We start from the raw sequence: 144,179 nt of genomic DNA on the forward strand, positions 1-144,179 counted from the left end.
TTAGCCAAAAATCTTAATAACTTAAAAGAAAGAATAAATGAAGGAAAGATGTCTTCAATCAAATTTACATATCCTAACCATCTGCCCTCTTCTGGATCATGATTGAGAGCCACATAAATAGAGTCAGCATTTTCAAAAAGAAAAGTGCCTGTTAATATCTGCATAACTTTACTTTTGACATGCAAAGTAATCAACTGAGGAAATATTTGAGGTGATATATATTTATATACATACATATGTGTGCCTATTTTTTTTCAGGGAATAGTTGTGGTATTCAAAGATTCAAGATATAGACACCATCTTCTAGTTCATATTTTTGTTGTCAGTTTTATACTTACTAGGTAGGAAGGTCTCAGTGCTAAAATGATCTATTTATTTAAGTCTTTCCTAATTTGGGGTGCCTGGGCAGCTCAGTGTGTTGAGCTTCTGATTCTTAATTTCTACTCAGGTCATGATCTCACAGTTTTGTTTGTGAGATCAAGCCCTGCAGTGGCCTCTGTGCTGATGGCATAGAGCAGAGCCTGCTTGGGATTCTCTCTCCCTCCCTCTCTCTCTGCTCCTCTGCCTCCCCCATGCACTTGTGCATGTGGTCTCTTTCTCTCAAAATAAATAAGTAAACTTTAAAAAATAAAAAAATCTTCTTTAATTAATTTACTTAGAATATTTACAATATAACTTTAGTGTAAGGCTGTATATATGCAAATGTATTATGTGTGTATATGTACAAACACATTTATGTATATACAATAAAACCTTGGATTGCGAGTATCTTGTTCTGCATGTGTTCCACAAGATGAGCAAACATTTGTAGTAAACTTTAACTTGATAAATGAGTGATGTCTTGCAATATAAGTAGTATATGATGCCGAAAGTCACATGATCACAACTGAGCCAAAGTTTCTTGAAATTCACTTTGATATAAAAGTGCTTTGGATTTCTTTTTTTTTTTTTTTTTTTAATTTTTTTAATGTTTATTTTTGAGACAGAGAGAGACACAGCATGAGCAGGGAAGGGGCAGAGAGAGAGGGAGACACAGAATGTGAAGTAGGCTCCAGGCTCTGAGCTGTCAGCACAGAGCCCGATGCGGGGCTCGAACTCACGAACTGTGAGATCATGACCTGAGCTGAAGTCGGACGCTTAACCAACTCAGCCACCCAGGCGCCCCTAAAAGTGCTTTGGATTTCAAGCATGTTTCCAAAACTAATAATGTTTTCAAACCAAGGTTTTATTGGATACACACACACACACACAAATATATGTGTAACAAAAGGTATATCCATTGTTGTTTCTTTACATTTCTTTGCTCCTGAGTTGAAATGGTTTCATAGGTTTATCGGCTATTAGAAGTCTAAGAAATGCATATACACCCTAAGGCCATAAAATATTTTCTAGCGTGTTTCAATAATATTATATCATTTTCTGAAAGTTCTTTAGGCTGTTTTAAATTTTACTAACATAAAGTCATCATGATATTCCATTATTATACTTTAAATTTCTTTAGTATCTTTCATTCTTGATGTCAGGGTTTTATTAACCCAGTTTTTCAGTACAAGTAAGAACTATATAGTAGGCTGTCTTTATATTTCAGCCCTAGGAATACCATGGTAGATTCCCTCTTGAAATATCTCTGGAAGTAAAATCAACCTGGGGACTGCTTTATCCATGCAAGCAGCTCATCACTGCCTTGTCTCTGGGACTGCAATGCTGCTACCAGGATTTTACTCTTCCAAAAGCTGGTACTAATATTGAAGTCAGGTTGCTCTTTTTAATGGTAGTATCTCACATTGCCTGCTAGGACTGAGATTTTCAAGAATTCACATACTTCTTCAATGTAATTTTTCATACTTTAGTAAAGAGAATAGCTCCATGCCTTCCCAGTAATGAAGGAATGGGAAAGTAAGTCATACTTTTAATACATTTACTTCAACACTTCTAATTTTTAAAGTCTGTGGATTCATGTTTCTGCATTGGGCAAAGGTCTGGTATCTTAATATTGTTTGATATAGGCCACATTCGATTCCAGTTTCCAGTGAATCAATCAAGCACACGGTTAGAAGTCCTCATAGGCATGTAAGACAGAGCACAGAACCCCAATACTCTTGTAAGTGGAAGTGTATCTGATCTAACATTATGGAGATATTTTGTTTAACTTGGATCCCAAAGATTTCTCCACTGGGTTTTGTTTTTATTCACTTATTTATTTTTATCTCTGCTGAGTTTTCGATACCACAGCAATGAATAGCTAAATGCTTATTACTAGTAGTATTGGCAAGGTGTCCTCTATTATGCACTTTTATTTTTTAAATGTGTTCTTTTTTGAATCCAAACCATGGTAAGGTTGAGATTTGTAACATCATAAAGCTGAATGAAATGATAACAAGGGATAAATCTAGTCCTCTATTTATTAGAACTGAAGTACAGCTATGCTTTCATATTGGCATGATCTTTCCTGCTTGCACCTCATGGCTATCTCTGGATCTTCACCATCCCTAATGTCTTGATTTCAAATTTGTGTTTGTAACATGGTTTTCCCTCTTATCCAGATCCTACATTTGGTGCTTCAGGTTCTTAACCTCCCCGCCCCCCCCCCCCCGCCCACCCCATTCTCCAGGATACAATCTGTAGTTCACAGGAACTTCATGTTGCTTTTCCTCTCAGATTGGGAGAAGAGTATTGGATTAAGGATTCATGTGGATATGCACTTCTGAAGCCTGGCATTCAGACATAGTTTTCCCTTGGCAGGTTGGGTTTGTGAGCAGTCCTTCCATTAACTTATTTTTAATGTCAAACCTATAATTCAGCTGAGAAGAATTTGCTTGACTCTAATTCTAAAATAGCAACTTGATTACTCTCCTTGCAATTCTAAGCTAGAAATATTTTCTAGGCCAGAAGTAATTTTTCATTTGGGTTTACTATCCAAAAAATACTGATCAATATGGCCAACCAATAGGTATGAATTGACTAACAAATAATCTCTTAAAAATATTTTAATGTATTTTGAAACAGCCTTAAAAGGTTTACTCAGTCCCAGTATTTTAGGAAATTACTTATTATATAGAACAAATACATAGCAATATCATATTTCTAAGGAAAAAATACAAATAGCTTTATGCCTTTGAATAACAACAAAATTGCAATCCATAGAGACCGTAATTCTGACTATAGATGCCATTTTGGATACAGTTCCCCTTGTCTGGTACATTTATGTTCTAAGCACGCTTAGATCCTGAATTAGTCCTTCCTGTGCTTGAAGTAAGCAAGAAGCTTTCAGATGCTATCCTAATAAGAGATTCTTGATGTTCACTAATGCCTTAGATTTGAATGACAAGTCTGGGAGTGGCTGAGCCTTTTTGAATGGGGTTACTCTTCATCTGGAAACCTATAGACTGAAAGAAACAAGTTATGTGTCCCTATGCCCAAATATAATGGTGAGATGAAACAGTAATGTAATCTGTATATACAAACTTGCAACCATGTCACCAGACACAATTTCAGTGACGCCTGAAATTCTGTAGTATATGCTTCTATGAGTCTCTAATAAAGGTAAAGAATAAGGATCAGCAGGAGAAAGGAAGCTCAGGCAAACAGGTTGCAGTGCAGCTACTAGAGCTGTTTGTTGGTTATAGAAAATGTGCTTTTTCTTTGGACAGTCAACTGCCAGGATGCATCCAATATCCATTAATCACAGGAGCCAAGACTCAAGTGTACGGAGAAATCTTTTATAACTTAGTGGTAAGATAGCTAAAACCTGCTCTACACCCAGTTAAACCGGCTGTTAATGATAAATTTTCAATAATAAAGTTGACAACCCATGCCCTCCAAGACATTTTTTAGACCTCAAACAATTTTTAGTCTCCAAGACGATTTTAGACTTCAAACAGCATGTTATAAGCCATTCTCTAGTAAATGTCATCCCTATGTTGACCAAAGGCAAATACCAGAGTTCCAGACTTTCTGGATATCACTACAGGGCTACCACAGACCGGATACCTATTAACCCTGTGCACTTTGATTCAAAAAGAGAACAGTAGGCAAATAGCAACCACCGTCCCCCAGGGAAAATGTTTCCAAGCTCTCCCTGAGATAGGAGATGTGTCTTTGATAGGATCTGGTTCTGCTTCCTGAGAGTTCTTCTCCATTACAATCTTCTCTCTCAACATAATCTCAGCCCTCTCAGAACGTAATCTTCCCTCTGAAACATCCTTTCTTTTCTGTTAAAAAATGGTTCATATTTGTAGCAGTGAAGTAGCTTTCATAGCCTGTGGAAAGTTAGGAATCCAGGCCTTTCAGTTATTTGAGCAATCACAACTCCACTTAGCCCAACCTAGTGGCTTTTTTTGCTGATGCAATTTTCATGCAATGTTTGTGGAATTTGTATGTATCAGAAATGTATCAGTCCGTGTCACAAAGGTCACACAATTCTTTTCCAGACTTTTCTCACCCTTGAGTGGCTTGTCATGTGGCTGCAAAACACTCCACATAAGATTCTTTGAGTCTCTGTAGTCTGGGTTTTTGTTTTGTTTTTGTCTAGGACCTGGTCTACTAGGCCCTGGCTTAAGTCGCTCAGAACTCATCAGGGTCTTACAGCCACACTCTTGATTTGGTCTTTGGCCCCAGGTTTCATATCACCGTGAGCATACGTTACCAGCTGGGAAGACTGGTGATGACTGGCACTTCAGTTTTTGTTTTTGTTTTTCTACAGAAAGTCCTGTCTCCTCTGTATTGCCGCTCCATTCTGCTTGCAAGCTAAAGGGTTTCTTTTTGATCTTGTCTCTCTCTTGCTGCTTTCTATCATTCATAGTTAATAAAACCAAACAGCTATTTGCAGCATTTGGCCTGGTGATCTCCATAGCCAGATTGGAACATTCACTGGGTACAGCTGTTATTTTCCAAGTCACCACACATGAGAGTTTGGCCATTTATATTTCCATTGCTATGTAGCATGGACAAGCAGACACTGGAAAGCATTGAGGGAACTATTAGCAAAGGCTGATAGCAGCCAGCCAATGGTTAGCAGAGGCTGCAAAAGCAGTTAAGTGAGTAATTGTGACAGCAGACTAGAGAATGGGGAGTCTGCCACCTTCTCCCAAAGGAAATGCCACAGGGTTTAATTTTTTTTTTTTTTTTTTTTTTTTTAATGGCAGCATTCTACTACCAGGAACTAATTTCTGTGTGATTTACCAATTGCTGAGGCATCAACCATACCAAATTTGAGTAGCTTAAAACTATGGCCATTTATTAAGATTGCAATCCCTATTAGTGTGTGATTTTGGTCTGGACCAACTTCAAACTGATCTGAGCTAGCTTGCTCATGTGTCTGCTGAGAGTTGGCAGATTGGCCGGAAGTGGCTTGCCCCAGATGGTCTCACTCCCAAGTGTGGAAGTTGGGTGTGATGACAGTGGCAATTACCCTCTTGCTACTCATCACCTAGTATACAAGTTCATATATCTTCACATGACAAATGGATTCTAAAAGCAACAAGAGAGGAATTTGTAAAGTGTTTGGAGACCTAAATTATGAGCTTGCTTAAAATTTCTTCTATGACATCCTAATGGCCAAAACAGGTCACAAGGCCAGTCAAGGGTGGGGACTTAAACTTCACATCCTTATCTTTTTGGGAGGACCTGAAGAGTCTTGTGGACATTGTTTTTTTTAATCTTGTCATTGACTACTGTCAAGTATAGGAACCTTAGCCTTTGTCCTAATCTGATATTTCTGAAATGGTCTTGGAACCAGGAACTTATTTTTCTACTTACACATGCCTTTTCGTTGATTAGTAACATCACACAGTTTATGTTAGAAATCATACTCTCTATTCTCATTTAAAAAAAAAAAAAAAGTTATGATAAGCCCAGTGCAAAATAGTGTCCTTCAGAAAGAAATATTAGAGAAAACTAATTAGGCTGTGCTGGTTCTAATTAGCAAATAAATTCTAGCATGACAGGATTTTAAAAACAAAATAGGAAAGAGCAAAAGCACATTAAAACCTTGTTAAAGCAAATATAGTTGCCCCAGAGAAAACCAATAAATTATTAGATTAGGATCCTTTGATATCATTTACCCACATTCAATTTTATCTGTTTTCCGTTGAGTTAATCACCAAACAAAAATGCGCTACTTAATAAAGCCAATTATACACAAGTAGGCTTTGAATAATTTTTTGAAAGGTGCAACATTTGAGAAAGTGTTGACTATAAAGGTAGTTAAGGTAGGTTTCTGGACTTGGCTTACCTGTTTTCAGGATCAACAAATTAGTTATACCTATAATTTCATGATTATGAAGTACATTTTGTCCACTTAAAGAATATAATGCATAAGGAAATAAATATCAAAGTGTTATTAAAAACATTCTTTGAGTTGAACCGTGTATTAGAAATTAATTTATGTAGGCTCTGCCGCTACTCTGAGCTAATTACCAGTGTCATTTCCATAATTATGCACCATATTCATTTCACAGAGCAACACTTAGGATGGAAATAACCTAATTTAGCATACCCACTTCAGTAAACTGTAGAGTTGAAAATATGCACGAATAAATTTTAAGGTGTATGAGTTTGTGGAACAGCAGTGTCACAGAATGTCTGGGAAATAAACATTAATATCATCGAATTAGTGATTTTAAACAACCTTGAGCTCATGACTTTGCATAAGCCTTTATTTAAATTCAAAACAGTTAAATATGATTAATGCAAATTCCTCTACTCCGAAATCTGTGATTAGACAGATACAAACTGAGTTTAATTTTACCCTGTCAAGGAGATATTGATTTAAATATAAGCAAGACACATGCTTGCTTTTTTGATAAAACAAACTTTTTAAAATAGTTTTCTTAAACTTAAAAACTGACTTCATGTAACAGAAGAAAAAATGAAAGTGTGTTTAGCATATTCTTTAGTAATTAACATGATTGTTCACAAATATTTTGTGAGCTGGGCATACATGGTATTATTAATCCCAAAATAATCCTGTGACAAAGGGCTGAATATCATTATTTCACAAATGGAAAAGTCAGGCATTAGATGGGTTGTTTGATTTCTGGAGATAACACAGAGAGTAGGTACTGAACAGGAATTCCATCCTGTGCTTCTGGGCCTGTCTTGGTCCAAATATGGTGTGCTCCCAACACATCACTTTGACCAATCTTGACATTTCACTGAGCGTTTTAAATATGTTTTCTGGGGGGGGAAAATGCACATTGATTGCTATTTCAAGTTAATTACCAGCTCCCTTCCCTGCTTCCAGCTCCCCACCTCTGCCCTTCAGTTTTTGCTCCAGTCCTGTTAGTTCATCCATAACTGATCAGACCACACGTTGTGTTTTCTAAATTCCTATTCCCTGGGCATGTTATATGGGACTACCCACCATGTTGATTCTGCAATACCTACTATTGATTGGCAACCACTACCTTATGGCTGAGTAAGCAGACTCATAATCTATTGTGAGACTTCAGGAGTTTTGCAAACAACATTCAACACACAGATCTTTTCAAACCTCTTTCCAGTATCTTAAGATGTATTTCAACCTAATTCAAGATTTCCTTTTAAACCAAACTTAGCTTTTTAGTAACAGCACAGATTTTCCTAATTAACACATAGCTGGCATTGTCTCATTTGAGTAATTTCAGGTTATTTGTATCTGCTCATTCATTTTATAGATTATTTCATTGGACACTGGAAATGTGAAAGTGTTTTCCTTTGAAAATAGGTATATATAAAATTAGGTTTAAAATACATAAATACTGAGATATTTGCTTTATATAAATTAATATGAAATAACACAATATACTAAAGGTGTTTCATACACTCTATTTTTTTAAGTTTGCTCTTTTTTTTTTTTTTTTTTTTGAGAGAGAGAGGGAGGGAGAGTGCATGCATTTGCACACAGGGGATGGCAGAGAGAGAGAGAGAGAGAGAGAGAGAGAGAGAGAGAGAATCCCAAGCAGGGTCTGTACTCTCGATCTCATACACCATGAGATCATGACCTGAGCTGAAATCAAAGGTTGGCTGCTTAACTGACTGAGCCACCTAGGCGCCCCTTGTACACACTCAATTTATATCCTAAACACATATCATCTGGCACAAACCGCAAGGAAAACATTTTTTTTTTCTTCTAGTCTGTTCTCATTGGCCATATATATGCCTAACCTACTGTACTTTGCTAACCACCTGGTTCTGGCACCATTTGTTTCATTTTATTTATTAACTCATTCAACAAACTTTAAATGTGGAATTTCCAGGATAGTACATGTTCTGTGGTATGTGCCCTAAAAGTTCATCCTCCTTTTGTATATTCCCAAAGCTAAAGTATTTTGTACTTTCTTTAAAGATGAAAAGACAATGTTTCAGTTTTTTGAATCCTTCCCATATGTTAAATAACCTGCTAATCCCTTAAATAACATATTTAATTCTCATCACAACCTTGTGACAATGTACTATGAAATATGGAATAATGCACTCATGTGTTCACATGATTAATTTATTTGTTTAATGGACAACTGTTGCTACTCATTATAGGGGAAAGGAGATCATGACTGGTAACCATGGATCCATATGAGGAGCTGTTAGGATCAACTCACAACATGGTCCATGGTTAGTAATAATAAAATTTTAGCACTGTAATTATTTTTATTCCTACCACCATTTTATTTCTAATTAATATAGATTATAATTGATCCCATTTCTCAAGTGATGCTCTGGTTTCATAATTCAAGCAATAAAAATAAAATACGATTAATACAAGGCCCATAGAAACACAAGATTTTTTTATTATTAATGTACTGCTAAAATAATATCCCGGTCTGTGAGACTCAAACAGATTTGTACCCAACTTATCTCTAATGAATATTAAAACTGAATGGAAATAATTTATAATTAATCGAGTTCCATACATGAATCCCTGCATTTTTTTTACTTCTTTTTGTTTAGAATCATGTTATTTTAGACTTCTTGGGCATTTTAAGGTGGAAAGATGAAGATTAATTGAAATATATGATTTTTATGTGATCTTTGAAATTTGTCTAGGTAAACATCAGATTTGAAAGGTTTATGTAATAAAGTCTTATTGGAAGAACAGTAAGCTTAAAGAGAATTGAATTCAGAGAACAAGCAATCCTTCCTCCATTTCTTGCTAATGCTATAACCTAGACAATATATTTTAAATTTACAGTGTAAGAATAAAGGGTGAATATACTTATTTCAACAACTAGATGTTATTAGTGGAGTACATCCAAAGGTCTAAGTTCTTGCACTTCTGTGACCTTATTTTATATCAGCCAGTCCTTATCAAAGTCATTTGCTCAGAGTAGTCAATATTGTTTGAAGTCAGATAAATTCTATAGTTAGGGAACTTGGATGGTGGAGGTGTAGGTGAGGAATGCTTCAGTGAGTTGTCCATTATCAAAATGTCTAAGGTTAAGTGGAGAATTAAACTGACCGAGGCCTGCAATCTAACTTCCCAGCCAGGCAGAGGGGCAGCTAACTTTCTTTAACAGCAAATTCCTTTATCTATAATTACCTACCTCTTTTAACTCTTCTAAAGTCTGCCATCATGAGTCTCCTAATTTTATAAATGGCTGTACTAATAGACAGATAGATTGCAGCTGTGGTTTTTATTCCCAGCTTTTTCAGTGAGTCCTTTAGAGGGGAATCAGAAAAATCCTTTCCAGATTTTCTCCCTAAACTAATGTTTCATGATTTGTAATCAATGTGGTAATGTGAAAAAGTGACAGATTTAGATAACACCTCTCCACTCCCAAATTTTACATCAATACTCTATTATCAGTGCTGTCAGTGGCAAAAAGTAGGCTAGTTGTCAGAGTACAAGAATTGTGTGTGTTTGTGTGTGTGTGTGTGTGTGTATACACACACTAGAAATAATCAGATTATTATGTGGGATTTAAAAACATTACATTATATTATAAATTTCACAGATTTAACTTTATTCATCTATTTAAGCATCCATCTCCATAATAGATTATAAATCTACATTTAAAACATTTATAATGCAATTTAGATACAAAGTGGACACCAAGGAAAAAATGCAAAATGCAAGTAGTAAACAAATTAGAGATTTGACCTGAGGAAATACAAGTAACGTACCATGGTGAAGAAAAAGTAAAGGAAACTACAAATGACAAAGACAATATTGCTAATGATTAAGAACAGTGACTCAAGACTGATGGCCTGGGATGGAATCCCAATTTCACAACTGATATATCTATGTGACTTGGAAAATATTAGCAGGTCTTTCCTCAATTATAAAGTCTCAGAGCTTAGGGACACCCAGGTGACTCAGTTGGTTAAGTGGCCAACTTCGGCTCATGTCATGATCTCGCAGTTTGTGAATTCTAGCCCCACTTTGGACTGTGTGCTGACAGCTCAGAGCCTGGAGCCTGCTTCAGATTCTGTGTCTTCCTCTGTCTTTGTCTCTCCCCTGCTCACACTCTGTCTCTCTCTTTCTCAAAAATAAACAAAAATATTTAAAGTTAAAAAAAAACAAATTCTCATAGGTTATAGTGGGAATTAAAAATATATATTTAATATATACAAAGAACACATACAAAATATATAGAAATTAATATATACAAAGATCTTGTAATAATACCTATCATGTAATAAAAGCAATATGTTGTTTATTATAAAATATGTGGGTCTGGAACTCTCAAGCCCCGGGAAGGGAAACTCTTGGCAACACCCAGTTTGGGCTCATTTCTCCTGATTTTTGATACCATGGCACCCTCTTAACTGTGTATATTGTACATTGGATTGTACATATTTGAAAGGGGACATATGGCAGCATCTGGAGACATTTTGATTATGATTTGGATGACATTACTGGCCATTCAGTGGATAGAGACCAGATCTGCTAACCTACCTACAGCAAAAGAAAAGTTGCCAACAACAAAGAATTACCCATCTCAAATCTCAGTAGTAGCAAGACTGAGACATCCTACGTTGATCACCTATCTTATGAGGGACTGACTTTTCCAACCTAAGTGTCTCTTATTCTTAAACTTAGGCTGATCATGTATTTTTTTTTCTTGCTTTAAATGACCTGAGTAATGTAAAGATGAGGACGTTCAATGAATTCAGTTGTTCAATAGGTCTTTAAAAAAAATATGTGGGTGACAAAGCATTAGTGGATGGCAGAGATGAGTTTAAACATAGCCCAGTTCTTTCTAGTAATAAAAGTAGAAAGACATTGAAGATTTTTTAGCACTTCATCTGAAATTCTGTTTTTTTCATGTGGGATTCCTAGTCCACACAGTTATTGTAAAAGTTGTAAAATATATAAATTATAGTCTGGCATATATTTAGAATTAGTTAACTGTTATTACTATCATTTTATTATATAATCTCATTATTATAAATAAATGGTAAAAAGTTGAGGTTGCCCAAGATTGTTTTGTTTCTGTCTTTAATTATTGTGCGTTTTTAGGGCTAATTTATGGCACTAACTTTGACGTGATTAGGAAAATGATATAAAAATGCCTAGAACATTTTTTTTTTCTAACAACACATAGGCAATTTCCTAAGCGTTTTTCCACAAAGGTCAAGGTAACAGTGTTGAAATGGAATACAATAGGTACAATTTCTGAGATATTTAAGTTAATACACAGCAATATAGTTCAAGATCTTAACTGCCTTACTTCTGAATTGTTTGCATACCTTTTTCTAAGCAATTTTAAATATCATTTCTCTCAGGAGTTTTTAGACAATGACTGTTTAGCAGACCATTTAAAATTAATTTTTTAATAAGATTTTAAAGCCTTGGGATTCTTTGTTTCTCAGTGATTGTAGATAACTATAGAAAATTTAAAATGCTAAGTTGTACATATGTGAGTACCTATGTGTTGTTCTTTAAATCTATCTAACAAGGAATCTTGACTAGATACTGAACTTTCTTATCTCCATGTAAATGTGAACTCCAGAAGTAACATCTTATCTCCATATCAATGTGAATAAAGCCAGCATTTTTCTTTTTTTTTTTTTTACGTGTCCACAACCAGATTTTATTTATTTATTTATTTTTTATATATGAAATTTATTGTCAAATTGGTTTCCATACAACACCCAGTGCTCATCCCAAAAGGTGCCCTCCTCAGTACCCATCACCCACCCTCTCCTCCCTCCCACCCCCCATCAACCCTTAGTTTGTTCTCAGTTCTCAACAGTCTCTTATGCTTTGGCTCTCTCCCACTCTAACCTCATTTTTTTTTTTTTTGTTCCCCTCCCCCATGGGTTTCTCTTAAGTTTCTCAGGATCCACATAAGAGTGAAACCATATGGTATCTGTCTTTCTCTGTATGGCTTATTTCACTTAGCATCACACTCTCCAGTTCCATCCACGTTGCTACAAAAGGCCATATTTCATTTTTTCTCATTGCCACGTAGTACTCCCTTGTGTATATAAACCACAATTTCTTTATCCATTCATCAGTTGATGGACATTTAGGCTCTTTCCATCATTTGGCTATTGTTGAGAGTGCTGCTATGAACATTGGGGTACAAGTGCCCCTATGCATCAGTACTCCTGTGTCCCTTGGATAAATTCCTAGCAGTGCTATTGCTGGGTCATAGGGTAGGTCTATTTTTAATTTTCTGAGGAACCTCCACACTGCTTTCCAGAGCGGCTGCACCAATTTGCATTCCCACCAACAGTGCAAGAGGGTTCCCGTTTCTCCACATCCTCTCCAGCATCTATAGTCTCCTGATTTGTTCATTTTGGCCACTCTGACTGGCGTGAGGTGATACCTGAGTGTGGTTTTGATTTGTATTTCCCTGATAAGGAGCGACGCTGAACATCTTTTCATGTGCCTGTTGGCCATCCGGATGTCTTCTTTAGAGAAGTGTCTATTCATGTTTTCTGCCCATTTCTTCACTGGGTTATTTGCTTTTTGGGTGTGGAGTTTGGTGAGCTCTTTATAGATTTTGGATACTAGCCCTTTGTCCGATATGTCATTTGCAAATATCTTTTCCCATTCCGTTGGTTGCCTTTTAGTTTTGTTGGTTGTTTCCTTTGCTGTGCAGAAGCTTTAGTGAATTACTGGGACCTTATGAAGCCAGCATTTTTCTTCAGGAAAACTACCATGATTCACACCCCTAAAAGTGAAAATACTCAATAGTTCATAAAGTTTCCATGACAGCCGAGAGCCAAGATAATTTTGGTTTGGACTTTTTTCATGCTAGTTTTCATTAGCTCTCTACCTTTACCATAGTAGACTTTCAGTAATGCAATATTTAGATGTAAAATTTTGAGAAAGAATTTCCTCGTCAGTTGTACTGATCCTAAAATGTATTGATTGGAAACAACTAAAAAAAAAAAGTATATGAGGTGATCACATTTGAACCACATATAAGTATACTTTTAAAAGGTAATTTCTTGTGTTTTATTACAGTAAACAGTGTTATAATTCCTTCTGCAGTATTCTGGCTTGCCACTCATTTTTATTTGAGAAGACTTGTGGTTCAGAAATGTAAAAAATATATTATTTATGGAACTGAAAGTGATTTTAAGTAATATGGACAGAAGAGAAATAGATTGATAGGAGTATGGCATATCTCTGTTTTCCCCCATTGAAAGTTTCGTTTGGTCTTAGGACAGAGTTAAAGATCAGTTGTTCTATTATCCTTGAATCTGAAAGCGTTATTGAAATTCAAGATTGAGCCATGTTTTATTAGCTGGCATTTTATATTGAGTTAGTATAGATTAGGTAGTAACTAGTTTCTGCCCACAGAGTCAAGAGCCAATGAAAAATCAATAAGAGTTTCAATCACTTATACTATTCTTGGTGAAATTCTCCAGAAATTGAATGTGCAGCATAGATAAATATTTGAGTTGTGTGTCTAAAGCCCACTAGATTTTACTATAAAAATGATAGCATAAAATATCTGAGTTTTTGAAAGAAAACTGGCACTACATTTGGTGGATGTTCTTGAAAACTAAAATATAAGTTCCAATTTCCCTTTTGAGACAAAAATCAACATGGACAGTGCTTTGAATTTTTCTTATAGAATGTAGCTACAGAACTTAAAAAAAAACTTTAACAATATTTGTTATCTAAACTAAGCAATATTGGTATTCATTCCTGAAAGTTAAGGGATTAATAAGAAAGATGATAAGTTAGAATACATAATTTAAAAATGATCTCAGAATGCTCTGAAAACACATCTCACTTTTAAGATGCTATCCTAGACAAGGGAACTATAAATAAATCTTTAGAGCAAGGGGAAGAAAAGTTAACAGAGAGATAGGAAACACATGTAATAATGTCACAGAAATCAAAAGCTGGGCACTTTTGAAAAAACGTTGTGTCACAAATGATCAAGATATGTTAAGGGATAACAACGTGGAAATCATTATCTGAAAGCAGGAATGGAAAGCCTTTATTTATCTAGCAGGAGAAACCATATAAGGAACAAGGCAAAAAAAAAAAAAAATAGTGTGTTCTGGTACAGGATTTACTTGTATGGGTCACAGGTTATAGCCCAGGGATTCTATTATTTATAATTATATAATTGTGCTTATATATTTGGATTTACTTTTATGAAATTGTCTCTCATTATGAAAGAGGCTACTATTTGCTTTAGGGAGGTTCAGATTCTTACGAAGGCAATTCAGCTTTGTAACTGAACAAAATAAACTTTCTGAGCTTGCAGAATACAACGATCATGAAAGTCAGGCTTTGTCCAAGGGAAAGAGATTTTATAATCCCAAATATTTTAACTTGACACATCAAGAGGGAAAGTTGGCCAATTCAGAAATTAGATGATTTGATATAATTTATAAATTAGAAGGGAAGGAATTTATCTCATAAAGGAATTCCAAAAGAAAGGAAGAAGATTGTCAAAACCTTCCTTCTCTGATTCAGTTCGAAAGTGAAGAGATTGTATTATATAGGATGGAAACAATCTCTAGGCAGTGTGTTAGGAAACTTGAGTTCTAGCCTTGGATGAATAAATATGAGTCTTGGGCCATTGGTTTTAAAGGCATAGTTCACAGACCCGAAGGGTTCCCTGTGACTTTTTCAGAGTGTCTGCAAGTTTTATTTTAAGAAAAAAACTAAAAGTTATTTGCTTTTTTCATTGTGCTGACATTTTAACGCATGGTGCTAAAGCAATGCTGGATACAACTATGTTCCTTAGCAAGAATGAAAATGTGGCACTAAACCATATTCATAATCATCCTGGGTTTTTCACCACCACACATTCAATCAGTCGCCAGTATCAGGAAATTTCTACATATTAATTCTTTCTACCCACTGTGAATATTATTGTACAAATATCTCAATGGGCGGTTTCTGTTATTTACCATCAAAAGAAATGAGTGATATCATTTCACTAGGTACTGGGTCAAAATTGTAAGTGAATCATGTTTATAAATCAGATTTTAGTCATATTTAAGAGATTTTTCAATGATTTCAAAGGATAAAATTAGTTTTAAAAATTATTTTCAGATATTTGTCCAGAGGCTAAAGTAAAAATTTTAGGTCAACTTTGTTGAGAAGATACTACATATAATATATGCAATGTAAAAAATATGTTCATTTTACATACAAGTCACATGTAGACTGTGATTAAATAATTATACAAATAAAGTCAGTTTATAGCTTTAGGATATTGTACATATTCAGGTTAGTAAAATGAAACTCCTGTAACATAGTGATGAATGAATTTTATTCAGTATAAATATTTAATGCTTTTCTTCAAGTGTGAATTTAACAAATAAATCACCCCAAAAATAGATTAACATAGAAAAACAGTCTTAAATATGTACGTATAAAGTATAGATAATGCTTATCTTCTTACAGATATATAAAATCACCCTGTTCTGTTTAGTATTTCATTGGAAGTAAAAAGTAATCTACAAGAACCTCAGTTTTTAGACTCTTTGAATTCAAATTATATCAAGTACTATATATTGTCTCTAAATTTTTATTTAGAGAGAAATAATACAAATTCACTTATGATTCATGCATGCCCTGATACATTCTTATTTTAAAATGAGACTCAAAATTTGTGATTACATGATAAAATCTTTCAGAAAAATTTTTCCAAATATTCTCTAGTAGATAATATACCAGCCTTATGAATTTTTATCTTTAGTTGAAGGTTATAAGAAACTTAGTTACTGACTTAATTATTGAATGGAATGTATGAAATATATGCATATAAATATATTTCATCACAAAATTCAAAACATAGTAATTCCAGTTTTAGGAATCTTAAGAAAAAAAGGAACTCATAGATACAGAGGAATGGACTGATGGTTTACAGAGGTGGGAGTTGAAGGGGTGACTGAAATTGGTGAAGGTGGTCAAAAGTGCAAGATTCAAGTTATAAGATAGATAAATTCTGGGGAGGTAACGTGCAATATGGTGACTGCAGTTAACAGTACTGTATTGTATATTGAAAGTTTCTAAAGAGTAAATCTTTCTTTGATGTCTTTTTTGCCTTCCAAATTCTTATTTAAATTCCAGTTAGTTAACATGCAGTGTAATATTAATTTCAGATGTACAATATAGTGATTCAGTGATTCTGTACATTCCTCAGTGCTCATCATGATAAATGTGCTCTTTAATCCCCACCACCTATTTTACCCATCCCCCCACCCACCCTCCTCTGGTAACAGCAGCTTGTTCTCTATAGTTAAGAGTCTGTTTCTTGGTTTGTCTCTGTCTTTTTCCCCACTTTGCTCATTAATTTTGTTTCTTAAATTCCACTTATGAGTGAAATCATATGGTGTTTGTTTTTCTCTGACTTATTTTACTCAACATTATACTCTCTAGCTCCATCCATGTTGTTGCAAATACCAAGATTTCATTCAATTTTATGACTGAATAATATTCCATTGTGTGTGTGTGTGTGTGTGTGTGTTTGCTTGCGTGTGTGTGTGTACCACCTCTTCTTTATCAATTTGTCAGTTGATGAACACTTGGGCTACTTCCATAATTTAGCTATTGTAAATAATGGTGCTATAAACATAGGGGTGGATGTGTTCCTTTGAATTATTATTTTTGTATTGTGTAAATACCCAGCACTGTGATTACTAGTTTATAGGGTAATTCTATTTTTAACTTTTTGAGGACGCTCCATACTGTTTTCCACATTGGCTGCACCAATTTGCATTCCCACCAATAGTGCAGGAGAGTTTCTTTTGCATCATATTCTTGCCAACACTTGATTCTTGTGTTTTGATTTTAGCTATTCTGAAGGTGTGTGGTGAAATCTTATTATAGTGTTGATTTACATTTACTGGATAGTGAGTGACATTGGGCATCTTTACATGTGTCTTTTGGCCATTTGTATGTTTTCTCTGGAGAAATGTCTGTTCATGTCTTCTGCCTGTTTTTAATTGGATTATTTATTTTCGGGTGTTGAGTTGTTTAAGTTCTTAAGTTTTGGAAACTAACCCTTTTTTGAATATGTTATTTGCAAATATCTTCTCCCAGTCAGTAGGTTGTCTTTTAGTTTTGGATGTTGCCTTTGCTATGCAGAAGCTTTTTATTTTGATGTAGTCCCAATAGTTTAATTTTGCTTTTACTTCCCTTGCCTCAGGAGACATATCTAGAAAAATGTTGCTATGGCCGATATCAGAGAAATTACCGCCTGTGTTGTCTTCTAGGGGTCATATGGTTTCATGTCTTCACATTTAGATATTTAATCCATTTTGAGTTTATTTTTGTGTATGCTATAAGAGAATGGTCTACTTTCCTTCTTTTGCATATAGTTTTCCAGTTTTCCAAGTACCATTTGTTGAAGAGACTGTATTTTTCCCATGTCACATTCTTGTCTTCTTAGTCATACATTAATCTCCCACATAAGATAAGTATGATAAATGACGTAAATCAGAGACAAATACCATAAAATTTCACTTATATGTGGAATCTAAAAAATAGAACAAATGAATAAACACACAAATAAAAAATAGGAACACATCCATAAATACAGAGAACAAATAGTTGCCAGTGGGGAAGGGTCAGGCGGGAGATGTGCAAAAAGTGAGAATAAAAAAAAAAGGTGACAATATTCTATGTTGAGTTGCATATTGATGGCATACTTTAAAATTTTAAAGCCCCTCAAGTATAATTTTGGAACATTTGTGAGTTTTCAGATTTTGTTACTAGAAATTTACTCCCAAGTTTTTCCTTAGGGAGGCAAAAACATAAACTTTTCTGTGGGAGAATATTTTCATTTAAGTAAATAGTTGCTTTAGGGGATCATTTAAAATATAACCAAGTGCTTTTACTTTTAATACCTATCTAAAGTACACAGTGAATTGAACACTTAGCACTGAGGCTGTATTTCACATGAACAGGCAAAAACATGAGGTTATGCAAGTTTTATTGATGCCTGCTTTTCATAATAATAGCAAACACTGATACAGTTTTTTTTTCTTACAATTACCAGTAGCTGTTCTACATGAAATGCATTACAATAGCTCACTTAATTTTTAAACAAACTTGAATTAAGTTCTGAGATTGCGTCCAATTTATAGATACAGGAACTGAGTTTTAGAGAGGTTAAGTAATATACCTAAACTCATAAAGCCAAGAAATGGCCCAGTTTGAACCTACATGGTCTGATTCATATGGTCTACATTCTTAATACTGTGTAGCACAGCAACACCACATATTATCAATGGGTACTATTTAATGTCGTCTCTTAGCTGCTAATATTTAGTGCTGCCAACAGCTCATTTTTAGGTCATCCATCAGTGGCTATAATTTTACCTAACTAACCTCTATTATTCCATTTTGCACACACAGGTTTTTTTGTTTTTGTTTTTGTACTGATGAAGTGTACTTGAAATCAAGAAAGGCAGGGAATGAAATTTTTCTTTTATTAAGTGATTCTGCATATGGTATCTTATTTTCAAATTATGATATCATACCCAAACACCTCACACCATGCAGGGCCTGAATGATTCTAATCTCGATCTTAGAAGTTGGGTTTAAGAAGAATATTTCAGTTTGTGTCCCAAGGTCTTTAGCTGAAATTGACCAGTTAAGAAAATTAAACATTAACGTACAATGTACAATGTTTAAAAGTAATTGGACGTCAAGTGGCGTCTGGGTGGCTCAGTCAGTTAAGCACTTGACTCTTGACTCTTGGTTTAGGCTCAGGTTATGATCTCTGGGTTCGTGAATTTGAGCCCTGCAATGGCCTTCACACTGACAGTGTGGTTCTCTGCTTGGGATTCTCTTGGCCCCTCCCTGGCTTGTGCTCTCTTTCCCTCTCTCAAAAAGCAAATAAATAAACTTTTTAAAAATGTAATTGGACATTGATTATTTAGCTGTAAAAATTGTTATAATATATTATTTTAGAAATACATAATTATTAATAGGAATTGATCCAGAAAATTGCTGAAAATTTATAAATAGTCACAGGATTTTTGAAGGCTATATAAAGCTAAAATGGTATTTTTTCCAGAAAATAGAAATCAATTTAACATATAGGTATACACAAAAAATTTAGAAGAAAAAAATGTGTGCATATAAATATATGTTCATACTAAATAAGATATGTAGATTACATATATAATAAACCAAAATATTCATATATTCTATAAACTGACAATTGTTTTCCCCAAAAAGTAATCCAGAATTTATGACAACCCCAAATTTCTTGTAACCTGAAAAATGCAGTACTTTCTTCAGATACATTCAACAACTGTCTAGAGTTCAGTAGATTCATATGACCCAAGAAAGAAATGAGGCTAATAAAACTGAAAACTCATTGAGTTTCAAAAGGTGATGACCATGGAAATAGAAGTACAGTGTTTCAAATTGACAGGGTACTGTAAATCTATGCTACAAGCTCTGGATAGGGACCTGTCACAGATAAAACTGTGGACCCAGAGAGAGAATCATTAACTGGAAGTAGCCTCATCCAAAAAAGAATTATGTGAAAAGGAAAATCCTGTTCAATTAAAGTGAGGATGCGTACTTTTGTTCTTAACTCATTAAAAGCAATGAAACCACTTGATTTTATTATACGTTTCTTCACTGTCTGATTAACTGATACGATTATTTACTTAAAACCCATTACATTAGTTAATTTTATGTGGTGTGAGTTTCAGAGAAAGAGCTGTATCCATGCATGTATTTACTGAATCTAAAAATATATTTATTCTAGAAAATAAGTTTGAATACTGGATTTTCCTTTTAAAAATTCTTTTTCACATCCCTCAAACAAAAGGTAACATTAGGAAAGATTTTTTTTCCTTTGTGAACTAATTTTAATTTACTAAATTTTATTTAAAAAATCGTTACTGATTATCTACATTTATACCCAAACAAGAAAAAACAAAACAAAACAAACAAAAAACCCCTGACTTTAGCTCTTTATAAAAAACAGCAAAATTGTAGCGTGTGAAATTTCATTTTCTTTTTTTTTATTTTAAAATTTATTTATTTATTTTGAGAGAGAGAGAGAGAGCACGAGTGGGATGGGGCAGAGGCAGAGAGAGAGAATTCTAAGCAGGTTCCATGCTGTAAGTGCAGAGCCTGATGTGGGGCTTGAACTCACAAACTGTGAGATCGTGACCTGAGCTGAGATCGAGTTGGACGCTTAACTGACTGAACCACCCAGGTGCCCCTAAAGTTTCATATTCTAAAAATCAACATTTTATGGAGTGTTGTCTAGGCCAATTTATTGTTTGCTATTCAAGTCAAATTATGTATTTAATTTTAATTTATGTGAAATAGTTTACATTAATTTCCGGTTGCTCCTGTAGTAAGTTACCATAGACATAGTGAGTTATAGCAACACAATTTATTATATTAAGTCCTGGAGGTCAGAAGTCCAAAATGGAGTTGAACTAAACCCAAGATGTCAGCTGCGCTATGTTCCTTCTGGAGATGATAGAAGAAACTGTATTTCCTTGCCTTTTCTAGCTTCTAGAAGTGCATTCCTGTCATTCCTTGACTCATCTCCACTTCCTACATCTTAAAAGCCAGAGAGGCACATGCTCTTCAAATCTCTATCCGCTTCTGTCTGCACATTGTCTTCTCTCTTATAGGGATCTCTGTGACTACATCTGAGCCACCTAGATCATCCAGCATAATTCCCTGTCTCAAGATCCTTAAGTCAATTACATCTGCAATGTCTCTTTTTTTGTATAGTTTTTACAGGTTCTGGATATTATTACATGGACATATTGGGAACCCATCATTCAGCCTCACACATACCGTTAGGCATAATGTAGACAAATGTTTCCAACCTAACTAGTTTCTGATTTACTAGATCTAAATATCTCTAAGCATCATAATAAAGTACTCAGAAAAACCAAAGGATCTCTGAATATAAAAAATAAGAGCTATTATTTACTCTATAAGTTTCCCTTTTTATTTTAACGATTTTTATTTCACTTCTCTAAATATATTTGTACAATAATTTACTCATACAGACATCTATTACACACAAATTAAAAGTAATGAACAATCTACGAAAGACAATAAGCATGAAATGTACTTATTTTCACATTTTGATGGTCTTTAATCGTTATAAGAAAAAAGATGACCACATGAAAAAATATCCATGGTCATATTTCAGTGTTTAGCCTTTAAATTTACTATTGGAAAGTCATTATCAGACATTTATACAAATATACATTTTTACAATTTATACATTTATACAATCAGAAATTTATACAATTTACACAATACAATAAATACAATTTATACAATATATTATAGAAAATTATTCAATAACATGCCAATATGATATATATTCATGACTAAGGGGACTAAAAGGATACCCATTGGAAACATAAAGAATAAATGATATAAAATACAAGCTTCAGAAATAATAGAAATGTAAATCATCAAAGAAGTACATAGTTATTGAATCATTTATGACTGAGAATATTTGTGTATAATAAATAAAATTTAATTCCTTTGTTAAAAAATCTCATCACATGAAAAGATGTTGAACATCGCTCCTTATCAGGGAAATACAAATCAAAACCACACTCAGGTATCACCTCACGCCAGTCAGAGTGGCCAAAATGAACAAATCAGGAGACTATAGATGCTGGAGAGGATGTGGAGAAACGGGAACCCTCTGGCACTGTTGGTGGGAATGCAAATTGGTGCAGCCGCTCTGGAAAGCAGTGTGGAGGTTCCTCAGAAAATTAAAAATAGACCTACCCTATGACCCAGCAATAGCACTGCTAGGAATTTACCCAAGGGATACAGGAGTACTGATGCATAGGGGCACTTGTACCCCAATGTTTATAGCAGCACTCTCAACAATAGCCAAATTATGGAAAGGGCCTAAATGTCCATCAACTGATGAATGGATAAAGAAATTGTGGTTTATATACACAATGGAATACTACGTGGCAATGAGAAAGAATGAAATATGGCCTTTTGTAGCAACATGGATGGAACTGGAGAGTGTGATGCTAAGTGAAATAAGCCATACAGAGAAAGACAGATACCATGTGGTTTCACTCTTATGTGGATCCTGAGAAACTTAACAGAAACCCATGGGGGAGGGGAAGGAAAAAAAAAAAAAAGAGGTTAGAGTGGGAGAGAGCCAAAACATAAGAGACTGTTAAAAACTGAGAACAAACTGAGGGCTGATGGGGGGTGGGAGGGAGGGGAGGATGGGAGGGACGGGAGGGTGGGTGATGGGTATTGAGGAGGGCACCTTTTGGGATGAGCACTGGGTGTTGTATGGAAACCAATTTGACAATAAATTTCATATATTGAAAAAATAAATAAAATAAAATGACTTCCACTGGAAAAAAAAATCTCATCAAAGTCACTGATTAGCCTGAAATCCAACATTTAAATTAGTAATTTACTCCTGTAAAAAGGAATTATGATACAAATATCAATCTTACTTGAAAAATTTATATTCCATTATAACATTAACATAATTAGAGGGTAAAATGCTCAAGTTCAACCACGACACATGAAAATGCATCTTTGGGGCGCCTGGGTGGTGCAGTCGGTTAAGCGTCCGACTTCAGCCAGGTCACTATCTCGCGGTCCGTGAGTTCAAGCCCCGCGTCAGGCTCTGGGCTGATGGCTCAGAGCCTGGAGCCTGTTTCCGATTCTGTGTCTCCCTCTCTCTCTGCCCCTCCCCCGTTCATGCTCTGTCTCTCTCTGTCCCAAAAATAAATAAACGTTGAAAAAAAAAATTTAGAAAATGCATCTTTGTCATCTTTCTGACATATTCATAACATTTTATTTCCTTCACAGAACACTACTACTAAAATCCTGTGTCATTATTCAATTTATGAACTTAATTACCATTATTTTATGACAAATGCATTTGTACTTAAGCATTTTCCCTATATTTCTTAGAATCACATATTGTCTTCATGTAGCAATGACTTGTAAGCTCCTTGAGGACACAAACCTCTGGCTTGCATAACGTTTTGACCAAGGTGACACTGAATCAATGTTTGATGAATGGAAGAAATTGTTTTTAATGATCAAATTAACCTAGATTTCTTCATAAAAATTAATTGTCTTAAGAACTTCAGGGTACTAGGGCACCTGGGTGGCTTAGTCAGTTGAGTCCAATTCTTGATTTCGACTTGGGTCATGATGTCATAGTTCATGAGATGGAGCCTTGCATGGACTCCGTGCTGAGGATGGAACTTGCTTGGGATTCTCTCCTTCCCTCTCTGCCCCTCCCCTGCTCGCTCTTCTCTCTCTCTCTTTCTGTCTCAAATAAATAAAAAAAAATTCAGGATGGGGCACCTGGTGGCTCAGTCAGTTAAGTGTCCTACTCTTGATCTCAGCTGAGGTCATGATCTCATGGTTCATGAGATTGAGTTCCAAGTTGGACTCTGCACTGACACTCTGGAGCTTGCTTGGGACTCTCTCTCTCCTCTCTCTCTCTCTCTCTCTGTCTGCCCCTTCCCCACTCATGCTCTTCCTCTCAAGACCAATAAATAAACTTCAAAAAAATTTCAGGGTACATTTTCTGCTTAATTTTATTTTCTAGTTTCCAAAGTTGACAAATCTCCATAGAATACAAATGGAGAGCATATATCCTTTGGAGTAAAAAGTTGTTCAATAATTCCTAAGTCTGAGAAAAAGTAAACATATTCTATTTTAAAATTCTATCATACTAGCAATTTGACTTCAATATTTCTCTACCAATACAAAGTTTGCCTTTTTTCTGGTCATAATAAAATAAAAGCTGAACTATGTGTGGAATTCATCCCAATCTGGGCATCATGTGTCATTCAAGTCTGTTCAAATTCAAATAGACAGTAATGTTTTTTGATATACAATCTTTGTATATGTTACTTCAATCAACATCCCAGTATAGTACTCATTTAAAGAAAAATAGAAGAATATCTTATAAGCCATGGTTGAAATAAACCTCTAAAAGGCCATGTATGTACCTTCGGCAACAACAACAACAACAACAACAACAACAACAACAAATAGGAGAGGTAAAAATATGACCTAGCTTATGTCAAAATCAGACAAAACAGTCATTAATTTATTCAACAAATATATTTTGAGATCTACTGTTTTTTTTAATTTTTGAGGGAGAGTGTGCAAGTGCTGGGAGAGGGGCAAAGAGAGAGGGAGAGAGAGGGGAAGGGAGGGGGAGAGAGAGAGAATCTTAAGCAGGCTCCACATTCAGTGTAGAGCCCAACATGTAGCTCAATCCCACGACCCTGGGATCATGACCTGAGACAAAACCAAGAGTTGGATGCTCAACCGACTGAGCTACCCAGGCCCGCTGAGATCTACTCTTGTTTAAGGAACTGTACACCCAGATAATAAGAGAAAAATGCAAAACCTTGGTTTATGGCAATAAATTGTTCAAGGTAAGAGATAATATTCCTTAAATGACTGAATTATATACTAACACATAACTCCTTAATGTGTATTATGTACATACAGATGTGTGTTTATATATAGACCTGTATATATGTGAATTGGGGCATATATATATGTGGAAATATGAGTGTAGGTATCTATTCATGTGTGTGGGGCTGTATGGATGTGAACGTGGGTGGTGAAATATATTTGTGGGTGTTTCAGGGTGTATGGAGGTAGTGGAGATATCATGTGTGCATGTCTATATAAGTGGGTATGTATATGAGGAGTATATTTGTGTCAGTGGTCCTCAACCAGGGCATTTTGCCCCCCTCCCCTGTCAACCTTTAGCAGTATGGATTTATTTGTAGTTGTCACAAATGACAGAGAGGTGTGCCACTAATTTGTAGCAGGTAGAGTCTAAATAGATGCCACTGGATGCTCCTTAAGCACCTATAATGCATAATGTAGTCATGCATAACAAAAATCTATTCAGCCCAGAGCAAAATGCCAACAGCACGAACTTGCAGAGCACTGGTGTATGTGTGTATGTGTGTGTGTGTGTGGGGGGGGAGGGGTTGCAATGATGGTGTAAAACTTGCACAGGAGAAAGAATCAATAACCATTTCTGCAATTTTATGCTTCATGTCATAAACAAAACCTGAGGCTATTTTATCTGGTCCCTTTACATCATTGGTATCCAACACCCATGCAAAGTTCTTGCTATTCTTGACTGGCCAAACCATCTACTAAGAAACATTTAGCACTTACTTAATGTGAGTGTGAACCTTACAAAAATTTCCCAAAACCATAAAGAAAAATATCCCAACAAAGAATTCTTTTTACAGACTCTCAGAGAAGCAACTTTTTTTAGTTACTGAAATAAAGCCATTAAATTTTGTTAGCCAAAGTATAAGTAATGCCTATTTAGGATTAAAAGTCTGTACGGAAATGGTTGATTTACTATTATTTGCTTTGTTAGTACGTAGATAATTGAAGCTGTTTTATGTTTGGAATCTGTGTATACTCGATGTAGCATATTAAGCAGATAAAAATGTAAAATTATCTTTTATGTCTACTTTTTCTCATCCATAGTCCATGAAAGGCTTCCTGTTATTAAAAGTCCAGTCATTCACTAATTGTTTCCAAGAAACTTCTCCTTTTCGGTCACTTTATAACCTATGAACTAGGTAGATGATTTAATGCCATCCCTTTCATTATGATTTCTACTTTCTCACTTTCCAGCTTTTTCAGCCTAGTCCTGGCAGAAGAAAAGGCTGGAAAATGATATCTCCAATTTATTACTGCATTTGTCTGGGGGCACTTTTCTGATTGAAATGACACTAAATCCACTGGGAAGTAGAAACTGTGGACTTGATGAGGATGCAGCCCACACATCTGTGATCAAACCTTTGACTCCGTTACTATAGCTGTCAAAATAAACTGATATGAAATATGAAAAAAAAGAGAGTTCTTATTTTTAACTGCCAGATACACTGCTATAACTCTCTCAAAGAATTTTCTGTTCATTATATAAAAGATGCATACTTTTTCTGTCATAAAGTTGCCAACCATATAATATAGAGAGATTGTGTACATGTCAAAGGCAAGTTTGTTTATTAGCACAAGGACATACATACTGCAGTCTTATAGATAGTAATTTCTGGCACCCTGCATACCATTTATTTTTAAAACATATATTTATATTTAAACATATATTTATATATATTTATATATATATTTATAAAACATATATATATATTTAAAACAAATATATATTTATTTTTAAAACATATATATATTTTAAAACATGTGTGCTGTTAACTTTTTACTGAAATAGTAATGAATAACGCCAAAGTTGTTATTAGCTATCATTACTATATAGTCTTCTATACATAAAATTATCTTTTCTCCCTTCCAAAGAATACTAACTGCATGCCTTTTGTGAGGTCAGGGGAAAGACACACCTGCTACTTTATCTGTACTTTGTCTCACATGTGTAATGGGATCCAGGTGGAAACATAACCACTAGGGTAGTTTCCATCTATTTTCTAAGAATGTTACTGTTGTCTGCAATAAGCCAGCTGATATCAATACATTATTTGATACAGTGAGTTTATGTAGTTGTCTTTCAGTCTGCCTAAAATGCTACAGGTTTTTTTCTTCCTCTTTAAAAACATTTTATAAATGTTTTGAAAAAGATATCAGAGAGCATGGATAATCAGACTAATCTTCTGCCTGTGAACTCATCTTTAATACATTATTATCAGTCTAGTTTTTCATTTTGATAAGCAAGGCAACCCAGACTATACCAAAGTCATTTATCTCTTGAGGTTACGACAACAGGTGCATTGCTGCTTCCTTGATGAGCAAACATTCACTGCAGAGAAAGATACATTGCTATTTTATTTCACATTAAATAGAATTAGACAAAATAGTTATAAACTATCAATCACAAATCATTGGAAATAGAAATTTTCTTATTTCTTCTAATGACATTTCTGGATCTGGGTTTGTTTCATGATCATGAAATTTGGCATCAAAATAGATAGTGATCATTCCATTTAGTGGGGATAGTATTTTGGAATGTGCAAATACGTGTTAACAATGTCGGGAGACATGAGAAAAATGGCTTTCAGGTAGCAATTCGCACATGAAGAGCTAGAGAATTCTTGGATCCCTATCTTATTGTTGATTGGTCAGTTCTTTTGGTTTTCCTATTTGTTTAATTTTCTCCATGCCCGTTAACCAGATTTTCCAGTGACAGGATAAAAAGAGCCCTAAACCTCCAAAATGGACCAAATCTAGACTGACGCCATAATAATTATGGATCACTATGCATGTTACCAAGAATCTCTTTAAATGAAGATGTTTAATTTTAAAACAAGACTACAAATATAAAAATCAGATATTTCCTTCCCTATTAAAAATATATCAAGGTTAATATTTGAAGGAAAATACTATTAAAAACAGTTTAATAGCATTTAGGAAACATTTAAACATTTAATAAGAACAACATAAAGAAAAGCATAAGGGCACAAAATGGTAAGGGTCATTTTCATGTATTTTGGAGAAGCAGAACAAATTTAAGGTGGTCAGAATTATTTAATATGATACATTATCTCAATCATGAAATCACTGTTAGTTACTTCTGTTAAAAAATATATATAGTGTAAATCCATTAAATATTGAATACAATTTTATTTTAGAGAATGTCTTAAAAATCTAAATCTGTTGGTACAAATAGTCACAATTAAGGATTTAGTTGTGCACTGATTTCAATTCTAGAAGTGCATCCAGAATGTGTATGCTCTTTACTGTATATCACAGACAGATTGGAAGAATCACTTTACTAATTCAGACTCAAGTATTTTATGTACTCTATATGGAGTAAACTTGAGCATGCCACTTTGTATTTGTTCATATCTAAAATGTGGGAACAAATGTTGATCTGGCTTGGTTATTGTAATGAAAAATGAGATAATCTGTGTTAAATTATTAATTGTACACTGAACAATGTCAATATTTTAACAAGCATCCATTAAATACAGGCTATGTATCAGAAACTCTCATCCTGCTTGGAGACACAAAGTTAAATTAAAAATAATCCTTTCTTCCTTACACACCAGTGTGAAAGAGATGCAGCCATACCTTTAATATACTACATTAAATATCAAAGAGTCTTCAAATGACTCATCACTCACTAAGTTTCCATTGCCTTTAAAGATTAGTGCATTTAGCTCTTTCCATAATTTGGTTATTGTTGAAAGTGCTGCTATAAACATTGGGGTACAGGTGCCCCTATGCATCAGGACTCCTGTATCCCTTGGGTAAATTCCTAGCAGTGCTATTCCTGAGTCATAGGGTAGATCTATTTTTAATTTTTTGAGGAACACCTACACTGTTTCCCAGAGTGGCTGCACCAGTTTGGATTCCCACCAACAGTGCAAGAGAGTTCTCGTTTCTCATTATCCTTTCCAGGATCTATAGTCTCCTGATTTGTTCATTTTAGCCACTCTGACTAGCGTGAGGTGATATCTCAGTGTGGTTTTTGTTTGTATTTCCCTGATGAGGAATGACGTTAAGCATCTTATCATGTGCCTGTTGGCCATCCGGATGTCTTCTTTAGAGAAGTGTCTGTTCATGTCTTCTGCCTATTTCTTCCCTGGATTATTTGTTTTTCAACTGATGAATAGATAAAGAAGTTGTGGTTTATATATACAATGGAATACTACTTGGCAATGAGGAAGAATGAAATACGGCCTTTTGTAGCAATGTGGTTGGAACTGGAGAGTGTTATGCTAAGTGAAATAAGTCATACAGAGAAAGACAGATACCATATGTTTTCACTCTTATGTGAATCCTGAGAAACTTAACAGAAGACCATGGGGAAGGGGAAGGGGAAAAAAAAGTTACAGAGAGGGAAGGAGGCAAACCATAAGAGACTCTTAAAAACTGAGAATAGGGGCGCCTGGGTGGCGCAGTCGGTTAAGCGTCCGACTTCAGCCAGGTCACGATCTCGCGGTCCGTGAGTTCGAGCCCCGCGTCGGGCTGATGGCTCGGAGCCTGGAGCCTGTTTCCGATTCTGTGTCTCCCTCTCTCTCTGCCCCTCCCCCGTTCATGCTCTGTCTCTCTCTGTCCCAAAAATAAATAAAACGTTGAAAAAAAAATTAAAAAAAAAAAAAAAAAACTGAGAATAAACTGAGGCTTCATTGGGGGGGGGGGGTGTGGGAGGCAAGGGAAAGCATGTGATGCGCATTGAGGAGGGCACCTGCTGGGATGAGCACTGAGTGTTGTATGGAAACAAATTTGACAATAAATTTCATATTAAAAATAAATGAATAAATAAATAAACAGACAAACATAAAAATTTTTTTAAAAATTTGGGGCCCCTGGGTGGCTCAGTTGGTTAAGCGTCCGACTTCGGCTCAGGTCATGATCTCGTGGTTCGTGAGTTCAAGCCCCGCGTCAGGCTCTGTGCTGACAGCTCAGAGCCTGGAGCCTGTTTCGGATTCTGTGTCTCCCTCTCTCTCTCTGACCCTCCCCCGTTCATTCTCTGTCTCTCTCTGTCTCAAAAATAAATAAACGTTAAAAATAAAATAAAATTAAAATAAAATAAAATAAAATAAAATAAAATAAAATAAAATAAATTAGTGCAAAAGTATAAAACTTACCTTAAAATAGTTTAGCATCAAGACTATATATTATCCTAAATAGTTATTGTTTCCTGTTTATTTTATTCCTTCAACCTGGAGAACTTCTTTCAGTACTTTTTCTAGTGAAATATGGTGAATTCTCTTCATCTTCTTTGATTTGAAAATATTTTTATCTCTTAGTCATACTTAATATTTTTTTCTGAATAAAAACACTGGATTGACAGGGTTTGCGTTTCCATTTAGCACTTGAAGTTGTTCCATTTTCTTATGTCCCTCACGTTTCTGAAAAGAAGTCAGCAGTATGCAAGTATTTATTTTATTTTTCTCGTACATGCAGTGAGCTTCTCTCTGGCTCCTTTTAATATTGTATTTTAATCTTTGACCATAATGTGCTAAGTGTGGTTTTCTTTGTATTTATCCCACTTAGACTTTAGTGACTTCCAAGAATCTCAAAATTTATGTCTTCAGCATCTTACATAAATCTTAGCTATATTAAAAAAGCATATTTCCCCAATACTTCTCTTTCAGCTATCTTTCTTTGATATCATCTGTAAGATCCTAATGTTCCATATTCCTTATTTATTTATTTCTAATTTATTTTTTTTTAATTTACATCCAAATTAGTTAGCATATAGTGCAACAATGATTTCAGGAGAATATTCCTTAATACCCCTTACCCATTTACCCCATCCCCCCTGCCAGAACCCCTCCAGTAACCCTCTGTTTGTTCTCCATATTTTAGAGTCTCTTCTGTTTTGTCCCCCTCCTTGTTTTTATATTATTTTCATTTCTCTTCCCTTATGTTCATCTGTTTTGTCTCTTAAAGTCCTCATATGAGTGAAGTTATATGATATTTGTCTTTCTCTGACTAATTTCACTTAGCATAATACCCTCCAGTTCCATCCACGTGGGTGCAAATGGCAAGATTTCATTCTTTTTGATTGCTGAGTAATACCTCATTATATAATATTATATATGACATCCTCTTTATCCATTCATCCATTGATGGACATTTGGGCTCTTTCCATACTGTGGCTATTGCTGATAGTGCTGCTATAAACAAGGGGGTGCATATGTCCCTTCGAAACAGCATACCTTTATCCCTTGGATAAAGACCTAGTAGTGCAATTGCTGGGTCATAGGGTAGTTCTGTTTTTACTTTTTTGAGGAACTTCCATACTTTTTTCCAGAGTTGCTGCACCAGCTTGCATTCCCACCAAGGCAAAGAGATCCTCTTTCTCTGCATCCTCGCCAACATCTGTTGTTGCCTGAATTGTTAATGTTAGCCATTCTGACACATGTGAGGTGGTATCTCATTGTGGTTTTGATTTATATTTCTCTGATGATTAGTAATGTTGAGCATTTTTTTCATGTGTCGTTTGGCTATCTGAATGTCTTATTTGGAGAAGCATCTATTCATGTCTTTTGTCCATTTCTTCACTGGATTATTTGTTTTTTGGGAGTTGAGTTTGATAAGTTCTTTATAGATTTTGGATACTAACTCTTTATCTGATATGCTGTTTGCAAATATCTTCTCCCACTGTGTTCTACTGTTTTTTTGGTTTCAATAGCATTAATTTCTGCTCTAATCTTTATTATTTCCTGTCTTTTGCTGGTTTGGGGTTTTATTTGCTGTTCTTTTTCAAGCTTCTTAAGGCATAAGGTTAGGTTGTGTATCTGAGATCTTTCTTCCTTCTTTAGGAAGGCCTGGATTGCTATTTACTTTCCTCTTATGACCACCTTTGCTACGTCCCAGAGGTTTTGGGTTGTGGTGTTATCATTTTCATTGACTTCCCTTTACTTTTTAATTTCTTCTTTAACTTCTTGTTTAGCCCATTAATTCTTTAGTAGAATGTTCTTTAGTCTCCCAGTATTTGTTTGTTTTCAAATTTTTTTTGTGGTTGATTTCGAGTTTCATAGTGTTGTGGTATGAAAATGTGCACAGTATGATCTCAGTCTTTTTGTACTTGCTGAGGGATGATTTGTGTCCCAGTATGTGGTCTCTTCTGGAGAATGTTCCATGTGCACTGGAAAAGAATGTATATTCTGCTGCTTTAGGATGAAATGAATGTATCTGTTAAGTCCATCTGGTCCAATGTGCCATTCAAAGCCATTGTTTCCTTGTTGATTTTTTGACTAGATGATCTTTCCATTGCTGTGAGTAGGGTGTTGAAGTCTCCTACTATTATGGTATTACTATCAATGAGTTTCTTCATGTTTGTGACTGACTTATATATTTGGGTCCTCCACATTTGGCACATAAATGTTTACAATTGTTAGGTCTTCTTCATGGATAGAACCCTTAATTATGATATAATGCCCTTATTCATCTCTTGATACAGTCTTTATTTTGAAGTCTAGATTGTCTAAGTATGGCTACCCCGGCTTTCTTTTGTTGACCATTAGAATGATAGATGGTTCTCTATCCTCTTACTTTCAATCTGAAGGTGTCTTTAGGTCTAAAGTGGGTCTCTTGTAAACAGCTTATAGATGGATCTTGTCTTCTTATCCATTCTGTTACCCTATGTCTTTTGATTGGAGCATTTAGTCCATTGGCGTTTGGTGTGAGTACTGAAAGATGAATTTATTGCCATTATGTTGCTTGTAGAGTTGGAGTTTCTGGTGGTGTTCTCGGCTCTTTTCTAATCTTTGTTGCTTTTTGTATTTATTTATTCATTTATTCTTTCATTCATTCATTCATTTATCTTTTCTCCCCTCAGAGAGTCCCCCTTAAAATTTCTTGCAGGGCTGGTTTAGTGGTCACAAACTCCTTTAATTTTTGTTTTCCTGGAAAACTTTTTATCTCTCCTTCTATTTTGAATGACAGACCTGCTGGATACAGAATTCTTGGCTGCATATTTTTCTGAGTCAGCACATTGAATATATCCTGCCCCTCCTTTCTGGCCTGCCAAGTTCTATGGTTAGGTCTCCTGTAAACCTGATCTGTCTTCCCTTGTAGGTTAAAGGACTTTTTTCTCTTGCTGGTTTCATGATTTTCTCCTTGACTAAGTATTTTGTGAATTTGACTATTATATGCCTTGTTGATGGTCGGTGCTTGTTGAATCTAATTTGTCCTCTGTGCTTCCTGGATTTTGGTGTCCGTGTCTTTCTCCAGGTTAGGAACGTTTTCCACTATGATTTGCTCACATAACTCTTCTACCCAAATTTCTCTCTCTTACTCTTCCTCTGGGGCCCCTATGATTCTAATGTTGTTCCTTTTTAATGAGTCACTGCTTTCTGTAATTCTTAAATAGTGCTCTTTTGCTTTAATCTCCCTCCTTTTTTCTGCTTCATTATTCTCTATATTTTGTCCTGTATATCGCTGATTCTCTGTTCTGCCTCATCTATCCTTGCTGCCGCAGCATCCATTTGAGATTGCAGCTCAGTTATATTATTATTTTTTAAATTTTTTAGATTTAATTTATTTTATTTTTTTATTATGAAATTTATTGTCAAATTGGTTTCCAGTTATATTATTTTTCATTTCATCCTGACTAGCTTTTACTTTTTTTTTTGCTCCACAGAAAGGGATTCTAATCTATTTTTGACCCCAGCTAGTATTCTTATCATTGTGATTCTAAATTCTGGTTCAGACATCGTGCTTGTATCTGTGTTGGTTAAGTCCCTGGCTGTCTTTTCTTCCTGCTCTTTCTTTTGGGGTGAATTACTTTGTTTTGTCATTTTGAAGGGAATAAAGGAATTAATGAGATAGAAAAAAATAAGATTGAAAAGAAATAAAATTTAAAAAAATATTAAAATTAAAAAATGAAACACATACACACACACACAATCAAGTAAATGATATTATATCCTAGGTATGTTTTGGTCTGGGTGTTGAAAGTGGCTTGAAAGATTAGAGAAAAAAGGGGAAAAAATTAAAAAAAAGGAAATCATTGGAAAAGTTGGAAGAATAAATACGCTGAAGTAGACTAAAATGAAATGATGGAAGTAAAACAGAATTTGAAAAAATTTACACAAAAGTAAAAAAATACACTAGAAAGAAAATTTTTAAAAATTTAATAAAAATTGTAAATAAAAATGAATTCTTTTTCTTTATTCAAGAAAAAGAAATGAAAAATAGAAGGGAAAAAGAAAATTGAATAGTTGCACTGGCTAACAGACTGAATATGACTGAAATTACTTCATTTTCCCCTAGAAGTCAAACTATGAAGCGTTTTATAGTACATAAACTAAGCAGGTGTAGAGACTTGTGTTCTTGAAGAGTAGAGTTGGCCCAGTTGATCAGGGCTAGTGTAACAGCTCCATTCTCCACTAGATGGCGCTGCTAGCCTGCTGGGGTGGATTGTTGTGGTGCTTGTAGGTGCATATGCACATGTGTAGGAGCAGTGGAAATGGTGTCACCCAGCTATCCACTCTCTCGTATCAGAACTCTGTTCTCCCCGATCAGGAATCGTGCACCCGTCCTTTGTCTTTGGCTTCTATCGACTCCCTGCTTCCACACTGTCCGTGAACAAGCCCCAGGCAGCACCTCCCTCCCGAGTTTTATCTCAGATGTGGCTGCCTTCCCCCGGCCCTGATTTCTGAGGAACTGAGGCTTTGACTCTCTTCACCTCTCTGTGGAGGGTCTCACCAAGCAATGGCCAGGTGGTGGCCACACCCAGGAACACTTGCAGGACTTTGCTGCTGCCAATGCCCAGAGACTGCGGCCAAGTGCCAGCCTGCCCCAGAAAACATTCACAAGGCAGTGTAGCAGCAGTGCCTCGGGGAGTATGGAAAATCACAACACACATCTGGCACCAAGCTTCACACCCAATGACCTTGTTCCAGTACCAGCAAATGTGGCCATTCTCTGGGGTCTGCTGAGCCCAGGAGGCCTCACAGCCTCTACCAAATATCCTTCCAGCAGTGGAACTGCTTCTCCCCATGTGGCCCATGTAACTCTCATACCTCACTCTGCTCCTGGGATTTGCCCTTTCTACCAGAGCACCACCAAGTATTGAGCTGTGGAGTTTCAGATTCTGTGTTCCCCCTGTTTACAGTCTTAATGGAATTTAAATCCTCTGTCCTTTTCCCCTTTTTAGTTCACTCCCTGCGGCTGTTTCCAACTTTCCACTTTCTCTCCAACTGCTTTTGGGGAGTGGTGCTTTTCCCGTATTCTCCCCCAACTCTGTCTCCATCCTCTCTCTGCATGCAAGAGTGGCTCCCTGACCTCTGCGGCTTCTCTCTCCCCAAGTTCACCTCTCCACACCACATACCTGCTGAATTCTGTGGTTCAGGTTGTGCAAATTGTTTTGTTAATCCTGAGATCAGTTTTCTAGGTATGCATGATGGTTTAACGTTGGTCTGGCTGTATTTCATGGACGCGAGACACAAAAAACTTCCATGCTATTCTGCCAATTGGCTCCTCCCATATTCCTTATTAATATATCTACATTTTATTGATTTTTACCTCCATCTCTATTCTGATGCTCTGTAACAGATTGGAGTTCTAGAATTTACATTTTTTAAGAGTTTCTATAGCTCTGCTGCTATTCATGTTTTCATTTACTATTATCATATTTTCTCTTTTTCTTGAATATTATGCTAATAGATACTAATCTATTAATCCCAACACCTGGGTCCTCACAACCTCAGTCTCTATAGTCTTTTTCCTTGAGAGTTTGTTACATTTTCTTCTTTCTTTAGATGTTGGATAATTTTGTATTATGTCATGGATATTGTGAGATTGTGTTTGTCAACTCTGGATTCTGTGAATAGTCCTTCAGAGAACTTTTCCTTCCTCTCTCTTTCTCTCTGTTTCCTTCCTTTCTTATTTCCTGGCTCTTGTTTCCTTCCTTCCTTCCTTCCTTCCTTCCTTCCTTCCTTCCTTCCTTCCTTCCTTCCTCTGTCTCTTCCTCCCTCCCTCCTACTGTCTCCTTTCTTATTCAGCAATCAGGTTGGTTAGACACAAGCACTCATTGTTCAGAGGTCACTAAAGAATTCTGGATTTGGAAATGATTTATATATAGAATTTGAGTCACTTTCTAAGGCTCTCTTCTTTCTATAACTCCCTGATCATCCAGTTTTCAGTGGTTGTGGTTGAAATGAATCATTTCCTCTTATTCTTTGTGACAGAAACTCCGTAGATGTTCTCTTGAACTTTTAAACTTGTGGCCTGGTGCAGGATGCAGACTGTGGCCTGCCGTCAGGCTGGAGGCTATGAAAATAGGAAATTCACTCACTTCTATCTCCATATTCCAGATGTTACATACCTCTAGGATCTACCTATATTTGGTTACTGTCTAGTAATGTCATAGTTACGTTTTTGCATTTTGGTCAGTATGTAGTTGTTATCGGCAAGACTATTTGACATATAGGATCTTACTCAGACAAAATGGAATTGGAAGTCATTCAGGACCAAAATTATAAATAATAGTTTTCCTGTCTGGAAAAGATAAAATCTAAACTGTACCCTGAAAACATGAAAAGAAATTCTCCCTCCAACCCCCTGACTCAACACTCAAAGGATTCTCTTTCTCTCTCTCTTAAGCACACATTGTGAAAATTTTTCAATGGTAATCCTACCATGGAAAATCTTAATCTAATAAACTACCCACTGGGGATTTTTTTTGAGTTTTATTTTTAAGATAAACTTTTTGTTTATTATTTTTTATGAATTGAAAATACATAGGGAAAGAAGAACAAATCATGAATACAGAAATACACAAATGATCTTAAACACACCTGTGCAGCTCCACCAGGATCCAGGTATATAGCATGGGCATTTAAGAAGCTTCTTCAGGCAAATCCAGTAAACAGTCTCAGTTTCCCCAGTGCAAACCATGCTCCTGATTTCTACTGCCAAATAAGTTTTTCTTGCATGGATTCTTCATATAAAATGGAATCATAATATAGGTATTACTGTGTGTCTGGCTTCTTTCACTCAACATCTTTATTTGTGAAATTAGTTATTTCATTGTGATAAATTATTATATTTTATGAACAAGTGTACAAATTATTCACTCTACTGTTGATGGATATTTGTGTTGCTTCCATGCTCTTGCTTTTAAGCATAGCACTGTTACGGGTATCTTGTAATGTTATTTGCTGCTAATATTTACCGAATTCCTTTTACAGTGGAAATACGGGATCATATATTGTGCATATATTCAGTTTTAGTAGATAGTGACACACAATTTTAAAAAGTAGCTTTGGTATTTACCCTCTCAGAATTAATGTGCAAACATTTCTGTTACTCCAAATATTTGACAATATTTGGTATTGTAAGTTTTTAAATTTTAGTTATTTTTGCAGGAGTATTGTGATATCTTATTGAGATTTTCTTCTGTGTTTCTATGATGGATAATATCCTTAATTAAATTTTTATGTATTTATTGACAATGTGGATGGAGTGCCTTGTTAGGTCACTTGCTTATTTTTTTATTGTGTTGTCTGTCTTCTTTGACAATCATGAATATCAATTCATTGACAATATATTACAAATATCTTTTGTCATTCTTCAGCTTGCTTTTTATTAATTTTTTTTTTCTTTTTTCAACGTTTTTATTTATTTTTGGGACAGAGAGAGACAGAGCATGAACGGGGGAGGGGCAGAGAGAGAGGGAGACACAGAATCGGAAACAGGCTCCAGGCTCCGAGCCATCAGCCCAGAGCCTGATGCGGGGCTCGAACTCACGGACCGCGAGATCGTGACCTGGCTGAAGTCGGACGCTTAACCGACTGCGCCACCCAGGCGCCCCTCAGCTTGCTTTTTATTCTCATAAGTGTGTCTTTTGATGAATTCTCAGTTTCAGTGGAGTCTAATTTATCAACTGTTTCTGTTATGGTTAGTACTTTTTATAACCTTTTAAAGAAACGTTTACCTACTGTAAATCTTGAAAATATATACCTATGTTGTAGTCTGGAATATTTATAGTTTTTCCTTTAATTTGGGGTATCCAACAATGGAACTGATTTGCTTTAAAATAAGAGTGAAGTTATTTCACAGTATCCTACTTCATTTTTAAAACTTTTTAAATTTGTTTTGTTTTGAGAGAGAGAAGGGGGGGAAGGGGAGTAGAGGGAGAGAGAATATTAAGCAGGCCCCACACTTAGTGTGGAGCCCAACCTGGGACTCAAATTCATGACTGTGAGATCATGAGCGTGAGATCATGACTTGAGCCGAAATTAAGAGACACTTAACTGACTGATCCACCAAGATGCCCTACAATATCTTACTTCAATGTCTCACTGATATCATCTAGGATTATGATTACAGGTTGCACTTTTTAAAAATTCTTCTTGATTCTTGGAATGAATATTTTTACATTGACTTTACTTATCATTTTTAAAATATTCTATATCTTTATGTTTGACCAAGAGAAATCTCATGTTAGGGAATTTTAGTTCTGTCAGTTTTTACTTTCTGTGCTTTAGACAATATTAGTCCCACCTTTCTTTTTGGGGTGATAACATGTTCTAAAGCTAGATTTTGTGGAAGACTGCATAATTTTGTAGCTATGAAAAAAAATTAAGTTGTATATTTTATACAGGTACAGTTTGTAGTATGTGAATTATATGTCAATAAAGCTGTTAAAAACTTTTAAAAACTTAACAGTAAATATGTTTCAAAATTATTAAATTAAAAAAAAAAATCAGTCTTTTTCCTAGCATAGAAAATCTACTTTTGTTATCCATACTGATGACCCCTTAAATTACAGTTTTGGTGATACTAAATTACCAGCCCCAATTTTTATTTGTTAGTGTAAGGGGTATATCTTTACCTACATTTTGATTTTTAAATTTTTTTCTTAAAAATGCTTCTTACAGGGGCGCCTGGGTGGCGCAGTCGGTTAAGCGTCCGACTTCAGCCAGGTCACGATCTCGCGGTCCGTTAGTTCGAGCCCCGCGTCAGGCTCTGGGCTGATGGCTCAGAGCCTGGAGCCTGTTTCCGATTCTGTGTCTCCCTCTCTCTCTGCCCCTCCCCCGTTCATGCTCTGTCTCTCTCTGTCCCCCAAAAAATAAATAAACGTTGAAAAATGCTTCTTACAGGCTAAAAAACGAAGTTGGAATTTTCATGAGTTTTAAATATGTTTTATTAACAGTAAATGAGCATTTTATGTTGTATATTTTAAATAATAGTGTTTATTTGTATTTTTTCCACCTGACCTTCACAAAATTCTGCTAGATCTAACTTTCTTCTCCAGGTTTTAAAGTTTTGCAATCTTTATTTTTTTCAATTATTATTTTCCTGCTTTGTCCATATGTGTATTAGAGCTTATTAGTTATGTCAGGGATTTAATGGTACCTCGGTATCATACAGTATAGAAAACCAGCTTGGATAATTAAAGTTAATTTCTCAAAAGTATACAAGGAAAATGCTAAAATCAGACCTAGGAATCTGTCCTCTCCTCCATTGACTATCCTCTCCATTGCATATTATTCTTTCAGATGATATAAAAACACATGACTTTAAGTAATAGAGCACAATTTAAAATAAATTAACACTTGCTTAGGTAACACATTAGAAAATGCCCAAAGTTGGGGCACCTGGGTGGCTCAGTCAGTTGAGCATCCGACTTCAGCTCAGGTCATGGTCTTGCAGTTCTGAGTTCGAGCCCCATGTCAGGCTCTGTGCTGACAGCTCAGAGCCTGGAGCCTGCTTCAGATTCTGTCTCTCTCTCTCTCTCTCTCTCTCTCCCCCTCCCTGCTCATGCTCTGTCTCTCAAAAATAAATAAATGTTAAAAATTGTTAAAGAAAATGTTCAAAGTAATAATTGGAAATAAAAATATAAAAGTAAATTAATACTTTGTCACCTTTTGCAAGACATTTTAAAATCAGTAATCTCATATAATTATAAGAAAAATCTTCAAAAATATTTATTGTCTCCATTTCCAGAGACATAGAATTAATGTTTAGAATAGGTACATAAATTGTTATCATAACTGTAAGTGATCATTTGAACTTATAGTTTGTGATTCTGAAGCCAAGAGATATTTAAAAATTTTTTATTTTGAATATCATAAGGCTTCTCATTATAGATGGATGGAACTCAATTTCCTCCCCTTTTATTCCTATTTTCTCAGAACAATTTATTTCTAAATTGTATTCTTTCCTCTGTAGTTTAAATTAAGAATTTCCAACATCTACTCAACTGACACTAAAAGGCCAGGCGACTTCAATCTCTCCTCTTCCTGACTGATTCTTCCCAGGAAATATTTTCCCAAGAGACAACAGATCATTTCTGTATGAAAAATGAAATGGCTGTGTCATATGGGAGGGGACTGTCAAGCAGAAAAAATACAGAGAAGTTTCTTCTTTATGTCCCTTGTCAGTTATTTTTTACTTCCAACGCAGCAGGCTTTGTTATAAGGTCTTAGGCAAGCATACTAAAAATATTTAAGAATTTAAAAGACAGTTTATTAATAGTAAAAATGAAAAGTGGCTTTTATGTTCATCTTATCTAAAATTCTGTTACAGCATGGTTTTGCATTCAGTCAAAATGTTTATTTACTCAGCCCAATTAGATATTTGGATATAACTTTTGGTGTAATCTGCTTCAAACAATAAATTAAAATTTATTCTATATCAATACTAGAAGAAACACTCTAACTTCTGGAAATATCTCAGTATCTGACAAAAGTCTCTCCTTGACCAAACTTTAGTCAGGCTCCTCTAAATCCTCTTTCCCAACTAGGCCTCAACTTTTTGACTTCTATGTCAGTCTTTGCATTGCCCAGTTTTAGCCAGAATGCTGTTAAGTCCCTTTAGCTAGATTCCCCACATTCTCAACCTCTGGCCTAATTCCTCCTCCTACAGCACCCCTTTGCTGATATCTGGTCACCCTACGCTCTCTTCAGCAAGAAACATGTTAGGTCAGTTTAGCAAAGAATTATCCCGCCCTACCCTACCTATCCTGGTAGTTTTCCTCAAACCAATCCTCCTGCCCTGCTGTTGGCTATAAATCCTTACTTTCCTTGTTGTTTCTGGGATTGAGCTGCGTTCTATACTGAGGTCTATTTCCCCCTATATAATAGTCCTAAGTAACCCCTACTTACCCCCCTTGTCCTTGAATGCTGTCCAGCTCTGGATTTCATTAGCATGACTCCACCACAAGTTAGAATTTTCAGAAGTGAGGGAAGAGTTTGAAAAGGTACATTTTCAGCTTCAGTAGTTTTATGATATGTGTAAAGCAACCTAAAATTTTTGAGACATTGAAACAGCCAGTAGTATTTCTTGGTCATGTAACCTACGTTTGGGGACAACTGTAGATCTGTTGGGCTGAGCTGGGTTTGGTTTGAGGTCACTTGTCTCTCCAATCCCAAACCCAGAGTGCAGGAGTAGGTGTAGAAATAGGGGGGGGAAATAATGATTCTGTTCAGTGCTCAGCTAATTCTTTCAAAGCACAGAATTGGCTTCTAGATTAAAAGACAAGTGTTGCAGGGCACCTGGGTGGCTCAGTCGATTGAGCATCCGACTTCAGCTCAGGTCATGATCACGGTTTGAGGGTTTGTGAGTTCGAGCCCACATCAGGCTCTGTGCTGACAGCTCAGAGCCTGGAGCCTGCTTCAGATTCTGTGTCTCCCTCTCTCCCTGCCCCTCGCCTGCTTGCACTCTGTCTCTCAAAAATAAATATACAATAAAAAAAGACAAGTGTTGGTTGGACTTTAAAAAATGAGTGAATAGATAGCAAGAAAGTTTCTTCCCTCCAAGTGTGAATTTATATTTCGAAGAGGTGAGGGTGGGGTGAAACCATGGAGAGCCATGGAGTCAGTTATTTATATTCCAAAGGATTGCAAATGCCTAGGGAACAGAGGTTTCTCTCCCTCTGTCAGAAGAGGAGAGGAGACAGCTGTCCCAATACTATGTAAGCTTCCAGATTCATAATTTCAGGGTTCCACTCCTGTGGTGCAAGAAACCCATTTGTACATGCTACCCTAACCATCTGGCTGTCATCACATAGCCCATGAAGGAGAGGAATTGGGATGTGGTGAACCATTGTAGTTCGTGCCATAAGTACAAATAATCTGTCCTTGTCCCAGAAACCTTGTGTTTACTCACAGTATAATATATGTCAATATAGACACGAAAAACTCATTGGTAATCACTGCTCTCACAGTATAGAGAAGGATCAACGAGTGGCTCAAATATATATGTACAATGTCTCTCAAAGCTTCTGCTTAGAACTCTCACATTCACTTATGCTTACATTCTATTGGTCTAAGTCAGTCACATGTTCCAGAATAAAGTTAATGGATAGCAGTCAGCAAGGATAGGGAGGAAATGAAAATCATGAGCAAACAATACAACCCACTACAGTCTGCTGACCTCAAATATCTGTCGTCTTCCCTTCCATAAAATTGACTTATTCCTTTGCAAAACATCCCCCCAAATTCTTATCCAATCATAGCATCAAGCTTAAAATCATGGTTGTGGCTAAGATCAAGCATGGATCTAATTTGTTTCTGGAACTGGTGTCCCTTGATTCAGGAAACCAAGGACTAAAACAAAATCAATCACCTGCTGCACGTGCGCGCGCGCACACACACACACACAAAACCTCTCATAGTGGAAAAAAGAGACAGGATAATTCCATTAATGATCACATTAGGGAAGGTGGATAATGGGAAACACATAGGTAGTTAATGAAAATTCAGAAATCCCATCAGGGGAAATATATTACAAGGTCATCCTATATCTTGGTTGGATTATGGGTTTTGATTGGGCCTTGGTTCTGCTGTCTGAGATTAGGTATTCTGTCCTTATTCTTCATCGTTTTTGGCTCCACACATGAGGTCATTCTTTTCCATTATCTTCCCTGACCAGATTTGAAAAGGGAGCTGGGGCATCTACCCTCCTTGTCAGCTCTGCTGCTGCTTCTGCTTGCTTCTTGCCAAAGAACTTTTAAAATATATTGGTGATTTCGTCCATTCAGCATCATATGCAAATAACCACACCCAAAATTCTTTTGAAGATCTCTCTAGCTCTTTCTCTCTCTGTCTCTGTGTGTTCTGTCTCTGTCTCTCTCCTTGCAGGTAGACATATTTTGAGCTTATCAGGCTTTCATGGGATAACACTTTATGATTCTTTTACCTTGGCCCATATATTGAACTGTAACAATGCACTGTGGTCACTTCATTCGAATCAAAAGACCTAAGGGGCCTGTTCTTTGCCTTTTGCTTTTATGTTGTGTCCTCGTTTAGAGTGCTGGAAAACTGTCTTTTCATAGAAGGATATCGTTAATAGTCTTTGTGTTTATACATGAGAATGAGTATGCATGAGAAGTATGTAAAACATTCATAGATATTTCTATTAGCTTAGGATACTATGCTAATCATTAATCTAGAAAGAAAATCTCTTCTTTTGGTTTTTGTTTTTTTCAGGTATTCTCTATGCCAGGTTTGGTAGACAAACACTTTTATAGCAGTTTGCATTAATTAGAATCTGAAGCATTTTTAGACAAAGATAATTATCATATTCTTATCTTCCTTCCTTTTGTTATGGTGATGAAGCAAATTTTGTTACCTAATGACCATTTTAGGAAAGCCAAAGATAGTACTAGCATAAAAATTTTAACAGTGTTGTTCATTGGAATTTGGGAAAGGCAGTATCACGTGTACATGTTGGAGAAAATAATATGATTATAAGTAACTTGATGAAAATAAGCAGCAATAACAAATAGTTATTAGGGAGGGGGGCATGCCTGGGTGGCTCGGTCAGTTGAGCATCTGACTCGACTTTGACTCAGATCATGATCTCACAGTTCCTCAGATGGAGCCCTGCATTGGACTCAGTGCTGACAACACAGAGCCTGATTGGGATTCTCTCTCCCTCTCTCTGCTCCTCCCTCCCTTTCTGCCTATCTCTTTCTTTGTCTCTCTCTCAAAATAAATAAATAAACATTTATTAAAAATAGTTGTTAGGAACTTAATCCTTTTTAATGCTAAAGCTATTTTAAAAATTTTTAAAGAATTCTTTTTTTTTTTTTTTTAATTTTTTTTTCAACGTTTATTTATTTTTGGGACAGAGAGAGACAGAGCATGAACGGGCGAGGGGCAGAGAGAGAGGGAGACACAGAATCGGAAACAGGCTCCAGGCTCTGAGCTATCAGCCCAGAGCCTAACGTGGGGCTCGAACTCACGGACTGCAAGATCGTGACCTGGCTGAAGTCGGACGCTTAACCGACTGCGCCACCCAGGCGCCCCTTAAAGAATTCTTAAAAGCATTGAGAGAGAATTTGGTAACAAAACAAGGGTCTACTAATTTGAGAATAAAACAAATGAGTAATTTTATAGAAAAAAGCACCACATAGTCTAATCTTATTCCTTTAGTACATTTTCATGTAACAGTTTGCCAACAAGGTTTTATTATAACTTTATAGGTATGTTTAGGCAGATTCAAATATATGTGTGTAAATTATAATACTTTAAAACTTTAAAATGTAATTGACTTAATATATTAAATAAAACCATGTATATTTTATACTAAAATTGCTATCTGAATAAGCTACAAGGGAATTTTTAATAAAAAGACAGTAAGCATCAATTTTCTTATTCCTAAATTCATATTTTTCTGATAGTATTTCTGATATTAATGACCACATTTAGCCAAAGTAATCAATGCTTGTTTTCTCCAGGCACAAGTGGAAATTAGAAGTTAGAAAATTAAAAATAGCTACTGTTTTCTGCATGAACATTTATATCATGATTAAAATGTTTTGAGGCAAAAATAATTTCAGGGATGCCTGGGTGGCTAGGTCAATTACGTGTCTGACTTCAGCTTAGGTCATTTTCTTGTGGTTCGTGAGTTCAAGCCTTGCATCAGGCTCTGTGCTGACAACTCAGAGCCTGGAGCCTGCCTCTCTGTCTGTCCCCCACCCCCTCCTCCCTGCTCACGCTCTTTCTCTCTCTCAAAAATGAATAAACATTAAAGTAAATAAATAAATACTTTCACTCAGAGAAGGAGTGGTTTCTGCTATAGCAAACACGTTTTGGTATACCTGCATGCTATAGAGCAGTCAGGACAGTTCATCACTAGGCTAAATAAACAAATAAACAAACTTTACTTTCTAAAAAAAGACTGCATTGAATACTAACACTAGGTTTCATTGCCTGGGCTTTGATTATCTAGGACTGTGGCTTCAATACTTGTTACAAAACCTAAGAACCTGTTACAAAACCTAAGAACCATTTTATTGTTTCTGGTAACTATGCACATTACAGTTGGGAGTAAAGAATGTCCGGAATCTTAAATGCTACTGTGTAGTCAATGTGTATCAGAGGATGCAACAACTCATCTGGGAACAAAGGGAGTAGGGGAGACTAACCTAGTCCAGCTGCAGATAGTGTTCTCTGAACAAACATTTAATCAGCAAAATTTTGACAATGGTGAAATCAGGATGTAATGGAAATCAGGATAAAGGCGCCTAACTTCATCTGCCTTTGACTAAAAGATGGACCGGGGTGAGGGATGAGGAATAGAAGGAAAGCGGGAAGGACTGAGAAAGATAAACTCAGTCCCTGACATACAGGGACTGGCCTGACAGTAACAATTAGCTTTTGGTGTCGTTGGGAGCTGACAGTAGCAGCTAAACTGTGATAGTCTCACGTTGATCATATGAGGTGGCGAAGTGACCAAGATAAAATGAGACCAAAAAGTATAAGAAACAGAAATAAAAAGATCACAGTGCAAATCAAAAAAATGTTGATACCCTTGAATCTCAGCTCGTATGAGCAACTGTTGCCTTTTTATCAATTAAAGCTTCAAATTTTGTTGATTCTTCAAACCGTATAGATAAACGAAGGTGCTCAGTCATACAATTACCACTCCTCCTGATAGTATCCACTCAAAAGCAAAACCACACTTCCTGGAACTCTCGCACAAATCACCTAACAAACTCAAAAATCTTGTAATCCATTTTTTATAATGCCCTCTTACTGAGACATTCTGAACTTCTTTCTTAGTGTGTTCTCTTTTAGGGCAGCAACAAAGAAACTTAACTTAGTTCAGCCCCAGGAATCGTGAGAATTGAAAATGATCCTGTTTGGAAAGTGTCTATTGGAAGAAAATAAGTAAAGCTTTCTACTTATTTAGAGATACTTCTTTTCTCTTTAATGGCACTAAAATGTACTAAAAATTAAATCATAAGCAGTGTAACAAATGAAAACAAATCTCAGTTAACAATGTTTTAGGATTAATAAAGTCAACATTTATTATGGACATATCCATTTGGGTGAATGATTTTACTAACAAGTAAATAGAAATAAACTATTAAAGATATAATTTGTTTCCAGTAATATAAATTCTGGAATATACACCCCTGCTCCTTCCCAAAGCCTAACAACTAGTCTTCTATGATTGCTCTGATATACCAGAGAGAGATAGATAAGTCTCTTATTCTGGATTTTCTGAGTAAAATACAATAATAATTTACAATAATTTGTAGTCCTTTTTGGGTAAACATAGTTTATGATAAATTCCAGCCATCACAGTGCATATTTACCTTATTTTTCCTAGCAATATTCTGATTTCAGAGAACTAGGGACAAGTCATTGCTGTTTGCCTTTCCCACGCAGGGCTTGTTGTATTCTGAGTGTCTGCAAGAAGGGAAATTCAGATAAGGTTTCAAAGTGAAGTTATTACTCAGAGATACTGAAAACTGGTCCCAATTTACAGTATTGGCTGCCAGGTTTCTTTGACAGTGACAAGAACCAAAATCTGTATATGATAAAAGGGTACTCAGTAGTAAGGGCCACAAGATAGGTGAGGAATAGCTTACAAGATATTTCTTGTCTCCTTTATTTTGGTCATTTTTCTGTTTCATTGACTTAGACTGGGCATTTCTTAGCTCTCACATTGGTTTATTTGTTCCATAAGGGTATTTCCTCACAGTATTCGGCATTTGTAACAATGTCTTAATTTCCTATACCGCTGTTAATGTACGTAAGCTGGTTTGGTAGACTTTAAAGGGTATTCCAGTGGGAACTGGGGGTGGCAAATTCAAAAGCATACCTCTAGCTAATGTTACCACCCGTAAACCTCAATAGTCGGTTCACAGATTGTTTAATCGGTTGTCATATTCTCTCTGCCAAATAATAGAAGTAAAATGTCCAGGTCTAAATGGTAGATTAAAATATTAATAGCAATATTCAACCGCTAAAGGTAAATATGTCTGAAGTTGGAAAACTAGGTGAAACCAGTTACAGATGGTATGGCAGCAACAGAAAAAAAGTCTCTTGTTTCAGGAGATAATTTTTATCAAGTAGCATAAATGTAGTGACATTTATCCATCTCAAGAGAAAGCTGGTAATTAGTGTGTCAATTCCACACAGTAAGCATCTTTCTTGTGTTAGGCAAATTTTTATTTTCCATGTCCCTTTAGTGGCATTAGGATATGTGTGAGCATGTGATACATCCTTTAGAAATCTGCCCTCTTAATGACCAACACAGATATACCTGTTCTCTTGAGCGCCTGTATCCTGAGATCTTTGTTCTCAAATTTATCTAACATGTCCCTATTTGCATCTCTCATATGTAATCTTCACTGCAGGCAGCCGGGGTTGTAGACCATAAAGCACTATAACTGGTTTTACCCCTTCGCAACGTATACTATCTTTCTGCAAAACTGTTTCTCCAGTAAAGCAGGGTGAGCCAAGGGATAGTGACATCTAGGCTTCTTGCAATTTCAGTTTCGACTTCTAGAAGTTTTCTTTCCGGTTCCAAGGATCAAACATTGTTATCATTTACTTATGTGAACGATAATTCCTCTCCCTGTATTACCAAGAGAAACTCCTCATATTTTCAGATTTTGTTGAAATCGCTCCCCTTAAGGAGTCTCCAAAAGACCTTCGGAGAGCTATACTTGACAATAATTGGTCCTAAAGTCCATTTAGCTCAAGGATTTCCAAAACTTTTCATTTGACTTCTAAGATCTCATGTCCATTTTACCAGAGCAACTGAAACCCTTTCCGCACTTGTGGCTACTTAAGAGGCTCTTGTACTCTCTCATGTGACCATAGCTCTTGAATCAACATCATATATAGTTCCCAGGAGATATGGGGGGGAAAAAGATGGCTATTTTATCTTCTATGCAAAGATCAAAACTTACCTTAATCAGAAAAGTTTGATAATTTTATCAGAGTCCTAAGGAAAAAATAACTGTTAACCTTTTTTGTACCCAAAAAGTCTTTTCTTTAAGAAACAGGGCAGAGGGGCGCCTGGGTGGCGCAGTCGGTTGAGCGTCCGACTTCTGCCAGGTCACGATCTCGCGGTCCGGGAGTTCGAGCCCCGCGTCAGGCTCTGGGCTGATGGCTCAGAGCCTGGAGCCTGTTTCAGATTCTGTGTCTCCCTCTCTCTCTACCCCTCCCCCGTTCATGCTCTGTCTCTCTCTGTTCTAAAAATAAGTAAACGTTGAAAAAAAAAAAAAAAAAAAAGAGGGCAGAAATTTTAAGCTTAACCAAACCTGATAGATTTCCTTCCAGCAGACCCTCTCTAAAGAGACATTCAAAAGGAGGGTGATCCCAGAAAGAAACTAACAAAACTTGTCTCAAAAATAAAAGAGTAAAGAACACAGGTAAATCTTTTTTAAAAAGACTACAAAAATGATAATGTTATGTTTGAACATTTAAACCAGTTCTTGGAACTAATATCACATAAATCAGGAGAGACTTGGTCAGAATTTATTATTATGACTTTATCCGTATTCATGTGATCCTCTATAACAGATGTTGGCAAATCTAGTCCACCGCCTGTTTTTGTATGGCCCAGAAGCTAAGATTAGGTTTGTTTTTTTTGTTTGTTTGTTTTTTTTTTTTGCAATTTTATATGTTTAAACAAATAAAAACAAGAGTATTTTGTGACACACAAAAAAATTACATGTAATTCAAGTGTCTGTAAACAAAATTGTTTTAGAACACAGAACACTCATTCACTTAACTTTTGTCCATAGCTGCTCTTAAGTTACAATATCAGAGTTGATACAACAAAAATAGTATGGCTGCAAATTCTGAAATATTTAACATATGATCTTTCACAGAATAGTTTGTCAACCCATGTTCTATAATCCCAGTCTCAATCACTGGTTTTTGTGACTAAGTTCTGAATTCTGACTGCCTCAGACTCATCGTCAGTGTGTGAATGTCTTTAACATTTGTGGAGTGCAGCAAAAGCAGTGCCTAGAGGGAAATTTATCATAATAAGTGCATATAATGGAAAAAAATATCTCTAAAATCAGTAACCTAAGCTTTTACCTTAGGGAAACTATAAAAATAAAACTTTAAGCCTAAAGCAAACAGAAGAAAAAAAGCAAAGAAATAATAAAAATTACAGCAGAAATCAATGACATTGAAAACAGTACACAATGGAGAGAATTAACAAAGCCAAAAGCTGGTTGTTTTATAAGATCAATGAAACTAATAAACCTCAAATGAGGCTAACCAAGAAAATAGAAAGCGTAAATTACCAATCCCAGAAATAAAGAAGGAATCATCACTGTTGATCCGATGGGAATTAAAAGGATAAGACAGAATAATACAAACAACTCTATGACTGCAAAATGATTCCTTGAATGAAAAGGACTAACTCCTTGAAAGACAGGAACAACTAAAACTCACACAGGAGAAGTAGAAAATCTGAATAAACCTAGATCTATTAAAGAAATTGAAACAATAATTAATAACCTTCTTAGAAAGAAACCACGATGTTGCAGACAGTTTCACTGGTGAAAATCTACCACACATTTAAAGAATGCTGTCAGTTCTCCTAAATCTCTTTCTGAAAGCAGAAGCAGAAGTACAACTCCCTAGCACATTCTAGGAGCCTAGCATTACTTTACTAATAAAACCATACAAAGACATTCCAAAAGAGGCAAACTACGGGCCCAAATCTCTCATGAACAGAGATGCAAAATCCTCAAAAAAAAAAAAAAAAAAAAAAGAGAGAATAGAATCTACTAATGTATAAAAATAATTATACCCCAAAACCAAGTGGGATTTATTGTAGGTATGCATGGCTGGTTCAGTGTTCAAAAATCGGAGCATAATCAATCATATTAACAGGCTAAAGAAGAGTCGTGTGATCATATCAGTGATGCAGAAAAACAATTTGACAAAATCCAGCACACAGTTAGTTCATGTTTAACAAAGCAACTATTAAAAAATCAGGAATATAGGCTAACACCTTCAACTTGAAAACTTGATAAAGGACTAGATGCTTTCCCTTTAAGATCAGGAAAAGGCAAGGATGTCCTTTCTCATACCTCCGATTCATTATTGTGCTAGAAATCCTATTTAGTGAAATAAGATAACACATGCAAATAAAAATGTGTACAAATTGAAAAGGAAGAAATAAAACTGCCCTTATTTGTAGGTAACATGATTATTTTTGTGGAAAGTCTTAAAGAATCATCATCATCATTCTCATCATCATCAACAACAACAACAACAACAAAACTCTAGGGGCTAGTAAGCTAGTATAGCAAAGTGACAAGATATAAGGTTAAAATATAAAAGTATATAATTTTCTTATATACAAGTAATGAATCATTAGAACCCGAAATAAAAAATACCATTTATAGTAGCACCAAAAATAAAATACAAATCTAATAAAACGTATAAAGGATTTATACATGGAAGACTGTTAAATGCTGATGAAATATATCAGTCTTTATAAATGGAAAAATATTCCATTGATGGATTGCAAGAAGCAATATTGTAAGATGCCATTTTTTTCCCAACTTTATCTACAGATTCAATACAGTGCCTGTCAAAATCACAGAAATCTGGGGTGCCTGGGTGGCTCAGTTGGTTGAGCGTTTGACTTTGGCTTGGGTCATGATCTCATGGTTCACAGGTTAGAGCCCCATCAGGCTCTGGGCTGACAGCTTGGAGCCTGGAACCTGCTTTGGATTCTGTGTCTGCCTCTCTCTCCTCCCCTCCCCTGCTCACTCTCTGTCTCTCTCTGTCTCTCAAAAATAAATAAATGTAAAAAAAAATTTTTTTTTTAAATCACAGGAATCTATTTTGTAGACAACAGCAAGACTAAAGTTCATGCAGAATACCAAAAGAACTACAATAGCTAATACAATATTAAAGAAGAAAAATTAATTTAGAGTACTCACACATTCCAGGCTCAAGATCACAATAATCAGGACAGTATAGTGTTGGTGAAAGAATAGACACATACAATAATGAACCAGAGTCTATTAATGGACAAAAGTAGATACTTTATAAACAGTGAACTGAACTTTGACAGAAGACCAAGGGCAATTCTTGGATAATAGAGAGTTTTTTCAACAAATCATACTGGAATAATGGACTTCGATATGTAAAATAAATGACCTACATACAGTCCTTTCCTATTTCCAAAAATGTAATCAAAATGTATCATAGACTCAAATTTGAAATGAAAAACTATAGAACTTCTGAAAATGTATGTAAACTTGGATTTGATGACAAGTATAAAATATAATACCAAAAAAAAGAGAACTCAAAAAACAAAATCAGAAATGAAAGAAGAGAAATAACAACCAATACCACTGAAATAAAAAGGGTTATAAGAGAATATTATGAAAAATTGTATGCCAATAATTTGGACACCCTAGAAGAAATGGTTAAATTCCTAGAAATCTATCACCTCCCAAAACTGAATCAGGAAGAAATAGAAAATTTGAAGAGACCAATTACCAACAATGAAATGGAATCAGTAATCAGAAAATTCCCAACAAACATAAGTCCAGGACCAGATGGTTTCACAGGTGAATTCTACCAAACATTTAAATAGAAACTACTACCTCTTCTTCTCAAACTTTTCACAAAAAATAGAAGAGGAAGGGAAGTTTGCACATTCATTCTGTGAGGCTAGCATTACCCTGTAATAACCAAAAACAGTATAGTTATGGCACAAAAATAGACACATAAATCAGTGGAACAAAATAGAGATCCCAGAAATAAACACACGATTATATGGTTAAGTTTTGACAAAAGAGGCAAGAATATGCAATGAGAAAAAGCGTCGTCAACAAATGGTGTTGGGGAAATTGTATAGCTACATGCAAAAGAATGAAGCTAGATTACTTTCTGACACCATACACAAAAATAAACTCAAAATAGATTAATGACCTAAATGTGAGACCCAAAACCATAAAAATCGTAGAAGAGAACACAGGCAGTAATTTCTCTAACATCAGTCATAGCAACATTTTTCTAGATATGTCTCCTGAGACAAGGAAAACAAAAGCAAAAACTAGTATAAACTCTTGGGAAATCATCAAAATAAAAAGCTTCTGCACAGCAAAGGAAATAATCAGCAAAACTAAAACACAATCTGTATAGGAAAAGATATTTCAAATGGCATATCTGATAAATGGTTAGTATCCAAAATATATAAAGAACTTATACAACTCAACAAACACAAAAAAACAAATAATCCAACTAAAAACAGGCAGAATACATGAACAGACATTTCTCCAAAGAAGACATACAGTTGGTCAACAGACATATGAAAAGATGCTCAACATCACTTAACCATTAGGGAAATGCAAATAAGAAACATAATAAGGTATTACCTCATACCTGTCAGAATGGCTAGAATCAAAAACACAAGAAACAACAAGCGTTTGTGAGTATCTGGAAAGTAAGAAACCCTTTTGCACTGTTAGTGGGAATGCAAATTGGTATAGGCACTGTGGACAACAGTATGGAGATTCTTCAAAAATTAAAAATAGAATTACCGGGACACCTGTGTGGCTCAGTTGGTTAAGCATCCCACTTTGGCTCAGGTCTTGATCTCATGGGGTTTGTGAGTTTGAGCCCCACTTTGGGCTCTGTGCTGATAGCTCAGACCCTGGAGCCTGCTTCAAATTCTGTGTCTCCCTTTCTCTCTATTCTTCCCCCACTCATGCTCTGTCTCTGTTCCTGTCTCTCTCTCTCTCTCTCTCTCTCTCTCTCTCTCTCTTTGTTACTTAAAAAGAAACATTTACAAAATGTAAACAAAAATAAAAATAGAATTACCATATGACCTAATAATTCCACTACTATGTATTTACACACAGAATGCAAAAACACAAATTCAAAAAGATATGTACAACCTTATGCTTACTGCAGCATTATTTACAATTGCCAAATTGTGGAAGCAACCCATGTGGTGTCCACTGATAGATGAATGGATAAAGATGTGTGTACACACACACACACACACACACACACACACACACACACACAATGTAATATTACTCAGTTATAGAAAATAATAAAATCTTGGTATTAACAACAAAAAGGATGGATCTAGAGAATATAATGTTAAGTAAAATAAGTCAGACAAAGACAAGTATCATATGATTTCACCCACTTATGGAATTTAAGAAAGAAATGAACAAAGGGAAAAAAAAGAGACAACCTTAGAAATAGATAGAAACAGACTCTTAACTATACAGAAAAAACTGATGGTTACTACAAGGGAGGCTCATGGGGAGATGGATGAAATAGTGATAGGGATCAAGAGTACATTTATTGTGATGAGCACTGAATAATGTACAATATGGTTGAGTCACTCTCTTGTACACTTGAACCTAATATAACATTGTACGTTAACTGAACTAGCATTAAAATTTAAAAATAAAAATAAAATAATGAGATATGTTAAAAGATAAAGTTTTAAAATATCTAAACGTATGGAAACTGTTCATTTGCTATCAGAACAAGTGTACGTTTTTACATTTTCTTTTGGAAAGATGCTCTGTCAAATACACTCTTAAGAGAATAAAATTCAATGCACTTACTGGGTGAGATAATTTTCAAAATACATATATGATAAAGAATTGTATCCAGAATACAAAAATAACCTTTAAAACTCAAAAATAAAATAAAAACTGAATAAAAATGGGCAAAAGTTTGAAATGGACCCTTCACTAAAGCATACATTTCAATAGCAAATAGGTATATAAACATATGCCCAGCATCATTTGTCATTAGGGAATCATGAATTAAAACAATGAGTTACTACTATATACCAATTAGAATGGCTAATATTCCCAAAATTAATGATACCAATTACTGGGAAAGTTGCAGAACAACAGGCATTCTCCTTTGTTGCTGGTGGGGATACAAAATATTACAACACTTTAGAAGAAGAGTTTAGCAATTCTTACAAAGCTAAAGATTTACCATATGATCCAGCAATTAAATTTCTAGGTATTTCCGACTGATTTGAAAACTTATGTACACACAAAAACCTGCACATAAATATATATAGAAGCTTTATTCATAATCACCCAAAACTGGAAGTAACTAGTATGTTCTTCAATAGGTGAATGAATAAACAAATGTTAGTACATTAATACAGTGGAATATTATCCAACAATATAAAAAAATAGCTATCAAGACACAAAAGATATGGAGAGAGGCTGTATGTATAATGGCAAATTTAAAAATATCTGAAAAGGCTACATATTATATAATTACAGTTATGTGAAGTTCTATAAAATACAAAAATAGGTGGTAAGCTAATCAGTAGTCTCTATGTATGGGTTTGGGGATCGAAGAGGCTTATATAAGTCAAATGCAGGGGATTATGTAGGGCATTGAAATTATGTTTTATGTTACTGTAATGGTTTATACATGATTTTATGAATATATCTAAATCCATAGAACATTGCAACACAAAGAGTGAAAGTTGAAGTGTGCAAATTAAAAAAATATCATTTAGGAAGTTGGTGGCCCTTGGAAGGAATGCAGACTGGGATAACAAACTATGAAAGTGAATGAAACAACCTCATTGAAGTAGATGGAGAGGGTGATGACCTAAGTGCTTAAGAATGGAATCTATTATACTAAAGGGCGACTTTTCTGCCCATTAGCACTGAACTCTAGGTGGTAAGTGGTTTCCTACTGATGAAGGGGTTAACAATTCTGCTTCCATTGTACTTGTATACTGGTATTGAACAGTTAAGCAGATGGATGGTGGGAGTCAGCTTTGTGGTTGTTGCTATGGGAATTCACAGATAAGTAAAGAGATGAGGGTAAAATGATACATGTGATATGAATGAGAGATGGAGACTTTATGGTTAGTTTATAATAGAGTTGCATATGGTTACATACGGAAATATTTATAGACGTGTGTATATACAGGTTGGCACACACACATATATTTCCTTCTTCTGTCAATGGAGAGGGCCTAGAAGCAATGACACTCTAGCAACTATAAGCATACGCAGCACTCAGATCTTGGTTCGTAATATTATTTTCTATTACAAGGAACCAGGACTCCTTGTACGAATGCCTCATTGTAGATTGGGGAAGTAGATATGCAAGATGAGACTCTCAGAGTATCAGAAATTAAGAAACTGATCAAAAAATATATCACACAATTATTGGAATATGTTAAAGACATACAGGAGACAACTGAACAAGTTCCCAATGCCCAAAGCTAGAACAATTTGAACAACAAATTAAGTAAAGTAACATGGGATTATAATCCAAAGTATTAAATAAATGTTTATGAGTCTGTTAGTATAATTGAGTGATTAAATTAAAAAATAGAGAGGAAGACATCTCTCATGAAGAATTCAAAATAATTAACATTGATACACTGTCTCTAGGATGTGGAGCATAACTCTTCCCTCTTTCCTTCCAAAGAGTGCATTATGGAAAAGGCGGGGGTGGGGGGAGTAACTTTACAATAGAAACCTGATAGCACTTCCTATCCAGGTGATCAAGGTTAACATCAGTAGTCATGTTGACAGCTGTACATTTGATTTGATGTGACGATAATAGCACTTTACTTCTATGATCTTCCTCCCCAAAACCCATTGTCAGAGTGTAATGAAAAAAATCAGACACATTGCAGTCAAGAGATATTTTATTAAAATATCTGACCAATACTCCTCAAACTATCAAGGCTATCAAAAATAAGAAAGTAAAAAAGCTATCACAGCCTATAGGATTCTAAGAAGACATGAGAAATGTAAAGTGGTATCCTGGATGGGATGATGCAAGATAAAAAGTACATTAGGTAAAAACTAAGGAAATATGAATGAATTGTGAACTTTAGTTGACAGTAATTATCCACAGTAGTTCATTCATCATAACAAATGTATTGTAGTATTGTAAGATGTTAATAATAGGGAAGTTAGGTATGGGATATTTGTGGGGAAACTCCCTGTTTTCACAATTTTCTATAAATCAAAACCTTTAGAAACATTTAAAAATCTAAATAATGTCTAAAATATGGATACTTTGAGTATATAAGCTACACAATGATATTGTATATTTTAGCATTGTTATTGATTAATTTATTTAATGAATTTTTTGTTCATCATTGAAAAAAGGAGAGCTCAATACTAATATGTTTTTGACTAGTATGAGATAACTTTTGCTGGTGATTAAAATGTGTTTCTTATACCTCGTATTAATAATTCATCCTTATGGAAATGTAATATTAAACTGACAATTAAATGTGTATGATGGATGCCTATCTGAAATTACTCTTGAGCTTTAAATTATGGATTTCACACCTGATGTGCTCCAGTGTGTGTCGATAACAAATGGAAAACACCTTTGTATCACGGCCAGCTAAATGATCTCTATTAACTTGATGGTAAATATTCCTTCATGCTGTGTTTGCACAAAGCACAGCATACATTACAGATCAGGTGTAGGAGAAATATATTTAATTGGATATTAGTGAGACTGACATGCACATGAAAAACACATCATTAACTTAGAAGATAATTTGAAGGTTACCTAGTCTTTTTTTTTTGTGCGAGGAGTTTGAATTAATAATGCTCTTTTGTATTTATATAATGCTCAGGAGTTTTATGCTTAAATTTAACACAACATTGGCATGAACAAAAATTACCTGTTACTCAAGCCAGATGCAAAAGTTTGCATCAATTGATGTTACCTTTAAACACCTGAACAGCTTTTTGTCATTAGCAACTTTAGGATAATTATATGATTTTCCTATATACAATTAATCTTTCTAACACACAAATATGTAAATTATTAAATGAATCCATATCACAAATGTAAGCACTCAGTAGGAAGTAGAGGTAGTATATATTTGCTTCGTCATAAGGGCATTGAAGAATTGATAAAATAAATAACTCAAAGATAAAAGCACTTTGCAGAAATCAGAAAAAAATTATAACTGTGTGGTTGTAGATCTCATTTCTTAAAATGGTCCATTCTTCCAAGGGTTTGGAAAGGCTGCTTTTTAAAAATTATAATCACATTAGATTCTAGATCAAATACATTTTAGTGTCTAGTATTTGTTCATCTTCCCAATTTTTTTCACTAATTACAAACTAACAGATATGTGTTAATGTCTGATCCTCATAGATGCTCACAGAGTAGAAAGAAGGATTAAAAAGATTTTATGAGCTAGCACAGCCAGTGTGGTAAGGACCAGTAATAGAATATTCTCAGCTTACCTTGAGCAAATATTTTTTTTTTTTTGAGTTTTTGCTTTGAAAAAAAATGGGACATACCTACTCTCCTTTCATTATCCTGGCTGAGAATAGAAACAAACAAACAAAATACTAGTAAGTAAACCCTATTAAGAGATTCGGTGATAATGGGAAATTTCTTGGAAGTTTATGCCAGTATTACCTAAATTTCCCAAATTGGAAGAATCACTTGGGATACTTGTTAAGGTCAGTCATCTATGCATGGCCCCAGACCTCCATAACCAGAAACTAGGGAAGGGCCTGGGAATCTACATTGTTCTTAGCAACAGAAACATTAGAAACTCTTGATCTAAATTTTCACATCAAATTTAGGTTGTTATCTTTCTATAAATCTAGTATAATTAAAGTTATTTCAAACAAATGTTAATGAATACTGTATACCCTGTATATTCTATCCCAAATCCACTTTCTAGACAAGGTGTTTCTAGCAACATCTGGATAATCCACCAAAAGTTTATCCTTAAAATATATCTATAAATTATACATTTTTTAAGTAATCAAGGGTTTCCTAGGTAACAAAATACTTTTTTAAAGAAATTCATAATATAACACATGGAGCAAACCATCAATCTCTCTTTATGACTCTCCCTTTATTAGATTTAGAGATACAAATAAAGTGAACCTTACATTTCTTTCTTAAATTCTGGTGTATTGAACTATATTTACATCACTAAACTTCATCCACTTTAGGCAGTTTTGAAATTAACACCATGATCCATATATAAATTTTCATCACCTTCAAAAGTTTTATAATGCCCTTTCCAGGCCTACATTAAAGTCATAAATCAGGACTCATGTTACCCACATACAAAATAGCTCCAATTGAATGAAGGACCTCCTCCTCGCTTCAAGTATCAATAATAAAGTTGTTTATTGAAACAGAAGTCAGTTATTTTATCTTCCTTGTTTGGATCTAGCATAGATCTGAGACTCACGCATGCATTCTGTATCACTGTAAAGTGTTAACCTTTAAAAAGTGCTGGGTACTCCAGAACATTTCTTTTTTCAACCATGGATACAGTCTCCACATGGAGGGGTATATGTGGGAATGACAATAGTATGCACTTTCTTTTTTTTTTTTAATTATTATTCATATTATTTTTAGAGAGAGTAAGAACATGAGTGGGGAAGAGGGGCAGATGGAGAAAGAGAGAGAAAAAATCTTTAGCAGGGTCTACCTGCTCGATATGGGGCTCGATCCCTTGACCCTGAGATCATAACCTGAGCCTAAATCAAGAGTTGGATGCTCAACTGACTGAGCCACCCAGGCGCCCCTATGCATGTTATTTCCTACAATGGTACCCTAATGTTTCACTGGCTTTCTGAAAGAAAAAAAAAACACCCTGATTTGGAGTGTTTGACAATTCTAAGGAGTGAACACTCCCACTGGCCAATGTCGACCTAACTATATAAGAACATTGAACATGAACTTTATAAAGATGCTACTAATAGGCTCTAGCAAGTTTATATAAGACAACTTTATCCACACACCACAGCTCACAACCCAAAGCAGAAATACTTTTTCTCTGATGTGATAAATTAAAAGTGGAAATAAAAACAATAGAATAACCTTTAGAATTGGCATCACCTGTGTCCATAGAACTTGTAACTGCTTGTTACATGTTTTTAACTCATAAATGTCAGGCTATAAAAACTAAAGAATTTCAATACTCCATCTGAAAAATTCCACAAACCTATTGTCCAGGAAAATAACTTGTCCCTCTGAAAGTTCTGCAAACTTTTCATTTGCAATGTGACCCTCATCCTTATCATTCCTAAGCCTCTCTTCTGATCAGTGAGCTATTTAGTTTTGATAGTGCGCTTTAGTTTCTCAAATTGTGTCACATTCAGAGATTCTAATTTTTTCTCATTTGTATTAATATTCTATTTTGTCTTCCCACTAACTTACTTCATCAGCATAATCAAATAAAACAAACTTTTTGAAACTTCAGGCCAAGAACTTGTGGATTTATGTTTAGGGGACAATGAAAAGAACATAGGGACAGGGCAAACCCTTTCATTTTGCACAATCCCAGCTTCTACCTAAATTCATGCGGATGCCTGAGGGTGTCATTTGTTTTGTTTTGTTTTGTTTTGTTTTTTATTTATATATGAAATTTATTGTCAAATTGGTTTCCATACAGGGAAATACAAATCAAAACCACACTCAGGTATCACCTCACGCCAGTCAGAGTGGCCAAAATGAACAAATCAGGAGACTATAGATGCTGGAGAGGATGTGGACAAACGGGAACCCTCTTGCACTGTTGGTGGGAATGCAAATTGGTGCAGCCGCTCTGGAAAGCAGTGTGGAGGTTCCTCAGAAAATTAAAAATAGACCTACCCTATGACCCAGCAATAGCACTGCTAGGAATTTATCCAAGGGACACAGGAGTACTGAGGGTGTCATTTGAATAAAAAATATAAGCAAAATATGCTCCTAAGCTTATTTGATTCTCTCCTGAAGGTGTTATAAACAAATATTCTTGATTTTGTGCAGATCCAATTATTTTTCCCTTGGTAGAACTAATGTTTACTCATGATGTGATGAAGGCAGAATGAGTGAAAGCTAATAGTCACCCAAATTCCTGGGGACCAGTAACCTCATTTACTCTTCACAATTTATGCGATTGTGATAAAGAAATGGAATGTAACACAGACAGGGTGGCTCTTTTCATTTTTATATTTGGTACACTGTAGGTTGAGATAACCCAGGTTGAGTTGCAGGATAATAAGCCAAAAATCTCAGTGACTTCATACAATGCAGGTTTATATTTTGCTCAGAATTGGTATCATTTGAGGTCAATGTGTATAAAAGAGGGGTGGGGAACACTGGGCTCCTGAATTACATTATTCTTATTCTGTGAGCCAAGCTGACCTAGCTTCCATAAGGAATGCTGTTTGGCACTTGAGAGCATAAAGGGAGGGAAGCTAGCAAATCAAAAATTAGAACTTAAAGGCTTTCACTCAAAGTGACCAGCACTGTCCATTTCATTTACGAAAGCAAGTCAAAAGCCATGCTTAACTTCACAGAACCACGAAAGTGCAATACTACACCCATAAGCAAAAAAAAAAGGAGGAGAATGGAATATATTTGTCACTAGACCCCAATAGGTCCATAGGTACTATGCAAATTTTTGTGTGAAAACAAGAAAACAGGCTTAAAAATACTGAAGTCATCGTCACTTAAAGTTGTATAAATTTTTTGTGTATAGTTGACACACATGTTACATTAGCTTCAGGTGTACAATATACTGATTCCACAAGTTTATACATTATGCTTTGTTCACCACACTGTAGCTACTGGCTTCCCTGATACATCATTATTACAATATCACTGACTATATTCCTTATGCTGTGTCTTTTATTCCAATGACTTATTCATTCCGTAACTGGAAGCCTGTATCTTCCACTCCCCTTTAACTATTATGCTCAACCCCTCACCTTTATCCCCTCCTGTATTTATAGGTCTAATTCTGGTTTGTGCCATTTGAAACAAGTACTTTATACTCGCATTCGATCTCTGTCTATACAATTTCTATGTGCCGAAGGATATGGCATAATCTATAGTCATATTTTGAATACTTATTAGAAATCAGCAAATGAGGAATATTGATTAAGGACTCACAAACTGGAGAGCCCTAAGTACCTGCAACAATTAGTCTGTTGGCTGGGCTTCTTGATATTTAAGAAGGCAGTGATGAAAAAATAAGAAAAAGTCCAGCAGGGGGAACCCCAAACTCAACAATTATGTTTGTGTGTAAACCAAGAGCCTACTGCAAGGAAGCATAACTAGCAACTAGACTGGGCAAAGACGGAGAGATGTCTCTTTCTCTACCTCTAGATATGTCACAGTTCAACTTTGGAGCATCCAATAATGCTATATTCTACTGCTCCAAATACTGCCCCCCAAGAGTACTCTTGTCCTGCCCTATAAAATATCAGTTTGTTTATTCACATCCAGTAATTTAGGAAAGAAAACTTCATTTGACAATTTTTCATTTAATACACATGATATGCAGACACTCTGCTGCAGAAGGAAGGACTGAAAGATGAAGTGTTCGGATCTCTGCCTTCGAGGAACTTTCTGTGATGGCTGGAGGGCAGTGGGGCGAGAAGAAATGAAGATTAAGTACTGTACCATATGGTTAGTGCTCTAACAAAAGCCTAAACCATTACTAAAGAGACAAAAGAGAAGGAACTTTGCTTGCAAGAGCACAAGGACTTTTCCACAAAACTGATTCTATCCTTGGAGTAGAAATTTTCCCAGGGAAAGAGGAAACAACAAAAAGTAAAAAGTGTACAGTATAAAGATACATTGTAACAAAGCCCCAGTGTTACCAGACCATAGTGACTTAATCGCAATTGATGAATTAGCAGTTTTCATTGTTGCTGCTGTTAGTATTGTAGTTGTTTTAATTGAAAAAATCTAGATGGTTGGATTTGTTTCAAAAGAAAATAATTCTCTGGCAGAATAATTACTTTAACATTCACCTTTTTCTTTCATTTGACTAGACCAGTGACTAAGTCCTAATTGCCCAATCCCCTCATAGATCTCTTTAGAACCTCTATTTCACGCTACTCATCCTGCAGGCTATGGCACTTTGCATAGATACATATTTTCTCCTTTGATCACCATGTCTAACAAATTTTACAAACTCCCTCCCCTTTCCCTAGATCCACACAGACTCTTTTCTGTTTCAGTGTCTCATTTCTCATCTCATTTCCCTCTCCTTTCCCTCGTTTTGTTTGACTGGCAGCTTTGGGACCACATATGTTTTCTTTTTACTTGATTAAAGCTACCCCATGGATTAATTTATCCAGATTTTAACTTGATAAAATTATCATGTTGGAGATAAGGAAAATATTATTAAGGTTCCCAGTTTTGGGGAAAGTACTAAGGTATGTTTTGAAACATCACATCCCATTTGGAGGGTTGCCACTCTAATAAGGAACTGCTTATTATTTCCGATTTAGTGAAAACCAAAAAGGTGAAAGCATAGTTGCTCTACCCATCCACCCCACCTCCACCAGCACATTGTGTGTCCAATAGGATCCACAGTGAAAATGTAACAGGAAGTAAGTCACAAAAGGTGGGGAAACATTTCTTAGAGAATACCGTCATATAGAGGTTGTCATATTTTCTATGCTCCTGGATAGTTTCATTTTTGCATATGAATAAAACCAAGCATAGTAAATCTTTGTTAATTATCGCATTCTACTAACATATTAATGAGATATCAATGACTTTATCCTATTAAACATGGCACTACTTTTTTAAATTTTTAATTTTTTTAAATGTTTTTGTTTATTTTTGAGACAGAGACAGAGCATGAGCAGGGGAGGGGCAGAGAGAGAGGGAGACACAGAATCTAAAGCAGGCTCCAGGCTCTGAGCTGTCAGCACAGACCTTGACGTGGGGCTTGAACTCACAGACTGTGAGATCACGGCCTGAGTGGAAGTCGGACGCTCAACTGACTGAGCCACCCAGGCACCCCAGGCACTACTTCTTAATATTCAAGTTTACCTCATCTAATACTATGTAGGGTATTCAATATTCATTTATCCTACTTGGAAGTCAGAGTTTCATCCAGAAATGACTGGGGATATAATAGTCATATATAATAATAGTCATATATAATAATAGTCATATACAATATATAGTCATATATAATATATAGTCATATATAATAATAGTCATATATAATAATTTGTCCTTGAATCTCAATATGCACATTAAAATTCTTGTTCAAAATTAATAAATATTTATTAAATTTTTATATTAAATATAATTTATTGTCAAATTGGTTTCCATACAACACCCAGTGCTCATCTCAACAGGTGTTCTCCTCAATGCCCGTCACTCACTTTCCCCTCTCCCCCACCCCCCATAAACCCTCAGTTTGTTTTCAGTATTTAAGAGTCTCTTGTGGTTTGCCTCCCTCCCTCTCTATAACTTAAATATTTATTAAATTTTGACTCTACATGAGGTATATTGTTCTATTTAGTTCAAAAGGCAGGGTTACCATACCTTACTATAATATTCGCAACCAGATGAAGTATTAAATCATTTATCCAGGAAATACTAGAGATGCAGATTAATATTTTATATGGTAACACAGATTATCCCTATGACCCATTCCTCAATGAACTGCTATGTCAATAATCTATTTCCCGAAGACCTGAAAAATAATATGGACTCTTCCAGCATCTTCCCCTGAGGTGCTCTGACCCTCCACATGAGTAGATCAAATACTGTGCAGCATTTTCAAATGGAATCAGCTCCTGACTTACAAATGACCATTGTATTGACTTCATGCCTCCTTTATAAAATAAGCTCCACAGAGGCAATTTCTGCTATTGCTGTGGAAGCCATGAAGAAAAGAAAGACACTGAGTGTAGCTGTTCCAAATAAGGGATTATCTGCTCACAGCCACTTGCTGGGTCCTGAGCAGCAGAAAATCGATAGAGAACACTTTCAAAAAAATTTTTTTTTTTTTTGGAACTCAACCCTGACCCTGACCGTTACTAGGCATGATGCTTCTTTTTTCTTTCTTTTTTCCTCTCCTAACAGCAACCCCATGCCAGCTACTTGGTATATGCTCCAAGTGACAATATTCCCAAGGGGAACCCAGGAATCTACTTCAGATACCTGGATTCTCTTGCTGAAATGATGTGGTCATAGTTCATCAATATAATGACCCCTTGATTGAATCGGTGTTTGTCCTGTTCCCCTGTAGTAGCCACACAGGTCAAAGAAGGGACATGGTGATTCCATGTAAATTTATAAAAATATCTTCTCCCTCTTGAACCTAGTCATTTTATTTATTTATTTATTTATTTATTTATTTATTTATTTATTTATTTATTTAATATTTATTTTTTATGCATGAGCATGAGCAGGGGAGGGGCAGAGAGAAGTGGGGAGAGAAAGAATCCCAAGCAGGCTCTGTACTATGCCTCGTCATTTTAAAGTAAAAGTTTGGGTATAAGTAAAAGTTTACTGGGAAGTAGAGGAAGTTATAGCTATTGGAACAGAACGTACTGATTTTGTGGTGCTGGAATGTGAGTTAAAACCCCAGTACTTGCAGATGGAATACATTAGGTGCTTGGTGGTATGGGAAATGAAGGGAATGAAGACCATTAATAATCTTGGTCTTTGAAAGTTTCTTCTAGAGCCTGACTCATGAGGAAAATGTGTCAGGGTAGATCTCCCAAACTGTCGCATTTGCGTTAAATTTAAGTAACTTCTGGGTTGGTCATCACTTCTCAGAGGCTCTGACCATGATTTCATTGCTATTCCCTTTAACTTTACTAAGAATTCTATCGGATATAGGAGGGTGTGGCCCCAGTTCCAACACATCTTTCATGAAACACCAGCCACTCCCTTTGTTTGGATTTTCTCCATTGCCATTTTCCTACCCACTCCTGACTCATTCCATGGGTTGGATACCATGCACAAAGAAGACAGTTTGTACCGATTTCTATTAGTCATTTCTCTAAAAACAAAGACTGGAGTTAATTATTTAAAATTATTTGGGAAGTCTTAGACACGTCTGCTAGTATAGAGGGCATATCAGAAACACAGAGAGATGTAGATACTATTTGTCGGGGGACCCAACAGTTTTTAACATGGTTGAGTGCTACCATGCACACTCTCTTGACTGTACTTCTTACATAAAAATCCAGCCATTAACCTGCCTCCTTCTTGAAACACAGTGACTTACACATTAGAGTTGTTCATTGGAGAGCTACAAGTGTTTAAGAAAATACCACCAAAAGATTATTTAACTCTTAGATGACTACAGATATCTCTTACAAGTGTCATCACCTTTGTTACTCTGGGGAGCTTCCTGGAGATATGCCTTACTCATTTATATCCCCCTTGAAGGCTGTTATTTCTAGAATAGAAGGGATCCAATTACGGAAGGTGATATAGATTTTGTTCCTAACTTTAGCTGAAGTGATCAGTTATATCACTTCAGTCCAAAGAAGGCATTCATGTCAGCCTTGACTCATTGTCCAGCATTGTTACAGATGATAGTCTTGCCTCTTCATAAGCCATGGTAAAGTCTGAGCAATTATATTTTAGTTTCAGCTAATAGATCATGTTATATTTCCATGAATGCCTCAGAAAAACAATGGCACTACAGAAATATAAATGACTTGATTTTTTAAATTTTGAAATCAAGTTAATTTAACATATAGTTTAGTATTGGTTTCAAATAGATCCTGGTGATTTATCACTTCCATATAACACACAGGACTCATCCCAAAAAGTACCCTCCTTAATACCTATCACCCATTTTGTGCACCCTCTTACGCCCTCGCCTCCAGCAACCCTCAGTGTGTTCTCTGTATTTAAGAGTCTCTTAAAGTTTGCCTCCCTCTCTGTTTTTATCTTCTTTTTCCTTCCCTTCTCCTGTGTTCATCTGTTGTGTTTCTTAAATTCTACATATGATTGAAATCATATATTTATATTTCCCTTCCTGACTTGTTTCTCTTAGCATAATACACCCTAGTTCCATCCATGTTGCTGCAAATGGCAAGATTTCAACCTTTCTTGTTGCTGAGTAATATTCCATTGTGTGCGTGTGTATGTATGTGTGTGTGTGTGTGTGTGTGTGTGTGTGTGTATATATATTACGTCTTTTTTATCCATTCACCCGTTTAATGGACATTTGGGCTCTTTCCATAATTTGGCTATTGTTGATAGTGCTGCTACTAACATTGGGGTGCATGTGCCCCTTCAAATCAGCATTTTTGTATCTTTTGGATAAATACCTAGTAGTGCAATTGTTGTATTGTAGGGTAGTTCTATTTTTTTGTGAGGAACCTCCATACTGTTTTCCAGCATGGCCTCACCATTTTGCATTCCCACCATCAGTACAAAGGTGTTCCCCTTTCTCTGCATCCTAACACCTGTTATTTCCTGAATTGTTCATTTTAGCCACTCTGACAGGTGTGACATGGTATCTCATTGTGGTTTTGATTTGTATTTCTCTGATGATGAGTGATGTGGAGCATCTTTTCATCTGTCTGTTAGGCATCTGATACCTTCTTTGGAAAAGTGTCTATTCATGTCTTTTGCCCATTTCTTCACTGGATTATTTGTTTTTTGGGTGTTGAGTTTTATAAGTTCTTCATAGGTTTTGAATACTACCCTTTATCTGATATGTCAATATCTTCTCCCATTCCGTAGGCTGCCTTTTAGTTTTGTGGATTGTTTCCTTCACTGTGCAGAAACTTTTTATCTTGATGAAGTCCCAATGGTTCATGTTTGCTTTTGTTTCCCTTGCCTCTGGAGACATATCTGGTAGGAGTTGCTGTGGCCCAGGTCCAGGAGGTTGCTGCCTGATTTCTCCTGCAGGATTTTGATGGTTTCCTATGTCACGTTTAGGTCTTTCATCCATTTTGAGTATATTTTTGTGTATGGTATAAGAAAGTGGTCCGGATTCATTTTTCTGCATGTCGCTGTCCAGTTTTTTCAACACCATTTGCTGAAGAGACTGTCTTTTTTTCCAATGGATATTCTTTCCTGCTTTTTGAAGATTAGTTGCCCATATATTTGTGCATCAGTATCCAGGTTCTCTCTTGTGTTCCATTGATCTGTGTCTGTTTTTGTGTTAGTACCATACTGTCTTGATTACTTTAGTTTTGTAATACAGCTCGAAGCCTGGAAATGTGATGCCTCCATCACATTTTTTTTTTCAAGATTGCTTTGGCTATTTGGGGTCTTTTCTGATTCCATACAAATTTTAGAATTGTTTATTCTAGCTGTGTGAAGAATGCTGTTGTTATTTTGATAGGGATTGCATTGCATGTGTAGATTACTTTGGGTACTGTAGACATTATAACAATATTTGTTCTTCTGATCGTGAGCATAGAATGTTTTTCCTTTATTTTTTTTTTTTGCATTCTTCAATTTCTTTCATAAGTTTTCTATTGTTTCATGTGTGTATATTTTTTATACCTCTTTTGTTACATTTATTCCTGGGTATCTTGTGGGTTTTGGTGGAATTGCAAATGGGATTGATTCCTTGATTTCTCTTTCTTTACTTCATTATCGGTGTATAGAAATGCAACTGATTTCTGTACATTGATTTTATATCCTGCAACTTTGCTAAACTCATGTATTAGCTCCAGTAGTTTTTGGTGGAGTCTTTCAGGTTTTCCACTTAGTGCATTATATCATCTGCAAAGAGTCAAAACTTTGACTTCTTCCAATTTGGATGACTTTTATTTCTTTTTGTTGTCTCATTGCTGAGGCTAGGACATCCAGTGCTATGTTGAACAACAATGATGAGAGTGGACATCCTTGTTGTGTTCCTGACCCTAGGGCAAAACTCTCAGTTTTTCCCCATGGAGGATATTAGCTGTCTGTCTTTTGTACATGGCCTTTATGATGTTGAGGTATGTTCCTTCAATCCCTACTTTCTTGAGGGTTTTTTATCAAGAAAGGATGCTGTATTTTGTCACATGTTTTTGCTGCATCTATTGAGAGGATCATATGGTTCTTATCCTTTCTTTTATTAATGTGGCATATCATGTTGATTGATTTGTGAATATTTAATCAGCCCTGCAGCCCAGGAATAAATCTCCTTGATTATGATGAATACTTCTTTTAATGCACTGTTGAATTTGATTTGCTAGTGTCTTGAGAATTCTTGCATCCAGGTTCATAAGGGATATTGGCCTGTAATTCTCCTTTTTAGTGGGGTCTTTGTATAGTTTTATAATCCAGGTAATTCTGGATTCATAGAATGAGTTTGAAATTTTTCCTTCCATTTCTATTTTTTGCAACAGTTTGAGAAGAACAGGTATTAACTCTGCTTTCAATGTCTGGTGGAATTCCCCTGGGAAGCCATCTGGCCCAGGACTCTTATTTGTTGGGGGATTTTTGATACCTGATTCAATTTCTTTGCTGGTTGTGGGCTTGGTCAAATTTTCTATTTCTTTCTATTTCAGTTTGGTAATTCACAAGTGTCTAGGAATTTGTCCATTTCTTCTAGATTGCCCAGTGTGTTGGCATATAATTTTTCATAGTATTCTTTAATAATCGTTTGTATATCTGTGGTATTGGTTATGATCTCTCCTCTTTCATTTGTGATTTTGTCTATTCCTCTCCTTTTTTGCTAAGTCTGGCTAGCGGTTTATCAATTTTGTTTATTCTCTCAAAATCAGCTTTTAGTTTTATTGATATATTCTGTTGTAGTTTTTTTTGTTTCTCTTTTATTTCTGCTCTAATTTTTATTATTTTCCTTCTTCTTCTGGCTTTAGGCTTCATTTGCTGCTCCTTTTCTAACTCCTTTAAGTGTAAGGTTAGGTTTCTTGCTTCTTGGAAGTACATTGCAATGTACTTTATTCTTGCGACTGTCTTTGCTGCATCCCAAAGGGTTTGTACTGTCATGTTTTCATTTTCATTTGCTTCTATATATTTTTTTTATTTCTTGTTTAATTTCCTGGTTAAAGCATTCATTCTTTTTTTTTTAATGTTTATTTATTTTTGAGAGAGACAGAGACAGAATGAGAGTGGGTTGGGGCAGAGAGAGAGGGAGGCACAGAATCTGAAGCAGGCTCCAGGCTCTGAGCTGTCAGCACATAGCCTGACACACAGCTCGAACTCATGAGCTGTGAGATCATGACCTGAGCCAAAGTCAGACGTTCAACTGACTGAGCCACCCAGGTGCCCCTAACCCATTCATTCTTTAGTAAGATGTTCTTTGACCTCCATGTATTTGAGGGCTTTCCAAATTTTTTCTTGCAGTTGATTTCAAGTTTCATAGTGTTGTGATCTGAAAATATGCATGGTATGATCTCTTTTTATACCTGTTGAGGGATGATTTGTTACCCAGTATGTGATCTGTTCTGGAGAATGTTCCATGTGCACTTGAGAAGAATGGTTATTCTTTTGCTTTAGGATGAAATGTTCTGAATACATCTGTTAAGTCCTTCTGGTCCAGTGTGTCTTTCAAAGCCACTGTTTCCTTATTGATTTTCTGCTTAGATGATCTGTCCATTGTTGTAAATGGGGTATTAAAGTCCTCTACTATTATGGTGTTAATATCAATGAATGTCTTTATGTTTGTTCTTAATTGATTTATATATTTGAATTTTACAATTTGGGGGCATAAATGTTTACAATTGTTAGGTCATCTTGGTGGATAGACCCATTAATTATGATATAATGCCCTTCTTAATCTCTTGTTACAGTCTTTGGTTTAAAGTCTAGTTTGTCTGATATAAGTATGGCTACTCTTGCTTTCATTTGACATCCATTAACATGATAAATAGTTCTCCATCCCCCCACTTTTAATCTGCTGATGTCTTTAGGTCTAAAATGAGTCTCTTGTAGGCAGCATGTAGATGAATCTTTTTTGTTTGTTTTTGTTTTTGTGTTTAATCCATTCTGATACCCTGTGTCTTTTGATTGGAGCAATCTAGTCCATTTACAATCAGAGTGATTATTGAAGGATATGAATTTGGTGTCATTGTGTTACCTATGGAGTTGGTATTTCTGATGATGTTCTCTGGTCCTTTGTAGTCTTTGTTGCTTTGGTATTTTTTTTTCTCCTCTCAAAGAAACGCCCTGAAAATTTCTTGCAGGACTGGTTTAGTGGTTACAAACTCCTTTAATTTTTTTTTTTTTTTTTTTTTTTTTTTGTCTGGGAAATTCTTTATCTCTCTTTCAATTCTAAATGACAACCTTGCTGGGTAAAGAATTCTTGGCTGTATATTTTTTGCCATTCAGCACATTGACTATTTCCTGCCACTCCTTTCTTGCTTGCCAAGTTTCATTGCACAGGTTTGCTGCTAACCTTTTGTGTCTACCCTTGTAGGTTAAGGATTGTTTGTCCTTAGCTGCTCTCAGAATTCTTTTTATGTTTGAATTTTGCAAGTTTCACTATGATATGTTGTGGTGTTGACCTATTTTTTGTTGATTTTGAGGGTAGTTCTCTGTGTCTCTTGGACTTGAATGCCTATTTCCTTCCCCAGATTAGGGAGGTTCTCAGGTACAATTTGTTCAAATAAACCTCCTGTCCCTTTTTCCTTCTCTTCTTCTGGGGTTCCTATGATATGAATATTGTTTCATTTTACAGAATCACTAAGTTCTCTAGGTCTCTCATGATCAAATAATTTCCTCTCCCTCTTTTTCTCAGCTTCATTATTTTCCATACTTTTGTCTTCTTTATCATCTATTTTCTCCTCTGCTTCTTCAATACTCATTGAGACTGTATCCAGTCAGTATTGGATCTCAGTCATAGCATTTTTTATTTCAGCCCAGCTAGTTTTTAGGTGATTGATCTCTGCAGCAAGGGTTTCTCTAGTGTCTTGTGTGCTTTTTTTCAAGCCCAGCTATTAGTCTTATAACTGTTCTGAATTCTTATTCAGATATATTACTTATATCTGTTTTGAACAAGTGTCTGGCTGTGATTTTTTTTTTTTTGATCTTCGATGGGGAATTCCTCCATCTTGTCGTTTTGGCGAAGTTTCTGGAGTTTTGTTTTGTTTTGCATGTTGCAAAAGCTTGTTATGTTTCCTGCAACTGCGAGTACTGCTATATGAAAAGGGATCATACACTTTAGGTGTGGTCCTTCAGGAAGTCTTTCTGGCATGTGGTGTGCACTCTGCTGTTGTGTTTTGGCTGCTCTTTCCCACTAGTAATTCCTCCGCAGAGCTCCTGCTTTCTTGCAATGGGCGAGTGTTTTGACCTTCAACTAGGTGTGCTTTTTATTTTGTTGATGTAAGCCATGTACCTGCCATGCTGGGTCCCTCCAACTGTGGAGATCCTTCTGCCACTGGGCAGATTGACTTCCTGGGTATTCCAAGTGATCTGACCTCAATATAGCTGTGTTTAAGGGATGAGGAAAGCTCAGGGTCCTTCTACTTCTCCACCATCTAAACTCTTCTAACTTGATTTCTTAAAGTAAATTTAAGCAGCTTGGTTTTCTTAGGAGAAAGCTAATGGTTTTTAAATTTTTGGGGGTACCTGGGTGGCTCAGTGAGTTAAGTGTCTGACTTTGGCTCAGATCATGATTTCACGGTTCGTGGGTTGGAGCCCCACATCAGGCTCTATACTGACAGCTCAGAGCCTGGAGCCTACTTCGCATTCTGTGTTTTCCTCTCTCTCTCTGCCCTTCCCCCACTGTGATCTGTCTCTCTCAAATAAATAAATAAATAAATACATAAATAAATAAATAAATACATAAATAAATACATAAATAATGGGTGAATAAGTAAATAAGCATTAATTTTTTTTCTTTTTCAGGTTTTCTTGGGTCTAGGGCTTTAGGGGTATGGTTGAAGTGAATACCATAGTTTGGTCTCATCCCCCTGGAGTCCTACTGATCATAGCCCTAATTAAATGCTGTATGAGACAAATTGAACAGATTTGTTCCCAACCTGTCAGATTAATCACAGTGGCTGATGGAACAGTGTGTACTCACGGGGAAATTTTCCAGGAGCCATGACAGGATAGAAAGAAGGGTTAGGGGCGCCTGTGTGGCTCAGTCGGTTGAGCGTCTGACTCGGCTCAGGTCATGATCTCACGGTCCATGAGTTCGAGCCCCGCGTCGGGCTCTGTGCTGACAGCTCAGAGCCCGGAGCCTGCTTCAGATTCTGTGTCTCCCTCTCTCTCTGACCCTCTCCCGTTCATGCTCTGTCTCTCTCTGTCTCAAAAATAAATAAACATTAAAAAAAATTTAAAAAAAAAGAAATAAGGGTTAGATATTGTTGGGAAACAATTCTCCATGTGTATCTCATATTTGTGTACATCTTGAGAACAGCGTTACTGACAGCCATTTTTTTCTGGGCTCCTTTTTCAAGGATGTTTGTATTATACACAGCCTTAGAGGAGGGAGGTAATGTTTCTAGCACAGAAAAGAATAGATTTGCTTCCAGTCTTTTATAATACAAAGTATTTCCTTCCAGAATCAAAGGCAATTCTGCTTACTGCCCATTGTAAAATGCTTGAGTGACCTGATCTCAGAGATCCTCTTCTATAACATTCCTCATTACCTGTCCAGTTGTCACTAGACCATTTCATGTCTCTCTGTGGGAATTGGGGGTCAGTGAACTGGTACAAGAAAATGCCTATACTCTGGCTAGTTGTTATGCTGGGAATAATAATGCGCTTTTTCTCTGCCCTAGGATTCTGGTGTCTTTGGCCAGCATTTATTAACTGCAACAGGCTAACTTCTTAGCTTGAACCCAAGAGCTTCATGTCTTCCTCCCACATCAGTGGAATGGTGACAGGCTAGCTTTTTAGCTTGTAGCTAGAAAAAAACAATTTCAGATCCTTCACAATTTTTGACATGGACTGATGCCAAACTGCAAGACCACTTATCTTCCTCCAAAATATATTTTGATTCCATTTACTGTTTTCCTCTTTATTATCAATTCTTCTTCCAAACCATCATATCCTCTCTGAATTACTGCAAAATCCTTTCTTTTTTCCTTCATGCCACCACATTTATATTCAATAGAGCAATGTAAAATTTTAAAAATATAAATCAATTACATTCTTTTTGTTATAACCCTTCAATTATTTTTCAGCTTAGATTATCACTCTGCCACTTGACTATGGCCTAAAGTGTTCTCTGCCATCTAGCTTCTGCCAGTCTTTACAAACTTATATGATAGCTCTCTTCTCCTTAGTCACTACAGTCTGGCAACATAGCCTCTGATGCTATTCTTGGAAAGACACAAGTCCCTCCCTTCCCAGAGCCTTATCACATGAACTGCTCCACTTGGGAGCAAAGGTTTCTCAGGTTCAGTCAAGGGTTCATCCTATCTTCTAGATGGGATTTCACCTCATTGGAAAGACATCATCTAACCATACTACTGAAGCATAAAGCATCCTATTCTTGCTTATTTTTAAAATATTTTTTATCACAAACAGAAATCTTTAAACATGTTCACCCACATATTAAAACCCTTCCCCCATTAAAATATAACCACCATATGGGGCACCTGGATGGCTCAGTCGGTTAAGTATCTGACTTTGGCTCAGGTCAAGATCTCATGGTCCGTGGGTTCGAGCCCCATGTTGGGCTCTGTGCTTTCAGTTCAGAGCCTGAAGCCTGCATCGGACTCTGTGTCTACCTCTCTCTCTGCCCCTCCCCTACTCACACTCTGTCTCTGTCTCTCAAAAAAATGAATAAAAATGTTAAAAAAATTAAAAATAAATTAAAAAATTTAACCACCATGGGGACTGGATCATATTTATTTTGCTCCTAGATGTATCCCAAGGGATTATCACCTTTGTGGGATGAATTTTACTTCTCCCCAAATTCCTATGCTGAAGCCCTATGTCTCTGCACCTCAAATTGCTGTATTTGGAGATAGAGCCCATAAAAAGCCTCTATTTGAATGGGCCCTAGTTGAATACGACTGATATCCTTATAAGAAGAAAAAATGTGGTCACACAGAGAGACACTAGGAATGTACATACACAGAAAAAACCTTGTGAGGACACAGCAAGGAAGTAGCCAATAGAAAACCAATAGGAGACCCCTCAGGAAAAACCAACCCCATGACATCTTGATCTCAGACTTCTAGCTTCCAAATCTGAGAGAGTAAATGTATGTTAAGCTATCCAGTGTGTGTTTTCTTGTTATGGCAGCCCTAGAAAACTAATACAAGCACTATGTATTAACATAATTAATTCTTAATATATATTTAATAGATGAATTAATGAAAAAGCAGAATCTAATAGCATAACATCCATTCCACAGTGTTCATGTCTGAACTACCAAGAAATGTTCTTTTAATCACAGCTGAATAAGAAAGCACTTCTCTTCATTCAAAAATGTTACGGAACATGCTTTACAAAAAAAAAAAAAAAAAGGAAGATTGATGATGTACTCTGTGTTGCTGACAATGCTAAAGATGAAGTCTATGAGATAGCACAGCTCGTGAAAAATGATGATAGTGTTTTATCCATAGGATTTTTGAATGATGGGGCCTACAGTCAGCAATATCAGTATAGTTCTTTTTTCTTGAGGTATTTCATAGAATAAATCTAAATGTTATCAGAACAAACAATATCTAGTTAAGTGAATGAAATGCCAAAGACTTAGAAACCTCTTTCTCAGAGATATTTTATTAAATGTAATATTTATAGATTTCTATCATATTTGTTTTTAGGAGCAAAGTTTTTGCTGAGTCACAGGGTGAATGTGTCCTTGTACTTCTTGTCTTTTAAAACTCTATTTTCTCCTATTTGACATTTGTCCAGTATGCTTTTATCACTCTTTTCTGTGGTCAAATTTGCCTTTAGGAAAGAATGCCTTATCAGATATTTATTCTGCAATATGAATTACTATTTAACTGCTCCTAGGGATGTTTATCTGTTAAACCTTATCTTTTAAACCATCATTACAGAATGGTTGCTAAAATGAACCAAGACATTAGATTTTGGAATTGGGAAGTCTTTCTTAGGGATCCTAAAGAAATAAGTTCACCTCTACCTCTCTTAATACAAAGCTGAGGCCCACTTTACTGCCAAGGAAAGGTCCTGCCAGGTTGTACAGCATATCGTTCAAGAAGACTCAGTATTTCTGTTATGTAACAATTTACTGTCAGATATTTTTGGTAGAAAAGTCACTCTGCCACCATTGTCCCCAGTTTGATTATACCAGGCATGGACAGCTTATTGGAAGACAGCTTATGTTGCCTGATATGGTTAAAAATGACAGTTTCCCCATTAGATAAGCTGTTTAGTGGGTTACAATTGGAAAAAAAAAATTAAGAACTTTATCTCTGACTTTGTATATAAGACGTAGATGAGAGAGTGGATGGACAAACAATGAGCCACAGAGACACACATACTGCACATTAGTCTAGAAGAGATGTTAATTTATTTTACATTCAATAGACACTTCTTGGGAAATGTGCTAAGTAGTCGTCAAGAAGAAAATAAGTCAATTACACAAGTCTTAAGTGGGAGAAGGGAGACAATAAGAAGCAGGAGTAATCAAAATGTAAGTGCTATATTTTGCTTAGCAATTAAAATATTTAAGAGTTTACTATACAAAAGTAAGGAAAGGATTGTGTTAAAATATCAGGTATACATCAACCACACACAATATTTAGAAACCTGTGAACAGTTTTATTCCATCTATGTGCCATCCATGACACAACTTAACACTCCCTGAGATTATCTATAATCAAGTCCCAGATATCAAATTATTTTATCTAAATATTTCAAAATCTATCTTTAATTGATTGGGGCTCCAACTATAAAACCCACCATAACATTATTCCAAATAAAATATTTAACAATAACTTCTCAATGATGTTAAACATTAGTCAATTTTCACATTGATTGTCTTTATGGTGGTTCTCAAATTATTTGGTCTCAAGAAATCTTTGCATTCTTAAAGATTATTGAAGTCCCCAAATATCTTTGCCTTATGGGGTTATATCTATTGATTTTCATTTATCATAAATTAAGATGAAGAAATTAATTTTGTGATTTATTAATTCATTTTAAAAACAATAAAAATGAAATCCATTTTAACCCACATTCCACATCTTAAATGAAAAATAACCGTATTTCCCCCTGAAAAGTGAAATGGGTAACATTACTTTACATTTTCCTAAATCTCTTCAATATCTGGCTTAATAAAAGACTGCTAGATTCTTCTATCTTAATTTTCATTCAATATGTTACTGTGTGTTGTTTTAATGGAAGTATATGAAGCAAATTTAGCACCCCTTTTCCATATAGCTGATGAAGGAAGAAATACTGTGAATAGCATTTTTTTTTTTAGAAGCTGGGACTAGAATATTGGAGTTCCTGTCCTGGCTTAGCCATCAACCAGTTGTGTGTGTCTCAGTGTCCTTGTCTATAACACAAGTTAGATAACGCTAGATCAATGATTTAACTTTTTTTTTTAACCAAACCTCACTGTTTTCAATATATGAAACAGGTAAAATGGAACTGTTATAAGTAGATCATTAGTAAGAGAGTTGTTTTGTTTTGTTTTGTTTTGCCACAGTCACTTTAGGTCTTATAGAGGAACAAGGAGCACAGTTGGAAATCTGTCCCAAAGGCTTTTCCATGCCAGCCCCAGACAACACATTGACTGGGAGGGGTAGAAACAGGAAGAAGGGAGGGTTTTACAAAAAGACCTCACATGCATCTCACATCAAGGACCCCAACTCTTCAGACTTTACTCTGCCAGATGCTGAATAGCATTTTTGGATAATTATGGATATTCTTTTTGACATTGTAACAAACAGGATAAGTGAGAGTTTCTTTTTTCCACCACCTTTATTGAAGAATAATTGACAAACATAGTTGTATATATTTAAAATGTATAATGTGATGATTTAATATACATATATTGTAAAATGACTACCAAGACCAAGATAAATGACACATCCATCAGTTATTAGTTAACACGTGTGTGTGTGCGTGTGTGTGTGTGTGTGTGTGGTGAGAACACTTAAGATCCACTCTCAGAAACTTTCGAGTATTCAATACCATAATATCAATTGTAGTCACCATGCTGTACATGAGATCCTCAGAACTTATAACTGAAAATTTGTACCCTATGACTTATATTTCCCCATTTCTCCCTCCCTAAGAGCCTAGCAACCACTATTCTATTCTTTGTTTCTATGAAATTGGCTTTTTTAAAAATAAAGATTCCACATATGGGTGATACTGTGTAGTGTTTGTCTTTTTTACATATGTTAAGTCCTAACTCCCAGTACCTCAGAATGTGACTGTATTTGGAGACAGGGCTTTGAAGAGGTAATTAAAGTAAAATCAAGTAGTGGGATGGAACTAATTCAATAGGACAGCCTCTAGAACTGTGAGAAAATACATTTTTGTTATATAAACCAACCAGAATGTGGTACTTTGCTATGGCAGCCCTAGAAAACTAATATACGCTGTCTATTTTTGTTCTAATTTAATGTGTTTATTAAGGGAATTTGGTTATTAGTACCATGGTGGTTCCATTAGAAATAAGCCCACTGATCCAATTAAAGGAGGGACACAGAAAGGCTTTAATCACTGTTCTTGCAAGAGCAAGTGTCTGATGGATAGGCACACTCGGGGAAGTTACAGTAGGCAATTTATCTCCTAGCATCAAGTCCCTCTCCCGATTCCTCTTTGGCTGAGTATACAGAGGTTATACCCTTACCTGGACATCGCTCATGCCCACGTAAGGCAAAAAGTAGTCTGATTGGCACAAATGTACATTCCCTGAGGTGATGCACAGACTTTCAGTCCCTCCTCCTTTTGTTCTTTGGTACATGCTTATTGCAAAGCCTACAAAAATAAGCCCACAAAATGGAGAGGGGAAGAAGAACAAAGAAGTGAAGTGTTTAAGGGTTTGGAACTCCATTTTGGGCAGTGGTGTTCATACATATTTCCAATAGGTTGTAAACTTATTATTAATTAGAAAACATAGCTTTTATTTGGTATTTCCTAAAATGAATCATCTCCCTTCTCACAGTTTTCACCTATGGATTATGACAGTTACATCCCTGTGATATCACATATCACAAAATTGTCATCATATAACATGTATATATTATATACCATATAACTTGCTTCTTTATCCTCCATACTTATATAAATTAATGGTTCCTTCCAAAGAAAACTTCATGCTCATGTTTTTCAACATCATTTCATAAATGATGTCAATGTTTCCATGAGAATTCATATAATACCTGGACCGTCCATCTTTTTCATGATCTTAGTAGTCATTCAGGATTGTTGTCTTTAGACATTAATTTATTTAAAAAAGATTGTAAACCACCAAAATGCACACATGTGTGAATTGTGGGGAGGGCTCAATATTATAAGGCATGTTAAGCCTTAACATTTAACTTTTAATAAAATCCTTGAAGGTAATTATTGTTAGAATTAACATTGTATGAAGAGGAAAACTGAACTCAAGGGAAGTTAAGTTGTTTACATAAAATCAGAAGTACAATACAAATTATAATGAGACTTGAATCCATATTCACTTATGGTGTTTATGTTCTTTCCACTCCAATACTGACTTCTTGGAAGTCAGAAAAGTGTCAACAGTACATTAGCTGAGGAGAGTATACAATAAAATTGAAATATTACTAATAAAATGATATACTGTTATAAAGAGGGATTTTGTGGAAAAATGAAAGCAGATTAATTTTATTGCAATTAGTGTGACCATGAGTGAAATTTCTTTTTAGTTTTTAGTAATATTATATATCATTTATTATATATATTATTATATTATAATACTTATTTATATGACAGGTGTAAAGTGATCTCTCATAATAATACTATTATTACATTATATCAACAGAAGTAACTTGTTCTTTAAAAATACATTGAAATTCTCGGGGCACCTTGGTGCCTCAGTCATTTAAGTGACTGACTCTCCATTTCAGCTTAGATCATGATCTCGCAGTTTGTGAGTTCGAGCCTTGCATCAGGCTCTGTGCTGGCAGCGTTGAGCCTGCTTGGAATTCTCTCTCTGCCCCTCCACAACTCATATTCTCTCTTTCTCTCTCTCTCTCCCCGCTCTCCAAATAAATAAGTAAACCAAAAAAAATTTAAATATATTGAAGTTCTCATTCTTTTCATGGCTGAGTAGTAGTCTACCATATATGTAGTAATATACACATTACATCTTTTTCCATTCACCTATCAATAGACATTTGGGCTGCTTCCCTATTGTGGCTATCATAAGTGATGCTGCAATAAACATAAGGATGCATGTGCCTTTTTGAATTAGTGTTTTCATTTTCTTTGAGTAAATGCCCAGTGGTGGAATGACTGGATCACATGGTAAATCTATTTTTAAGTTTCTGAGGGACCTCTGCACTGTTTTCCGCAGTGGCTGTACCAATTTACATTCTCACCAACAGTGCAGCATGGTTCCTTTTTCTCCACAGCCTCACCAATGCTTGTTATTTCTTGTCTTTTTGATTCTAGCCATTCTGACAGGTGTAAGGTGACCTCTCATTTCATTTGTATTTCCCTTAAGATTAGTAATGTTGATTATCTTTTCATATGTATGTTGGCCATCTGTGTGTCTTCCTTGTGACAACATGGACGGGTCTAAGGGTTTTATGCTGAGCGAAATCAGTTACATAGAGAAAGAGAAAATACCATATGATTTCAATTATATGTGGAATCTGAAAAACAAAGTGACCAAACAAGAAAGCACTCTTAAATGCAGAGAACAAACTGCAGGTTTCAAGAAGGGAGGTGGGTGGATGGATGGGTGAAGTAAAAGAGATTATGAGGCACAAACTTCCAATTATAAAATCTATAAGTAACAGAGATGAAAAGTACAGCACTTTTCGCATAGTCAATAACATTGTAGTAATGTTGTATGGGGACAGATGGTGACTGTACTTACCATGGTGAACATTAAGTAATGTAAACAGTTGTTGAATCAATATGTTACACACCTGAGACTAATATAACATTGTATATTTCAATTAAAGAAGACACTGACGTACTTTTGAATGTAGAATTCTACAGAATCTCAGTAGAGTGGACAGATATTCAGAGATACAGTAGCCCTTCCTGAAGAAAGATGGATGTGACTACATTATCATTTGGTTATTTTGGTCACAGTGTAGTTTAGCTAACAGGTTCTCCCATCTGTACGTGATAATAATAAAGATACATGAGGCCAACTGCTACCAGTTACAACAACAACAACAACAACAAAAGCAACTCTATCCTTTAGACACTGTATACCTACATATAATTATAATTTCATTTAAAGCTCCCATAAACATTGAAATATAAGTACTATTATATTTATTTTGCAGAGAAAGAACATGAGGTTCAGAAATGCTCAAAATCACTCAACTACCAGTGATGGAACCAAGATAGCAGAATGACATTAAAAAAAGAGTAGATTCCAAATCATCTGCAGAACACCATACATTACTAGAGCTCTCATACTATTTTAGATTACATCCAGGACTGTCATTTGCTTGAAAAAAAAGTAATTTTTTCAATTATTTGTATTTTTGTTCCAGTGCAGTTATATGAACAATGCACACACTGTATTGTCTTTATTTAAAACATTTGATAAGAAAAAAGCCCAATCACATTTGGAGAGAGGAGTTGATTCCATTAAGGATTACTTTTATAGAGATAACTTCCTTTTTCAAACATCAACCAATAATTACATTTCATATTGTGATCCATTGATTTTAATCAGCCTAACAAGTTCATACCTTTATTGGGAATTTCTCTATGGTGGCGTTTAACTGTCAGTATGGGATCTATAAAAGCATAATGCAATGTACTGTGAAGATCTTTTGTCCTCTGTTTCTTCCTATAAAATCCTTTGAGACTGAATATCATTCACTGGGGAACTGAAAAAGAGAAAGGAAAGATGAGACCTTGCAGACTATCTAAATCAAATAATCAAAATTGTTCCAACAGACAGGAAAATCAACAAAGGACATAAGAGTCTACACACCTCCAAGGCACACATTTAAGGATATTTTGGTGTGTTTTAGTAACATATAAGCAACATAAAAATAAGGGCAATTCTGAAAAACAAATGACCCATAAGCAACATCTAAATTCATGTCTTCTCTGGGGCACATGGGTGGCTTCGTTGGTTGACTGCCCTACTCTTGATTTCAGCTCAGGTTATGATCCCAGGGTTGGGATTGAGCATTGTGTCAGGCTCCAGCTGAGCATGGAGGCTGCTTAGGATTCTGTCTCTCTCTTTCTCTCTCTCCCTCTGGTCCTCTCCCTGGCTTGCATTCTCTCTAAATTAAAATAAATAAATAAATTAATTAATTAATTTGTTAATTTATTTTGTGTATGTATTTATATAGAGATATATGATATAAAATATAAATATATGTCATATAAATATAGATTTAGAAGATTATCTGTCTATGAAGTAATGTCTCCCCTGAATTTGGTTAAAAAGCAGAACATATTGGAGTGTTTTGAACAGGAAGAAGTTTACCAGTTTATCACAAATAGTTATAGACTTACACAACAGTTAGAAGGACTAGGGAAAGAAGGTTGAGAAAACTGTCGACTGGAAACGTGGAAGAGGAAGGACCTAGGGATTGAGGGAAGCAGACACCAGTGATCTAAGCTGCCTCTTGGAACCAAAATAAATCATTTACAGGAGTATACCCAGAGCCCCTGGAACTATGGTTGCTAAATAAAACACAGGATGCTGAGTTAAACTTGAATTTCAGATATACAAACTTTTTTATAAGATAACTATATCCCAAATATTACATAAAATATATTTATGCTAAAAATTATTCTTTGCTTCTCTGAAAGTCAAAGTTAACTCAGTGTTTTATGTTTTATTTGCTAAATCTAACAATCTTACCTGGACACTATCATAGGTGATCCCAGCTGCCTGTGGCTGTGCCGTGTGTAATATATGAATGGACCTCAAAGCCAGAGGAAGCCACTGATCTCAGCTGACTGCCCACAGCTGCTAACAGAGAACAATGGCTTCTCTTACTCTTATTGGGAAAGGAGTTTTAGGTTTCCCTCTAGGACATGGTGTGGATGGGGATGATGTGGAGTTGAGAATAGTCAACCTGCTACATAAGTTTACCTCAAGTAAGTAGAGTTCAAACACAAATATTTTTTATGATATTTTGCTTCCATTATGCAATGATATTTTAAATCTTGCTACTTAAATATTATTATTTTCACAAACACATATTATTCCAGTAGTCTGAGGTTACATAAATATATATATTAAATGCATATTTAATATATATTAAATACATATATATGTATAAATATTAAATAAATATTAAATACATATATGTATTTATAAATATATATTTATATAATTATATATTTTTAATTTATTTCTATATATTTTATACATATGCATATATACTTTTTAAAAATTTTTAAATATTTTTAAGTTTATTTTTGAGAGATAGAGACAGAGCATGAGTGGGGAAGGGTTGAGAGAGTGGGAGACAGAATCCAAAGCAGTCTCCAGGCTCTGAGCCATCAGCACAGAGTCCAACGCGGGGCTCGAACCCATAAACCATGAGATCATGACCTCACCTGAAGTCAGACCTTTAACCCACTAAGCTACCCAGGCGATCCTATGTATATATACATTTTAAACCTCCTCAAATTATTGGATAGTTCAGTGGCCTTCAAGCAAAGTTAATGATATTAAATATTAATGGATTTGAAGGAAAAATATTAGAGATGACTTTCAAAGTGAAATAAACTGTGAGCTCCCCATAGTACATAGAACAATAAAAGTGCAAAAAAAAAAAAAAAAAAGTTGGGCCATGAAAAAATCAACAATTGGACTTAAAAATTACAAAATAATGATAAAGTGTATCAAGGACACATAAATGATAAAATGACTAAAGGATGCAGTCCTATTGGAAGAGAAAGTTAGAAAAGCTGAAAGAATTTGGGTAAGCAGTGACTGCCGTTTAAAAATAATTCAATTATTTTTATTTAATGATTATTAATTATTAATTTAATTCACAGAAGCTGTAGAATTAACTGGTCCTTAGATTTTGACACGCCAGTAATATTCCAACTGAGTTAATGTTCGAAGACAAGGATTTTAACCTCATTTTATTCATTCACACTATGACTTTGCCAATCATTTAACTAAGTTGTGATTTCTCTTCCCCTTAGATGCTTAGATGTGCAGCAGCACTTTCCATAGAGAAATTCAATGGGTACAACTTTAGAAGTCTTTAAGAACATTCAGTTCAAGGTGCTTCTTTATTCTAAGGTTTTGTTTAAATTTGGGGCGCCTGGGTGGCCCAGTTGGTTAAGCATCTAACTTCGGCTCCGTTCATAGTTTTGTGGTCAGTGAGTTCAAGCCCCGAGCCCGGCTCTGTGCTGACAGCTCAGAGCCTGGAGCCTGCTTTGGATTCGGATTTGGATTCAGTGTCTCCTCTCTCTCTCTGCCCCTCTCCTGCACACACTCTCCTTCTCTCTCTCTTTCTCACTTTCTCTCTCACTCTCTCAAAAATAAATATATATTAAAAAAACAAATAAATTCCAGTTAGTTAACATGCTTTTTGTATTGAAAGTTCTACTCCCATGGAGTCTGAGTCGGGGCAGCATAGCTGTGTTTGAATCAGTCAGTGGGACACATGCCACTGCACCAAAATTTTAGTTCCTTAACAATTTCTTCACTTTCTGCTTCCTTGTAGCTCCGAATTGTTGGCCTCATTTTCACAGTGAAGCTCTCGTTAAAGTGCAATAGCTCTTGTGGTATTAAAAACAAAACAAACAAAAACAAAAACAGAATTTCTCCTTCATTTTGAAATCTGTAAGAGCTCTCTAACATGTGGTTTCCAAACTTGCATCTCCCTGGACAACTTCCTCTTGATGGTTTGTGTCTGGCATGGAGGACACTGATATGAATACATCACTTGACCCAGATAGCATAAAATATTAAGATTAGTAATTGTGATTTTTTTTTTGTAGAATTGTCATCTTTCAGTGCAAGATTGAGTTGTAAAAATAATGAAGCCAACACAGCTTTCCTTCTACTATTATTCTTTACTCTTTTTTTAAAGTTTTATTTATTTTGAGATAGAGAGTGCTACTCGGGGAGGGTCAGAGAGAGAGGGGGCAAGAGAATCCCAAGTAGGCTCTGCACTGACTGTGCAGAGCCCAAAGTGGGACTCGAACTCACAACCCATGAGATCATGACTTGAGCTGAGGTCAGATGCTTAACTGACTTAGCCACCCAGGCTCCCCTATTCTTTACTTTTAGAGTTGAATTTTGTGCAATTATAGGTTATAAAGTTTATTTTCTATGTATATAGCTAAGGTTACTTGAATGAAAAGCAATTTTATTTTTAACATGTTTTCCTTAAATATATGGATTTTACTCAATAATATGTGAAGTCTTGTTGGCAAGATTTTGGGCCAGAAACCCTACTTTGTTGTTATGTTCTGGTCATTGTGATCAAGTCTCAAACATCCAATTAAATGAATATCCGGGGATTACTAATGATCTCTTTTATCATGATGTTATTTAAAATTACAAAGAAATGTATACCTTAAATATAAACATACCTTTAAGTTTATAACATTTTCATTTACAATGTTAATTAAATATAATGTATACTGTTGTTTTGCTGAAATGCAATGTGCATTTACAGCATAATATTTACTTAAATAACATTAAATAAAAATAATACAGCAAAAACTTAACATTCCATGGGCCTCAGTTCTCCTGCCAGAGTTCTCTATTATCATTATCATCTTACCTTGTAAATTATTTATTTTCTAATCCTCCTTTCCTTATTATATCTTACCTCTAAAATTTTGATAATTATCTTTCTGTGTCAGTAAGTTGCTTGTCTACTATATATATTTTTGTATTGAATATTATGAATATTAATATCATTTTCTATATGGATCTTAATCCTTAATAAACCTTACTTTGTCTTCCTAAACTTAAGTAGAAAAAAAAATCTTCTCTTTCTTAGCTTTATACCTTATTTTCTATTTCTATTCATAACCTGGTTCCTATTCCAGAAGTTGACTGACAGTTCATATTTACTGACATTGAAGTTATCATTGTCAAAGGAGGTGTAAATACATTTGCATATGTCCTAATATCTTCTGAGGGAACAGATGTATGGGGAGATTGTAGAGTAACTTGCTTTTAACTAACAATGTCATTCACATAAAGCTATGTGTAGAATAAACATTGCAGTTCTCATGTGATTTTACTTTAGTGACGCTTTTATACATACTATTTATCTATGAGAATTGAGTATGGCCTTTTACAATCACATTTGGAAAATGGGTAGATGAGAAATCAAGCCTACTCTGTAAAAACACAGTTATAGGACCCATTTGTCAACCACAGTATATGATACTTCTGTATCAATCTGTCAACATAACTTTCTTAGTGGGCTTGCACCTTCGCTCATCTATCTTTATCTGCTGTGAAACTTCATGTTGTATTAGTTCTATAGCACAATAAAACAAATGGATACTTTATGGCTTCCAATTGAAAATAAATGTTTCATGTGGAACATTTTTCTTTTAACTGAATCAGCTGAAATACAAGCGTATGATTACTTTTGTGTCTACAAATTTTTAAGAGTCAGACAAAACAAAACAAAACAAAACAAAAAACCCCTCAAGTCAGTTTGGTTACTATTCAAAAGAAACTCTACTGCTATGTTAAGGTACATTCTTCATAGAATGGCATTACTCCAGTGAACACTGGAATGAGAATTGCAACCTGTAGGAAATCTATACTGTTAGCCATGTGATTGGAATTGGAGGGTAGCAGTAGGTTTATTATGTAGGACCAGGTGTCATGATACCTGCCTGAGAACTGAAGTCAATCTAATACCTTTTCCCAATTTAAGCTTACTTTTCCTTTTTTAATCCAGATAACTACATTGTTATGTTATGTTATTTATTTTTGGGTATAGAATTCAGTGATTCATCACTTACATAAAACACCAATGCTCATCACCACAAGTGCCCTCCTAAATACCCATCACCTATTTAACCCATTTCCCTGCCCACCTCCCCTCCAGTATCCCTCAGTGTGTTCTCTATCGGATAACCACATTTTAATCGACTATTTGGGATTTTTCAATTTCAGTTAGTGTTCACTAAATCATTTTTGGAAGCATACATGATAGAACATATTTTGAGACAATAAAATGCCCATATGGGTGCATTTTGATTAATATTATTTCATATAGGGGCACCTGGGTGACTCAGTCAGTTAAGCATCTGACTTTAGCTCAGGTCATGATCTCCCGGCTTGTGAGTTTGAGCCCCATGTAGGGCTCTGTGCTGACAGCTCAAAGCCTGGAGCCTGCTTCAGATTCTGTGTCTCCCTCTCTCTCTACCCCTTCCCTGCTCATGCTCTGTCTCTCTATCTCTCTCAAAAATACATAAATATTAAAAAATTTTAAAATATACATTATTTCATATATATCATATCACTAGTATATACTTTATATATTAATTTATGTGATCAATATTTATACAGTACATACTTTTGGCGGTACTGTACTTCTTTTTATGAATATATAATAATTACACAGATTTAAATATCAATTCCTTGTTAATCCAGTACTTACTTGTTCATTAATCATTGTTTTGATTTTCCACTTTCTTTTACATTAAGTGATTTACATTTTTGGTAAACTCTTACTCTGAATTTATGGCTCTTTAGGTTAATAAAATGTTCATTATCCAGGACAGTAAGTTTTTTTGGTGTTTTTTTTGTTTGTTTGTTTGTTTTTGGTGTTTTCTTTTTATCTACAGCCTTGTTAATGTAAGAGTCCATAATCTCCCTGTTTTGTTTGTAATGGAGATATGATTGTCTCTCAAACCTCAATTATCTGGGACATGGTTTTGATCATAACACTAAATATTGGGTAATAGGGATTATTTTTCTAAATATTAATATTATATTTTTGTCTCAATTTTATACCTTTTTAAAATTCTTATGTTAAGTACTAAGATTCAATAGCTCAAAGCAAGTGTTTGTTTTGTTTTGTTTTCTAGAAAAGGGCATATTCTTCAATTATAATAACTAGGCACTCAGGCGATATTCTCTAGGGAGGAGAATAGGATGTAAATGTTGTTCAGGCACAGAGAAATAAAACCTACCACTGGGAGAATATGAGAAAAAGAAGTAGGCAAAAGGAAGTTTATGGTCCCCATCAGGAATTTTGGTAGATTGCAGTGGCTGAGGGAAACAACTAAGCACCATCACCCAGTACTACAAGCAACAGATTCAGGGGAATAAAACTAGCAACTTGGTGTTCTAGAAAAAAAAAAAAAAGCCATAGGTACCATCTAAACTCCCTTTACAGCTTCTTTTGTGTCATGGAGGGGATTCAGGAATCTCTTTGACAAGTCAGGAGATAATCAGCTAAGCCTGATAAACTGGCTAAGGGGCCTTCAAAGAGGAGACAAAATAATGCTATCTGTTGCTGGAGCATTTCACAGATCAACAAGGAAAACAACATGTAGCATTTTCCATAAGACCAGTGTGAGTCAAGGTCAGATAAATCTATCAAGAGGTCTTCAGAGCCCTTTTCAAGGGAAGAAAATAAGACGCAAATTTACTGGTCACATATTTCCACACTGGATGACATCAAGGCAACTGATGATTAAATTTCAAAGTGATACTGCTCCCCACTGCCTTGAAATAGCATTAAAATAACATTATTCCCAGGGCTTCAAAAATAAGAAGTTGTTTTATCTAAATGGTAGCAAAAACCTTCTGGTCCATATTAAATAAATTTGTGAATAGAAATGCCTTTTAATAAGACTAATTTAACAGATTCAGTTACATATTTGTCATTCCATTAGTAACAGTAGTAACGTATGACATTGACAACACCTTTATCTTTCTGAAATAGTATCTAAAAAACAAAGTAATCCAGGGTTAGCCCTGCTCGCTCTTTATTGAAATGACTTTTCTATCATTAATATTTAATAAGTTAATTAATATGGCTTAGTAATGAAATCAAGAATCATAACATTAGATATGTAGATAAGTAGAGCATTATATTTTGGCTCATAGCAGTAAAATTATTAATAAACATTTATATATGCAATATAAAAAAGGAAATAACAGTGCAATGTTTTAAGCATATCACTAAATAACCCATGGAGGCAAAACAAAGATTAGAGTTTACATTCAGGAGTAACAAATTCGATCTAAACACAAATTCTCTTACTGTAAGGGATAAATGATTTTACTTTGGCTAATATTATATCATGTTAAGACCTGGAAAAGTGAAATTAAAATGAAGTATGATTTGTCAAACTGAAAAATATGTTTTATATTTTAATTGTTAATGTTAAATTTATATATGGAAATAGACAATTTCCATAAAAGTTTTAATGTTACTTTTTAGACCTTTTAAGGCCTTAGAGCACTTTGGCTATAGTGACACACTCTTCTTGATAATGCACGCTATCTAATACTGTGATCACAGAGTTAGATTCTAATCAAACTCATGCCAGTATTTCACTATATATTGTCCAAAACACTGCTAATGAAGGACATTCATAATAAGATTTAATTGTAATAAAAAATTCTTAAGTTTTAAGTATCATAATATTGATATAAAGCTTTATATTGAATGAGATAGAGGGATACATTGATAGAATGCTACTCTGTAATCCTTTATGATATGTATATGTACACACATTAATACACACACACACACACACACACACACACACACACACTGCATTTAGGTGAACAGAAGTCAAATGTTAGTGACACACACTGGCCATCTGCAAAATACTACTAATAATAATTAGATCTTATTTCTTTATATTTCTTATTAGAGATATTTTAATTTCCAGGTAACAGAATGTGTCCCAACAACCTAAATAGAATATTTTATATGTACATAAGAGATTTTCAGATGGACAATAGTCCATCCAGAATTGGTATAGCAGCACAAAAATACTGCCAAGACTTGGGTTTTTAATTCTTCTACTTAGCCAATTCTGCTATATTTATTTTCATCGTCAGGCTTCTTTTATCCTCATCATCACAAGAAGGATGCAAAAGCTTGAGGCATCATGTGTTTTTAGAAAGTCATTGAAAGACATGAGGAAAGACAAGATCTTTCCTCTCTGTTTGTACTAAGGAAAATTATATTTCTCAGTAACCTCTCAAAAGACTTCTCCCTATACCTAATTAATGAGAATTTAGTCATATGTCCACCCCAATCCGAGTACAGTCGAAGAAGAGAGGTATTTTTATACCTGGTTAATATTTGGTTAAAGTTCATCCTCCAAGGCCTAGCATAAGGTAACCTTATATTGCAGCCTGATGTCTGAGGAAACTCAGCAGGAAGATTGATGGATGGTGGATGTTGCATAAAGTTCCAGTTAGTGTATGAGCTATCAAGCAAATGTCTGTATGCACTCTGAAATAAGGTATTTATTACAAATATTTTACATTACATGATTATACATTACATAATTAAACTAGGGAGGAAATTCTAGAAGAGCATAGTGGTAACTAAACCAATTTCTGAATCCAGGAAGAGCATATTTAGATGAAACATTGTACACATAAAAGGGAAATGTGAACTGAGAGTATCTATTTCAATGGGAACAAAACACTTTTTTTGAATAATATAAATAATTCTATGATAGAGCTGTATTAAGAACTGTGAGTAGTCTGCAATTTTAACTGAGGTGAAAACTGACAAATAGCCTGGCACACTTTCATGGGTGTCAGTTGAAGACTTGAACTTCATGGGGCAAAGATGAGGGGCATGTTAATACTCATAGCATTAGTAGTAGTCAGTCAGTAATTTTGTGCTGGTTTCTTGAACTTCAGTTCTCACTGGGACATGCTAAAAAGGCCATATGGCCCTTGTACATGCATTGGGTTGTGTTGAAGTAGAAGAAATTTTGGTCTTAGGAAAACTAAATATTTTATAATGAACAATAAGCAAACCTGCTTTGCTCCAATACCTAAATTCCTTGGTTACAAGTAAGCCTGGTCTTTGCTCTATTAGGATACCATATCTCTAATTTCCAACACTGTTGGCTATAAAATCATTCAGGGAAAGATAATCCTGACAGAAGCCCTGTTCATTCCTTATTCATGAGACAGAAATATGAAAAACTTATCTAGAGCCATCTCCCAATAATATTCAATCACTCATTTCTAGAGCATCTTGACTCCTGGTGAACTTTCACATAAACATGCCACTGTGTTAGCTGCTCTGGTTAACTGACTAACAAAGGCTGGGACAAAACCATTACACTTGTCTCCTACAGCATTTAATCAAGACTCCTATCAACAGGATACCAAATAGTAGGAATAGGCTAACCTCCAGTATTGACCTCAACCATGTTTTCCAGGGTCTCAGAATCAACCAGCTGTACACATCCAATACACCATCATGAGCAATCTGAGAAATCCAGGTGGCTTTCTCCTTAAGTTTCTGTACAGACCTTTCTACTTGTCCCAAGGAACTAGTCCAGTTAAGGTAGGAATTATTAGCAATTGTATAGGCTACACCTTAGCCCCCAAACAGAAATTTAAGGACAACTCTATCATCCATAATAACCCTGACCAGTGAGTTGAAGCTGACAGGAATGATCTCCAAGATTGAGGCAGTATCAGTATCTTTCAGGTAGAGTTAGGGTCACATTTTACAACACATTTTATATTCTCACAAGATTCATTCTAGGAATAACTGCCTAAAATCTGCATGAAAATAATGATTCAATTAATCCTCCAGTAAATTCAGCCAAGGGTTGTCTCATTTAGGAGAAATGTCCATGCCATCTGAGATTCACATGATTTATTGGAGATGTTTACTTAAATATTTGAAGGTCTCTTATGAATTCCTCAAATATATAAGTCCTTAAGTTTTTAGTAATGAGTTCATGCTTACCTTCCACAAAAAGTACAAGTCCCAAGAGTACACATGATAACCTTGAAAAAAAAGCGCTAAAATTGTTGGAAGGCTCCAAGTGTGACCTATATAATCAAGGTATATAGATTGACATTGCCTCTGACTTTGGGGCTTCAAATTCAGTTTGAATAATTGATTCTAGTCTATTTTTTGAGACTGAGTTATGATAGAACAATATGTCTTGTTATCGTGTGCTAACAACTGATTGTAATTCTTCTGCCTCACTCAAAGAAAATCTGAGCAATACCTTCAGGAATGGAGAGTTGGAAATATTCGAAGCCACCCAAAAGTATTTTCCGTTGCAGATGTAGAATCTGGGATTCTAAAAAATCTTTTTCTTAGATTTCTAGTTAGGGATGAAGGGAAAGACAATCAAATAATGATGAGAACTCTCTGGTCAGTTCTGCCAATGCAGCAGTCCATTGAAATCAAAGTTTCTGTAACATTTTAGGAGACATACGAGGGCATTGTTTGTTCATTAAGAAGGCCCAGGTGTTCTAAAAAGAAAAAGATTGTAACTGAACACCAGCTCTCTACTTCTTTCAACTTCTGTGGTGTTCCCTGTGGTGTGTGTGTGTGTTTTCTCCTATATGATCACACAACAGGAAAGATAACATCACATTAAAAAAAATCAATCTCAGACCCAGGCCTTTAATTTGGAAGGGTCAGGTGCAAGAAGCATGAGTGCCTATCTTACAAAACATACGAAACCATTTATATCCTACAATTTAACCCACTGTGGACAATATAGTAGAGCTTATCAACAGTGTACTCAACTCAGTAATCAATACCTTTATGATCAGGGCCTTGTCGCACACAAAAATAATTCATATTCAGACAGCTGATCTGGCATTAAGCTTGAATCCCCTTGGCCTTCATTTGATCTTGTTGACAGCTGAAGGCTATACCAACCAGGCTGGTCTTAAGGGAGAGTAAGAAGCACTATCTTGCTCACAAATGGTCAGAGAAGAATCCAAAATTTTCTGAAATTCTTTATAACCCTCTACTCCCTTTTGTCCTCATTACTAACCACTTATTGACTAAGAGATGATCTCTTTCTTGGGACAGTCACATTCAACGATCAACCTGCATTTCTAAAGTGTGTATACCAAGAGGAAGTAGTAGAGATAGAGTCAGGAATGTTTTTCATTCCATTTTTGAGGAGACTTTTCAGAAATAGTGGGTGCCTCTCCAGTGTGTCTAGGCAATGTGAAAAGTGTTAAACACCTCGCTTATCAACCCATTGTTGAATGACTCTTATGATAAAAGGCACCCAATTTTTATACTAAAAATATTCAAGAAAACTGGAAACATGGCACAGAGTAGTTTCCAGGGTTAAAATGATGTGGTAAGAGTCAGTGGATTGGACTGGGAGAGCACCCTGGTCTATGAGCAATTTGAACACAGCTTTATGAGATGAGCTATTTTAAATTGATCCAACTTTTTTTCCATTATTGTATTTCTGTGTGTATGTATATTATCTATTTTCCAATATATATAGTGCATATATAATTATAACTGTATATATGTGTTTCAATGGTTAAACTAGAAAGAGCAAAAGGCATATCCAAATGACAATGATATGTGCAAGTAGATTCTCTTTTCAGAGAAGAAATAATTAACCAAAATATTGCCTGTAAAGCAAAAGCAGTATAAGCAATCATATAAAAGAAGCTTGCTTAGAAGTTAGATTCAAATTAAATAGATATTCTTAACTTTAGTGAGCAATTATGTATTTGCCTCACAATATTTCAATGGTCGAGAGTATAAATATTTAATTTTATTAAACATAACCATATTAGATCATATATTAAGGGATTATATAAAACTATTTTACAGCCAGTACTGCAAGGCAGAAACCATTAAAAATAGACACAGTGATCAATCAGAATGGACATCAGCTATGAAAAACAAGCCGGCTGTACTCATGAGTACTAGCTCATACGTATTCAGTATGGCCAGAAAATGCTCATTTATGTAGACACAGTCTTCTGGCAATTTGGAGTGATGATTTGCTTCACTGATGAATCTTAAAAATCAATCCGATGGAAATTATTTTTAGCATCCCACAAATATTCATGGCAAAATATTATTGGGATGATGCACTTGATGAGCCTGAAATTTAGGAGCTTGATAAAACAGGAAAATAACACTTCAAAAGTGTCAGTTTAGTTCTTACTAATGCTCTAATATGGCCAGAGCATGATTCCTTTTTAGATTTCATTTCATTTTATCTTAGATTCTTGTTTACTTAAATACTTGTCTCATTGGATATTGTGTGCATGTGGGTTTGTAGCAAAAGTTGGGTGCATTCTGATCACACCTTTCACAGGGCTGGAATATCTGCATAATGAAAAACTCATTTAGGCAGCAAAACACCAAAAAATAAAATTGTAAGTAGTTTCAATTTAGACCTAAAAACAAATGGCCATGAAACTAATTCACAGTAGATAGAGGTGGAAAAGCGTTTAGTTACAGACTTTTACGAAGCCTTAAAATCTTTTGAAAATTGATATCAAAATGAAAGTATGTGTGGTGGTATGCAAACAACAGATTTTTACTCTCACGTGCTCTGAAAACATGCATTTTAATAAATAGCACAATACTAATATTAGAATCATATAAAATCAATCATATATTAAAATGTTTCTTTTTTAAATGTTTTATTTAAACATTTATTTAAAAAAATAAATAAAATAAAATAAAATAAAATAAAATAAATAAAATTTATTTATTTTGAGGGAGAGGGAGAGAGAGGGAGAGTGAACACACATGGGGTGGAGGGGCAGAGACAGAGAGGGAGAGAGTGAATCCTGAGTAGTCTCAGTGCTGTCACAGAGCCGGACATGGGGCTCCATCTCACACACTGTGAGATCATGACCTGAGCCAAAATCAGGAGTCAGACACTTAACCTACTGAGCCACCCAGGGGCCTCCCCCACCCTTTTAATTTTTTTTTTCCCCCCACCCTTTTAAAAAAATGTTTATTTATTTTTGAGACAGAGAGAGACAGAGTGTAAGTAGGGGAGAGGAAGAGAGATGGGGAGACACAGAATCTGAAACAGGCTCCAGGTTCTGAGCTATCAGCACAGAGCCCGATAGCAGGCTCAAACCCACGAACCACAAAATCATGACCTGAGGGAAAGTTGGAGGCTTAACCAGCTGAGCCACACAGGCACCTCCAGGAGCCCCTTTTAAAAACAATGTTTATGTATGTATTTTGAGAAGGGGAGAGAGAGAGAGAGAAAGAAATATTAAAATATTTGTAATCAGGTCCAGAATAAGAGAAGTTAGTTTCTGCTACTCTGGCTCTGATAGTCATTAAGTAGCAAGTCATATGAAAATGTGTAAGTTATCTACCACGCTCTCATACAGAACTGTTATACAGGGAGTGTGGGTAAATTTACACGACCATCAAAAGCATTTAGGGAATATGTGTATAAAAGTGCAAAATATACTTTGAATATTTTATATAAAAATGTGGGGTTGACAGTGTGAAAGTGGTAGATTTAATAGAGAAAACATATATTTCTATTCTATAGATAGGCATATATGAATACCTTTATAATCAGAAATGTATGCTTAGATGTGTGATTATAGGTATTTCACTAGATAAAATGGTGTTGACACCATTATTACATTAAATGTACTTTCACTATTAAGTTTAGAATATTTGGAAATTTCTCTTATTTAATCTGTTACAATTTATCACCTTACACAAATTAACATATGTTAATAGCTTTATAATTTTTGCTAAAGTTTCTTTGTTTGAAAGTAATTTTCCACAAATGCTTTGTCAATGAATTTTCTGAAATTAATTTTGAGAAGCAGGTCCTAGGAAAGTTAGTAAGATTTAGTGACCTGAAGGGGCGCCTGGGTGGCTCAGTCGGTTAAGCGTCCGACTTCGGCTCAGGTCATGATCTCGCGGTCTGTGGGTTCAAGCCCCGCGTCGGGCTCTGTGCTGACTGCTCAGAGCCTGGAGCCTGTTTCAGATTCTGTGTCTCCCTTTCTCTCTGATCCTCCCCCATTCGTGCTCTGTCTCTCTCTGTCTCAAAAAGAAATAAACGTTAAAAAAAATTAAAAAAAAAAAAAGAGAAAAAGAAAAGAAAAAAAAAAAAGATTTAGTGACCTGAAATAATAGCACTGAATTGGTTTCAGATGTCTGTCCTGGACCAATGAAGTAGCTGTCTGACCTTGGGCAAAAATCACTTAGTTGGTATTTTTCTAATTTTCATCACGTGTTACATGAGGGGATGTATCATAATATATCTAAATGTCTATTATTTTAAGCACTAAATCATGAATGAGTGTCAAATGCTTAACAGCATCTTTAGTTATAATCTAAACATACCACTATCTCGGCAACAGTTAAATCCCCTATGCTGGCCTAAAATACCTTTGCAGTATGTAAAAGTAGTAAGTCAATAAGAGAGGAGGTAATTCCACCTTCCATACACCAGAAAAACGTTTTCTCTCCTTCGAGGATAGAGAAATCATGAATGGAGCTCTGTGTCAGGAAATAAGGCACGATTTTTCTACCTGAATGGTAACTCTCAGCCCTTAGAACAGTTATAAGCAAGATCCCCTCATTCCTGAGGAATACATATATTATACTATTTAACCGCCACTGAATTCCACTAAGCAGATAGGCCTAAAATATTTTAAACAAACTGGTCTTCTGAGGTTCTACTAAAATATTTCTGCCTTGAGTCTTCTCTGGATATATGGATCAAACTCTCATGAATTTGTCCTGTAATTACTCCTTAGTCATTCTGACTTTTGTTATCCATGAAAATAGTCACCTGTCCTGATCTGTGTGTTTCCTATTTACAACTAACCTCTGAGTCAATTAATATTCTTGTCTTTATCTAGCCCCTATGATAACTACCAGTCCTCAAACAAACTTACACTGATTTTGTGTCAGGAAGCAACTTCCTTTACTGAGGTTCTAAAATAAGCTATCAATGGAGGCTTAGAACCTTCAGGTAGTAATTGTTTATTCAATGTCAGTCTTAACCGGCTGGTTAACTGAATGAAGTAGATTCTCTGTCGTGTTCATACTGTCTCACCTGGAGTTATAATAATGCAGGTGTTCGACAAACATTTGTCGAACCAACAGGAAGAGAGAAGTTCCAATAATAGTCTACCCCTAGATAGCCTCCATACTTCCCTTGATTGATTAGTGTACATAATATTTTATTGTTGCTGCTGTGGCTGCTGTTTTCTGTGCTTTGTTACCGATGTCATAAAATAGACACTGGAAAAGACGCAAGGTTTTGGATAACCCTTTATTTTACAGATGCCACTAGATGTGAATACAGAACTGAGAAGCCAATTCAATAAGAAATGATCATCAAATTATTAAATTGTGATTTAAATTGGTGCAACATGCATTGTATACATTAGCTCATTCCAGTCTCACAATAACTCATGTAGCATAGATATTATTATCCCCTTCGATTTACTGCAAAATTACTTAAATCTGTGAATATTTAGTTATGATTACCAATAATCTATGGAAGTACTAAAATGTTTATGTGTTTCCCCATGTTAACATTTTGCATTTATAATAACTATACACAAATATATTTATATTTGATGATTGCTTACATAGAGCAATTATTTTTATATAGTTGAAGTTGATAAATTAATGCATAATTTGGATGAGGGTAAAATGTCAGAAATTATGGAGGAATATTAATGATTATATAAATGAACACTGCTATTTTAGGAAACAATAAAGACCTCCTAAATATACAGATGGTAGTGGAATTGGGCATAAGACACAGATATCTAAACAAGTTATCCTTTCCAGTATTCCACAATCACAGTCTTGTCTAATAGGCCATATATTGCAAGTTTCCATGTTCATCTGTGGCAGCAGTGTGATGCCACTTCTTATTTTTAGTGGGTTAATAAATAAAAAGTCGAATCCATAGCACATGCCAGAATTTTCTACTGACTCTGTGAAAAACAGACTTGTGCTGCCTTAGTGGAGAAGGCAGTACATAGGGCTCACCATCGGCATGCCCTGAGTTCAAGCATCTGAGGGAATCTTTGTTCTTTGTGTGCTGCTGTGGCTGACATCAGAAGCTTGATCCTCATGTGGCCCAATTAACTGTACATTGTTCCTTAGCTGCTGGTGGTGCGGGTCGTTTAATTCTTAGGATAATATCTTTATATAGACATTAAAAAAAAGATTTCTCTTCTAGAAAGCTTTTGGTTTCAGTAACACGTTGTATTTAGAATGAATTGCTTTTATATAAAAGGAATACTATAGAAATGTTATTTTACAGTGACTAAAGAATTGAGATATTTCGAATGTTGAACTATCATAATGTATGAAGTTAGACATGTAGATTTGAGAGGTTTTCTTTCATCTTTTAAGGTGATGCCATCACATCTCTGGAACACGTGCTGGCCAATACATCACGAATAGAGACAATACAATGGTCACTTTCAAATGTGAACTTCAAATGGGAATTTTTTATTTATGTAGATGGAAAATTTTATTCATCAGGGGCAACATATTTTGCCTTTATGTAGAATAAAATCACCATCCATATGTGAATTGGTTTGAAAACTTCACAGAAAAAAGAGCTAAAACTGTAAATTCATTATTTAAGGGAAAAACTTTAGGGAAGAAATAGAGAGCATTATTAAAAATGTTCTTTAAAAAATGTTATATAGGAAAGAATGACTGTCAGTTTTACCATAATGGGCAAATTCTGAACAAATTATAGACATTATCTTAGAAACCTTTAAATTGCTTTTAAAAACCTATCATGCTAGTAAGTACATGGATATTATGGTGGCAGTGGGACGATCTTACACACATATACTCTGGGTTAAAAAATGGAATATCTTTGAATTAGAATATATAATGTCTATAATGTTCACACTATGAAGCAGCAACACAGTAAGAATTAAACAGAATGGCATACATGTGATTTATTGAGGCACAAAAATCACATTTTATTAAAACACTGTTAATGTCAATCTTCATTAATCTAGATATTATATTAAAAAGTGAAAAAAATTAGTAATCATATCAGTAGATCTGTGGAAAACTTGTCTTAATTCCATATCTTTAAATTTTACAGTTCGATCATATTGATTCTTTTTTATAGAATAAGAAAGGATCATTAAAATTAATAGCAATGTTAGACTGTTCTATAATTCTCAAAATACAAAGCAGAGTATTTTTTAAATGTAGTGAAAATACACGTTTAATTAATTTATTTTTTTTTTTTTAATTTTTATTTTTGGGACAGAGAGAGACAGAGAGAGACAGAGAGAGACAGAGAGAGACAGAGCATGAACGGGGGAGGGGCAGAGAGAGAGGGAGACACAGAATCGGAAACAGGCTCCAGGCTCTGAGCCATCAGCCCAGAGCCCGACGCGGGGCTCGAACTCACGGACCGCGAGATCGTGACCTGGCTGAAGTCGGATGCTTAACCGACTGCGCCACCCAGGCGCCCCTGAAAATACACGTTTAAATTCAGCTTTTCCATAGCACTGCTATTAGATAATATATCATGTAGAGAAGTTAAAGTGTCTAATTGGCATATTCTCTTACAAAGTTAAAAGAGGTCTGCTCTAGAAATTACATGTAATCAATATGAATGCAACTATAAAAGTCACTACATATGGCACTCTGCAATTTAATTCTTCATAATTTTTGCTGGTGTTCATTTTATATTTAGAGTATACATAAGGAATGAATACTTTGGTATCAAAAACAAAATATATTTTCTTATGATGTTAACCCAATAATTTCTCAAGTCAACATGTTTCAATAAGTAAATTTGTTTTTGGAGAAACAAGTATATAAGTATTTAATTTTGATTTAGATTTGACTTTAACAAATAGACATGTCTTCTTATAAGGAGAAACCATCAATTTTTCCAGGAGAAAGACTGCCACAGCAGTCATCCAAAAATGTTTAAAACTTCAAATTAATGAAGGGTGCAATGAAAAGAAATATTGGGGAGGAAACATCGATTCTCATGAAAGGTAGCCAGAACATGTAACAATCATTCACGTATACAGTGTGACTAACCTGAGTTTGAGAATGGTTAACTCCGTTTCACATCAATTATTTCACCTGAAGTGACAGGTTGCTTTTTGAGTGAATTTGTAGTAATTCATTTACCACAGTGATTCACCTATTTTACATTCGGTCTAAAGAGCAGCAAGGTTGGGGAAGGAAATTGTGGGAACTGCACTAAATATCATTTTTCTGGATCATGGTAAAACAATAAATTATCACCTCTAGGTAGGAAAAAAAGATAACTATTTAACACTTAATGGTTTTCTGAACATTGTTTTCATAAATTAATACTGTGAGAAACATTTCTGTAAGAAAGTAATCAAAATATTAAACAACTATCTTATGTTGTATTTATGTTGCATATAATATGTTCTTAAAATTTTTTGAGGTCATATCCACCTTAAATAAATTAAGATATATTTTATTCACAATAGCAAACTGCAATGTTTTTATAAAAGATGAAAATATCTAGAAATCAAGTAGATTTTATTTTATTGTGCTTCTATTATATGTTTAGGAGAATCTGTATTTTCTAGGATTCAAATTAGTCTCCATTGCAACTGGAGCTTTAAAAGAAGCTGTTATAGGGGTGCCTGGGTGACTCAGTCGGTTAAGCACCCAGCTTCGGCTCAGGTCATGATCTCAGGGTTCATGAATTTGAGCCCTGCATGGGGCTCTGTGCTGACAGCTCAGAACCTGGAGCCTGCTTCAGATTCTGTGTCTCCCTCTCTCTCTGCCCCTCACCCCCCCCCCCCACTCACTCTCTGTCTTTCTCTGTCTCTCAAAAATGAATAAATTTCAAAAAAAATTAAAGAAGTAGTGATAATAATTGTCAGTGTGATAATTGATCAATTATATTCCATAAAAATAACATATTAGTATTTTCTTATCATTAAAAACTTAAGTCTATATTTAAGACATTAGCAGTCCTTATTTTTATTTGTTCTTACATTTTATTCATCCAAATTGAAAAAAAAAATCTTATGTCTCTTTGGGCAGTGTCTTTCTTTCCTTCTTTAGAACTAATCTTTCTTTAGTCTTACACATGCATTCTGGTCATTGTTTTAGGATGTCTACTTTTACCTTTAAATCTCTTCTTAAAACATTATGTAACCCTAGTGGAGTTAACATACTCATTATTTCCTAACCAAGTACTCTCAAAGTCTTTGACTTTTCTGTGATAGAGTCATCATGTATAATCTTTTAAAATGTGTAATTCTTGGGGCGCCTGGGTGGCGCAGTCGGTTAAGCGTCCGACTTCAGCCAGGTCACGATCTCGCAGTCCGTGAGTTCGAGCCCCGCGTCGGGTTCTGGGCTGATGGCTCAGAGCCTGGAGCCTGTTTCCGATTCTGTGTCTCCCTCTCTCTCTGCCCCTCCCCCGTTCATGCTCTGTCTCTCTCTGTCCCAAAAATAAATAAAAATAAAAAATAAATAAATAAAATGTGTAATTCTTTCAAAAGCTTTTTTTTTTTGCCACTGGGGACTTAGCAACCAAATATTCTTCTCCATCCACCATTTCCGGTGCAGGCTTCTGGGAATGTGGTCACCAGATTGAGCATATCCATAAAGGTCTTCTGAGTCTTGTTTCACCATACTTTACTCATTAAATTTTCACCCCATTGATCTTCATGTTAAACCCCATCTACCTGTTGCTATTTATGTTTCACTGCTGTTGCTTAGAAAGGAGCACTGGGAGTGGGCTACTGGGGATTTCCTTTCTGACCTTTTCTCTGAAGCTGATATAAGTAGAGTTCAAAGAAGACAGTTATGACAACAGCAGCAGCACTAAAATAGGAGAACTCCTTCTCCTTTATTTTTTTGGAAGTCCTAAAAATAGAGAATAAGGAGCCTAGAACTCTAGAAATCAATTTCTCAGTGAAAATTTATCATGGATAAAAAATTAAAAATCCAAACTGTGAATATTTTTTTAAGCCTACCATGACACACACACAATATTCAGACATAGATGTATTCTAAGATTGACTCCAATATTTTCTGATTTATTTTTAATTCACTTATATAAGTATGCTAATAATGGTATTTGTATCTTCATTTCACAGTTTTAATTACATTCTCATTTGTTATTTGATATGAGTCATACATTATTATCATATAAAAATTACAGAATATGAATTTAAGTGACTTGTTTGATTGGTTAATGACTAAATAATTGAGCATATATAGCTTTAGGCTATGAAATTTGCATGTGATTGAGCCATATTATACTGGTTTTACAAATTATTTTGGTAATAAGTAATTTTGCATAGAACCCACTTGCATTTTTCAAGTTTACCTGATATAATTAATGTCATGACAAGTTATCGATTGTTCTCAGCAGGAAGTATAACAGTCTAATGTGCAAAGAATTCAAATGGCTTATATTGATTTTTTTTATATTTTCACAGAAGTTAATATAATAGTTAAAGATTTCATTTTAAGAAAGACAGTGATTCAGACACACAGGGAAAATATGTCCATTCTTGCATCTACACATCCTTCACATCCTCACATCCCACATTATGTTGGAAATAAATAAGCCTGTCTTAAAGACTGCATGGACCTCTCTCTAGCTGTTCCCATGGTGTTGGCTTTAAATAACATATAATTATGCAGGGTTTAGAAGGTTCTTTAACAATTATATTATTTTTACCCTATAAGAAAGTTAAATCTATTCATAGCAATACCTAATAATGCAACGATCCATGATATATAAGAATCATAGATGATGATCTATATGAAAGGTTTAATTTATTTTCTCATGATTGCTAATTTAAGAAACCTTCGTCATTAATATTGGTGTTATTGCCTTAAAACATTTCTGTTGGGTATGCTTTGGGAAAACTCCTCCTTCCTTTTTTTTTTCTTTTCCTTCCTTCCTTCCTTCCTTCCTTCCTTCCTTCCTTCCTTCCTTCCTTCCTTCCTCCTTCTGTTCCCTTCCCTTCCCCTCCATTCCCCTTCCCTCACCTTTCCTTCTCCTCTCTTTCCCTCACTTCCCTTCCCTTCTCTCCTTCCTCTTCCTTCCTGTTTCCTTCCCTACCCTTCCTTTCCCTTCCCTTCCCTTCCTTTCTTCCCTCCATCTTATTGTGGTGAAAAAAAAATCACATAACATGAAAACTATCCTCTTAAAAATTTTTAAACATTCAGTACAACATTGCTAACTATAAGCACAGTGTTGTACAGGAGATCTCTAAAGCTTTTTTATCCTGTATAACTTTATTCCCATTGATCAGCAATTCTCCATTTCCCCTTCCCTCCAGACCCTGGCAACCACCATTCTACTCTATGTTTCTATCAATCAACTACTTTAGATACCTTATATAAATGGAATCATGCAGTATTTGTCCTTCTATGACTTGCTTATTGTGTTAATGTTTTCTTCTCTTGGTCCAGTAGTCAGGGAGTGAAAGAGAAGATTTAAAAGACCCCTAAATAGCTAAATGCTCAATTTAAAATATTGACCAATACAAAAATTTATTGCTACATAGAATTAGTGATATAGCTTAAACATTATGGAAGTTCTTAAAGTAGGTTTCTTGGGTCTGTTTTTATGTTGAAAACTTTTCAAATAAATAGTGTAGCCCCAAATCACCAAAGGGCCTTTGAAAATTGCATTGACAAAGGATATTTATATTATATTTCTTTTTTGTTTGATTTTTTAATTTTATTTTACTGTATCATTTCCAATGTAGTTACATATGGTACTATATTAGTTTCAAGTGTACAACATAATGATTCAACAATTCCATATATTACTCTGTGCTCATCAAAATAGATGAAGGGCGGGGGGCACCTGGGTAGCTCAGTGGGTTAGGTGACCGACTTCGGCTCAGGTCACGATCTCACAGTTCATGGTTTTGAGCCCATGGTCGGGCCCTGTGCTGACAGCTCAAAGCCTTCAGCCTGCTTCAGATTCTGTCTCCCCTTCTCTCTGCCCATCCCCTGCTCATGCTCTGTGTCTCTCTGTCTCTCAATAAATAAACATAAAAAAAAAATAAAAAAAAAAAACAATAGATGAAGGGGGTTAAGAATACACTTATCTTGATGTACATGATGCTTCTTAACACTACATTTTATTTTCTCAGATGGTGATAAATAAATGGGTCTAAGTTTAGTTACTTTATTGCTTTGTAAAAACTGAAACTTTTTACCTTCATTTTCATTGTGGATTTTTATGATGACCGTTTTATAAGGGACTGGTTTGTATATGTTCTGCGCGTGGGTTATTTAGATCATTGTAAGGTACAGGTTGATAAAAGGAATATGTTCAAAGTTGTGACAGCATTTCAATGTGGACTTTAAGAATCCTATACTATTAATATAGTATATGCATCAACTGATTGATATGCAATAATACATGGGTGATTCTTTACAAATCTTATTGAGTATTCTTTATTTGTGTGAAATAATTTGGCAAAGATAATGTGCCACTAACGTTAAATTTCTCAGATCTCATTATATAATTAATTAAAATGCCTAAATTTGAATACTCATTGTTAAGGTATCTAATAATACCATGATAAATCTACTTTTATAGACATATCCCAAAAACTTAAAAGTTTTGTGCAAAAGAACCCAAGCTACCTAATCTCATTATTTTTTTTAATGTTTATTTATTTTTGAGAGAGAGAGAGAGTGAGACAGAGCGTGAGTGGGGGAGGGCCAGAGAGAGGGAGACACAGAATCTGAAGCAGGCTCCAGGCTCTGAGCTGTCAGCACAGAGTCCAATGCGGGGCTCGAACCATAAACCTTGAGAACATGATGTGAGCCAAAGTAGGATGCCCAACAGACTGAGTCACCCAGGAGCCCCTACTCTCATTATTTTTTCATAGAAAACTTATTCCCCTTGAAATAGAACAAAGCAAGAAACTATGAACTTTCCATTTTACCTTACAAAATAAATTAGTAACAAACATTTAACTGTTGATTTGTTTCAAAGCTCTTTTGAAGAAACAAACTTTCTACTGATAAATTATTTTATTAATTCAATCATTGTATTAATAGACCTTTTTTTTACAAAGCATTATCCATAAGGGGATCACTGAATAACAGACAATGAAGTAAATAGTTTTATTATGTTGTTTATTTAAATGGTAAAATTAGTGTCATTGTTGTAATCTTAGCTTCACTGAAGTAATTTAAATATACTACAATTCACTAGATATCACTCATCATCACTGTTTGTATATTTTAGCATGTTGTTCACTATTATTATCAAATAAATATGCAGTAGTCTGCCCTTATCCACAGTCTTGTTTTCCAAGGTTTCAGTTACCCATACTCAAGTGATCCGAAGGCTGATGATCTTCCTTCTGATATATTGTCAGAAGGTCAATAGTAGCCCAGCAATACATCACCTGTCATTCACCTAACTTCATCTCACAGGTAGGCATTTTATTCTCTCACATCACCACAAGAAGAAGGGTTAGTACAGAACAGTAAGAAATTTAGAGGGAGTCCACAGTCACATAACTCTTATTATAGTATATTGTTATAATAATTGTTCTACTATATTAGTTATTTTTGTTTATTTCTTAGTGTACCTAATTTATAAATTAAACCTTTTCATAGGCATGTATGTATAGGAAAAATCATAGTATATATATATATGTGTGTGTGTGTGTGTGTGTGTGTGTGTGTGTGTAGTTATCTATCTATCTACATATGTATACATACGTATAGTTCAATGCTATCTGGGGTTTCAGGCATCCACTGGGGGTCATGGAAAATATCCCACAGTGAATCAGTGAAAACAACTCTAACAGCACCATCTAACTATGCCACATAGAAGTTATAATTAAAAAAAATATATATTTTATATCCTGAGTAAAACAATGCAAAAAAAAAATGGATTCTTAAGTGATAAAACTGATTGGGTGGGAGAAAATGTAGAATGTGAGAAGAACCTAAAACATAGTACACATTTCCTAAAGAGATGATATACAAATTGATGGATAGAAGGGTATTATTGACCCTGTTGGGTTATGTAGCAAAAACCTCTCTTCCTTCCCTTCAGAATTTAGTGCCATATGCAAATGCTCATAATTTGGGGGGGAAATCAAATAAATGATAAAAGCTGATGTAATAGACCAATTATTCTTTAACAAATATACCCCTCCCAACCCCCAAAAACATTGTTTCAATTGTACATACCTATGATGTTGGTTTTGGCGATGGGACTTATTTGATGAGTGCGATTGTGAGTGGAATTGGCAATGTGCCATCTTACATTTTTGTTTCTGGGCTTCTTCAAGAGCCCTCAAAATGACAAATATGGGAAGGACCTGAACTATACTACAGTTTAGAGCAGAAACACCCCATTCCCCCCACAGAACTATGTGTAAGAAATAAACAATGTTTTCCACTCAAATTTTGCAGTGATTTCTTGAAAGGAAAACTGAGTAATGTGATAGATTTTACAATATTGCTTACTTCCTAGGGGTAGGGAGGCAGAGGAATGACATCCAAGGAACATGTGAGTAGGTACAAAGTATTCTTGCTGTTATAGTTATAGTTCTTAAGTTGGGTGATGTGTGCATAGGAGTTCATTATGCCTATAGCTCACATAAAGTGTGCTATTTGTTATAGAATGCTACAAAAATATAGAAAAGAAAAGAAAAAAAGAGGCAAAGGGAATTTTAAAAGGAACACATCAATTCAGAGGAGCATATGGTTCTTATCCTTTCTTTTATTAACATGATGTATCACATTGATTGATTTGAAAATATGGAACCACCCTTGAAACCCAGGAATAAATCCCACTTGATTGTGGTGAATGATTGTTTTAATGTACTGTTGGATTCGATTTGCTAATATTTTGTTGAGAATTTTTGCATCCACATTCATCAGGGATATTGGCCTGTAGTTCTCTTTTTTAGTGGAGTCTTTGGTTTTTTGGAATCAAGGCAATGTTGGCCTCATAGAATGAGTTTGGAATTTTTCCTTCCATTTAAGTTTTTTGGAATAGTTTGAGAGGAATAGATATTAACTCTTCTTTAAATGTTTGGTAGAATTCCCCTGTGAAGCCATCTGGCCCTGGACTTTTTTTTGCTGGGAGATTTTTGATTACCAATTCAATTTCTTTGATGATTGCTGGTCTGTTCAAGTTATCTATTTCTTCCTATTTCAGTTTTGGTGGTTTGTATGTTTATAGGAATTTATCCATTTCTTCCAAATTATCAAATTTGTTGGCATATAATTTTTCATAGCATTATCTTATAATTGCTTGTATTTCTGTGGTGTTGGTTGCTATTTATCCTCTCTCACTTGTGATTTTATTGGTTTTCATCTGATTTAGTAGGTCTGACTAGGGGTTTATCAATTTATTAATTTTTTCAAAGAAGCAGTTCCTGGTTTCATGGATCTGTTCTGTTGTTGTTGTTTCTATACCATTTATTTATGTGCTAATCTTTATTTCCTTTCTTCTATGGCTTTAGGCTTCATTTGCTCTTTTTCTGGCTCCTTTAGTTGTAAGGTTAGGTTTTTCTTGCTTCTTGAGATAGGCTGGTATTACTATATACTTTCCTCTTGTGACTATTTTTGCTATATCCCAAAGCTTTTGGACTGTGGTGTTATCATTTTCATTTTTTTTCCATGTCTTTTTTTTTTTAATTTCACCTTTAATTTCCTGTTTGACCCATTCATTCTTTAGTAAGATGTTCCTTAACCTCCATGTATTTGTGGTCTTTCCAAATTTTTTTCTTGTGGCTGATTTCAAGTTTCATAGCATTGTGGTAGCATGCAGAGAAAGGGGAACCCTCTTACACTGTTGGTAGGAGTGCAAACTGGTACAGCCACTCTGCAACACAGTATGGAGGTTTCTCAAAAAACTAAAAATAGAACTACCCTATGACCCAGCAATTGTTCTACTAGGTATTTATCCAAAGAATACAAAAATACTGATTCGAAGGGATATGTGCAACCAGATATTTATAGCAGTATTATCAACAATAGTCAAATTGAGAAAATAGCGCAAATGTCCATCAACTGATGAATAATAAAGAAGACATGATATGTATATATATAGATATAGAACTCAGCCATCAAAAAGAATGAAATCTTGCCATTTTCAACAATGTGGATGGAGCTGGAGAGTATTATGCTAAGCAAAATAAGTCAGGCAGAGGAAGACAAATACCGTATTATTTCACTCATATGTTGAATTTAAGAAACAAAACAGAGGAGCATAGGGGAAAAAAGAAAAAAAGAGAGAGGTATACCATAAAACAGAACAAATTGAGGGTTGATGGAGGGGAGTTGGGGGGCTGGGCTAAATGGGTAATGGTATTAAGGAGGGCACTTGTTGTGATGAGCACTGGCTATTGTATGTAAATAATGAATCACTAAGTTCTATACCTGAAACTAATACTACAGTGTATGTTAACTAAATGGAATTTAAATAAAAATGTAAAAATAAACAAATAAACAAACAAACAAATAAATAAATGGAACACAGTAAATCAGCGTTATTCCTATGTATAAACATATGTACATACATATATTGTCCATTTTGAATTTAAAATTTATTCAGAACAGTTCAAAAATAATTAGAGGTTAGAATTCTCAAGAGAACAAAATTAAATTAACTTAATCAGTTTAAAAATCAATTAATAAAAACCAAATTTTATTTCCCTATTGTCCAGAACCATAAAAACAAAGTTTTAAATATGTGAATTTCTGAAATATACTGTCTTGTGTATGCATGTGTATCTTGCACACATGCTCTTCAAATACATATAGATAGATAGATATAGATATAGATATAGATATAGATATAGATATAGATATAGATATGTGTATATATAACTATATATACATATAAATTATCTATACAATATATTAAATATATATACACACAGGTAATAGCTTTTCATCTGTATGTAACTTTCAAATGCTATTATTGATGTGTTTACATGGGATCATTTTACACATTTGAATGAGATTGATATGTTCATAAGTGCACTCAGACAAAGTTTTTACCTTGAATAATTTTTCATTGGAATACCATAGAACTTTAGAAATCTTATACAGTGAAATATATTATTTTATAAAAATAAATTTAAGCTACTATAGGATCAAGAATATCTATTGAGTGGTGCCTGTTCAGCTGAGTCGTTTGAGCAACTGAGTCTTGATCTCATGGTCATGAATTCAAGCCCCTAATGGCCTCCACACTGTGCGTGAAGCCTATTTAAAAAAAAAAAAATAATAGAAAATATATATCAATATATATTTTAAAATTCCAATTATTTTCAAGCGGGTTTTTATATTATTTTGATTATCTTTAAGTATATAAATAAGGTAACCACTAGTTAAAATAATATTTAATTAAAAAACTACGTTATGAACATATTTGGTACATAAAAAATTGTACCTTATAATTGCTACCCATGAGATCATGTAATTAATGAAAGGGTAGAGACTAATGAAATCTGCTTACACCTTAGGAATTTACATTGTGTGTTTCATACTGATATCACATAACTTATTATAGTAGAATGACATTACCTAATTTGTATTTATAGATTTTCATTCAGAAACTGAAGATACACTCTAGAATTATGTTTACCATTTTCACTCATGAAGGAAAGCATTTCATCAAGGTTATTTTTGTTTCCAACAGATAGAAAACGTTTTTTAATAATCCCTGAATACTTATTTTCTGTACTGTCACTATCTCTTGTTATTTTTCAAAGTTAGGTACTTTATTTTGCATTTCCTGACACAGCCAAGATTTGGTTTTGTTTTCCTTATTTCAGCATCTTGAGACAAAAAAAAAAAAAAAAAAAAAAAAAAAAAAAAAAAAAGAAGTGAACTATTTATTATTAAGAAAAAAAATCTCATTTATATTTGTGTCAACTGAAATAATTTTTGGATATGAAATGTGAGGAAATTCATTAAACGATGTCACTTAGTAATTTTTTTTGCAATTATAAGTAACTTCCAGATGAATGAACTTAGTGCATTTGAAGTAGACTCATTTTTAAACAAGCATGTAAATGTACTTTGATCTTTACCTCACAAATAATGTCTTTTTCCTCAAAAGTTTCTGTAACTTCAAATTTTATGATCACAAACAGATCGACATACACACTTTATTAGCTTATCAATATGTGTTTCCTTCAGTGAAATTGTAAGAGACAAAATGAGAAAAGGTATTATATTCTGATTAAAAACAATCATTTTGTTCCAATACTTAAATGTATATGAATGCTCTGCAGAGTTTTATTAGATCTATCATAGTAAAATTGAAGATATGATTAATAGATTATGTATAACCAGTATTTACTATCTGTTTCCACAAGTTGGAACCGAAAGGTGACCACACACAACCTTGAAAAATCTCTTTTTTGTTGTCTTTACAACAAAATGTTTTCAATACATTTTTTTTTAAAATACAATTTATTGGGGCGCCTGGGTGGCGCAGTCGGTTAAGCGTCCGACTTCAGCCAGGTCACGATCTCGCGGTCTGTGAGTTCGAGCCCCACGTCAGGCTCTGGGCTGATGGCTCAGAGCCTGGAGCCTGTTTCCGATTCTGTGTCTCCCTCTCTCTCTGCCCCTCCCCCGTTCATGCTCTGTCTCTCTCTGTCCCAAAAATAAATAAACGTTGAAAAAAAATAAAAAAAAAAAATACAATTTACTGCCAAGTTAACTAACATACTTAGAGAGGAGAGTCTCATGCTCATCCCAGCAAGTGCCCTCCTCAATGCCCATCACCCATTTTCTCCTCTCCCCCACAACTCACCCCCCATCAACCCTCAGTTTGTTCTCTGTATTTAAGAGTCTCTTATGGTTTGCCTCCCTCTGTTTGAAACTGTTTTTTCCCCTTCCCTTTCCCCATGGTCTTCCGCTAATTTTCTCAAGTTCCACATATGAGTGAAAACATATGGTATCTGTCTTTCTCTGAATGACTTATTTCACTTAGCATAATACCCTCCAGTTCCATCCACATTGTTGCAAGTGGCAAGATTTCATTCTTTCTCATTGCCAACTAGTATTCCATTGTATATATAAACCACATCTTCTTTATCCATTCGTCAGTTGATAGACATTTGGGCTCTTTCCATGATTTGGCTATTGTTTATAGTGCTGCTATAAACACTGGGGTACTTTTCCCAGTGTGGAACTTGTTATATATTTGTACATTTCTCCTATATCCTACACTCCTGATCTTCAGTACTCTTTGGTGGTGAATATCTATTTCATTTTTGGTTGTTACAATGAGGGTCTATGAAGCCACCAAATCTAATCTTGCCTGATGCTCAAGGAATAGGTAATCCAAGTGCTAGTTATTTTATTAAAGGCAGAAATTTGACATCGATGCAATAGCCAATATTTAAGTGAAGAAATTACAATATTTAGGCTTTATCAACATTATGTATTCTAGCTTCTTTTTTTCTCAGTATGTCACCAAGCTACTGTATGTATTCTGCTTCTAAGTGATGTGCAAGTTACATTTTGAGATAAATCGTATGTGACCAACACTGAATGCAGTTATACACTGCAGGATAATAAGTGTACAGTTCAAGTATTATGTATTAATCATATAACAATAAGATTTTTGGAGTTATTTCTAAATTCTTTTTTTTTTCTAAATTCTTCTTTCTGTAAATCCTTACATTTTATAATTTTAAAATCTTGTTAGGAATTATGATAAATATGATTAATATTATCATACTTGCTTATAGTTATTTTAAGATTCAATAAAATAAAACACTTAATATTGATGGATAATATTAACATTCAGGTAATTATTTTTTTAGGATAAGCATTAATCATTCATGACACCAGAATATCTTACAATAGTTTTAGAAGGACTCACGTCTCATTTTGTCTATGGTGTAATATTCTGGCCCCAAACCATCCGACACAGTTTAATTATAACCATTAGACTGTAAAATTATCATAAATCATGGGATATATATATATATATATATGTGTGTGTGTGTGTATATACATATATATACACACATATATATATATATACACACATATATACACATATATACACATATACACATGTATATGTATGTGTATATATACACACGTATACACATATACACATGTATATATATGTGTATATATACACACGTATATATATAAAATATCAGGGATATCATTCACATGGAAAATAACAATCTTTGTGTTTAACAGCTATTTTGTCAGTTAGTTGTTTCATATTTACATTTATTGAGTAAACATGCATGCCAAAGACATCATTGTTAACATGGGAAATAACCTTGCTTGGGGTGTCTGGGTGGCTCAGTCAGTTAAGCATCCGACTTCAGCTCCGGTCATGATCTCACAGTCCGTGGGTTCCAGCCCTTGTGTAGGGCTCTGTGTTGACAGCTCCAGGCTCTGAGCTGTCAACACAGAGCCTGATGAAGGGCCTGAACCCACAAACTGTGAGATCATGACCGGAGCCGAGGTCGGACGGTTACCCGACTTTGTCACCCAGGCACCCCAACTATTAGCTATTTTATAGGATAGAAATTGTTTCATGTTTAGGAGGACACTTGAATACCATGAATGTTTACTGGATCCAATCCAATCCAATCCAATCCAATCCAATCCAATCCAATCCAATCCAAGAAAACTATGCAATGCATCCATCAACTGTGCAGGACATTTCTTGTTACCTTTTTTAGATTTTGATTGTTTTGCTGGAGTGGTAGAGGAACTGAAGTCATCTCTGAAATTACAGCCGGACTGTTCTCTGCAGGTATACACCTTTGTTCCAGAGTGCAAAGATCTGGAAACACTGAATGGAATAAATGTCTACAACCCTGTTTCTCAGAAAGTTTGCACATAAGAATGAAGCCAGTGTTAGAGAACTGTTGCTGTCCACAACACTAACAGTAAATCTTCAAGGTTCTTCCTTTCCCTCGATTCTCCACTGCCATTAGTGAGATGAGTAATGACGACTGTGTCCTTGGTGATTGCTTTAATTTCTTAGACCATTTTCCAGCAGTGTAGTTTTAGGGACACAGAATTTCTTTAGGTGTATAACTGCCGCAGGCTTTTTTTGCAGGATATATATGGACAGGTGATACATTTCTCCAGATATATAGTAGACTTTTGAATTATTTGTTTCCAATCCCAAATGCAAGTAACCATAGCCAAAGAATTTAAATAGACAAACTGTTTGAGATTAAGGATTTTTAAACTTCTTTATCTCTGTTTATTTCCCATCTGCACTTCTTTGGAAAATTGAGGCCATCTGAAATAATGACCTTAGATAGAAAAGGAAACTTCTTAATATCATCTTTTCCAGCAGAGTCATATTTCATGCTCTGGTACTGCTAAAGCTAAAGCATTATCTGACTCTCTGTCTATCATCTATCTATCTATCTATCTATCTATCTATCTATGTATACTGGGACAAATAGTACTCACAAAAATTCATGTCTACGCAGAACTTAAGAATGTAAACTTATTTGTAAGTAGGGATTTTGCATATGTAAATAGTTGAGATAACATTAGATTAGTTTGGGCCCTAAATGTAATGACTGGCGTCCTTATAAAAAGGCTATGTGAAGACACAGACAGAAAGGGAAGAAGGCTGTGTGAAAACAGAGAAGGCTGATGCAACTATGAACAAAGGAATGTCACAAATCGCCAGCAGTATCAGAAGCTAGCAGAGAGATTATGGGAAACTCCCTGTAGAGCCACCAGAAAGAATCAACCTTGCTGACACCTTGACTTCAGATTTCTAGTCTCCCTAACCATGAGAGACTAAATTTCTGTTGTTTTAAGTCACCAGGTCTGGAGTAATTTGTTATAGCAGCCCTAGGAAATGTATTCTCTCTTCCTTTCTCCAAATTGATCTACACACACACAAACACATTGCATCTTCTAGCACAAAGGTATTGTGTTTTTAAACAGCAGATCCATAAAATAAGGGATAACCACCTGTGCTTGGAGATGTGCTTCCATTAGCTTGAGTCCGTAATCCTTTTGTAGGATGTTACTGAAAGCAGCAAGTTGGCATCACAAGGGAATCTTGTAAAGCCCTCTGCAATTCCACTTGACTCTACTATCTTGGCCAGCCTTTAGTCCCCTTCCACAGCACAGTGTGCAATACTTTACCAGAAAGGCTTTGCCACTGCAAAACTGAGGTCGAGACAGCAATGTTTCCAGCTATTTTTCAGCATCTGGGTCTTGTTTACATCTATACAATTAGCAAGTTTGCAGATTCCTTGATCTTGTCACTTTTCCATGTGATTGCATGCATAGTACAGCAAGCAGATAGTAGAAAGAGGGAAGAAAGAAAAAACACTCCTGCCCTTAGGAAGGATTCTTGAAAGAACTATAAAATTGACATAATCTCATTCTGTAGATTTTAGTTAAATGGTCCAACCTAGCTGCAAGGAGACTGTGCTATTTTGTCTTTTAGCTGGGGCTGTTGTTGACCTGAAACATAAATGAGCTATTACTAAGGAAAACAGAAAACATAGATACTGCATTAAGCAACTTGCAATCTGTGTCACCAATCATTTTGGTATTGTATGAAATAAGAAAAAAAATAGTAACTGAGTGGAAGCATGTAGTTATCAAATATAGGTAGCAGAAACAAGACAAGTGAAATAGATGTCATTGAGCAGTAGAAAATAATGGGTTTGAATACACAAAATGAGGGAACTAACTCTAGGTTCATACTATCACTAACCTCCATGTTACCAACTCTCAGTCTTCACCTTGTCAACTGATACTGGTTAATATCATTGACATCCTGTTTCTTGACATTTTTTTTTCTTTAAGTGGGTCTGGAACACATTCTTTCCTTTTTCCTCCTCTCATATTTTCAGTCTATTTTGCTAGATCTCCTTCCTCTTCCTGCGGCTGAAAAAGCTCAATGCTTGGTGCTCTGAGCTCTTCTGTAGTTAAAGCTGTTTTGTCTTTACTTCTACCATGATCCATGCACTCTGTTTACCACAGAGCAGTCAGGGTGACATTTTACATGTGAAGTCAGATGATACCATCCTTTGTTCAAAATCTCAAATGGCTTCCAATCTCACTTGTCATGAAATATAATTCTTACAATGCCCAATAAAGCTCTGCATGATCTGCCTTTCTGGTCTCATTTTCTTTATCTCCCCCTCATCCACACTTTTTAGCCATATGAACCCTTAGTTCTTTCAAGCACATGATTTATATTTCCACGTCAGGACCTTTGCACTTACTCTTTGCTCTCCCTGCAACATGCTTCCTCCAGAAAGTGAAAGACTGGTTCAGAGACTTGGATTTCTCATTAAATGTCCCAGATCAGAGAAGCCTTCCCTGTGTATCATACCTCAAACAGCATTCATATACCACTAACCCTACTTAAGTTTTCAACATAATTATCAGTCATGAAATGATAATTTCTGTCTCAGCCTAGAATATGAGCAACACGGCAGGAAAAATTTCTGTTCTGTCCTCTGCAGAATCAGTGGTAACTACAGCATTTTCTGACATCTATGGCCACACAATTGATATTTCCTGAATAGCTAAGTGAATAAATAAAATTGAAGTCCACACACAGAGATAAGAATCTACAAAATTGAATGCAAAGGAACAACTCAAAATAATGGGATGTATCTATCAGCTCAAAGTGGAATGGAACAACACCTACTTTAACTTGCTTAAGAGGACAGGAATTTATTTAATGATATCTGGTAGCCTAACGTATCTCTGGGAAGGCCAGAAAGTTAGTCTTAGAGTCAGGTCATGAATGATACAACACACCATAATGGTTTTCTCTGCAAATCCCCCTGTCACAACTGGGCACAAACATTCCAGTGAACACTGCTTACATTTAGAACTGGATACTAGAACCTCTGCATTGTTGGTCTAGCAAGCCTTACATTAAGAATGGATTCCATGCAGTCCCATTTCCTCAAATTGCTATTAAATCTAAATCTTTGTATCTAATTGGTGGACCCAGGTCATAAGTCTGCATCCATGTGCAAGAAAGACAGGAAAGTGAGACCTCTTTAGCTTCTACACTGGAAATGTGTAGGCTTTATAGGTGGGGAAATGGCAGGATACAGGACAGACACTCAAACAGTGTTTAGAAACCCCTAGAAGGAAGAATGAAGATAGCGGGAACAAAAAGTTTGGACATATAATAAGAAGGAGCTTGCCATCAAAGGCAAACATTAGGAGAAGCATTTCATTCTTTCAAACATTCAGTTGAATGCCTCCTAGCAAGAAAGACCTGGATTCTATTCTACAGGAGCTGGCAATGTGGTGGGAAAGATAACAACTAAACAAAGAATTTTCCACAAGGGATAAATACACTGCCAAGATAATTACATGTGCTGTAGAATCAACTAACCCAGTCTGCAAGGGCAGGGAAAACTTTTTAGAGAAAGTAATATTTACGCAGATCAGTAAACAATAAATGCTTTTTTATAGTTCAGAGGAAGGAAAAGGGTAAGGGAATTGAAGGAGAGGAAGCAATGGGGATATTTAGCATAAGTTTCCGGTATAGGGAATAATCTGACTAAAACCTGACAGTGAGAAAAAACATGGAAATTTTGAGTAAATAATAAAACTTTATTTTGTCTGGAAGGGATCCTTTGGGTTTCATAACTAAGACAGGCTTGATGACTTTTTCCAGAGCAGTATTAGGGAATAATCAAGATTGAATAATCCAATGTTTTTGAAGCCAACCAAATAATAACTAGTAATAAATGGAGGATAATTTATTTAAGAAGCTTGAATGATGAAGGAAAATGCCAGGCACAGGTTCAGACTGATTTTATTTTATTTTAAATGTTTATTTATTTTTGAGAGAGAGACACACAGAGCACAAGCTAGGAGCGGCAGAGAGAGAGGGAGACACAGAATCCGAAACAGGATCCAGGCTCTGAGCTGTTGGCACAGAGCCTGATGTGGGGCTCGAACTCACAAACTGTGAGATCGTGACCTGAGCTAATGTCAGAGGCTTGACTGACTGAGCCACCCAGGCACCCCTAAGTTCAGACTGATTTTAAACAATTTGTATACATTAAGAGGAAAGAGTTAGGGTTTTATTCTCAGAACATTTAGGAAATGAATGATGAATCTATAATTCTCATTAAAGTAAAAAGGAACATTACTCCATATTTGTCTCTTACCATGTAGATGTTTAGAGTTAGGAAATGTAATTGGAGTTTCTCTAAGAGCTGTGATTTTTATACTTTGAGGTGTATTGGAAATGACTTGGAAGCTTGTTAAAAATATAAACTTTCTAAATACCAAAATGTAAGTATCATGACTTCACTGTGTAGCAACATACTAATTCTGAGTAGATGGGGATTTTCCAAGCTACTTTTACTTGAAAGCTATTCAGATACATTGACTACAAGGGAGCCAACTCATTAAAAAACAAAACAGGGGTGCCTGGGTGGCTCAGTTGGTTAAACATCTGACTTCGGCTCAGGTCATGATCTCAGGGTTTGTAAATACGATCCCCGCGCTGGGCTCTGTGCTGACAGCTCTGAGTCTGGAACCTCCTTCGGATTCTGTGTCTCCCTTTCTCTGTGCCCCTCCCCCGCTAACACTGTGTCTCTCTCTCAACAATAAATAAACGTTAAAAAATTATTTAAAAACAAAATTAAAAAGCAAGAAAACAAAACAAGCAAACAAAACCAACAAAACAAAACCAACAAACAAAAACAATGACAAAAGAAAACCACACTGTGTCATGGAGAGGAGACTGATAAGCAAATAGCCATCCCAGTATGTGCTCTCATGAAACACTTACAGCATGCCAAAAGGCTTTCCCTAAAATATGATGTATTGCCTTCTTGTTATCTTTCAAGGGTGCTTTTGATTATCTTTCTGAGATATGTCCACTTATAGAATGTTTGTAGTAGTTGAGACTGTACAGTGATTTATTGGTTGCCTTATGCCAGTACACCCTTTATTTTCCTCTGTCCTCTAATTTTCTTATCTAACAAGAAAATCTCACATATATCTCATTGATGTATCATGGCACATAACACTGTCTCTCCTAAGGTTATGTTTTAGACTTTTTTAGTCACTTTTATTTTTTTCCAAATTAATGACAAAAAGCAATAGATGAGGGTAGTATGGAGGGATTATTTGTACATTTAACCTTAGCCAAAATTGCCCCCCAACAATGGTCATTTAAAAAAAAAATTTAATGTTTATTTATTTCTTGAAAGAGAGAGAGAGAGGGTAGGGGAGGGGCAGAGAGAGAGGAAGACACAGAATCTGAAGCAGGTTCCAGGCTCTGAGCTGTCAGCACAGAGCCCGATGCAGGAATTGAACCCAGAGACTGCAAGATCATGACCTGAGCTAAAGTCAGATGCTTAACCAACAGAGCCACCCAGGTACCCCTATAATGGCCATTTCTAGCTTGAGTGGTGCATAAGTTGATTTTAAATCACCATTCTTGTGAGAAACTATATGCTAAGCCCCGTGCATGACAATAGGAGACAAAAATAAGATATTTAGCCTATACTTAAGAGCCATAGAAATTTATAACTTAAAAACTAAGAATTATCTGTCAAAATCAGGAGAGAGAATTTGGGTGTCTCATTGTCGTGGCTGCTTTTATTATCTTGGTATTTAACCTACAATTCTCATTCAACAATACAATAAATTGTAAGTAATTTACTTTATCACCACTACTTGAATTTGGATACATTCTATATTCTTAAAAGACAATATTTAAGTTGAAAAATCAATTTTTCTAAAATTAATTATTCAGTCAATGTAACCTAGTTCTAAGAACCATAATGACTTATAAACTAGATAAATTATTTAGAAAATATGTATAATTTAGATAATATGTAATTAACACCTTATAAGAACAGAAGGTCATTTCCAGTAGATCTCTATTTGTCATCAGAACTTCTTTTATGGTTTGAATGGTTTTGTTGACTATTCTTAGCATTCATGTTGAGTGTATGTGGTTAAGGAACTCTTCAACAGAAAAGGAGGACAACAAAAGAATGTGTCTCTGGTTTTAAGAAATGTTTTTTGTATCAATGCTGGTGACATTTTAGGGCCTTTTCCACAGTCCTCCCCAGTACTTGAGTCACCCAAAGGAAATGAGGTGCAACCCAGGGCATTTTGCAGCAACTACCTCTCCTTGGTAGACAACACTCTTTTTAGTAATCGAAACATAAGTAACTTCTTTTAAGAATTTTTTCCTCTTTCTTCTTATTAATTTCTACTTTATCTAGGCCTGAAATCCAAATGTTTATCACTTTCCTCCTCCATAATTAGCTTTCACTACAGCAATGGGAGCGGAGACATGGCACTTTTCTCTCCTCATTAATGTTTCCCATGTTGCCACTATTCTGAGTCTTCATCATATCACTGAAAGTATAAAGAAAATAATTCCAGTGTGACAGGTGGGGAAAATAAAGCTGAAGATGTTGGCTTCAGTCGTTAGGTAGAACAGGAGCTCAAAACTCAGGGGTTTATTCCTAATTTGTAAATATGATTAGGCCAATGAAATCGTTTTTTGTCTGTTTTTGTTTTGTTTTGTTTTTGTATTTCTTTTACAAGTAGCTATCTTAAGCAATCTCAAAGATCACATCTGGCATGCCAGGATAGAGGCCTTTGAAATATTCATTTCACCACATGAACTTCCAACTATAATCTTTGAATGGAATACAGAATATATCTTGAGGATGGAAAGAGCTTCTGAACCACAATAAGTCATTGAATCCAAGGCTTTTTATCACTATCCACCAGTGTTAACTGCACTTTCTATCAAGTGCTCTCCTGGTGAGCAAATTCTAAAAAGAAAACAAAACAAACAAAAAGTCTTAAGACTGTGATCTGCCTGTCTTCTTTGTGAAACATCCAACAAAGGTGGCTATAAGAGCCCTTGGAAAGAAAATCCTGAGTCATTTCTAAATGTGCAACAGTGCTTTAGAACATTGTTGTTCTAAAATATTTTCCTCTAGTCTATCCAGTAAAATGTCATGGAAGGGCATTCTTAAGAATTTGTCATAGTGACTGATAAACAAAAAAGGAAGATGACTTTCAACAAATATCAATCATTGAAATCAACCCCAGGTTTTATATTGAGAAATCTGTAATACTATAATCATAATATGCTCCTTTTGGTGTGTTGGGTGGCCAATCCTCAACACTGTAATTTAATTATTGTAGCCTTTTTAAACCTTTGGTCGCTGGTGAAATAAGCAGAAGCTCCGGGAATAAGAGAGGTCTGTTCTAGGAGGCGCATATGATAGTATACAAAAAGGGGAAGAGAGGCATGAAAGGTAATTTATGCACTTCTTGATCAACTTTATTGTTGACAACACTGGATTAATACATTAAAAGTACCTTCAAAGATGCTATGTAATTCTGCTCAGGAAAGCCAATTGTAGGCAGGGAAGACACATCTCTATATTTGGTTACATGCTGGGCAATGCCAAGTGTAGATACCAGGTGGAACAAACATAGCAGTTGACTAAACTTAACAGTGTTGCTGTTGTCCACTTGGCAAAGAGAAGAAAGTACTATACCATAGAGAGAATTTCTCAAGAACTCTGAATCATGTGTAAATGAGGTTAATGATGGGGGTGAGACTTGAAATGAAATTACCCATGACATGCTTTAAATTCTTAAAATTTTTTTTTCAACGTTTTTTATTTATTTTTGGGACAGAGAGACAGAGCATGAACGGGGGAGGGGCAGAGAGAGAGGGAGACACAGAATCGGAAACAGGCTCCAAGCTCAGAGCCATCAGCCCATAGCCTGACGCGGGGCTCGAACTCCCGGACTGCGAGATCGTGACCTGGCTGAAGTCGGACGCTTAAGCGACTGCGCCACCCAGGCGCCCCCATGCTTTAAATTCTTTAAGAAAACTAGATCATCCGCATTTTAAATCAACATTTCATTATATTACGTGATTTTAGTAGAAATAGATTTGAAAAAAATTGTCTGAGTTTACAGGTGAGACTAACAGTAAAAGTTCTCCAGAAGCTGAAGGAGGAATTAAAGAGCATGCAATTGTCTGCTCAATGAACATCCATCCATCCCTGGGACTCTGAGGAGGGAGGGAGGCTGGTGGGATCATAAACACCAAAGGGCTTCCCAAAAGTGCCCTGCAGATTCATCTTCTCTTTCCTCCTGATTGAGAAAACCAAAAAGTACTGTTAAAATAACCTGGTTGGATATTTATACTTTTCCATCTATGTTTAAGAGAGAGTGAGTACTGAAGCAAGCAAAGAGAATCAAGCAACTCTCACAAATTATGTGTTATATAGATCAACCTGTGTTCAAATGGAAATATCTGTCTTCTGGGTTTCTACTGTCTGTATTACAGTTATCTAAAATTTCACTACACTCTAATTCCAGGGAGAGAGAAAGAGAGATACTGTATATATGTTATATTTGAAAATGAATTTTTAAATTTCAAAGTTAAATTACATATATAATATTTGTATTATATATTATACATACACCACACACACACACATATATAATTTCACTATTTAGTGATAAAATGTGTTGTTTATGAATGTGATTAATTTTCTTTTTTCCCCCTAAAAATTTATTTTGGGGATGTCTGGGTGACATGTCTGGGGTTGATTGAGTATCCAACTCTTGATTTAAGCTCAGTTCATGATCTCATGGTTCATGAATTCAAGCCCCACACTGGGCTCGGTGCTGATAGCATAGAGCCTGTTTGAGATTTTCTTTCTCCCTCTCTCTCTGCCCCTCCTCTGCTTAAGCTCTTTCTCTCTCTCTCAAAATAAATAAGTAAACTTGAAAAAAAAAAGAATTTATTTTGTTTATGACTTAAGTTTCATTTATAGGTATTAGTATATCAAATGAATTATGTATATTGATGATTTTAATTTGTGTTTATGTTTTAAATTTTACTTTGATATCAACCTTCTGACTACAACTATTATTTTCTTCACTTCCCATTTATTTTGAATGTATGGAATGGCAATATCCTAGTCTAAGACATGTATGAATTTGGTGTTTGTTGAAGAAAGTGAGAAACTTTTTTATCAGTGTAGACAATTAAGCACATTAATTAAGGGGCTTGGTTTTTTTATTACATAGTTGTTACCATTTTAACTCATTATTTATATTTAATGTTTAAATAACATGTCTATTCCCTGATCCTTGAAGTTCAGACAAGAATGCACTGTCTGTGTTATACATTTGTTTCCAATGTTGGAGAAAATCCTCTCTTCTCCAGTCTTATACTATATTACTACATTTCTTTTATTTTTCTTTTTAGACTATATTTAATTTTTTCTTTTTAAAATTTTATTTATTTAATTTTATTTTTGAGACAAAGACAGAGCACGAGTGGGGGGAGAGGCAGAGAGAGAGAGGGAGACACAGAATACAAAGCAGACTCTGGGCTCTGAGCTATCAGCACAGAGCCTGACACAGGGCTCAACCTCATGAACTGTGAGATCATGACCTGAGCTAAAGTTGGAGGCTTAACCAACTGAGCTACCCAAGTGCTCTGACTATATTTCTAATACTAGCCATTAAATTAAAATTTTTATTCCTCTTATCATGGAGAGGAAAGAGTAAGATATCATGCATACTCTGGAATAAATTCACTACTATCTGCTGAATATATGCTGATAGTAAGAAGAGTATGGTTGTCAATTACTTTGCAAAGTACAGAAAAGAAGTCTCATGTAAGATCCATAAAAGTGATATTCCCAATGAACAAGATGTAGGCCACATATACACTTCTAAGGTTGTGGATCAGAATGGTATGTATGTTGTTACTAAAAACATAATAAATAAAACCTAGATCCTAACTTGCCATGAAATGTTGTTAAAGCATTTATATAACTTAAGTGTCATACATTAACATTTTATTGAAACTGTACCAATAACTATAACTAACAGTGTTTTCCAAGTGCTTTACCTATATGTTGTTTTGATATTCCTATTTTGTATACCTATACATGTTTTAAATGAAGAAACTGAGTTTTATAGAGTTTAAGTGTCATTCCAAGAAAAAAGGTAGAAGATTATGGGCATAGTTGATACTCTGATTTTTCTTATATCAAAGAGATTTTTTGATATTGAAGGGTTCATGTAGAGATGAGATTGAATCACACAAAGGAATGAACACTGGTCTCTCCTTAACAGACCAAATGGATGCCTTTGGTACTTGAGTCAAGGGCGCTAGAGTCTAACATCTCTCATGAATGTATCCACAGTAACAGGAACACCAGACACAAAGGAACAAGGCTTCCATTAGATAGAAACATCTATCCTTGCTCAACTCATACCTGCCTTTTGGATTTTAGAAACTTGGTCTTAAATCCATAAACTATGTAAATAAATATATACATTTTCCAAGCATTATTATAATTGTTAGAGATAAAATTAGAAGCCTGTTAATTTCTCTCAAAATTTCTGTGGTAATACCAGTATTTTAATAGCCAAAAATCATTGGTGGTAGTCTCATTGATATTTGTCCTTTCAACAAATATTTGATATCTCCTGTGAGAATATAGATTTTCCGGTTGTGAATCAGTAAACATGAATTTTAATATAAATAAAACAATAAATGCTATCTCTACAAAAAGAATTCAGGTTCTGCATAGTTTAATAACATACAGAGAAAAAATATTTACAAACAGGACAAATCGGTAGAAGTAGAATGGTGATGCCAGCAACTCTAGTGCTGGTGACCGTACAGTCCACGGAAGGAACAGAGGGTAGCACCAACAGGGACAACAGGAGTTGAGAATTCACCAGAAAATAAAGAGTTATTACTTCTCAAGAGGATTCAACGGCAGGATAAAGATGGCAACTACCATTGTCCCAGGGCCATTAAAAAATCAAAGTCATTAATAAACCAACGGTTAGCTATATGTGCTATGGTAATAATAAAGAAAAAATAAGCTGGCTTTTAAGCACATGAATTCGGTCAGTGTCCAAACACTTTTTTTTTCTTTTTTTTTTTTTGAGAGAGAGAGAAAGAGTGAGTGAGTAGGAGAGGGGCAGAGGGAGGAGAGAGAATCTTAAGCAGATTCCATGCCCAGCGTGGAGCCTGGGCTCAACACTGGGATCCTGGCCTGAACCAAAATCAAGAGTTGGATGCTCACCGTCTGAGCAACCCAGGCACCCCCCAAATTCATTTTCAAAACAAGCAGCATCAAATAAAACAAGGCAAAAGCAATATGTTAAGAATCAATCACCACAATGTCTACTTGCATTAGTTAGGGTTCGCCAGAGAAATAGAACCAATAGCATAAATATAAATTATGATATGGTAATAGTAACACAGTCAATAGTAAATTTTATTGTTAATATTAATTATATATGCGTATGTATGTATACATATTTGAAAAGATTGATAATAATTATCTCACGTGATTATACAGGTCGAATAGTTCCAAGATCTGCTGACAAAGTAGAGATCCAAGAGAGCTGATGGTGTAGTTCCAGTCAAAGAACAAGAAAGTCCACAGTGTAGTTCTAGTCTGAAGGCCAACTGGCTTGAAACTCAGGTAGTACTGTTTCAGTTCAAGTCCTGAGACAGGAAGAAACAATGTCCCAGACAGAAGACAGAGGACACATTCCCTTTTGCTCACAGCCTTTTTATTTTACTCAGGTCTTCAACTGATAGGATGAGGACCACCCACATTTGCTTTACTCAGTCTATCAATTCATATCTTATTTGCATGTGGAAACATTCCCACAGACACACCCAGAATAATGTTTGATGAAATGTCTGAACACCCCGTGGCCCAGTCAAGCTGACACTTAAAATTAACCATCACACTACTGCATCAACCTCAAGCACTCATCATAGAGAATTTGGATTCTTCTTCAAATTTCACATTTCTCTAATTAACATCAAATGTATCATATCAACCTCTACAATAATTATTGAACAGGCCTACTTATTTGCATTCCTACTGTTTCTTCCCTATTTATAGTCCCTGTAATGCCCTGCTACAGCTTTGCAAAAACATCTGTGTTTAAAAGATTTTTTTCATAAAAAACTTCAATTCTACTAAAGCACTTTAGAAAATATTTCACTGGAAAACATTTGCAAATATGTACAGATATATTAACTGCACTATTGTTTGTAGAAACGCTGTAAAGCAGTCTGAGTTCCCATTGGTGGGGGACTGGTTGTGTACATTCTGATCCATTTATACTGTGAAATAAAATCACTCTTTGGGAGAAAAACTGGCAGACTAACATGGAAATACCAGCTAAGTAAAACAAAACCAAACAAAATAATAAGAACAAGAGCTCATTGCAAGATAGAATTATAGTAGCATCCAGGTTGTTACAAAATGAAACACATTGTTTTATGCATCAATATGTAATACATACATGCAAAGTCTTGGCATGTTCCTCAACTCAATTTTTCAAACTCCTCTCTTATCTGGGATGTGCATTGTATTCCAGCCATTAACGAAATTCTTATTCTTCATTTCTCGAATATGACCTTTATTTAAAAGAAATGGATTTTGCCCACCTTAACTACTCAGTTTCATTATATTTCCACCCCAATTCTGCCTTTTGAAACCCTTCATATTTTTCAGTGGAAAACTAACATGTGGCCTCTTTGAGGAAGCTTTTCAGAATTCCTGCAACAAGGTTTTTCCACTTTGGAAATATTTATTATTGCTATTTTTAAAATTTTTTCTTAATGCTTATTTATTTCTGAGAGGGAAAGAGAGAGAGAGAGCGCAAGCAGGGGAGGGACCAAGATAGAGGGAGACACAGAATCTGAAGCAGGCTCCAGGTTCTGAGCTTTCAGGACAGAGCCTGATGTGGGACTCAAACCCCACAAACTGTGTTATCATGGCCTGAGCCTAAGTCAGATGCTTAACCGACTGAGCCCCCCAGGTACACCTGGAACTATTTTTTATTTTGAGCCAAGTAATTCTTTGTTGTCAGAATGCTGTCTTGAGTATTGAGGATACTTCCCAGCATCCCTGTCTACTACCCTCTTTATGCCCTAGCACTCCCCTCTCCCCCATGGTTGTGGAAACCAAAAATCTCTTCAGATATTGCCAGATGTTCATTATGTAGGAAGGGTGTTTGTGCATAAAGTTGCCCCCGGCTGGGAATAGCTGCTCTAGCATAGAATTTCTCTGTCCTTCAACACTGATGGCACTTTATTTGTGCTTCTCTCTTGGCATGTATCACATTCGTGTCACATTTTAGTTAGTTGTGCATTAATAGTCTCTCCTGTTTTGTGTGAGGAACTTTGCTTACACGATATTGTTTTGTTACATGATATTGTATAAATACTATTTTCATAGTAGGTACATTGTTTCCTACATATAATTGAATCCCAATGCCTAGCTTCTTCTTATGTTTAAAGATAAATTCAGACTCATCAATAATAATGATACAATTTGTTGTTACAATTGAGTTTTCTATTAGTAGATGTGGGTGTGTAATATCAGAGCTCTAGAGGCTGCTAGATGTTTTCTCCTGCCTGTATCTTTAATAAACGGCCACTAGATAGATAATGGTATCATGATTTTGTGTTAAAAATGGCTCACTTTGTTAGAATGTAGATGATTAAAACAAAGATTAGCATGTCTCCTAACTTGATTAATAATTCTGCATAACAAATGCACTCTGTTTTAAAACAACTAAGATATGTATTAGATTAAAGATTAACTCTCAGGTTCAAAGTGGAATTCAAAGTAGGTTCTTTCTATATCTATCTCTATGTCTAAGAATATGTAATGAATACTAGGAGGAAGATTAAGTCCATAAACGAAAACATGTTTTATTTACTTCATGTTTGATCTTTAAGGCTGCTTAATCTAAATTCGGGGGGGGGGAGATTTGATTTTGAAGATGTATCAGTTTTAAGCTCGATCTCCTTGGAGAAATTTTTTCATTGCATACATAAGGTTTTGTCTTCTGACCATAAAACAACAAACTGCACACTAAAATAGACTCTTGCAACTTACTTCTAACTCCCTCATTCTGTTAAATATTGAAAGTCATGGTTTTGTCACTATTGTCTTCCATTTTCATAGAGGAAAAACAAATAATAAATTAGAATGTGGGGGGGATTTTGGAGCAAACCCACTGACAGCAGGGTAAGGAACCATTTATAGTTGACATGGTGACATTGAGGAAGGAGGTAGGAGTTACATCTCGCCATATTTATTAGGACAATAATATGTTGATCACACTGAGTCATCAATAAAAAATTCATATATGTTCACTATTTCCTGTGTAAGCAAGTGGAAAAATCTATTTCATGCTACAGAAATAATTCTAATATAAGTTTGATATTTTAAAAATTTTTTTGTAGTGTTGATTTATTTTTGAGACAGAGAGAGACAGAGCCTGACTGGGGAAGGATCAGACAAAGGAGACACAGAATCCAAAGCAGGCTCCAGGCTCTGAGCAGTTAGCACAGTGCCCGACGTGGGGCTTGAATTCACGGACCATGAGATCATGAGCTGAACCGAAGTCGGACGCTTAACCGACTGAGCCACCCAGGCGCCCCAAGTTTGATATTTTTAAAAAGTGCTTGAAAATGTATTTTCAGGTCATTTTAAATATTTTAAAAACTCCATATCTGTGCACTCGTTTCTCAGTGCTAATCATATGATAATAAAAGTAATACAGAAGTGTCAGATAGGCTATCTTTTGCTGAGATGTCAACCTTATTTTGGTGAAACAATAACCTGGAGATGGATGGAATTGGATTTGACGGCGAGGAAGAAAGCACCAGTAATGGCATCTTCCTCTGCAGCACAGCAGGTGGTCCATTTCTTAAAAACCCAGTGCCCAAGTGTCCACAATGATACTTCATGTCTGAAATTTTGCTTTGGTGTATCCTCAATGCACTCCTTTCTGTCTAGTCTGCCTTTTATTTATTTGTTTACCGTAGTTTACCATGCACTGCTGCTTTGCCAAATATATTTAACTTTCTAAAATTAGGTTCATCATGGTCTATTAGGAATTTTGTTTAAGTGGCTTTCTGTATCTAGACTCATCCCCAACATGTACTAATACGCCCTATAGAAAATAATTGTGACTACGAGAACCATCTGCTGTTCTCATGAAAACCTCCAAAAATATGGCTAGATATCTGTAAGACATTTCCTCCTCTTGACAGATCTATTTCTGTTAATGTCACAATTCTCCATGCCATCCAAGTTTTGTATCACCCTTGATCCTTTTTTTCAATCAAAATTCTTTCCTGATAATTAATTATATCCAATATTCTAACACCTCTCCCTTTTCTTTTCTCCAAACTATTCTGATTTAGAGTTTACTGTTGAGACTCTCTTTAATGAATTCAGAAGAGCTTGAATTGCCTACTGAATGACTTTTAACTCCATAGTTCATATTTTGCTCCAAATATATCCATACAATCTAGACAAATAGCTCTAAAACAATGGATTCTTACTTCTCACCGAATAAAATCAAAATGAAGAAATCTGGTGTTCAGATTTTTTTCAGACCCTCACTTTATCAAGTTTTCTGTTGATGGAAATCATGAGACTGAAGACTTGAGCCTGATTCGCACCTAAAATTTTTACAAATTATATGTCTGTGCCCAATTTATCTATTCATGCTTGTGTATGTTTTTCTAAAATAAATATAGTTAAGCATTTCATTAAAGATTTTTGCAAGGTTTGTATAAAATTATAGTCACGGGGCGCCTGGGTGGCGCAGTCCGTTAAGCATCCGACTTCAGCCAGGTCACGATCTCATGGTCCGTGAGTTCGAGCCCCGCGTCAGGCTCTGGGCTGATGGCTCAGAGCCTGGAGCCTGTTTCCGATTCTGTGTCTCCCTCTCTCTCTGCCCCTCCCCCGTTCATGCTCTGTCTCTCTATGTCCCAAAAATAAATAAACGTTGAAAAAAAAAATTAAAAAAAAATAAAATAAAAAAAATAAAATTATAGTCACAAATCACATTGCATATTCTAAAGAAATAACACACATCTAATTTATTTATTTATTTTTTTAATTTTTTTTTCAACGTTTTTATTTATTTTTGGGACAGAGAGAGACAGAGCATGAACGGGGGAGGGGCAGAGAGAGAGGGAGACACAGAATCGGAAACAGGCTCCAGGCTCCGAGCCATCAGCCCAGAGCCTGACGCGGGGCTCGAACTCACGGACCGCGAGATCGTGTCCTGGCTGAAGTCGGACGCTTAACCGACTGCGCCACCCAGGCGCCCCAACACACATCTAATTTAAAATAATAGTAATAGGAGGAAGAGAAAGCACTTTTTTTCAGTATCATTTTCTAGTTTTACCTTATGTAATGCTCATTATTCAGAGAAATATGTTTGTTGTATCTAGTCATTTTTTGCATTCTGTCATTTTGGCTATTCATTAATAATTTTCTGCTTCTGTGCACATAGTGGCCCATCTTACTTTCTCTTGCTCTAAAATTCTATACCTAAAGTGGGATTTATTTATTTTTTTTTTTTGTCTGAACACCTAGAACTTACTTTCTGGCACTAAAAGATATTCCAGGCTCACCTTGCATTTTTCATGCTTAAGGCTGACAATTAGCCATTTCCATAATACTCTCATTCCTTTTATCAGAAAATTATATTTAGAAACGAATTCTGGCCACTTAGTGTGTTCAAGGCACTTGAGGTGTCATTGCTTCTCGGCCTCCCAGAGGACACAGCTAGGTAATATTGTTATCTACTAACACATTTATATTTCTATAGCTACATTATTTCTGTATCTATCCAACTATATGTATATTAAGTTAAATGAGTTATATTTTTTAAAAAGTGCATCTGGTAGAATGCACTTCCTATGAGCCAGACTTTCGGCTTTTAATACATACTTTATTTACATTATTCCTCACAGCAACCCTGTCAGGTGGATGCTATGTTTATCCCCATATCACAGACAAAGATCGCTGAGGTTGCGAAGATTAACTTGCAGTTATAATGTAATAGTAGTCTCTGCCAGTTAAAAGTAGTATGCTTGCAAGTTGGAGGCAAATTGCTGAGGGGCACACTTATTTGCCTTAAAGACAAAGGGAAGAATTGACTTTTTTTTTTTTTTTTTTTTTGGCAAAACATAATATTGTTTCTGGACTTTGGGTGATAGCATTTGACCAGAGTGTGAGGAGCCTTACTTGCTGGCAGACTCCTTTTGATTGACAGATACTACATGGCTTACAGTGCCAAAAGTGACAAGGTCATGACTGTGATCTTGGCAGAATACTGTGATCAATTAACAATGCCTGCACAGGATGCCTGAGGGGCAACTGGCAGTATGCTATATTTAGTAACTCTATTATAGCCTATTTTCTGTATTCCCTGCTTTCAGTTAATCATGTAATTCTCACAACATAGAATTTGGTACACTGAACTATTTTTTTTTTTAAACTCTCTTATCTGCTTTACCAAACTGTGAATGTTATGAAAAAGTAGTTATGTCCATCTCGTTCATGTTTTTGCATCCAGAGTGAATAGTATAATGCATACTACATACCCGAATTACAAATTGTGAAATTTGGGTGAGTAAAATGTATGGCTCACTTTGAAACCACTTGTGACTAGGCAGCAGCTTACTATGCAAATAATACATATAGCCAAGTTAAAATCATTGAGACTTAATAAAATGTTCTCAGAGGTCATCTGTGAAGCACTAGCATCCTAATAATTATTTATATCGAGAAGCAAAATGACAGGGGCAAGTTTCCAATATCTAATCTTTTAATATCAGCTGTAGCAACAGTCCTATATAACCTCATTATTACTGCAACCTTATAAAGTCAATGGCTTGTAAAGTATATGATGTAATGAATATTCATGTTGCACAGATTGTAATGGAAATGCTTCTAGGACTCCACCTCCTTTCTAATGCATTCTTGTCACGTACTGATCTCTCTGGAATAGGTATTTCACCTTATATTAGTTTATTCTTAAATGCACAAGCATGGTGATGAATGCTGTAACCTTACCAGATATGAGGTATGGCTACAAAATATTAGGACAGAATGTTCTATGTAGATTGTGGACTCTTACCTTGTTTTTGGAGTATATCCCCTCCTTGTGAGAGACCACAGAAACAACTTTTATCACACCCAAATGCAGCCATCGATCATACAAAGTAACTGGTGGAAGAGAAAATATAGATTGCATTTCTGTGCCTAAAATCTACACATAAAACCACAACTGGTGGTATTTGGATTTTTTTCTATATGTTACATTATTAAGATTAGGATGAATGGATGAATTTATTTATTTATGCAGAAACTTGAGATAACATCATAATTTTTGTTTTGTCACAATAGGACCATCAGAAATTGTTTGAATATATTTATTTTTTCTGATACAATGCTAAAAAACAAAGTTATTCACTATTGTTGAGAATGAACAAAAGAATTTTGTACCTTAGAATATATTTCCTATCAGTGGCTTTACAATTTATATTCCATTAAGACATAAAAATGTTGGGGCATGCCTGGGTGGCTCAGTCAGTTACGTTTCTGACTCTTGACTTCCACTCAGATCATGATTTCATGGATTGTAAGCCCACATCAGGCTCTGCACTGACAGTACAGCCTGCTTGGGATTCTCTATCTCCCTCTCTCTCTGCCCCTCTGTTGCTTGCGCTCACACTTTCTCTCTCTCAAAAATAAATCAACAACAACAACAACAAAAGAATGTTGAGAATTATGGTTAAGCTAAAAATTAGATGAATTTGGGGAAAATATAATACCTCTAAAGTATTCTTTTTAAAAAATTTTTTTTAAGATTTACTGTATTTAAGTTTTTTAAGGTGGTATAATACTTCAGTGCCCAGATAAGGTAGATATTGATAATAATATATATTTATCAAGAATATTCAGGGGCACCTGAGTAACTCAGTCAGTTGAGCATCCAACTCATGATTTAGGCTTGGGTCACTATCTAACAGTTTGTGAGATCAATCTCTCTGTCAGGCTCTGTGCTGAAAGTACACATTGGGATTGGGATTCTCTCTCCCTCTCTCTCTGCCCCTCCCTTGTTCACTCTCTCTTTCTCTCAAAAGAAATAAATAAACTTAAATAAAAAATAATATACCACAAAATAATTCTCAGTTGCCAAAAAGGAGTGAAATGAAAATGTGAGTTTAATCAGAGAATTTAGGAGACACAAAATTTATTTTTATTACCAGGATGATATAGTATTGATTTCATTAAGAATAAAAAAATGCATACAATGCATAACTGATTTGTTCATGCCTTCTCCTGAAGCATTTAAAAAAGGATAGTAAGCATAAAACATGTCCCCTGATATGACATTGCTATTGGTCAATTGTATGGCAACTTAAAAAACAAAACTATGAGGCATAACGGATATCTGAAAATAGACAATTATTGAGAATTTTTTAGAATTTTTAAAGCACCTCAGATTTTAGTGTAACTTGCTTTTAGAATCAGCTATGGGTCTTTTTTAAAAATATGTACTAGAAAATTCACTGTGGTGATTTACTATTGCGAATCTCTTTAGTTTCATTTTTGTGAGCCTGGAGGTCAACATTTGGTTGTAGGAGTTCCTTGTCATTCTTATTATTATCATTTTTTATAGCCAGTAGCAGCAAGGAAGGCATATTCTTTCTCAGCTTGTAAATGTCAGATGAGTTGCTGTTGGAATGCATATTTTCAGCCATAAATTAAAATATAGGAGTGGTTATAAAGTGTTTCAATTAGAAGATATTTATCCTGTTTCCACCTGGAACCAGTGGGGCACTCCTGTGAAGACAATTTTTTACAGCATCTATTTATGTTGTGCAACTGATAAATGCCTAATAATTTGTTGTTGTTGGTTAAGATTTTTATCTTGTTTTATAATACAACCGTGTCAAAATGTAACCAGAAGGTCATGACACTATCCTTTCTTTCTCTCTACTGAAGTGATAACCCAGATAATTTCAAAATAGCATTTTTTTTCTGACAGAAAAATTGTCGCTTAAAGGAAACAAAAGCAGTCTTGCAATTACCTTCAAAAATACTTTGAGCCATCTACAAAAGTTCGCACAAATAACCAGTCTATTTTTGTACTCAAATAGCCTGTATTTAAAACCAGCAGCTCCCAGAATATAAAACACTAACATATAATAGCACACTTCCACCCCCCCCCCACCCCTTACTATTTAGTTCTCAGTTTTATTCCACAAATATTTCTCGTGGGTATCACAGTACTTTTGTGAGGTATGGAGTCCTAGTATTATCATTACCATTTTGCTCAAGTATGAACTTGAGGTTAAAAGACTTGACCAAATGCCAGTTATTTAAACAAAACTGAAACTTGGGTGCCTGGGTGGCTCAGTCGGTTAAGCGTCCAACTTCTGCTCAGGTCATGAGCTCATGGCTCCTGGGTTCAAGCCCGCGTAGGGCTCTGTGCTGATGGCTCAGAGCCTGGAGCCTGTCTCAGATTCTGTGTCTCCCTCTCTCTCTGCCCCTCCCCTGTCTCTCTCTGTCTCAAAAAATAAATAAAAACATTTAAAAAAAAAAAAAAAAAAGAAAACAACCCTGAAACTCAAATCCCATATTTATATTCTAGTGAGATTTCCAAAAGAAAAAATGCTGAATATTCAGATAACTACATTTTTTATGTTTGCCTGGGGATAGCTTTCAAGCCTCACTACTCCTTCCCCCTCTGATCACGTAAAGGCAAACTAATAAGAAATCACTGGTGCTCTCTCCTTTGGTGACGGTGTAAGGACATTCAAATCATGGCTCATCTAAGCCCCTACCTCTTATCACTATAAAACCCAAGACAGGGGTGCCTGGCTGGCTCAGTCAGAAGAGTATGTGACTATTGATCTCAGGGTCATGCCGTTTGAGCCCTACCTCGGGTATAGAGATTACTAAACAATATATAAATAAACTTTCACGAGAAAAAACCCAAGCCAGTCTCCTTTTCTTTCTCTCCCTCAAGCCATTTTCGGACAAGCTTTAGAGACTGTTCTGCTTTCACCCTTAGTGCGTAAACCTCCTTATGTCAGCAATAAACCTTTCCATACCATCTTGGTATATGAGTGGGCGTAATCAGTCCTTATGTTCAGCCATATTTGTGGGGGTGGGGGAGGAGTGATATAGTTCACCTTTTTAATATGGCCACAAAACAAACATAGGCCTAATTTTCAATTTACTTTTGGTAGAACTGTTCCTCGCAAACCTCTACAAATAAAACCTCCCTCTTGCTTGCTTCCCCTGAGCAACTCTTGCCTGTATTTGCACCAGCTGTTATTTTTCTCTTCAACATTCCTCCTCCTAAAATTATATCTTGCCAGTAACCCCTTTTCCCACCCTTATCTCATTTTCAATTCTGTGGGCTTTCCATGCCCTGTGGTAGAAAATGTGTGGCAATAAACGTTTATTAGTCTACTTACAACAAGAAAAATTGTTAATGAAAGAACATATGAATTTGCATCTTTATATTATTCTAATAAAGCAAGGGTTGGCAAACTTCGTGAGTTAGCAAACTCACTGAATTGGTTGGCCAATTACTGAATATTTTAGACTCTTGGGCCATATTATCTGTGTCACAATTACTTAGGTCTACGATTGTAACACAAAAGCTGCTGTAGAGAGCACACAAATAAGGAGGCTGCCTTTCTTGGAGTAATAATTGAAAATTGAACTACCATATGATCTAGGCATCCCACTCTCAGGTATACACCGAAGGAATTGAAATCAATATCTCAGATATTTGCACACCTATGTTCATTGAAGCAATATTCACAGCAGCCAAGATATGGAAACAGCCTAAGTGTCCATCAACAGTTAAATGGATAAAGAAAATGTGATTGAGATATCCTACCATTTGATACACATGGATGGTCCTTGAGGAAATTGTGCCAAGTGAGATAGTTCAGACAGAGAAAGGCAAATACTGTATGATATCACTTATATATAAAACCTACAAATATTAAACTTGAAAAAAAAATATTGAAGTTTTGAAAACAGAGAACAAAATGGTGGTTGCCAAGGGCTGAAGGGTGGGGAACTGGGGAGATGTTATTTAAGGGTACAAATTTTCAGCTAGTAAATAAATAAGTTGTGTACAGTTTGTGCACAACATAGTGATTATGATAATACTGTCTTATACACTTCAAAGTTAATAAGAGACTAGATCTTAATTGTTCTCAACACACGCAAAAAAAGAAATAGATTACATGATATGATAAAGGGGTTTGCTAACGCTTTTGTGTTTTATATTGCAAATTTATACATTTGCAATTTATATTTATATATATATTTATATTGCAATACTTATATTGCAAATATATATTTATATTTATAAAGTTTTATATTGCAAATATAAAAATGCATTAAACACTTTGTACACCTCAGTCTTACACAATTTTATGTAACAGTTTATCTCAAAAATACAGCAAAAATTAAAATGTATGAAATATAAACAAACAAAAACAGATTCAGCCTATACTTACTGGGCCCTTAGTTGCTCCACCTGTATAATATTCCTGTGCAGTTTACTGCAAAGAGGAACAAGCCAAGGAAAAAAAAAAGTCTCCGCGAGTATCTGCCTATTTTAACCAGTTTAGCCTTTAACAGGTAAGAAAATGGGAGACAGGCTAGATAATAACAATGTAGATGTTGCAAGCAGGTGCAGTAAAGGTTTCTATCCAAAATGTCCATAAAACAGATGGAACATTGAATGGCTATTTATTAAATAAATGATGTAAAAGACCATCACATACCACTAAGACATCACTTCAGTCTTAGAGGTATATAGTTAGTATTTAAAATTAGAAACAAATTAGTAAATTTTCAATAGAAGGATTTCAGAATATTACCCACTAAAAAATATAAATAAAAGAGTTTAGTTTTCAACTGTATTATAACCATGAACTGATCCATGAAAAAAATTAAAATATAAAAACCTGTGAACTGATGTTCTAAATACAAGATCTAGCAACCCAATTTTCTTATTCAAATAAATATTGTTGTTTCTAAGCACATATGCGGTTTCTAAGAAAAATGCACTCACTCTAACAGATTTAAAACATCATTTTCTATCTGTAATAACACATTCCACTGAGCAATTCTGAAATAACTGCAAAGCTTTGCTAGTTAAACATATTTGGCTTTGGTTCATGCCCAATAACACATCTAAAAGATTAAATCTGCAATAAAACAAACCAAAGGCCTCCTAAGGATATTAAGATAGCTGCCTACTCTGCTTTAGATTGTTAGTTTCCTAAAAATTCTCATTTGGATCTAAATCTGAACTCTGAATAATTTTTTGTAAATGTTACTCTGAGGAATTTGACAATCTTGATAGAGTTTTGAATGAGAGCAATGCCCTTCCTTATCTTTGATCATAATTCTATTCTCTATTTGGCCACAGGGATAAACAATTTTGCCACAACTCATGGAGATTGTGTCTACATATGAAGAAGAAGACAGATAAGGGTTTTCTATAATAAATATTCATTTATATTATCCATAAATGTATGTTCATTTTCCATATCTCTGACATTAACACCAATAGGGATATAAAGGCAAAGGAGTTACATATATTTCCAGCTTGTACTGAGTTTTCAGGTAGAAAGAAATGCAGACAATATATAGGAAATTAAAATATATGGCATAGTGTAATATTTTGAGATGCTTGAAGACTTTAAAAAAATATTTTTTCCTCTCTTCCTGTTCAATCAATCATCATCAGCTTTCTTTGGTTTGGGAAGGAAAAAGTGAAAAGAAATAAAACAGAAATAGCCTTTGTATATTTCTGGATTTTCATTTTAAATGTCTAAAGCCTTAGAGAACTGCAATGTTTTGTGGAATAGGTTACAGAACGATGATTCAGGGCATATGACACAAGTCTGGCAGAAACAATGTGTGGATATGATACCAGTCACTTCATTTCCAGAAAGTCACTATCCTGAGTAGAAAGAAGAAGAGAAAAGAGAAAGAACTGAGACTTTTTTAGACTGCCTGCCAGTACTACCTGAAAGATGTCAAGAACCTTGAGAAAAAGTGAATGTATAAATGTATCTGGGTAGCTCGGTCCATGGACAGTTATTATCGATGGTTTCTATTCTCAAGTGAGATATAGAAGAAAAAAAGAATAACCATATACCATGACCATTGCCCAGTGGGATGTTGGACATGAGTTATTTTTGTGAAAATCTGATGCACTCTGCAAATTCCATGGTAGAATAGAGGTTGGCCCTCCTAGCGAAATGGACTTAGCTTAAGCAGAAGGTGGGAAGCAAAGGCAAGAACTTTTTCTACCCTCCTGTCTAAAGGGAACTGAATTTAGAATGTAAATCAGCTTGCAAAATATTTTAGAGTCAAGTATTGGACTTTGACACCTGCTTTTGAGGTCTGTATTTCATTTTTACTTGACATGTAGTAATGACTCCAATGTATGATATATACAACATTTAACAAAGTCATAATTAGTAATTAGGATGATTGTTTTGGCTTAGGAACCTTAGGTTTTGGATTCAACAACCATATGTATGTTGGAACTATTCAGTTAGAAAAGAGTGAGGAGGATAAAAGTGGATGGGGTCATATGTATTTGAGGCAACACTGAGGCAAATGAGTGGATGTGAAATTTCTAATTTAGAAGTCTTTGGCACAGAAGTATCAAATGAAGTTATGGAATGAAATAACCCAGGAAAATTGTGCAACTGAGGAGGGTAGAAGTCACAGTGCAAGAACCCAAAGAACTTTTGTTTTAATGCCGTGAGCGCAAGAACAGAACACCACTAAAGACATTACAAGTGAACAGTCAGAGCCTTTTGGAAGAATTCAGGTTGGAGTTTTATCTCAGAAGCTAAAATCAAAGTGCATTAAAAGAGGAACGCCAGGGCTAACAGAGCTAGAGAATGCCAAGAAATCAAGTAGCATAAAGAAACATGTGCTAGATTTAGCTAGAAAGCCATTAGTGACTCGGATGGAACAGTTTCTGAGAACTCACTCTGCCAAGGCTTGAGGGATGATGAGAAATAGGAAAAAGAAAAAGAAAGTTTAGATAATTTTCTCAAGAAGTTTGGGAATTCCAAATTACTCTGCTATTTCTATATTCCAAATTCCCTGCAAAAAGTAAGCATAAAATATCGTGTAAGTTTAAAAATACTGCTAAGTGCGTGAGATATTGGGGTAGCAAAAGCGGGAGACCTCTGTTCTGTTAATTGAGGACAAAAGGGAATTTACTGTGTCTTGTATGAAGAGACTTGCTCTTGTATCTAGAAACTACTTTACAACATGTTCGGCATAGGATTTTTTAATGCTGTTATTTCTCTAATTATGTATTATGAATTTTGTAATTTTTTTTTAGTATGTAACTCAATGGCTTCCTTCTCATCTACTAGAAAAATCAGAGTTCTCCATAGGGCTTTTAAGGCTCTGAATGATGTGGCCCACCTCATCTTTGTTGACTCTCTACCTGTCCCTTATTGAAGCACTGTGGTCTTCTTGCTCTATTTGAATATGTGAGGCATACTCCCATTCTGAGGCTTTTGAACATTCTGTTCCCTCTGCTTTAAATGTTCTTTCCAAATATACAAGCATGAATTGCTTATATGCTTCAGGTTTGGCTCAGATTTCACTCTACCTGTTTATCATCTCCAAAACAGACTTTCATTTCAATTCCTAACTTCTCTATTCCCATTTTATTTTGTGTATTTTATTTTTAATTTATTTTTTTAATTTTAAAGAGACAGAATGCAAGTGGGGGAGAGGGACAAACGGAGAGGACTGAAATTTAAGCAGGCTCCACACTCAGTGTGTAGCCTGACAGGGCGCTGGAACCCATGAAGAGTTTGATGCCATGACCTAAGCCAAAATGAAGAGTAGGATGCTCAACCAACTGAGCCATCCAGACGCCCCTTCTGAATCCCCATTTTAGATAGCACTTAATACAAGAATACATACATTTGTTTATGTACTTATTGCCTGATTGATCCTACTAGAATTGAAGCCACCTGTGAGCTAGAACCTTGTCTCTTTTGTTTGCTATTGCAATCTCAGTGCCTAAACTGCACTCTCCAATATGATAGCCTTTAGATACATGGGACTCTTAAAATTAAAATAATTAAAAAAAACTGGGGCATCTGGGTGGCTCAGTTGGTTCAGCGACCGACTTTGGCTCAGATCATGATCTCACAGCTCGTGGGTTGGAGCCCCTCATTGGGCTCTGTGCTGACAGCTCAGAACCTGGAGCCTGCTTTGGATTCTGTGTCTCGCCTCTCTCTTGGCCCCTCCCCCTCTCATGCTCTGACTCTCTCTCTCTCTCAAAAATAAATAAACATTGGAAAAATGATAATTAAAAATAAATCCAAATACAAAGTCAATTCCTTAGTCATATCCATCTCATTTCAAGTGCTCAATAGCCAGATGTGGTTAGTACCTAATCACTGGACAGAGTATTTCCAACACAGAAAATGGCCTTGAACAATGCCCAGTATATAGAGTTTGTGTTTAGTAAACATTTTCTCAAAGAATCTTACTTCCTTTTGGTGTGTTACACCCAGAGTGACTACAACCTGAGGAGGGTAGCATCAACTATTTCAAATAGGAAAATGTGTCTTAGTGGAAGCTTGAGTGGTAGAAATGTGAAGCCCTCAAAATAGACCTTGGTTCTTTGTGCCACCATTGATTGCAATGCTTTAGTTCTAAGAGTTTCCCTGAATTTTCTACTAACTATAAGTAATTTGGGCTATTGAACAGGATGTGTTTATTTTACTTCTTCCCTGTTAGTACACACACACACACACACACACACACACACACACACAATTTCTTTTGAGTTGTGAAAATTATGGTAGTAGTGAGAGGTAAAACCTACAGATAAGGCTAGAAAGAAATCATAAAGAATTTTCTAGCAGACTAAAGAATGCTCTAGTTTGGCACAGTGCATTTCCAGGATGATTTTGTATCTCACTCCATCAGAGTTTAAAGTGAAACAGCTTTTGCCTATTTTGAAACTGCCTGTGTTCTTAGCTACATCAGAACAGACTCATAGAGATTAAGACATTTTTGCCAATGTTTGCATTATCTATAGTTCTGTGTATAGTCATTTATTTAAATCCTGCCTTATCTGGCAGACCATAATCTCTTCCTGATAAGGTACCAGATAGTTATGCTCTTTGCAGTAAGCAGCATCTGCACTGTATTTTAGCACAGCAGGTATGTATTCTTCATCTTACAAAAAGATCCCAGGATATTATTACATTTTTCCTTTTTCTTGCTATTATCTGGTTAGTAATAATTTTTTTTTTTAAACATAAAAAAGAAGTCTAATAAACACAGGTAGGAAAAATAGCTAATGATCTAATACCCTTATTTCTCCCTTCCTTTGTGAATATTTTCCTTTATAGGAATGAGCCAAGAATTACACCTGATATGGCAGGTAAAGTTCTGTTTATTTAATTATTATTCTGAGTTCTAGGAGAATAAAATCAAGGTAACATAAATCAATGATGTTAAAATTAAAAGTACGTAGAACATTGTCCAGCATATACTAGGTGCCCAATACATGTTATATTTATTTATCCACTTACTTATTGCATAAAATAATTAGGTACACCCAACTCCATTATATGTTAGACATAAGATTTATTTCTAAATTTTAAGAATGTTATAATTAATATACTTGCTTCTAATGGTTCTAGGGATCAATACAGTTTATTTTAGATATAGCCAGTTAAATTCTAAGATTTAAAAGATCATGTGAAAATAATCCCTGAGTTTTGTTTTGCTTTTCCATTAGCGTAGGGGATAAAAACCACAATAATTTATTAAATGAATACACAATAATTTATTAAAAGGACACTAGAACTTCCAGGCTTGATATGATCGTACTGGAAATCTAATAGTTTCCATGTAAGGTTTTTATTTTTCCTTTTTCAAGTTTTTATTTAAGTTCCAGTTAGTTAATAAACAGTGTAATATTCATTACAGATGCAGAATTTAGTGATTCATCACTTACATGTAACACTCAATGCTCATCATAACAAATGCCCTCCTTAATCCATATCGCATTTAACCCCTTTCCAGTAACTCTCAGTTACCCCTACCCACCTCCCTTCTAGTAACTCTCAGTTTGTTCTTTATAGTTAAGAGTCTGTTTTCTGGTTTTCTTTTCTTACTTTTTTTTACCTTTGTTCATCTGTTTATTCTTAAACTCCACAGATGAGTGAAATCATAATGTATTTCTTTTTGTCTAACTTACTTATTTTGCTTAGCATAATATTCTCTAGCCCCTTCCTCATTGTTGCAAATGGCAAGATTTCATTCTTTTTTCTTTATGGTTGAGTAATATTTTATTGTATATACAACACCACCTCTTCTTTATCCATTCATCAGTCAATGGACATTTGGGTTCTTTCCATAATTTGGCTATTGTTGATAATGCTACTATAAACATTGGGGTACATATATGCCTTGAATCAGTATTTTTCTATCCTTTGGGTAGATACCTAGAAGTGCCATTGCTGGATCATAGGGTAGCTCTATTTTTAAATTTCTGGGGAACTTCCATATTATTTTCCAGAGTGGCTGTACCAGTTTGCAATCAGAAGTCTCCCCTTTCTCTGCATCCTGGCCAACGTCTGTTGTTTCCTATGTTGTTAATTTTAGCTGTTCTGACAGGCGTGAGATGACATCTTATTGTAGTTTTGATTTGTACTTCCCTGATGATGAGTGATGTTGAGCATCTTTTCATAAAATATTCCCCGAGTTTTAAAGGTAAGGAAGTTCTGATTTCCTTCATAAAATTGTGCCTGAGAGACTTCAAATACATACCACATTGAAATTGTAGTTTAAGGCACATACCCCTTTTTGTAGCTAAGATTAAATCTAGCTGAGATTTTAAAAAAATTAATATGCCTGCTATCACTAATTTGACTTGGTATAATTTAACTCCCTGTTTAAAAACTTGTGCGTAGGTTTATTAAAAAGAAAAAGTCCTAAAATCTCTTCCCTGTAGCATGTATGCTCCACACTAGGTCTTTATTTTGTTTTGTTTTGTTTTGTTTTGTTTTGTTTTAATACAAAATGATGGAAGAATTATAGGAAATATCATATACATGGTAATTCAGTATGAAAATGAGATAATTTAAGACCTTGAAAGTTTTGACCTTCATATATCCTGAGGTTTTATGTTGGTTTTATGTTGGTTTTATAATGGCTTTCTCTCTGGGAACATTTATTTTGTCCTGTGTAAGCTGATAAATAAGATTCAAGTTATTGCAAAGGGGTCCACTCCAGCAATGTATATATCTTTGTCTATTAAGACTTTTATTAATGAATTAATGAATTATTTTGCTTTTGTAATCTCATTAAAATAAGTGAAAATGTAACAGATAATATACTATGAATTTTGTATACTAAGGCACAAAATTTTAGAATCAATCCCATGTTTATTTGTTATAAACAGTTCCAATTTTTGTTCAAAATAACAAAAGGAAACACATGAAATAGAGGACAGTGTTTAAAAATTAAGATTTTATTGATCACAAATGTTAACAGTGCTTTAAATTGGCCTTATTTCTGGATGACGTTAACAACAACAACAACAACAACAACAACAACAACACTAAGTTATTAGAAGGCAGTGAGGACTTGTGTTCCAAAATCTCAGGGAGAAAAGAAACTCAGAAAATGAGCTTGACATTTAGCACTGCTTGTCCGTTGACTCATTTGTCAATTTGAAAGCTGTGAAAAGGCTGAGTAGAGAATTCCACAGTCTCATGGGGCTAGAGATACAAAAGTTGTGGCCCAGTGCCTACTGGGCTGGAAGGATTTGGGGATAGATCCCAGCTGTTCAGGTGGCACTTGGAAGTGCTATCAAATAGTAATAAGGGCAGGTACAATGACTCTCATAAGGAATAAAAGCCAGCCTTCAAATCAGCCCCAGAATATTCTCTAATCAGGATGCAATTAAAGTAAACATAGATAATAAGGCTTACTAGAAATGTTGAAAATTAATCCCCTTAAAATGTTATCAAATATAATAAGTGACTACAATGGAAATCAGAAAATATTTTTGGATTAAGTGATAGTTAAAATATGGCATATCAAAATCCATGGGATGCTGACAAAGCAGTATTTGGGGGGAAAAGTATAGCCCTAAAAACATTAGAAATCAGAAAAGTTGAAAAAGCAATGACCGAAGTATGCATCTCATTTTAACACACAAATAAGGAGTTAAACCCAAGGAAAGAAAAATAAAAGCAAAAATAATGGTAATAAACACAGAAATTAAATAACATATTACAAACATAAAATAGACTCTAGAAAACAAAAATTGGTTGTTAGAAAGTAGCTGATAATATTGATAAACTCAAAAATACTGTCAAGGATTAAAAAGGAAGGTGTGAAAATAACCAACAACCAACATTAGGAGTAAAAAGGGAACACCACTAAAAACTTTAACAACTAAAAAGAAAATAATAGAATAGTATAAAACCTTTGTGCTAATAAACGTAATAACTTTACAAAATTTATAAATTCCTTAAAATACACAAATTTCAAAATACACATTAGTATTTTTTAAAACTGCCTTTTACTTTATTGAAAATTGAACTCCTGATTAATAAAGTTCATTTTAAGATATCACCTGGATATCTTGAATATTGAATTATTCTAATAGTTTAAGGAAGAAACATCACCTTCTCTGCACACATTTTCAAGAGAATAGGGATATTTTTCAAATTCTTTTATGAATATAACATAACTGTGATATCAAAACCTGAAAAAACATTATTTAAAAAAAAATGGCTAGTCATTCTCATGAACATAGATGCAAATGTACTAACAAAATATCAACAAATAAAATCCAGCAATAGAGAACTATGATATCTCACAACAAACTTGTTTTCATTCCTTGAATGTAAGTTTGGATTAATATTTGAAAATCAATGTAATTCATTGCTTCACTAAAATTTGGGGAGAAAGTAAAACATGCACTATTTTCTTTAAATAAAAAAGATAAATTGGGGCGCTTGGGTGGCTCAGCTGATCAAGCGTCCAACTCTTGCTTTCAGCTCATGTCACCATCTCACCAGTTTGTGGGTTCAAGCTCCGCATAAGGCTCTGTGCTAACAGCATGGAGTCTGCTTAGGATCTCTCGCTCTCCCTCTCTGTCCCTCCCCCACTCATGCTCTCTGTCTCTCAAAATAAATAAACTTTTTAAAAAATGAAAAAAATACAAAAGATTAATAAAAAAATAACATAAAGTGGTTTATCAAAAGTAATTTTACAAACCAGAAACAGAAAGAAATTGATAAAGGATGTCTACTTAATACCAAGAGCAAACATCATACATTGTGAAATACTGAACAATATATTCTTCAGCTCAAGAAGTGATGTTTACTATGATCTTTTCCACTTACCATTGTGGTAGAGAATGTAATTGGTGCAACAGGATAAGAAAAAAAAATTCAAACATGCAAATGTTCCTTCTGTTAAGCTATTTTCTCTCAGCCCTAAAGCTCTTTCTATATTTTAGTTTGTGATTCTGGGTTTGAGATTTGGCAAATCCTACTTCTCCTGTCACATATTCTAGGAGAAGAAATCAGAATATTCCTATTAGGCATTGTTTAAAGATAAGCAGAATTCATATTTTAAGATTTCCTAATTTGTATTGAAATCAAGTAGTAGTAATAGCTATTATAACTGGGAAAACATTTTCTAGAGCTGTGTTATAAACTAAAGGCTTAAATGAAATTCCGTATGTAATTTTCTGGAAAAATGTATGTATTTTAAATGTGGTATTTTACCTAGGATATTTTATAATCTTGCTACGGATTGAAATATGGCTGCGTAATATAATTAAATAATAGTTACTATGAAAGTGTTTCTACCTGTCTGGCAACAATTCTATTTATCTGGGAGTATATCAAGCTCAGAATAATGGTGGCGTCAATATATATCACCTTGAAACAATTTAAACAAGACAAAATCTCTTGTGGTCACCACATCCTTTTCCAACTATTGCTCTATCTGCTCTAATTTGCTCATCTTCATGTAGAAAAAAATATCTTGAAATGTTGCCTGTGTTTGGTTGCTTTCGTTACTTCATTATCTTTCATTAACTTCTCAACACTCTATGAAAACTAAAAGTTCTGTCTTGAAGGTGGCACTTTGAACTCATTACCATCTTAGCCTTTGCACACTTTTCAATCTTTGTGTTACTTTACCTCAGGCAACATGTGTCATTTTGACAACTTAATTCCTCTTAAAACTATTTCCTTTCTTTTAGTTTCCATAATACCCCTTTCTCTTGGTTTTCCTATTACCTCATTAGCCTCTCTTGTTTTTTTTTTTTTTATTTTAAATAAACTATTTTATCTATCCTTCCATGTTCATGTTCAGTTAGATACTAAACAAATCTTATTTTGACTGTTGACTGTAGTCTAAGAACTGGAAGTACTTGGTAAATAAAGCAGTCATG

The sequence above is a fragment of the Puma concolor genome, chromosome A1, assembly GCF_028749965.1.
Source record: "Puma concolor isolate L17-30 chromosome A1, mPumCon1.1.hap2, whole genome shotgun sequence".
NCBI classification, from domain to species: Eukaryota; Metazoa; Chordata; class Mammalia; order Carnivora; family Felidae; genus Puma; species Puma concolor.